The 131871-nt window shown below is 50.1% G+C and overlaps 4 protein-coding genes across 6 annotated transcripts; 3 read left to right on the forward strand and 1 right to left on the reverse strand.

Moving 5' to 3' along the window:
- Positions 1-4423: 4423 nt before the first annotated feature.
- Positions 4424-8305, forward strand: GPR61 (G protein-coupled receptor 61). The gene is made up of 2 exons (XM_038749468.1): positions 4424-6263; positions 7682-8305. The coding sequence occupies exon 1, from the start codon at positions 4737-4739 to the stop codon at positions 6129-6131; it is 1395 nt and encodes a 464-aa protein (XP_038605396.1). The 5' UTR covers positions 4424-4736; the 3' UTR covers positions 6132-6263; positions 7682-8305.
- Positions 8306-25747: 17442 nt separating this feature from the next.
- GNAI3 (G protein subunit alpha i3) lies at positions 25748-82532 on the forward strand. The gene is made up of 9 exons (XM_038749050.1): positions 25748-25910; positions 57048-57090; positions 57200-57341; positions 65327-65484; positions 68623-68751; positions 75330-75459; positions 76194-76347; positions 80946-81158; positions 81261-82532. The coding sequence occupies exons 1-8, from the start codon at positions 25793-25795 to the stop codon at positions 81134-81136; spliced, it is 1065 nt and encodes a 354-aa protein (XP_038604978.1). The 5' UTR covers positions 25748-25792; the 3' UTR covers positions 81137-81158; positions 81261-82532.
- A 5344-nt stretch (positions 82533-87876) lies between these two features.
- GNAT2 (G protein subunit alpha transducin 2) lies at positions 87877-103609 on the reverse strand. The gene is made up of 8 exons (XM_038749141.1): positions 103492-103609; positions 99424-99466; positions 98832-98973; positions 98530-98687; positions 96782-96910; positions 96198-96327; positions 89288-89441; positions 87877-88067 (listed from the first exon to the last, which is right to left on the reverse strand). The coding sequence occupies exons 1-8, from the start codon at positions 103607-103609 to the stop codon at positions 87877-87879; spliced, it is 1065 nt and encodes a 354-aa protein (XP_038605069.1).
- Positions 103610-112430: 8821 nt separating this feature from the next.
- Positions 112431-128652, forward strand: AMPD2 (adenosine monophosphate deaminase 2). 3 transcript variants are annotated; one of them, XM_038749101.1, is made up of 18 exons: positions 112431-112485; positions 120364-120494; positions 120699-120829; positions 121544-121612; positions 121727-121838; positions 122071-122257; positions 122642-122786; positions 122897-122986; positions 123181-123310; positions 124037-124231; positions 124351-124482; positions 125228-125391; positions 125536-125662; positions 126072-126235; positions 126333-126453; positions 126740-126913; positions 127093-127203; positions 127457-128652. In XM_038749101.1, the coding sequence occupies exons 1-18, from the start codon at positions 112476-112478 to the stop codon at positions 127667-127669; spliced, it is 2406 nt and encodes an 801-aa protein (XP_038605029.1). In that variant the 5' UTR covers positions 112431-112475; the 3' UTR covers positions 127670-128652. The 3 variants fall into 3 exon arrangements, with proteins under 3 accessions (XP_038605029.1, XP_038605028.1, XP_038605030.1); XM_038749100.1 differs by lacking the exon at positions 112431-112485 and adding an exon at positions 115035-115295; XM_038749102.1 differs by lacking the exon at positions 112431-112485 and adding an exon at positions 119239-119281.
- Positions 128653-131871: the final 3219 nt, after the last annotated feature.

Consider the following 131871-nt stretch of genomic DNA (forward strand, 5'->3'; position numbering starts at 1 on the left):
CAGACACACACACACGGATGCACAGATTCGCCCACAGACTCACAGATATAATAATAATAATGGCATTTGTTAAGCGCGTACTATATGCAAAGTACTGTTCTAAGCGCTGGGGGGATATAAGGTGATCAGGTTGTCCCACGTGGGGCTCACAGTCTTAATCCCCATTTTACAGATGAGGTAACTGAGGCCCAGAGAAGTCAAGTGACTTGCCCAATGTCACACAGCAGACATGTGGCGGAGTCGGCATTCGAACCCATGACCTCTGACTCCAAGGCCCGTGCTCTTTCCACTGAGCCACGCTGCTTCTCTAGACATGCACACAAAGAGACTCAAAGGCAGGCACGTGCACACACACGCGCGTGCGCACACACACACACACACGCACACACACACACACACACACACACACACACACACACACACAACATTTGCCCAGGGGGTCCTGATTGCTCCCTTTCCCCATTAATGAATCAATAGTATTTATTGAGTGCTTACTGTGGGCAGAACATTGTATTAAATGCTTGGGAGTGTACACGGTAACTTGGTAGACAGGATGCCTGCCCGCAACAAGCCTACAGTCTAGAGGGAGAGACAGATATTAATATAAATACATTAATTATGGATATGTACACAAGTGCTGTGGGGCTGTGGGAAGGATGAATGAAGGGTGCAAACTGACGTGCAAGGGTGACACAGAAGGGAGTGGAAGAAGTCGAAATGAGGGCTTAGTCTGGAAAGGCCTCGTGGAGCAGATATGCCAGCCTGGCTCAGTGGAAAAAGCCCGGGCTTTGGAGTCAGAGGTCATGGGTTCAAATCCCGGCTCTGCCAACTGTCAGCTGTGTGACCTTGGGCAAGTCACTTAACTTCTCTGGGCCTCAGTTACCTCATCTGTAAAATGGGGATTAAAACTGTGAGCCCCCCGTGGGACAACCTGATCACCTTGTAACCTCCTCAGTGCTTAGAACAGTGCTTTGCACATAGTAAGCACTCAACAAATACCATTATTATTATTATAATTATTATTATTATGAAGGTAAGGAGAGTGATTGTTGGAGATGAAGAGGGAGGGCGTTCCAGACCAGAGGTAGGATGTGGGTGAGAGGTTGGTGGCGAGATAGACAACGATCGAGGTAGAATGTGTAGGTTGGCATTAGAGGAGTGAAGAGTGCGAGCTAGGTTGCAGTAGGAGAGCAGCGAGGTAAGGTAAGAAGGGGCAAGGTGATTGAGTGCCTTAAAGTTGATGGTAAGGAGTTCCTGTTTGATGCGGAGGTGGGTGGGCAATTGCTGGAGGTTCTTGAAGAGTGGAGAAACATGGACTGAACGTTTTTGTAGAAAAATGATCCGGGCAGCAGAGTGAAATATGGACTGGAGCAGGGAGAGATGTGGAGCAGGGAGAGATGTGAAATGGGGAGGTCAGCAAGGAGGCTGATATTGTAATCAAGGTGGGATAGGATAAGAGCCTGGATTAACGTGGTATCAGTCTGGATGGAGAGAAAGGAGCAGATTTTAGAGACATTATGAAGTTGAACTGGCAGGATTTGGTGACACAGAATGTGTTTTGAATGAGAGAGATGAGCCGAAGGTAACCCCAAGGTTACGAGCTTGTGTGAAAGGGAGGAAGGTGGTACTATGTACAGTGATGGGAAAGTCCCGGGGACGGGGTTTCTCTCTCTCTTTCCAGGCTCGCATCTCCTCCTGCCTTCAGGACATCTCCATCTGGCTGTCTGCCTGCCATATAAAACTCAACATGTCCAAGACTAAACTCCTTATCTTCCCTCCCAAACCCTGCCCTCTCCCTGACTTTCCCATCACTGTTGACGACACTCCCATTCTTCCCGACTCACAAGCCTGCAACCTTGGTGTCATCCTCAAATCCGATCTCTTGTTCACCCCTCTCATCTAATCTGTCACCAAAACCTGCCGGTCTTACCTCCGCAACATTGCCAAGATCCGCCCTTTCCTCTCCATCGAAACCGCTACCCTGCTCGTTCAATCGTTCATCTTATCCCGACTGGATTACTGCACCAGCCTCCTCTCTGATCTCCCATCCTCCTGTCTCTCCCCACTTCAATCCATACTTCACGCCGCTGCCCGGATCATCTTTGTGCAGAAATGCTCTGGGCATGTTACTCCCCTCCTCAAAAATCTCCAGTGGCTACCAGTCAACCTATGCATCAGGCAAAAACTCCTCACCCTGGGCTTCAAGGCTCTCTATCACCTCGCCCCCTCCTACCTCACCTCCCTTCTCTCCTTCTACAGCCCAGCCCGCACCCTCCGCTCCTCTACCGCTAATCTCCTCACTGTGCCTCATTCTCGCCTGTCTGGCCATCGACCCCCAGCCCACATCCTCCCCCTGGCCTGGAATGCCCTCCCTCCGCACATCCGCCAAGCTAGCTCTCTTCCTCCCTTCAAGGCCCTGCTGAGAGCTCACCTCCTCCAGGAGGCCTTCCCAGACTGAGCCCCCTCCTTCCTCTCCCCTTTCTCCTCCTCCCCATCTCCCCCCTTACCTCCTTCCCCTCCCCACAGCACCTGTAAATATGTATATATGTTTGTATGTATTTATTACTCTATTTTATTTGTATATATTTATTCTATTTTATTTTTAATATGTTTTGTTTTGTTTTCTGTCTCCCCCTTCTAGACTGTGAGCCCACTGTTGGGTAGGGACCGTCTCTATATGTTGCCAACTTGTGCTTTCCAAGCACTTAGTACAGTGCTCTGCACACAGTAAGCGCTCAATAAATACGATTGAATGAATGAATGAATGGGTGGAAAGTTTTGGACTTGATAAGTTTGAGGTGCTGGTGGGACATCCAAGTAGAGACGTGCTGATCCTCAAATGGCTTGGGGCAACAGTGGGGCCAGTGGCAGTTGCCTTCCTAATTTGGGAGGGGCTTGAAGCAATTTTGAGGGAGCACCCAAGTAGAGGGGCCTAGAACTGAACAGGCAGCCCAGCCAGATGACTCAGTAGCACTGGGAGGGAGGAGGAGGAAAAGGAGAAAGAAGAAAAGTGGAAGGAAGAGAAGAAGCAGAAGAGAAATAAGGAGATGGGCGAGTGCCATCCCCACCCCTCCAATTCCACTCCCCTAGGGGACTGGCCAAAGGGAGGGGAAGCGGGGGTGGATGTCAGTCTGTTGTGGGGAGACTTTAGGGTTTGGGGCCAATCTCCCTCCAGCTTTCCCTCTCCATGTTCCTTCTTCCCTACCACTGTCCAGTTGACCGGCGGAAGTTACCTGAGGAGGAAGGAGAATTGTGGCATGGCAAGAGTCTCCTAGAATGTGAGCCCGCTGTTGGGTAGGGACCGTCTCTATATGTTACCAACTTGGACTTCCCAAGCGCTTAGTACAGTGCTCTGCACACAGTAAGTGCTCAATATATATGACTGAATGAATGAAGAGTCACGGGTATAATAATAATAATAATGATAATGATGGCATTTGTTAAGCACTTACTATGTGCAGAACACTGTTCGGGTATCTGTCTCCTCCTTTCAAGCTGCTTCATGTAGGCCTTCCTCCTTTAGGAAAGAGGGATGGTGGGACCTAGTGGGAAGAGCATGGATCTGGGTGCCCGGAGACATGATTACCAGCAATTCCCAACATCCTGCTGCAGGACTAGGACCAGTTCTTTTATAATAATAATAAAAATATTATAAAAAATATTATAAAAATAATAAAAAGCACTGTTCTAAGCACTGGGGTAGATACAAAGGTAATCAGGTTGTCCCATGTAGGGCTCACAGTCTTCATCCCCATTTTACAGATGAGGGAACAGGCACAGAGAAGTTAAGTGACTTACCCAAAGTCACACAGCTGACAGGCGGCAGAGCTGGGATTAGAACCCATGACCTCTGACTCCCAAGCCCGGGCTCTTTCCATTAAGCCATGCTGCCTCTGGACCTCAGTTTCTTCATCTGTAAAATGGGATTACTAATGCCTGCCTCTTCCTACCTCCCAGGGAGATCAGGAGACTAAATGGCCTGATTGATGTGAAATCATGGTGGGAAAAATCCACACTCTATCCAGATCCACGGTGGTGATATTGCCTCACAAGGTGGGATGGGCAGTCAGGGTCAGGAGACCAGACGGAGCCAGGAGATGCCACTGGAGGTGGTTTGGGGACCGCTGGCCTGGGCTGCCCAGGAACCAGATGTCATAAGTCTGGTGTAGTCTAAGCTGCAGGGCCACGGTTCACAAAAGGAGAAGAGCATGGGACTGGAAGGGCTGGAGAGTAAAGGGAACACTCTGCACAGAGGAAGAGCTCAATAAATAGGATCAGATGATTGGTTGATGACATGAAAAAGGGGATGGGGGAGCCGGAAAGAGAAAGGGGTGTGGTGGAGGGGGAACGGGGCCAGACAAAGGCCCACAGTCACTTGTCCCTTTTGGTTCCCTGCAGGTGCCAAGTGTGGTCCCGGCTTTGCCACCTGTGCCCACATGTGCCCCCGGACTGCCCAGCTGTCTCTCCTGGTAGCCTGCCTTGTGCCCCCAGCCCAGCGAGGCTGGAAGAGCCTCCACCCCCGCAGCACCGTTTGGCAGCGAGGCTAGCCGCGGGGGGCGCGGCCCCAGGAGGGAAAACCCTCTGTGGAGCACAGGGAGTGGGGCCCAGCATCCGGACCCCATTGGGCGCACGCTTTCGGCCACCTGCTCCCCTCCGGGCTGCCAGGGTCCCCAAGTTTAGGATGGGGGATGGGCCAATGACAGGAGGCGGCGTGCCGGGCGCTCCCGTCCAACCCCATGGAGACCCCGCCCTTCTCCGGGGTGGCGGGGAACACCTCCCAGGCGGGAAGGCCGCCCCCGCCGCTGGCCCCGGGCCCGCCGGCCCCCGGCCCTCCGCCCGCCAACGGCAGCCTCGAGACCGGGCCCCGGGACGTGGCCTCCGAGTCCGTGGCCCTCTTCTTCATGCTCCTGCTTGACCTGACGGCGGTGGCGGGCAACGCGGCCGTGATGGCGGTCATCGCCAAGACCCCCGCCCTGCGCAAGTTCGTCTTCGTCTTCCACCTGTGCCTGGTGGACCTGCTGGCCGCCCTGACCCTCATGCCCCTGGCCATGGTCTCCAGCTCGGCCCTCTTCGACCGGGCCCTGTTCGGCGAGGCCGCCTGCCGCCTCTACCTCTTCCTGAGCGTCTGCTTCGTCAGCCTGGCCATCCTGTCTGTGTCGGCCATCAACGTGGAGCGCTATTACTACGTGGTGCACCCCATGCGCTACGAGGTGCGGATGACGCTGGGGCTGGCGGCGGCGGTGCTGGCGGGCGTGTGGGTCAAGGCCGTGGCCACAGCGGCCGTGCCTGTGTTGGGCCGGGCCTCCCTGGAGCCTCGCGGGGCCCCCGGCTGCTCCCTGCAGTGGAGCCGCGGGGCCTACTGCCAACTCTTCGTGGCCGTCTTCGCCCTCTTCTACTTCCTGCTGCCCCTCGTCCTCATTCTGGTGGTCTACTGCAGCATGTTCCGCGTGGCCCGCGTGGCGGCCTTGCAGCACGGGCCCCCACCCACCTGGATGGAGACCCCGCAGCAGGGGCGGGGGCGGGGCCGGCGGCGGCGGCGCTCCGAGTCGCTCAGCAGCCGCTCCACCATGGTGACCAGCTCGGGGGCCCCCCGCACCACGCCGCACAGGACGTTGGGCGGGGGCAAGGCGGCCGCGGTCCTATTGGCGGTGGGAGGCCAGTTCCTGCTCTGCTGGCTGCCCTACTTCTCCTTCCACCTGTACTGGGCCCTGAGCGGCCAGCCCCTCCTGGCGCGGCAGGCGGAGAGCGTGGTCACCTGGATCGGCTACTTCTGCTTCACCTCCAACCCCTTCTTCTACGGCTGCCTGAACCGGCAGATCCGGGGCGAGCTGGGCAAGCGGCTCGCCTGCTTCTTCAAGCCACCCCCAGACGAGGAACTCCGGCTGCCCAGCCGCGAGGGCTCCATCGAGGAGAACTTTTTGCAGTTCCTCCAAGGGACCGGCTGCCCGGCGGAACCCTGGCCCCCCGAGCCCCCGCCCAGCCCCAAGCCGGACCCACCCGCCGTTGACTTCCGGATTCCCGGCCAGATAGCCGAGGAGACCTCCGACTTCCTGGACCGGCAGCTGACCGGCGACCTCGCCGTGTCCGACGGCTACCTCCGCCCGGCCTGCTCGCCCCGGCCTGAGCCTTGACGTGGCCTCTGAGGCGCCGGGAGGGAGATGGGGCCTGGGAGAGGAGGGCAGGCGGCGCCGCCCACCTTCTGGCCTTGCCTTGGGCTGGCCCTGCAGACCCTACGCTTGGCCTGGCCCCCTCGGGCTGCCCAGGTTGGGAGAGGGGCGGACGGCTGAGGAAATCTTTGGGACTGGGGAGGGCCCCCCCGGGAAAGAGAGGGGCCACGGGGAAGGGAAAACACCCGGGAGTGGCAAGTTGGGGAGGGATCCCCATGTCCGCAGGATCACAGGCCTGGGGGGGCCAGCCCACCCCTCCCAGCTCTGACCTCCAGGGGAAGGGGAAACTGATTCGGGCCAGGGAAGTGCACAAATCAGGGCTTGCTGGGAGACTTAGGATTTGGGGGAGCGGGAGTCTGTTTCACCCGGCCTCCTTGGAATCTCCAAGATGGCTGCGCATCCAGTTTCCACGTGAGATGAGTTTTTTTCTTTTCACCCATCTGTCGCCCTCTGGGTTTAGAGTTGTTCTCATGGCACACTTTGCCCCCACAACCAGAAGCCCAGGTGAGGCCATCCCCTTCTCCCAAGGAGTTTCCAAGCCTTGCCAGGGACCAGGGAATGGGGACTATTGGGTAGCGAGCGGAGTAACAGTCGGGAGCCAGGAGGCAGGAGGTGGGGGCAGGCCCAGGAAGACTTTGCTACACAAAAATACCACTCCCCGGAGTCCTACACAAACATTACTCCCAGAATCCTCAGCCATGACCCTGGTTGTGAAGAGAGGTGGGGGGAGGAGGAGCTAGAATGACCAAGGCGGCACGGAGAGAAGAGACGCCGAACAGGGGTAGAGTCCGTTCCTGTACCCAGACCAGCCCTGTCATCTACCGCATAATCCTCCAGTCCAGACTCCCAACCCTTTTCCCCTAGACTTCCCATGGGCTCCCCCTACCAGGGAAGTACCTAGATATTTCTTAACCTTTTCTTCCCTTCCCCTTCCCCTGCCTCTCCCCCTCCCCACACTCCCTTCTCCTCCTCCCTCACTTTAGGTGCCTAGCCACTAGTGACAGACTTCTCTGGACTCCCAGCCAGAGGTGACCTAGGACCTCAGTCCCCTCTAGCCACCCAGTTGGCAATGGCCGCTGTTTCCATTCCTCCCTTTAGCTTGGCTTTGCTCCGCCTCCTATCTAAAAATCTTTCCCAAGAGTCTCAGATGTTCCTGTTCCCCTCATTCCAAGTTTTGTTGGCCTCCTCCGGCCCCTTCATTCACCATCCCCTGATTTGGAGTTCAACAGACCTTGGCCTCCCTCTAGGACCTACCTGTCTAGTGTTCTGCCCCTTACTGCCCTGACTCCCTCCCTTTCTTTCCCACATTTCCAACAGGGGTAAAGAGCTTGGGGGGACTGATTCTCCTAGCTTTGAAGGCATAGACTGTAGTTAGTCCCTGGGATCTGAACTTGTGTCTAGTAGGCCAGGGGGCAGGTAGGGCTTGGGGTCCATGTCTCGTAGGCTGGGAGGAGTGGGACTCGGGGGCTGGGTAATGAAGCTGACCAGTAACCCTCATTATCTTTCCCTTTCAGGTCTGGCTGCTCTGACCTCCCCCTCTTCCTGGGAGCATCCCACTTCCAGCTCCTCTGGATAATGAGGCAGAAGAGACCAAGGTGGGGCATGGGGGCGGTGGGGGGGAGGACGGGCTTTGTGGCCACAGAAGCTCATATGAGTTGGCTCTCTGACCCTGTCCATTTCTCTCAACCTCGTCGTCCATTAGCTGAGACTCGGTCTCTCTCCTGACAGCCTGGGAAGGAGGAAGGGGTCAGGAGCTGGCCTCTTTGCTGACCAACTGGGACTGTGGTAGCCTTGACTGGGACACAGAACCCAAATGTGCAAACCCCGGAGGGAGGAGGGGCCCAGGCAAACAAAGGTGGCACAGCCAGAGGCTCCCACCCATCCCATTACCCCCCGATTTTGCCGTTGGACAGAGGGGAGCTGCAGGACTCGGGAAAGCTGGGAGCCCAAGCTATATCTAATGGACCGAATACTGGGACCCCAGTGCTGGAAGACTGGGCAGCCAATAAATTATTTATTATGAAAAGTTCTGCTGGTGCCATCTCCACCTCCATCTATTCAGGTTCATTAATATTCATATAACTCAGGTCAGTTCGTATTTCCTGGGCACCTAGAAGGTGCTTGGCACTATTCCAGCACTTGGACTTTGCAGGGGAATGGGGTTCTGAACCTCTGTTATTAGGCAGCATGCCAAGCACACCAAAGATTCTCAACAAATGCCGACAACTGCAAAGAGCGGGCATGGGAGACAAACCCCTTAGGTTAGGAAAAGATAAGGGGAAGGTGGAGGTTTTTCAAGCAGCCATTCTGCCCCTGCCACCATCAAACAGGAGTCTCTGAAACCATCACTACTGAGGAAACAATCATATTTATTGAGGGCTTACTATGTGCAGAGCACTCTGCTAAGCGTTTGGGAGATGAAAATATAAGAGAGTTGGAAGGCATATTCCCTGCCCATAATGAGCTTCCAGTTTAGAGGGGGAGACAGACATTAATAAAAATAAATAAATTACAGATGTGTACATAAGTGCTATGGGTCTGGGAGCGGGAATGAATAAAGGGAGCAAGTCAGGGTGGCATAGAAGGGAGTAGGAGAAGAGGGAACGAGGGCCTCGTCGGAGAAGCCGTCTTGGAGGAGATGTGCCTCAATAAGTCTTTGAAGACTGGGAGAGTGATTGTCTGTTGATATGAAGAAAGATGACACGCCAGGCCAGAGGCAGGATTTGGGCAAGAGGTCCATGGCAAGAAAGAGGAGATTGAAGTACACTGTGGCTCAGTGGAAAGAGCCCGGGCTTTGGAGTCAGAGGTCATGGGCTCAAATCCCGGCTCCACCAATTGTCAGCTGTGTGACTTCGGGCAAGTCACTTAACTTCTCTGGGCCTCAGTTCCCTCATCTGTAAAAATGGGGATTAAGACTGTGAGCCCCACGTGGGACAACCTGATCACCTTGTAACCTCCCCAGCGTTTAGAACAGTGCTTTGCACATAGTAAATGCTTAATAAATGCCATTACTATTATTATTATTAAATGAGTGAAGTGTGTGGGCTAGGTTATAGTAGGAAATTGGGGAGGTAAGGTAGGAGGGGGCAAGCTGATAGAGTGCTCTTGGGAGGCATGGCCTAGTGGACAGCGGGATTGGTTGGAAAAAAGTGGCAGGGAAAGGTCACTGGCCTGGACAGGAGAAGGGACTGTGGGGACAGAGGAGACAGGGTTTTTGGAAATGGCAGGGTCAGGAGTGGTGACAGGATCTAGCAGAAGGGTGACAGGGAATCAATGGCCAACTAGGGCGGTTTGGGATAAAGGGGAGAGGGAGTTTGGCAACTTTCAGGAGAAGGAAGTGACTAAATGAGAAAAGGCAAAGGAAGTCCAATATAGCAGTCAAACACCAGTACAGGGATGTCCTGTGGGCAGTGGGGAGTGTGGGATTGGGATCTTCTAGACTGTGAGCCCGTTGTTGGGTAAGGACCGTCTCTTTATAATAATAATAATAATAATGATGGCATTTATTAAGTGCTTACTATGTGCCAAGCACTGCTATATGTTGCAAACTTGTACTTCCCAAGTGCTATGCAAACTTGTACTTCCCAAGCGCCTAGTACAGTGCTCTGCACACAGTAAGCACTCAATAAATATGATTGAATGAACGAATGAATGAATTTGTGGGAAAGAGTGAGCACGATTAGAGAGAGATTTAGGAGTCACTGGATTTCAGGGCAAAGAGTTTTTCCCTTTATTGTCTCTGGGAAGGCCTCGGATCTAGGGCAGATGGGGAGGGCCCGAGTGCCATAATAATAATAACAACAACAACAACAATAATAATAATAATAATAATAATAGCATTTATTAAGCGCTTACTATGTGCAAAGCACTGTTCTAAGCGCTGGGGAGGTTACAAGGCAATGCCCTCCCTCCCAACATCCACCAAGCTAGCTCTCTTCCTCCATTCAAGGCCCTACTGAGAGCTCACTTCCTCCAGGAGGCCTTCCCAGACTGAGCCCCCTCCTTCCTCGCCCCCTCCTCCCCCTGTCCATCCCTCCTCCTTACCTCCTTCCCTTCCCCACAGCACCTGTATATATGTATATATGTTTGTACATATTACTTACTCTTTATTTATTTTACTTGTACATATCTATTCTATTTTATTTTGTTAATATGTTTGGTTTTGTTCTCTGTCTCCCCCTTCTAGACTGCAAGCCCACTGTTGGGACTGTTGGGTAGGGACCGTCTCTATATGTTGCCAACTTATACTTCCCAAGCGCTTAGTACAGTGCTCTGCACACAGTAAGCGCTCAATAAATATGATTGATGGATCAGGTTGTCCCACGGGGGGCTCACAGACTTCGATTGATTGATCAGGTTGTCCCACGGGGGGCTCGCAGACTTCATCCCCATTTTACAGATGAGGGAGCTGAGGCCCAGAGAAGTGAAGTGACTTGCCCAAAGTCACACAGCTGACAGTTGGCAGAGCCGGAATTTGAACCCATGAACTCTGACTCCAAAGCCCGGGCTCTTTCCAGTGAGCCACGCTACTTCCAGGATAGCAGCCTATCTGGGCTACTATCCTATCCACTACCATCTTTGCCCCATTCCTTGCTCCAGTCATTCTTCCACCTAAAGTCTGATTCTGTGTGGGAGCAGATTGAGTTGTGGAGGAGCTTGGACTGTTCCCAAGGAGATCAGTCTGCAGAAAATGGGAATGCCCAGACGATGGCACTACGACTCAGAGAAAGATGGGCATCTGAAGGGAGACTCTGTCCACCATTTTGTTCGTTCTTTCTGCCGGCCTCCCCATCCTCCCTGCCTCAACTCTTCCCCACCCCAGTGTTAGCCAGAACCCCTCAATTCTGGATGTGTGTGAGGGAAACTTGCTGTCAAAAGGGATGAAGTATCTGGTGATCCAAAAGAAGTAAACCTTAACAGATATCAGAAATAATAATGATGGTATTTATTAAGCGCTTACTCCCTGCAAGGCACTGTTCCAAGCACTGGGGAGGTTACAAGGTGATCAGGTTGTGGATGTGTGTGAGGGAAACTTGCTGTCAAAAGGGATCAAGTATCTGGTGATCCAAAAGAAGTAAACCTTAACAGATGTCAGAAATAATAATGATGGTATTTATTAAGCGCTTACTCCCTGCAAGGCACTGTTCCAAGCACTGGGGAGGTTACAAGGTGATCAGGTTGTGGATGTGTGTGAGGGAAACTTGCTGTCAAAAGGGATCAAGTATCTGGTGATCCAAAAGAAGTAAACCTTAACAGATGTCAGAAATAATAATGATGGTATCTATTAAGCGCTTACTCCCTGCAAGGCACTGTTCCAAGCTCTGGGGAGGTTACAAGGTGATCAGGGTGTGGATGTGTGTGAGGGAAACTTGCTGTCAGAAGGGATCAAGTATCTGGTGATCCAAACAAAGTAAACCTTAACAGATGTCAGAAATAATAATGATGGTATTTATTAAGCACTTACTATGTGCAAAGCACCATTCCAAGAGTTGGGGAGGTTACAAGGTGATCAGGTTGCCCCATGGGCTCACAGTCTTCATCCCCATTTTACAGATGAGGTAACTGAGGTACAGAGAAGTTAAGTGATTTGCCCAAAGTCACATAATAATAATAACAATAATAATAATAATAATAATAAAGGCATTTATTAAGTGCTTACTACATGCAAAGCACTGTTCCAAGCGCTGGGGAGGTTACAAGGTGATCAGGTTGTGGATGTGTGTGACGGAAACGCTGTCAGAAGGGATCAGGTATTTGGTGATCCAAACGAAGTAAACCTTAACAGATGATGGTATTTATTAAGCGCTTACTATGTGCAAAGCACTGTTCCAAGCGCTGGGGAGGTTACAAGGTGATCAGGTTGTGGATGTGTGTGAGGGAAACTTGCTGTCAGAAGGGATCAAGTGTCTGGTGATCCAAACGAAGTAAACCTTACCAGATGATGGTATTTATTAAGCGCTTACTATGTGCAAAGCACTGTTCCAAGCGCTGGGAGGTTACAAGGTGATCAGGTTGTGGATGCGTGTGAGGGAAACTTGCTGTCAGAAGGGATCAAGTGTCTGGTGATCCAAACGAAGTAAACCTTACCAGATGTCAGAAATACTAATGATGGTATTGATTAAGCTCTTACTACATGCAAGGCACTGTTCCAAGCACTGGGGAGGTTACAAGGTGATCAGGGTGTGGATGTGTGTGAGGGAAACTTGCTGTCAGAAGGGATCAAGTGTCTGGTGATCCAAACAAAGTAAACCTTAACAGATGTCCGAAATAATAATGATGGTATTTATTAAGCACTTACTATGTGCAAAGCACTGTTCCAAGAGTGGGGAGGTTACAAGGTGATCAGGTTGCCCCACGGGGGGCTCACAGTCTTCATCCCCATTTTACAGATGAGGTAACTGAGGTACAGAGAAGTTAAGTGATTTGCCCAAAGTCACATAATAATAACAATAATAATAATAATAATAATAATAATAATAAAGGCATTAATTAAGTGCTTACTACATGCAAAGCACTGTTCCAAGCACTGGGGAGGTTACAAGGTGATCAGGTTGTGGATGTGTGTGAGGGAAACTTGCTGTCAGAAGGGATCAGGTATTTGGTGATCCAAACGAAGTAAACCTTAACAGATGATGGTATTTATTAAGCGCTTACTATGTGCAAAGCACTGTTCCAAGCGCTGGGAGGTTACAAGGTGATCAGGTTGTGGATGCGTGTGAGGGAAACTTGCTGTCAGAAGGGATCAAGTGTCTGGTGATCCAAACGAAGTAAACCTTACCAGATGTCAGAAATAATAATGATGGTATTTATTAAGCTCTTACTACGTGCAAGGCACTGTTCCAAGCGCTGGGGAGGTTACAAGGTGATCAGGTTGTGGATGTGTGTGAGGGAAACTTGCTGTCAGAAGGGATCAAGTATCTGGTGATCCAAATGAAGTAAACCTTAACAGATGTCAGAAATAATGATGATGGTATTTATTAAGCGCTTACTACGTGCAAAGCACTGTTCCAAGTGCTGGGGAGGTTACAAGGTGATCAGGTTGTCCCACAGGGGACTCACAGTCTTCATCCCCATTTTACAGATGAGGTAACTAAGGTACAGAGAAGTTAAGTGACTTGCCCAAAGTCAAATAATAATAATAATAATAATAATAATAATAATAATAAAAATTGTATTTATTAAGCACTTACTATGTGCAAAGCACTGTTCCAAGCGCTGGGGAGGTTACAAGGTGATCAGGTTGTGGATGTGTGTGAGGGAAACTTGCTGTCAGAAGGGATCAAGTATCTGGTGATCCAAACGAAGCAAACGTTAACAGATGTCAGAAATAATAATGATGGTATTTATTGTAAACCCAATGTGGGACATGGGATGTGCCCAAGGTAAATACCTTGTGTCTACCCCAGAACCTAGTACAGTGCCTGGCTTATAGTAAGCACTTAATAAATACCATTGCAAAAGTGATTTCTCCCAGGCCACACAGCAGGGAAGTGATGGAGGTAGGATCAGAAACCCTGAGGGGGCAGTGGGAGGGTCCAGTCTCAGGCTGTTGCATCCTCTGTGAGCCCACTGTTGGGTAGGGACTGTCTCTATATGTTGCCAACTTGTACTTCCCAAGTGCTTAGTACAGTGCTCTGCACATAGTAAGTGCTCAATAAATACGATTGATGATGATGGTGATGATCCTTTCCTGTTGCATCCATCCCCTCCTCCCTCTTCTCTTCTCTATCCTGCTGCTCCAAGTGCTGGGGAGGTTACAAGGGTGATCAGGTTGTCCCACGGGGGGCTCACAGTCTTCATCCCCATTTTACAGATGAGGTAACTGAGGTACAGTGAAGTTAAGTGACTTGCCCAAAGTCACATAATAATAATAATAATAATGGCATTTATTAAGTGCTTACTATGTGCAAAGCACTGTTCCAAGCGCTGGGGAGGTTACAAGGTGATCAGGTTGTCCCACGGGGGGCTCACAGTCTTCATCCCCATTTGACAGATGAGGTAACTGAGGTACAGAGAAGTTGTGATGTGCCCAAAGTCACATAATAATAATAATAATAATAATAATAATAATAATAATGGCATTTATTAAGTGCTTACTATGTGCAAAGCACTGTTTCAAGCGCTGGGGAGGTTACAAGGTGATCAGGTTGTCCCACGGGGGGTTCACAGTCTTCATCCCCATTTTACAGATGAGGGAACTGAGGTACAGAGAAGTGAAGTGACTTGCCCAAAGTCACATAGCTGACAATTGGCAGAGCGGGGATTTGAACCCGTGACCTCTGACTCCAAAGCCCGGGCTCTTTCCACTGAGTCACGCTGCTTCTCGTAAAATACATAAAACTAATAAAAAAAGAGCAAGCAAGCGAGGCAGGGAGGGAGTGGAGCCGCCATCCTTGGATGCCTTTGCAGTGGAGGGGTTATACTAATGACTGTGACCAGAAGTCTAAAGCACCTGGGGTATGACGGGGTGAATACTAAAAGGAGGTGGGGCAAGAGAGGGGAAGGGTGTAAGGGGAGGGGAAAAGGGAGCCGGGGAAGAGGAAATAATAATAATAATGATAGTTGTTGATTGCTGGGTGGATGCAAGCAAATCCAGTTGAACACAGTCCCTGTCATCATCATCATCATCAATCGTATTTATTGAGTGCTTACTGTGTGCAGAGCACTGTACTAAGCACTTGGGAAGTACAAGCTGGCAACATATAGAGACAGTCCCTACCCAACACTAGGCTCACAGTCTAAAAGGGGGAGACAGAGAACAAAACCAAACATACTAACAAAATGAAATAAATAGTATAGATGTGTACAAGTAAAATAAATAAATAAATAAATAGAGTAACAAATATGTACAAACATATATACATATCTACCCTTGTGAGGCGCACAGCCTCAACCCCTATTTTACAGATGAGGTAACTGAGGCACAGAGAAGTGAATCAATCGTATTTATTGAGCGCTTACTATGTGCAGAGCACTGTACTAAGCGCTTAATAATTGATGGCATTTATTAAGCGCTTACTGTGTGCAAAGCACTGTTCTAAGCGCTAGGGAGGTTACAAGGTGATCAGGTTGTCCCACGGGGGGCTCACAGTCTTCATCCCCATTTTCCAGATGAGGGACCTGAGGCCCAGAGAAGTGAAGTGACTTGCCCAAAGTCACCCAGCTGGCAAGTGGCGGAGTCGGGATTTGAACCCACGACCTCTGACTCCAAAGCCCGGGCTCTTGCCACTGAGCCACGCTGCCTGAAGTGACTTGCCTAAGGTCACACGGCAGACAAGTGGCAGAGCTGGGATGAGAATCCATGACCTTCTGACTCCCAAAATGCCGGTCTATCCATTAGGCCATGCTGCCTCTCGTGACAGGAAAGACAGGAAATTGGGGGGGAAAAAGAGGAGAGAAGCTTTCACTTTCTGCTGCCACCATCCTCCACTGTCCCTCCCCAAGCTCCAGGCTTGGCCAGCTGAGCTGGGGGGTTCCTGATTCCATCTGGGGGTGGGGGAAGTCCTGGCAAAACAGGCCTGTTCAGGGTTGAGCTGCCACTGTTACCACCACCAATCATCATCATCAATCGTATTTATTGAGTGCTTACTGTGTGCACAGCACTGTGCTAAGCGCTTGGGAAGTACAAATTGGCAACATATAGAGACAGTCCCTACCCAACAGTGGGCTCACAGTCTAAAAGACCACCAATGGACAAAACTAGCAGCAGCAGCCTTGGGAGCCCAGAATGGGCCAGATCACTGTGGGCAGGGATCATGTCTATTAACTCTGTTATACTCTCCCAAGCATTTAGTACAGTACTCTGCACCCAGTCAGTGCTCAATAAATACAATTGATTGTTGAACCAGGGTCATTGCTCGCCACTTCAGAGCCCAGGCGGACCAGTTGAACTGGAGCCACGTCCAGGACTGCTGCTGCCACCTGAGCTGAAGAAGCCTCAGTGACTGCCCTGACCATGGTCATTCTGGCCCGCCTGCAGATAGTGTAGGAAAGGGAGTTTCTAAATGATCCATAAACTCAATCTCAAACAATCAATGGTATTTAATGAGTACTGACTCTGTCCAGCACACTGCATTAAGCGCATGGGAGAGTACAATACATTAGAGCTGGTAGAGGTGATCCCTGCTACAAGGAGGATCCTGCTACAAGGAGGATCCATGCCCTACAAGGAGCATGGATAGAGCACAGGCCTGGGAATCAGAAGGACCTGGGTTCTAATCCCCACTCTGCCTCTTTTCTGCTGTGGAACCTTGGGCAAGTCACTTAACTTCTCTGTGCCTGTAAAATGGGGATTAAGGTTGTGTGCACCATGTGGGACGTGGACGGCATCCAACCTGATTAGCTTGTTTGACCTGATTAACTGATTAGTAAAATGAGAAGCAGCATGGTGTAGTGGCTAGAGCAGGGGGTCATTGTCTGCTGGGTGACCTTGGACAAGTCACTTCACTTCTCCATGCCTCGGTACTTCATCTGGAAAATGGGGATTGAGACTGTGAGCCCTGTGTGAGACAGGGACTGTGTTCAACCTGATTTTCTTGTAACCACCCCAGCGCTAAGTACAATGCCTGGCACGTAGTAAGTGCTTAACAAATACCATAATAATAATTATTATTATTAGTGCCTAGCACGTACTAGGCACTTAACAAACACCATTTTAAAAAAATGAGCTTAAGGTCTACAGGGGGAGATGGACTTTAAAATACATTACAGGTAGGGGAAATAGTAAAGAATCAGGAAATGTACATCATCATCATCATCATCATCAATCGTATTTATTGAGCGCTTACTATGTGCAGAGCACTGTACTAAGCGCTTGGGAAGTACAAATTGGCAACATATAGAGACAGTCCCTACCCAACAGTGGGCTCACAGTCTAAAAGGGGGAGACAGAGAACAAAACCAAACATACTAACAAAATAAAATAAATAGGATAGATATGTACAAGCAAAATAAATAAATAAATAAATAAATAGAGTAATAAATATGTACAAACATATATACATATATACAGGTGCTGTGGGGAAGGGAAGGAGGTAAGATGGGGGAGATGGAGAGGGGGACGAGGGGGAGAGGAAGGAAGGGGCTCAGTCTGGGAAGTCCTCCTGGAGGAGGTGAGCTCTCAGCAGGGCCTTGAAGGGAGGAAGAGAGCTAGCTTGGCGGATGGGCAGAGGAAGGGCATTCCAGGCCCGGGGGATGACGTGGGCCGGGGGTCGATGGCGGGACAGGCGAGAGCGAGGTACGGTGAGGAGATTAGCGGCGGAGGAGCGGAGGTGCTGTGGGGCTTGAGGCATAAGTGCTGTGGGGCTTGAGGGGTATCAAAGTGCTTAAAGGGACTAATAATGATGATGGTATCGGTTAAGTGCTTACTATGTGCAAAGCACTGTTCTCCAGCCAAGTGCATAGGTGACACACAGGGGAAGGCAAGTAGGGGAAATGAGGGCTTTTTAATGAAAGGCCTTTGGAGGAAATGTGATTTTAAGGGGGGTTTGATGGTGGAGTCTGTGGTGGACTTTGCTCGGCTTCTCTCCTTACTGCTTTGCCTTCTTCTCCTCTTCACTCCAATCAGGGTGCTATCGTTACTGCTGAGGAAGGGGCTATGGGACCTCCTCCTAGCACCCTGGCCAAAGACAGAGCAAATTTTCAGGTGGAATCCGGATGCTCTTGAATCCCCGAGGCCTTCACCTGCTTAGAGACAGGGGGCTGGGATGGATGACTTTTCAAGGTCTCTTCAGTGTTAATGAGCCTATAGATCTATACCTCACTTTCAGCCCCACAATACTTTGTCCGTATCCACAAAGGATTTTAATGTCTGTCTCCCATTCTAAATGGTTAGCTCCTTGTCTACCAACGCTATCGTACTGTACTCTCCCAAACACTTAGTACGATGCTCTGCACACAGTAAGTGCTCAACAAATATCATTGATTGATTGATTGATCGACCTTGCTTCCTCACCCTCCCTCTGGTGTTACCTGCTGAGAAATTCTTAATTATTTGTGTGCAGAGCTCACACAGTCAGCTTTTAAATCATGGTACCTGTCCAATGCTTGGAAGGACTTCATGAAACTTAGTTTTCCACAACACTGGCAGTTGCAGGTCTCAGCATCATCACTACCCCTTTTAACTCTGAAGTCTCTTTTTGGGTCTGCCCTTTCCTCAGAAACTGAGAAACAATGTGGGATAGTGGATAGAGCACAGGCCTTTGAGTCAGAAAGACCCTGGTTCTAATCCCAGCTCTGCCACTTGTCTGCTGTGTGACGTTGGGCAAGTCACTTCACTTCTCTGTGCCTCAGTTATCGGTAAAGTGGGGATTCAGACTGTGAGACCTGTAAAAATGATGTTTTTAAGCACTTACTATGTGTCAAGCACGTTCTAAGCGCTGGGATGGATACAGGCTAATCAGGTTGGACACAATCCCTCTCCCATATGGGGCTCACGGTTTTAATCCCCATTTTGCAGATGAGGGAACTGAGGCCCAGAGAAGTTAAGTGACTTGCCCAAGGTCACACAGCAGACAAATGGTGGAACCAGGTCCTTCTGACCCCTAGGCCCATGTTCTAACCACTACGCCATGCTGCTTCTGTGGGACATGGACTGTGTCCAGCTTCATTTGCTTGTATCTACCCCATCTTAGTTCAGTGCCTTAACATATAAGGTACATAGTAAGCGCTTAACAAATACCATAATAACAATAATAATAATAATGGTATTTGTTAAGCACTTACTATGCGCCAGGCACCGTTCTAAGTGCTGGGATGGATACAAGCGAATTGGGTTTGGCACAGTCCCTGTCCCAAAAGGTGCTCACAGTCTCAACCCCCATTTACAGATGAGATAACTGAGGCACAGAGAAGCGAAGTGACTTGCCCAAGGTCACACAGCAGACAAGTGGCAGAACCACAAGATAACAAAAACAAAACACACTGAATGTCTCCCTGGAGGGAGCAGAAGGAGCAACCCTCTTTCAGTGTACCTCCATCCAGTTCTCATAGGGTTGGAGGTCAGGCATCTCCTCTCTTCAACTCCCACAACCTCCCGGTTGCAAATATATTTTTGTTTATCCTTGCCTTATCTGGCCAGCTTCCCTCCTTCTCATCCTCTCCCAGAAAGGCACACAGAAGTTACAAGCTCCCAAAATAGCACATACTGAGCAATTTAGAGTTAAACAGTTCTTATTATGTGGACATCCTTGTTAACTTTGCCTTCTTCAGAGCATAAATTCTTTGGAAGAGGGCAGAGACCTAAAACTCTATAAAGCTCCCACACCCAGGCACTAACCATTATTAAGATTTCATTGATCTATCACAGTTGTCAGGCTAATGAACTATGTTCTGACAAGGCCAAGCCAGAAGCCGGAGAATGTAGATGAGGCACATGGCAAAGAGATCTGAAAAAAATGAAGGAAGAGATATGTCAGGGTCGGTTGCGGGGATAGTCAGAAAATAAGTAACTCACATACAAGAAAAAGGGAGGCCAGCAAATTCAGTAGGTCATGGTAATCACATAGCAGGCCATTGTGTGGGTTGTTCATTCAGGGTTTTCTGAAACTTCTGGGCAACTCTTGGTCATTGATTTAGCCTGGGTTGGATGGGCCTTAGAGATGGCACTTTTCTGCCCTGGTTCCTTGGAAAGAAAAAAGGAAACTAAGAAGAAAGTGGATGAAGGAGAGAGATGTTTCAGGGAAGAAATATTTGAGCTCCTTTTGGGAACGGAATGCCACTTGCCTGTTTTGTACTTCTCAAGCACTTACCATGTGCATTGCACCCTGTGGACACTCAAGACATATTATTTCTGCTAAGAAGAAAAGGCCAATGTGAGCAGAGTGAAGAGTTGGAGAGGGAAGACCATGTGGGGGGAATGAAGAGAGGATTTCAATCAATCACTCAATTAATGGTATTTATTGCCTGCTTATAATGTGTAGAACACTGTACTAAGTGCTTGGGAGAGTACAATATAACAGAGTTAGTAGACATGTTCCCTGCCCACAACAAGCTTACAGTCTAGAAGGGGAGGAAGATTGATTCATCCATTCAATCGTATTTATTGAGCGCTTACTGTGTGTAGGGCACTGTACTAAGCACTTAGGAAGCACAAGTCGGCCACATATAGAGATGGTCCCTTCCCGACAACGGGCTCACGATCTAGAAGGGGGAGACAGAAATTAATATAAGTAAATAATGGGCATGCAAACTCCGTACCATCGGCTTTAAAGTACTCAATCACCTTGTCCCCTCATACCTCACCTTACTACTCTCCTACTACAATTCGGCCTGCACACTTCACTCTTCTAATGCCAATCTTCTCACCGTACCTCGGTCTCGTCTAGCTCATCACCAACCTTCCGCCCATGTCCTGCTTCTGGCCTGGAACGCACTCCCTCTTCATGTGCGACAGACACTTAATCTCTCCACCTTCAAAGCCTTATTGAAGGCACATCTGCTCCAACAGGTCTTCCCTGATTAAGCCTTCATTTCCTCTTCATTCATTCATTCAGTCATATTTATTGAGCGCTTACTGTGTGCAGAGCACTGTATTAAGCGCTTGGGAAATACAAGCTGGCAACATATAATTCCTCTTCTTCCGTTCCCTTCTATATCATCTCCACCGACTCGCCTTACTCATCCCCCTTCCCAGCCCCAGAGCACTCATGAACATATCCGTAAATTTATTTATTTATATTAATGTCTGTCTCCTCCTCTAGACTATAAGCTCATTAAAGGCCGGGAATGTGTCTGTTACAGTGTACTCTCCCAAGCAGTCAGTACAGTGCTCTGCACACAGCAAGCAATCAATAAATACGATTGACATTGACAATATAGGATGCTAGTAGAGATAAGTAGTGGGAGATGAGAGCAGGTAGGTCCTCATGGAATGGCAGTTGTAGAGCGCTGAAACTCACAGATGGGAGGTGGAGATCAATCCGGTTGGGGAGTAAGACTTCTATCCTATTTATTTTATTTTGTTAGTATGCTTGGTTTTGTTCTCTGTCTCCCCCTTTTAGACTGTGAGCCCACTGTTGGGCAGGGACTGTCTCTATATGTTGCCAACTTGTACTTCCCAAGCGCTTAGTACAGTGCTCTGCACACAGTAAGTGCTCAATAAATACGATTGATTGATTTAGGTAGATGTAAATGTAGTCGAAGTTAAGGGTCCGATAGATTAATTGGGTGGTGTGAGATGGATCAGAGGGAAGAATCCTTGGAGGTGGGGAGTACTGCATGGAGATTTCAGGGTCCAGGTGGAAAGAGTGATCAGAGGTTTGATGAGTGAAAAGCTCCAGAACTGTAGTGATCCCCACCACTCACATTCAATACAGTTGTCACAGAGAAGGTTCAGGAAGTTTTGAAGGCCACTCAGCGAGCCACATTACTCTTGGAGTTGCCACTTGAACAGCAGCCGACCCCCCTCTAGACTGTAAGTCCCATCTGCGCTATCAGCACTTACAACAGTGCTTGGCACATAGTAAGCACTCAAATACCATAATTATTATAAACTCGTTATCTGCCAACTCTGTTGTATTCTCCCAAGCATTTAGTCCTGTGCTCTGTAAGCACTCAATAAATACACCTAATGATGGGCATGGATGTTCCCAGCCTGAGAAAGAAAGAGAGAAAGATCCAGGGTTAAAGAGGCACACTAGGGAGTACTGTGGAAATTACATGACAAGACCAATCGTCATCATCACCAATCGTATATATTGAGCGCTTACTATGTGCAGAGCACTGTACTAAGCGCTTGGGAAGTACAAATCAACAGCAGTTAGTGCTTTGCAGTATTACAACCGACACATTTCTGTCCACAATGAGCTCACAGTCTAGAGGGGGAGACCCTCCCCTCCTTTTGCTGGTCTCGCCAAGATTTTGCCTTTACACCTCACCAAGCCCCTGCTTAGACCGACCCTCGGAGCTTAATCATGCTCCCCAAAGTGTTGAGGACAATGCCCTATGACCAGGAGGTGGGCAATTATAATGATGGCATTTACTAAGCGCTTACTATGTGCCAAGCACTGTTTTAAGCACTGGGGGTAGAAACAATGTTATCAGTTTGCCCATGTGGGGCTCACAGTCTTAAAAGAGAAGCAGCGAGGCTTAGTGGAAAATGCCTGGGCTTTGGAGTCAGAGGTCATGGGTTCAAATCCCTGCTCCGCCAATTGTCAGCTGTGTGACTTTGGGCAAGTCACTTAACTTCTCTGTGCCTCAGTTCCCTCATCTGTAAAATGGGGACGAAGACTCTGAGCCCCACGTGGGACAACCCGATCACCTTGTATCCCCCCCAGCGCTTAGAACAGTGCTCTGCACAAAGTAAATGCTTAATAAATGTCCTCATTATTATTATTATTATTATTAATAATAATAATAATAATCCCCATTTTGCAGGTGAGGTAACTGAGGAACAGAGAAGGGAAGTGACTTGCCCAAAGTCACACAGCTGACAAGTGACAGAGCCGGGTAACTGAGGAACAGAGAAGGGAAGTGACTTGCCCAAAATCACACAGCTGACAAGTGACAGAGCCGGGATTAGAACCCACGATCTCTGACTCCCAAACCCGGGCCCTTGCCTCTAAGCCAGTGCTTTGCACATAGTAAATGCTCAATAAATGCGAATGAATGAATAAAATAATAATAATAATGGCATTTATTAAGCGCTTACCATGTGCAATGAACTGTTCTAAGCATTGGGGAGGTTACAAGGTGATCAGGTTGTTAAGCACATACTATGTGCAAAGCACTGTTCTAAGCAGCAGCATGGCTCAGTGGAAAGAGCCCAGGCTTTGGAGTCAGAGGTCAGGGGTTCAAATCCAGCTCCACCAGTTGTCAGCTGTGTGGCTTTGGGCAAGTCACTTCACTTCTCTGGGCCTCAGTTACCTCATCTGGAAAATGGGGATTAAGACTGTGAGCCCTCCGTGGGACAACCTGATCACCTTGTAACCTCCCCAGAGCTTAGAATGGTGCTTTGCACATAGTAAGCGCTTAATAAATGCCATTATTATTATTATTATTAAGCACTGGGGAGGTTACAAGGTGATCAGGTTGTCCCATGGGGGGCTCCCAGTCTTAATCCCCATTTTACAGATGAGGTAACTGAGGCACAGTTAAGTGACTTGCCCAAAGTCACACAGCTGACAAATGTCAGAGTCGGGATTGGAACCCACGACCTCTGCCAAAGCCTGTGCTCTTTCCACTGAGCCACGCTGCTTCCCCTAAATAATGGTATTTGTTTAGCACTTAGTATGTGCAAAGCACTGCTCCCCCTCCTTCCTCTCCCCCTCCCCATCTTCCCCACCTTACCTCCTTCCCCTCCCCACAGCACCTGTATATATGTACGTTATTTATTACTCTATTTTATTTGCACATATTCTATTTATTTTATTTTGTTAATGTTTTGTTTTGTTGTCTGTCTCCCCCTTCTAGACTGTGAGTCCGCTATTGGGTAGGGACCGTCTCTATATGTTGCCAACTTGTAGTTCCCAAGCATTTAGTACAGAGAAGCAGCATGGCTCAGTGGAAAGAGTATGGGCTTTGGAGTCAGAGGTCATGGGTTCAAATCCCAGCTCCGCCAATTGTCAGCTGTGTGAATTTGGGCAAGTCACTTCACTTCTCTGTGCCTCAGTTCCCTCACCTGTCAAATGGGGATGAAGACTGTGAGCCCCCCGTGGGACAACCTGATCACCATGTAACCTCCCCAGCGCTTAGAACAGTGCTTTGCACATAGTAAGCGCTTAATAAATGCCATTATTATTATTAGTGCTCTGCAAACAGTAAGCGCTCAATAAATACGATTGAATGAATGAAGGTGATCAGGTTGTCCCACGTGGGGCTCCCCATTTGACAGATGAGTTCACTGAGGCCCAGAGAAGTGAAGTGACTTGCCCAACGTCACCCAGCTGACAAGTGGCAGTGCCGGAATTTGAACCCACGACATCTGACTCCAAAGCCTGGGCTCTTTTCCACTGAGCCACGAAGCTGGGAGTCTCCCGCCCCCGAAAAGCGGGCCCTGACTCTGCCCAATCAATCAATCGCATTTATTGAGCACTTACTGTGTGCAGAGCACTGTACTAAGTGCTTGGGAAGTACAAATTGGCAACAGTCCAGTGAGGAGACTCTCCATTCCTCCCATCTTACCTCCTTCCCTTCCCCACAGTACCTGTATATATGTATATATGTTTGTACATATTTATTATTCTATTTATTTATTTTACTTGTACATATCCATTCTATTTCCTTTTGTTAGTATGTTTGGTTTTGTTCTCTGTCTCCCCCTTTTAGCCTGTGAGCCCACTGTTGGGTCGGGACTGTCTGTATATGCTGCCAACTTGTACTTCCCAAGCGCTTCGTACAGTGCTCTGCACACAGTTACTGCTCAATAAATACGACTGATTGATTACAGTGCTCTGCACACAGTAAGCGCTCAATAAATACGATTGATTGATTGATCGTATTTATTGAGCAATTACTGTGTGCAGAACACTGTACTAAGCGCTTGGGAAGTACAAGTTGGCAACAGTCCAGTGAGGAGAGGGCTGGGGAGCGGCTCTTCCCAGAGTCCTTCGCGGCGCTGTGGTCCAATGAGGAGAGGACTGGGGAGCGGCTCTTCCCAGAGTCCTTCGCGGCCCGGTCGTCTTATGAGGAGAGGGCTGGGGAGCGGCTCTTCCCAGAGTCCTTCGCGGCGCGGTGGTCCAATGAGGAGAGGGCTGGGGAGCGGCTCTTCCCAGAGTCCTTCGCGAAAGGGTCGTCTAATGAGGAGAGTGGCTCTTCCCAGAGTCCTTCGCGGCGCGGTCGTCTTATGAGGAGAGGGCTGGGGAGCGGCTCTTCCCAGAGTCCTTCGCGGCTGGGTGGCCCAATGAGGAGAGGGCTGGGGAGCGGCTCTTCCCAGAGTCCTTCGCGGCGCGGTCGTTTTATGAGGAGAGGGCTGGGGAGCGGCTCTTCCCAGAGTCCTTCGCGGCGCGGTGGTCCAATGAGGAGCGGGCTGGGGAGCGGCTCTTCCCAGAGTCCTTCGCGAAAGGGTCGTCTAATGAGGAGAGTGGCTCTTCCCAGAGTCCTTCGCGGCGCGGTCATCTTATGAGGAGAGGGCTGGGGAGCGGCTCTTCCCAGAGTCCTTCGCGGCAGGGTGGTCCAATGAGGAGAGGGCTGGGGAGCGGCTCTTCCCAGAGTCCTTCGCGGCGTGGTCGTTTTATGAGGAGAGGGCTGGGGAGCGGCTCTTCCCAGAGCCCTTCGCGGCAGGGTGGTCCAATGAGGAGAGGGCTGGGGAGCGGCTCTTCCCAGAGTCCTTCGCGGCGCGGTCGTTTTATGAGGAGAGGGCTGGGGAGCGGCTCTTCCCAGAGTCCTTCGCGGCGCGGTGGTCCAATGAGGAGAGGGCTGGGGAGCGGCTCTTCCCAGAGTCCTTCGCGGCGCGCCGCCCGCTCAGTTCGAACGGTAACGGCCGAGGGCGTCGCCGGAAGTGGCGGCGGGCACCGGATATCCGGTGGCCCCGGGAGGTGACGGAGGAGGGGGGGGGGCCCTACGCCGCAGCCGCCGCCGCCCAGACCAGCAGAAGAAGAAGAAGCAGCAGCCCCGATCGCCGCCTCCGCCGCCGCCGCGCCTGAGGGAGCCCGGGCTCGGCGCCCCTGCCCTCCTCCCCCGCCGCCGCCATGGGCTGCACCCTGAGCGCCGAGGACAAGGCGGCGGTGGAGCGGAGTAAGATGATCGACCGGAACCTGCGCGAAGACGGAGAGAAGGCGGCCAAGGAAGTCAAGCTGCTGCTGCTCGGTGAGGGGCCCGGGGGCCATTCTTTCATTCAATCATTCATTCATATTTATTGAGCGCTCACTGTGCGCAGAGCGCTTGGGAAGTCCAAGCTGGCAACATCTAGAGACGGTCCCCGCCCACCAGCGGGCTCACAGTCTGGAAGACTCGTTCATTCATTCAGTCGTATTGATTGAGCGCTGACTGTGTGCAGAGCAGTGGACTAAGCGCTTGGGAAGTCCAGGTTGGCAACATAGAGAGGCGGTCCCTACCCACCAGCGGGCTCACGGTCTGGAAAATTCATTCATTCAGTCGTATTGATTGAGCGCTGACTGTGTGCAGAGCACTGGACTAAGCGCTTGGGAAGGACAAGCTGGCAACATCTAGAGACGGTCCCTACCCACCAGCGGGCTCACAGTCTGGAAGATTCATTCATTCAGTCGTATTGATTGAGCGCTGACTGTGTGCAGAGCGCTGGACGAAGCGCTTGGGAAGTCCAGGTTGGCAACATCTAGAGACGGTCCCTTACCCACCAGCGGGCTCACAGTCTAGAAGACTCATTCATTCATTCAGTCGTATTGATTGAGCGCTGACTGTGTACAGAGCGCTGGACTAAGCGCTTGGGAAGGACAAGTTGGCAACATCTAGAGATGGTCCCTTCCCAACAGCAGGCTCACAGTCTAGAAGACTCATTTATTCATTCAGTCGTATTGATTGAGCACTGAGTGTGTGCAGAGCACTGGACTAAGCGCTTGGGAAGGGCAAGTTGGCAACATATAGAGACGGTCCCTTCCCAACAGCGGGCTCACAGTCTAGAAGACTAATTCATTCATTCAGTCGTATTTATTGAGCGCTGACTGTGTGCAGAGCACTGGACTAAGCGCTTGGGAAGGACAAGTTGGCAACATCTAGAGATGGTCCCTACCCACCAGCGGGCTCACAGTCTAGAAGACTCATTCATTCATTCAGTTGTATTTATTGAGCGCTGACTGTGTGCAGAGCGCTGGATGAAGCACTTGGGAAGTCAGAGTTGGCAACATCTAGAGACGGTCCCCACCCAACAGCAGGCTCACAGTCTAGAATTTATCTATTAAGCGCTTGCTGTGTGCAAAGCACTGTTGTAAGCGCTGGGGAGGGTACTAGGTGATCAGGCGGTCCCATGGGGGGCTCACAGTCTTCATCCCCATTTGACAGGTGAGGGAACTGCGGCCCAGTGAAGTGACTTGCCCAGAGTCACCCGGCTGACAGTTGGCGGAGCCGGGGTTTGAACCCATGACCTCCGTGGCTCGGTGGAAAGAGCCCGGGCTGGGGAGTCAGAGGGCGTGGGTTTGAATCCCGTCTCTGCCCCTAATAGTAATGATAATAACGATAATGATAGCATTTAATAAGCGCTTACTATGTGCAAAGCACTGTTCTAAGCGCCGGGGAGGTTAACAAGGTGATCAGGTTGTCCACGGGGGGCTCACAGTCTTCATCCCCATTTGGCAGGTGAGGGAACTGAGGCCCAGAGAAGTTAAGTGACTTGCCCAAAGCCACACAACTGATAAGTGGTGGAGTCAGGATTTGAACCCATGACCCCTGACTCCAAAGCCTGGGCTCTTTCCACTGAGCCATGCTGCTTCCTAATGATGGCATTTATTCATTCAATCGTATTTGTTGAGAGCTTACTGTGTGCAGAGCACTGTACTAAGCACTTGGGAAGTACAAGTTGGCAACATATAGAGACAGTCCCTACCCAACAGCGGGCTCACAGTCTAGAATTTATTTACTAAGCGCTTACTATGTGCAAAGTACTGTTCTAAGCGCTGGGGAGGTAACAAGGTGATCAGGTTGTCTCACAGGGATCTCACAGTCTTCATCCCCATTTGACAGATGAGGGAACTGAGGTCCAGAGAAGTGAAGTGACTTGCCCAGAGTCACCTAGCTGACAATTGGCGGAACCGGGGTTTGAACCCATGACCTCCAACCCAAAGCCCAGGCTCTTTCCACCAAGCCACTATGCTTTCCACTAGTCAGCTGTGTGGCTTTGGGCAAGTCACTTCACTTCTCTGGGCCTCAGTTCCCCCATCTGGAAAATGGGGATTAATAATAATAATAATAATGGCATTTATTAATCGCTTACTATGTGCAAAGCACTGTTTTAAGCACCGGAGAGGTTACAAGGTGATCAGGTTGACCCACGGGGGGCTCACAGTCTTAATCCCCATTTTACAGATGAGGTAGCTGAGGCACAGAGAAGTTGTGACTTGCCCAAAGTCACACCGTGAGCCTCATGTGGAACAACCTGATTACCTTGTGTCTACCCCAGCGCTTAGAACAGTGCTCAGCACATAAGCACTTAAATACCATTATTATTAGTGTGTCCCGGTCTCCTGGTCCAGGCCTGGGCACCCCGGGGGTCGGGGACCAACCAACGGGGCAGGAGATGGGTTCCCCAGGAGCTGAGGCGGGGAAAGGAGGATGAGGCCCGGAAAGGTGGGATGGGGAGAAAGGTCCTAGAAAGCAGGGAGTTGGGGGCCGTTCAGGGCTACCGGTTTTAGGCTGAGTCCTGGAAAAGGTTGGGAATCTTGGGGAGGGGGGAACGGGGTGAGCTGCGAACACTTAGAACACGGGAGGGGTGCAGGGAATATCTGTAATTTATATTAACATCTGTCTCCCCCCGCTAGACTAAAAACTCGTTGTGAGCAGGGAATGTGTCTATCAATTCTGATATGGTGTACTTAGAACAGTGCTAGCAAATGCTTAACAGAAACCATCAGTATTATTATTATTCATTCCCCAAGCGCTTAGGGTAGCTCTCTGGACATAGTAAGCGCTTAATAGACGGCATTGGCCGATTGAGGAGCCGAGTAACTGGGGAGATTGGGGGGGGGCTCCCATTAAGGCCATCATCATATAATAATAGTATTTGTTGAGACCCTCATCATTTACCAACGATCAGAGGCATGATGCGGTGGGTGGGCCACCTGGGCATTTGGCTTGATGGAGTTTTAGGGGAGCAGGGCAAAGCTGTTTCTGGTAGTGGGGAGGGAGTGGGTTCTCCTTGAATAAGAGACGAAGGTAAGGAGCTTAACCTCTGAAACCCATCTGCCCTGTTAACATACGCTTCATCCCAGCTGTCTCCCACACTCGGTGTCTTCTGGCCACAAAAGATTTATTAGGGAGCCATATGAAGGAAAATTGTTCCTCTATTCAAAATAACTCTTAAAGTATGTCCCAATCTCTCTCCTCAACCCTGCCCACCCCCCCTGCAAAAAAAAATATTCATGAAGCTTCTGAGACGTCTGGAGGAGTCTCTAACTCTAAAAGGGTAATGGAAGTCTGGGTAAGATAAGACTACTACTATTAATAATATTGGTGTTTAAGTGCTTACTATGCTTTGCACATAGTAAGCGCTTAATAAATGCCATCATTATTATTATTATTATTATTATTATGTGCCAAGCACTCAACTAAGCTCTGGGTTAGATGCAAAGCAGTTAGATCAGATGCAGTCCCTGTCCTATGTGAGACTCACAGCCTGGGGTGAGCAGGGGGGAGAACAGGTATTTCATCCCCATTTTTACAGATGAGGAAGCGGAGGCCCAGACAAGTTAAGTGACCTGCCCAAGGTCACATAACAGACAAGTGGTGGAGCCAGGATTAGAACCCAGACCCCCTGCCTCCCAGCCCTGTGCACTTTCCACTAGGCCTCCCTATTTCCCAACAACCCCAAACAACTTTTTTATCATAGAAAATGCAGATCAACTGAAGGTAATGAATTTTGTGGACCCAAACATTGTCCTCCAGGGCTATCTCACCCTGAGTAGGTATGCCCAGATATTATTTTTGTAATTCTGTTCTTGATGCAATTCACAAAAAAATGATAAAACTTCTTCAGACCTGTAGATCAAATAGTTTTGTAGGTTTAAGGTTTGAAGTACCCGGACTTCTTAAAACCATAAAATCAAATTCCAGGCTTCTGAGTTTAGCCTGTGGGCCTGCTGATGCACATATACAATTAAAATGAATTTCCTTAACACTTTTGTAAACAAAAACTAATGAGCACAAATATAGCGTGTCTGATCTGCATCGTCCTAAGTACCTAATGTGACGATCAGATTTGGTGGTTCAGAAGTGTCTAGATGGTGGTTTGTTGACGTGTAGTGTATAGTTCCGCCTTCCTAAGGAGTTGGGGGTCATTGTGTCAGAACCACTGTGAAAGGGTTCCAATAGTTTGCTGTCTTGAAGATTTTGGGGGTGCTGTGGTAGACAGGGGTATTTTCTCTCTCTGATCTGTGTTTTGCACCTATTACCTCATGGAAACTGAAGCAAAAGCCCTTCACGAGGCACAAAAATCACCATTACATTTTAAAAGCCGGTTCCTGTTTACAACTATTTCCTCTGTGAAGTGATGTGACGTCAGCCGAGCTCTGTTTGTTGTTGAAGTGAGCGGGCTCAAGCAGACTTAATAATTACGGTATTTGTTAAGCGCTTACTATGTGCCAAGTACTGTTCTAAGCACTGGGATAGGTACAAGGTGATTAGATTGCTCCACGTTATTTATTAAGCGCTTACTATGTGCAAAGCACTGTTCTAAGCGCTGGGGAGGTAATAAGGTGATCAGGTTGTCTCACAGGGGGCTCACGGTCTTCATCCCCATTTGACAGATGAGGGAACTGAGGCCCAGAGAAGTGAAGTGACTTGCCCAGAGTCACCCAGCTGACAATTGGCGGAGCCGGGGTTTGAACCCATGACCTCCGACTCCAAAGCCCGGGCTCTTTCCACTGAGCCACGCTGCTTCCCATTAGTCAGCTGTGTGGCTTTGGGCAAGTTACTTCACTTCTCTGGGCCTCCGTTCCCCCATCTGGAAAATGGGGATTATTATTATTAACAATAATAATAGTAATGATGGCATTTATTAATTGCTTACTATGTGCAAAGCACTGTTTTAAGCGCCGGGGAGGTTACAAGGTGATCAGGTTGCTCCACGTGGGGCTCACAGCCTTAATCCCCATTTTACAGATGAGGTAACCGAGGCACAGAGAAGTGAAGTGACTTGCCCAAGGTCACACAACAGACAAATGGCAGAGCCAGGATTAGAACCCACGTCCTCTGACTCCCAGGGCTGTGCTCTTTCTGCTAAGCCACGCTGAGTTCAGTGAAAGTTCAAGAAATAATGCAGTCTGGTACCCAGGGCTGCCAAGGTGGTGTGATCCTCGCGCTTGGATTTTTGGCCCTGTAGTTATCTGGGATGACTCTTCTGGACATTTATTTTGCAAAGGAGCCAATCTTACACAATAAGACTTGCCAGTCTTTAAAATACTGAGTAAAGGCGGTGCAATGTTGTCTGATGCCAGGGAGAATAGTCTTAAGCAATCTCGGGAAGGATGGTGTATTTTGCATTCACAATTCATCCAATTTGATTGGAATCTTAAAATCACTTGTTGGCAACGGTGTACGTGCTGCCGGGCATTTAATAAGTGTTTTTAAAAGGTAACGGTTGAGTTCCCAATTTTCCTTTTTTTTCATAATCGGTTGTATTTACCGAGTGCTCACTGTGAGCAAAACAACAGTTCTAAATACTTGGGAGAGTACAAGTGTAACAGGGTCGGTAGACACGTTCCCTGCTCACAACAAGCTTGCAGTCTAGAGGGAGAGACAGACTTATATTCATTTATAAATGAATAAATTATGGATATGTACGTAAGTGCTGTGGGGCTGAAGGAGAGGTGAATAATAGGGTGCAAATCCAAGTGCAAATGCGACCCAGAAGGGAGTGGGAGAAGAAGCAACATCATTCAGCTCAGGCAGAGTGCTTTGATTGCCTTGTCTGAGAATTTCAGCACTAAAATCATTATCATTGGAAATGTTTTCCACCTATCTCCTGGTAGTGCCTGCTGGTTTTATCATTCCCGCCATCAGACCGTTCCATCATGGATTTTGGAGAACTGAGCAGAAATGGAGAAATCTAAAGATATGCATCATAATAATAATTGTGGTATAAAGTGTTTACTATATACCAAGCACTGTTCTAAGCAATGGGGAAGGTGCAAGATCACCAGTTTGGACATAGTCATTTCCCAAATGGGGCTCACAGTCTAACAGGGAGAACAGATATTGAACCCCCATTTTACCGATGAAGAAACTGAGGCATAATCAGTAGTATTTTTTGAGCGCTTACTGTTTGCAGAGCACCGTACTAGCATTTGGGAGAATACCAGAGTTTGTAGACACATTCCCCGTGTACAATGAGCTTATAGTTTAGAGGAGTGAAGTGACTTGCCCAAGGTTACACAGCAGGCAAGTGGCAGTTTCAGGATTAGAATGCAGGTCCTCTGATTCCCAGGTCGGAGCCGTTCCCCATATTTTGCTTAAAGGCCATTAGAAAAATAGATAATAGTTATATTACTTTTTCTTTCTTTACCTACATGTAGTAGCATATTACTGTAGAACACCATGTAAAGAAATGTCTGATGTGCCCACTCTGTCGCCTCTCCTGTCCCCCAGATATCCTGATTTGTTTTTTCTTTCCAACCGTTAAAACACTATGCAATTTCAGACTAGACTTTATTTCAGGGGGCCTTTCACTTAGAATATCTATTACAAGCAATATTGTTTTTCTCATTCCTCCTCCACCCTTCACATTTTTTTTCTGTTTCTTTTCCCATTTTCCGAATAATCTCAGTGATATGAAGAAAGTGATGGATATACCAAATTGTTATCGGGCTTATAGGATTTAGAAAAAAAAATCCTTTTAGCTCTGTTGATACGATCTTGAGTGTATTTTTGGTAGTTTTTCACTGGAACATCTTAGGCTTTACAAAGATGAACAATAACTTGTGCCTGGCTTCCTTTTTCCGAGGAGCGCCAAAATACCCTGAGTATCAAATTCATCTTCATAACTTCCTCTTTGGGGGATGTAGCTAATGTTACCATTATATAAAGGAAAAAGCTAAGATCTTATCGCTCTGTCCCTGATTTTCTAGATACTTGACTAGTGTCTTCAAATGTCCATTTCTCGGAGTACTTCAGAGACAACACAAGTCTGTAGAAGCAGCCCAGCTCATGAATTTCTGTAAATCATTCCGTCTTGTTCGATTGTAAGAACCCTTGAGGGCAGGGATCATGTCTTCTGACTCTTTTGTACACTCCCAAACGCCTAGTTCAGTGCTGCGCACAAAATAGGTGCTCATAAATTTTCTGATTAGTAGCATGTGATTTTTATTTTTCTCTCTCAGGTGTGTGACCGGCCTGACCAGGCGGTCTGGAAACTAGACGAGAGGTCCCTGCCATGGGGCTGGGTAGGAGGGTGGGGGTGAAACCTCCAACTTCTACTCTTTTTCTCTTCCCACCCACCACTACTACGTGGGAGAGGAAGGGAGGGATGGTCCCCTCCCCAGCCTCAGGGAGAGCCAAGGGGGGCTGCCCCTGGCAGACTGTATATTTGGTTGCTAAAGATGACCAGCATGGGCACCTGGAGGTCAGGCCCTCAGGCCCAGAAGGTCTGTAAACTGAACTGTTTTTATATCAGTGCCTTATTCAGTTAATCAGTGGTATCTATTGAGGGCTTACGGTGTGCAGAGCACTGCACTAAGCGCTTGGGAAAGTTTAATATAAGTGGACACGTTCCCTGCCCATATTTCCGAGGAGCGCCAAAGTACTCTGAGTAATTAGTAGGGAAGCAGTGTGGCTTAGTGAAAAGAGCACGGGCTGAGTCGTCAGAGGACGTGGGTTCTAATCTTGGCTCTGCCGCTTGTCTGTGGCGTGACCTTGGGCAAGTCACTTAACTTCTCGGCGCTTCAGTTACCTCATCTGTAAAATGGGGATTAAGACTGTGAGCCCCACGTGGGACAACCTGATTGCCTTGTACCTACCCCAGTGCTTAGAACAGTGCTTGGCGCATAGTAAGTGCTTAACAAACACCATTATTATTATTATTATTATTTCTGTGCATAGGTCTAGAGGGAAACAGACATTAAAATAAATTATGGTTAAGTGCATAAGCGCTGTGGGGCAGAGGATGGCATGAATATGAAGTGCTTAAAAGAGGACAGATCCAGGTGGGTAGACCTTTATGCATTATTACTGTCATAAGATAATTTGGGGCTTAATGTTTTAATTCAGTTTTTCCAGGGTCTGGTCTCCCTGAGTTTTCAACTGAGAGCTTTGGGTGGTTAGGGAGAGTGATGGTAATCACCACTGTACTTTCTCCAGCACCTAGTATAGTGTTTGTCGGGACCTTATCTACTGAATACATCCTTAATTATGGTGCTGGGGGTGATGGTGATAAAATCGGATCCCTTGATTCATGATTTAAACACTTTCTAGTGTAAGCCTAATTATTGCAGAATTTAAAGTCCCAAATTGTAGTGACCGAGTGTGGGGGGTGTTCTATATCTTATTATCCACCAAATGGAAATCCACATTTGAAGGAAAAACCAAATATCATGAAGTTTTTTCCGTCAAGACCGGCATGTTCACGGATCATGTTTTTGGACTTAGAAAGATTTTTAAATGTTTTTAGATGTTGCCAGTTCTATATCTGAATTGTCTTCACGACCATTTCACATTTTTCCTTTAATTTGGCAAAAGGATAAGTGTGAAATTTGAATTGCTGAGCAATTGGCTTGTGAAGTGTAATCTGTGGGTTTTGTCTTTGGGTCTGGGCAATTAGTTGGCGTTCCAAATGTCTGGCCCATTTGGAGGATTATAGCAAGATGAACAAATTGGAGGTTTGGTTCTTGCATCGTCCCTCCTGCCCTTTCTTATACAGTAGTTGCATTCTCGATCCTTGCGTCGCCCCACGCCTCGGAGATGTCTAATAAAGCAGAAACTCCTGACGGTTGGCTTAAAGGCACCCCAGTGGCTCTCTTGCTCTCCTCTCGCCCCCCTCTCCTTACCCTCGTTCTTCTGCTCCACTCTGGCTGGAGTGTCTTATTCCTCTCCAGCAGACTGCTACTCTCAAGCTGCCCTCTCCTGACTCCAGCCTCTTGCTCACACCCTCCCTTCGGCCCCAAACTTCTTCTCCCTTCCCATCTGGCAGACCACTTTGAATTCATCCATTTTCCCTGTTGCTTAGGTCAGTCATTTGCACATAATAAGCACTTAAATGCTATTCCTCCTGCCACTACCTTCACGGCTCCCCCAACTTTAAAGCCCATCTGCAATCCCGAGGCTTAGTTAAGTGTTTCTCTGATAATAAATACTTAATCAGTGCTGTTACCACTATTTCCTCAGCTTTTGCCTAACTTCAAAGCCCTTCTGAAATCCCATCTCCTCCAGGAGGCCTTCCCTGATGAATCTCTCCGCTCCTCATCCTCTATTCCCATCTACTGCCACTTAAGCACTTGGGCACCCAAACCTCCCATCCTGCGCCTATTGACCGATGTTGCTTCCTCCAATCTGTAATTCATTTTAGGGGCTGTCTTCCCTCCTGGATTGTAGGATCTTTGAGCGCAGGGATCGTGTCTGCTAATTCTGTTGCACCTTCCTAAGCACACTTAGACTGAGCTCCCGGTAGACTGTGTGCTCCCAGTGGGCAAGGAATGTGTCTGTTGTAGTCTCCCAAGAGCTTAGTACAAAGCAGTGTGGCTTGGTGGAAAGAACACGAGCTTGGGAGTCAGAGGACCTGGGTTCTAATTCCGCCTCCGCCACCTGTCTGCTTTGTGACCTTATGCAAGCCACTTAACTTCTCTGTGCCTCAGTTACCTCATCTGTAGAATGGGGATTAAGACTGTGAGTCCCATGTGGGACAACCTGATTACCTTGTATCTACCCTGGCGCTTAGAACAGTGCTTGGCACATAGTAATCACTTAAATACCGTAATTATTGTTATTAGTGAGCGCTCAATAAATACGATTGATTGACTTAGTACAGTGTCTAGCACATGATACATACTGTTGATTGACTAGGGTTGATTGGGTTATAGTAACCATTATTCAGTGAGAGTTAATGACTTGAAGGGCAGTTTGTGCCATGATTTAACATTTTTTGATCCAGATTATGTCCCCAACTATTGGGGTCCTTTCCCTTTTGTCACCTGCTGGTGCCTCATTCTATTAAATGCCGAACCACAAGGTGCTGTGTCGTCATCATCGATGGTATTTATTGAGCATTTATTGTGTGCAGAGCACTGTACAGAGCACTTGGGAGAGCACAATACAATGGAAAGGTTAGACACGATCCCCGACCCCAAGGAGGTTATAGTACTGTAATACTACTGAAGAGATAGCTTGCAAGGGCAGCAACCTCACCCCTTGAATCAGAGCCAAAAAGTCCCGGTTGTGAGCACTTAGGTACACGGCCTCTGCCTGAACCAATTTGTGGATCACGTTGTACCTAGGAGAACCCCGTGTCCTGGGAAGACCATTCCCAGTTTTTCCACTGTGTCGGAGCCGATTCAGGAAGTGAAAGCGTATGTTCTAGCTAAAGTGACCGTAATTCTTAGCCTTGTATTTTCTTTCAAGCACTGAAATTAGCAGGCGCGTTTAGGCGGTTTGATCATCATTAATCGTGGGTTCCTAATTTTCAGACTGGTCGATCAAACTTGGAAAGGCTGCTTCCTGACTTGAGCGTCTTGTAGGGAAACTCATGCAAGTTGAGGCAGCTTTCCCCCCCCACTCCTCCCCCTCAGGTTTCCTCAACTGGAAGGGGCCGAGAGAAGAGGGAACAAGAAGTGTATATATGTATGTATGTTTGTACATATTTATTACTCTATCTATTTTACTTGTACATATTTATTCTATTTATTTTATTTGGTTTATATGTTTTGTTTTGTTGTCTGTCTCCCCCTTCTAGACTGTGAGCCCGCTGTTGGGTAGGGACTGTCTCTATATGTTGCAAACTTGTACTTCCCAACCACGTAGTCCAGTGCTCTGCACACAGTAAGCGCTCAATAAATACGATTGAATGAATGAAAGTGGCTTCACCTTAAAAGCAGCGTCCCTCCTTTTTTGGACTTTTCGCACTAACCTGCCCACCTTCCGCTCTCTCCTCCTGCCCCTCCCCTTTTAACCAGGCCTAAAGACTCATAATTATAATGATCCTAATGATGGTATTTGTTAAGCACTTACTATGTGCCAGGCACTGTGCTAAGGAGTACAAGCAAATCGAGTTGGACACAGTCCCTGTCCCGCATGGGGCTCACAGTCTTAATTCCCATTTTACAGATGAGGTAAACAGACAGGTGGCGGAGCCGGGATTAGAACCCATGACCTCTTGACTCCCAAGCCTGTGCTCTATCCACTATGCCATGGACTCTAGTAAGAATAGACATGATAAGGCCTTGGGAAAGTCCGGAAAACTGCAGATAGTAGTATTTATTGAGGACCCACTTGGTTGTGGCACATACATTGTACTCACCGCTTGGAAAGTACAAAGCACAGAAGTTACTCGTTCACTGTCCACAAAGAACTTACATTTTAGTAGGGGAATTTAGTGAAGAGGAAGGATGGGGGAGTCGTTGTCTTCCTCTTCAAGCACTGGCAGGTTTCCCAAACAGAATGTGCCAATTTGGGAAATCCTGGATGGTAGAGGCAGCAAACAAGTGAAAACTCTGTTGCTTAAAGTGTTTCCAGAATTCATGTTTAAGCGTCTCAGAATACGGCAAAGTGAAGTAGTATTCTCCATGAACTGTGTGTACCCTGCCCCAGATTCTGTCTCCCCCATTAATTTGTGAGTCAGTACTAGGAGATTCTGTAAGTTCTGTACTGAGTTGTTCACGTGTGCGGATGGCAAGATGTGTGCATCTAAAATAGAGTAATTCATTTTGGGAGAGGGTGGAGGAATTTTGCGTGATATAAATCTAATGTCAAATGTGCTGCGCGGGACTGATAGAAATGTAGCCTGGATTCAGTCGACTCTCAATTAATTATTCAAGAGATGATTCTCCAGTCTGAGGATCATTCCACCCCCGACTTTCTTCTCCTTCTCCCCTCTCCTGCTTACCCGTCTTCCACTTTCCACCTCTGCCGGAGAGAATGGCGTGACAGAGAGAAGAGACCGAGTGCCAGGCTTTGTGTCATTCCTTGAAAGCAGCTCTGGTGGAGAGCTTGGGGGAGGCATCGGAACTACTTCATCATCATCATCAATCGTGTTTATTGAGCGCTTACTGTGTGCAGAGCACTGTACTAAGCGCTTGGGAACTACAGGTTGGCAACACTGGCAAGTTGGCAACTACTTGGCGGAAGTAACTGGTTTTTAAATGCAATTTTCATGTTATCCTGGTCCTCCTTTCCAGTGGCAGTAGTTTCTTCCTATAGGCGGTTGGGGCTGCATCCGGGAACACAGCAGAAGTCAGTCAATTGCATTGACTGAGCGCTTACTGTGTGCAGAGCACTGTACTAAGCGCTTGGGAGAGTACAGTGTAACAATATAACAGACATATTCCCCACCCACAACGAACTTACAATGTAGAGGAGGAACGAAAGGGAAGTGGCAGTGGGTTGACCTCCGGGCCTGGTGGAGGGAATGTGGGCCCGGGAATCAGAAGTCCTGGGCTCAAATCCCAGCTCTGCTACTTGTCTGCTGTGGGACTGTGAGCAAGTCACTTCACTCCTCCGGTTCCTCTGTTACCTCATGTGTAAAATGAGGATTCAGTTCTCCCTCCAACTTGACTGAGAGCCCTGTGTAGGACCAGGACTGTGTCCAACCTGTTTATCTTGTATCTACCCAAGTGCAAGGCACAGAGCAAATGCTTAACAATTACCATTAAGAATTATTTTATTTGTACATGTTTATTCTATTTATCTTATTTTGTTAATGTTTTGTTCTCTGTCTCCCCCTTCTAGACTGTGAGCCCACTGTTGGGTAGGGACCGCCTCTATATGTTGCCAGCTTGTACTTCCCAAGCGCTTAGTACAGCGCTCTGCACACAGTAAGCGCTCAATAAATACGATTGAATGAATGAATGAAGAAGAAAAGACATAATGCATCCCGTGTGCTGCTGGCTTTTTCGGTATTTGGCTCTTGAAATTTAGTTTGTTCTTTAATCTAGCCAGTAGAATGCAGGGGAACTCACTTGCAGGGAACTCAACATCCTTTGGCATCTGGAACGTATTCCATCAGCGAATTCCAGAAGTCTAAGTTAATTTCAGCAAGGCCTCGTCTTGTACTGGAAACCTAATTCCATAAACTATAGTTTGGTATGAATGTAGAAAGAATCTTCCATCAAACTGTAGCATAGTGGAAAGCAGTCAGGCCTGGGAGTCCGAGGACCTGGGTTCTAATCCCGTTAATACCACTTGCCTGGCGTGTGACCTGGGGCCAGTCATTTGCTTTCTCTGTGCCTTTGTACTCTTCTCTGGAAAATGGAGTGGAAGTACCTATTGTGCATCCTACTTACGATTGTGAGCCCCAAGTGGGACATGGACTGTGCCCAACCCAATTGACTTGCATCCAGTCCAGTGCTTAATACAGTGCTTGGCATGTAGGAAGCACTTAATTCCGTTCAAAAAGAAATAAGCCATGCCAGAGGTGGGAAAGGGGTGCCTGGGGTTGGTGTGGGGAGAGATTCAGGGATGCAGGGGCTCGCTGTCCGTAAGGAGGGTGGGCAGGTGAGATAGAGGTGGGACTCACCTGGTCTTGCTGGGGTGAGGGAGCTGGATGTCATTGTGAAGGCACCAACCCTAACTTCATCAAGAACGGCCCAGTCCCTTTATAGAAGGGGAGACTCATTGCTCTCCGGGGGCATTTTTTCTTAGTTCCCTTTCCATTTTCAAATTAGAACGTTTTTATGTGTTCACAACAAGTTACTGTCCTTGTATTTATCCCAGGCTATCCTGTTACCTGCTTAGTTCATTTCTGTAATTCAAGCTGCTTGAATCAAATAACATTGTGTTACAGTCCCTATGTACTTGTTCTAGTTTTTATAGCATGCCCTGTGTAAATGAAGTGTCCTAGTTTTCTACACCAGGCTGGGGAGTTGAACAGGAGTTGCTCTGTTCAAAGGGGAGAAGAGGGATTCCAAAAGGACCTGGTAATTTGGGGAATGTTCTTGGGCAGCGTCTCAGTGCTCTCCTCCGACACCCGAGGCAGGCAACCCCAGACCCAAGACCTGTGCTCACTCCTTTTCCTGGATTAGCCCAGGTAACGATCTTGGAGTCTAGGCTGATCGATATACAAAATACGATACGAGAGACGACTTGAGAGCCAACTCTATCTCGCATTGTTGACCCAGCGCCATTTTATTTGTGCTTTAGGAAGGGTGACCAGACCAGTTTCCTCATTTGGGAGGGTTCTTCCTTTTAGAAAAGTAGTATGGCCTGGTGGCTTGGGCCTTGGCCTGGGTCCTAATCCCGACTCCACCACTTGTGTGTTGGAGGACCTTGGGAAGGTGACCGCACTTTCCTGTGCGTCGGTTACCTCATCTGTAAAATGGGGATTAAGACAGTGAACCCAATGTGAAACAAAGACCGTGTTCAACCTGATAGCTTCTATCTACCCCAGTGGTTAATATAGTGCCTGGCTCAAAGTAAGCACTTAACACATACCAGCCACAAAAAAGAGAAGCAGTGCAGGGGATTGTTTCTCTTTTTTTGAGTGGTATTTGTTCAGTGCTTAAGTGCTCAAGATTCCACCTGCATTGCTCCCTTTCACTTTCAGACCCTGCCTCTGCCCCCAACTCCATTCTCACCAGAGCCATGAAAGCAGATAGCAGCAGTGGTTTTACTGAGGCTGACACTCTCCCCAACTCTCCCTTCCTCAGAGGAAAACCCCAACTATTTGTAAAAGTCTCCTCACTTCTGGAAAACTTCTCACTGTCTTCCAAACACCAGTTGTACCTGGATTTTTCAGATGTCCGTGTCTGGCTCCTCTTAAAATATATGACTCCATGGGTATTGGAATCCTTAAATCATTTTCCAGAGGCCTGGTAACTGCCAGCCTCTGTTTTATTGGACCACGGTGATTGATTGAGCACTCAACCTTTATACCGTCCAAGATGAGACTTTTCCTTTTGGTTCATGCTATCAAGATGAGAATCCATAAGCTTTCATTTTCAGAGGAACTATATCCTCAACTGGATGAATAAATTTTAATCTCACATAGTCAATTTGGACTCCAACCCTACCTTGGTGTCCTTCCACATTGGTAGGAATCTGTTGAAATTTTGGGCACCTCCTTTCGGACTTTTGGCTCACTGGACTGGGGGAAAGAGTCACCTGTTCTGGTCAGATCTCCTTCCTCTCAGTCCATCTCCTTCAGGAAATTTGCCTCCAAGAACCTTCCTCCTTCTCCTGTCACCACGCACAGTCTGTGATCTGCCTTTTTTGGTATTTGGGGGTTTTTTTTTGTTTGTTTTTTAATGGTATTAAGTGCTCGCTATGTGCCAGGCACTGTTCTAAGTGCTGGGGTAGATACAAGCTAATCAGGTTGGACACAGTCCCGGTCCTACAAAGGGCTCCCAGTCTTAATCCCCATTTTACAGATGAGGAAACTGAGGCCCAAAGAAGTTAAGCAATTTGCCCAAGGAAATACAGCAGACAAGTGGTGGAGCTGGGATTAGAACCCAGGTCCTTCTCAGCGCTTAGAACAGTGCTTCGCACATAGTAAGTGCTTAGCAAATGCCATTATCATTATTATTATTATTATTATTATTCTGACTCCCAAGCCTGAGCCCTATCCACCAGGCCACACTGCTTCTGCTTGTTTTACCCGGAATATAGGTAGGCCTGTCTGGGTTTATCCCGGTAGGTTGTAAGCATCTTGAGGTTCTGGACACTGTCTCCTCTGGAAAGTACGGCGCCCCAGGCCCACTGTGGTAGCACAGAAGGTTTGGGTTGACGATAATGGCTCTCTCACGGGTCGGGGGAGAGCTCCGAGTTAGCACTTCTTCCAGTTTATTCTTTTAAAACGGGTTCTGCGGTGCTGTGAACCCAGTTGGTCGGCTTTGGGGGTGAACTTCCGGAGCCCGGCTGGGATCAAAACACACCCCACCCGACCGGTGCTGGGTATGTGCCAGGCTGGCAGCCGGCAGCCTGAGAGAGTACATTCTGAGCTCTGGTTTTAGCTTCGGTGACGAGTTGTGTGACTTATGAAATGGGTGAGGACACAGCGGTGCTTCCTGCTGAAGAGATCTCCCGGAGATTTTTCCTGTTCAGCAGCCACAGGCAGCATCCACCTGCCCCCACGCCCCTGCCAGTTGTCTTGCCACGTGTGGTGTTGGCTCCATGGAGACTGGGCAAGGGGGAGGGTAAGCCTAAACCATGCCTGGAGAAATTAACCGAGCATATGTCCTCCCCTCCAAAGGTGTCTACATATGATTCGCTCGCACTCTCCCTCCTCCCCACCCCCCATCCTCCTTCACTTTCTCCTTTCTCCAACCATAAACTGGAGATCCGTGTAAGTGGGCAGCTCCGTGGTGGACCCTTGATTGCGGACAAGACAGGAGCGTCTATCGGCAGTGCCCTCGGGGTCTGAGCAGCCGTGTTTAGGAATGCCAGGCTCATCCCCTTGGAGCTAGAGGTTCATGTGTATATGTGTGTTGGTATGGATGGATGGTTGCTGTGGAAGACTTTTTTTTCTTTTTTAATGGTATTTAAGTACTTACTGTGTGCCAGGCAGTGTACTAACACTGGGGTAGGTTCAAGATAATCAGGTTGGACACCAGTCCCTGTCAGTTAATCAGTGGTATTTATTGAATGCTTACTATGTGCAGGGCACTGTAATAAGCGACTGGGAGGGTCCCACATAGGGCTCACAGTCTTAATCCCCATTTTATAGAGGAGGTAACTGAAGCACAGAGGCAGTAAAGTGGCTTGCCCAAGTTCACACATCAGGCAAGTGGCAGAGCCAGGATTAGAACCCTGTTCCTCTGATTCCTAGGCCCATCACTAGGCCATGCTGCTTCTCTTTCAGTGTAGCCACCCGACAGAAATTTTACCATCAGCAGTGTTTTCTTTAAACAAAGAAGCAAAGATATGTATAAGTGAGAGCGTGTGTGTATGTAGTCTTTTTATGTAAATACATCTTATTTGTTGAATTGGTAACAGCTGTGCCCTATGATTTGACTTGACCTCAGAGCTGACTAACATACTTTTTGAAGTCACAACCTTAAAATACATTTTAAACATTGAAAAAATGAATCAAGAGCAAGGCCAGCAAACCCACAGCCCTGCTACTTAGGTTCATCAACAGGAAAAGAGGAGTTGGGCGTTGGGTCCTAAAAGTCAATCCGTTTGGGCTTTGGTTGGCCAGCTGGAGGGGGGAATTCCAGAGCCAAGGAAGGATTCCCCCAGAAGGAGCCCTTCCTCCGGTTTCTGGAATGAATTTGGCTGCTTTGAGAAGCTGTGCAGATGGAGCAGGAGCCTGCGAGTCAGAAGGACGTGGGTTCTAATCCCGGCTCTGCCACTTGTCTGCTGTGTGACCTTGGGCAAGTCACTTCACTTCTCGGTGCTTCAGTTACCTCCTCTGTAAAAATGGGGATTAAGACATTGAACCCCATGTGGGGCAGATACTGTGTCCAACTAGATTAGCTTATCTACTCCAGGACTTAATATAGTGCCTGGCACACAGTAAGTGCTTAACAAATACCACTTTAGAAAGAAAAGAGAAGAAAAAACTGTTACCCTCAGTGGGGTGTTCAAACCGATCAGCTTTATCAGTAATTGATATTGTATTTATTTGTATTGATGTCTGTCTCCCCTCTCTAGACTGTAAGGTGGTTGTGGGCAGGGAATGTCACTGTTTACTGTTGCATTGCACTTTCCCAAGCACTTAATACAGTGTTCTGCACACAGTAAGCCCTCAATAAGTAAGATTGAATGAATGAATGAATACTAAGCACTTGATAGTCACCGTACTTATGTACATAACCTTACACTCTGCCTTTTCCCCAATCTGTAATTTATTTTACTGTCTTCCTCTCTAGACTGGAAGCTCCTTGGGGGCAGGGACTATATTGCATTTCCCCAAGCGCAGTGCCCTGCACACAGTAAAAGCGCAGTAAATAATATTGATTGATTGGTATCAGTTAGTCAAACGAGCCCATTTGCCCACCATTCACTGTTTAGTGTTGGAGAAGTGGTTTGCCCATGTTCACAGTGGCAGGATAGGTGGATTCTGCAGCCTGCGTTTCCTTTAACATGGGGTTCTGCCACTATAGCACCCCTTTGTTCGATAGGTTGGGGAGGAAGAGAGGAAATCTCAGAAGTAATGGGCTAGGCCACTCATCCCTGTAAGGTATACAGACATTTCTCTGATAACCGTGTGTTTTTCATTACCCAATTTGGGTAGAACATGAGGGACGTATTAGAGAACATTCTTCGCACAACGGGAATCTGTTTTGGCTAGAAATGAATCCAGCAGTTGGCAGATGTAGATTGCACACGTGTGCAGCACGGGCAGGGCGTGATACTACTGTATTTTCCAGACTTATACAATATTTCTTTGTGCTTTTGCCATTTTGCAGTATTTAGTTTAACAAAATAACAGCGAGTGCCAAAAGGCCATAGCATTCTTCTAGTGGCAATCCATCGGTGGTATTTATTGAGTGCTTACTGTGTGCAGAGCACTGTACTAAGCACTTGGGAAAATACAACAGAGTTGGTAGATGCAGTCCTTGCCCACAAGCAGCATATAGTCTGGCGGGGAGGAATTCCTCTCCAAATGTCAGTCGTGTTGGGATCTTTGAACTAACTGTCTGCAACAGTGGGTCAGAGGGCTAGAGTAGCACCAGAACACAATAATAGTAATAATGATGGTATTTGTTAAGTGCTTACTATGTGCAAAGCACTGTTCTAAGCGTTGGGGTGGTTACAAGGTGATCAGGTTGTCCCACGGGGGGCTCACAGTTTTAATCCCCATTTGACAGATGAGGCAACTGAGGCACAGAGAAGTTAAGTGACTTGCCCAAAGTCACGCAGGTGACAGTTGGCGGAGCCGGGATTTGAACCCTTTACGTCTTACTCCGAAGCCGGGCTCTTTCCACTGAGCCACAGTGTTACGGCAGAAATGACTGTTCCTCGATCCGTGTACACAGTATACGTGGAAACGCGCACATACCGCAAGTGAAGAAACATTGTAGTGAAGTTGTTCCTGTGGAAGTCACAGTTCTAAACAGGCTTTGAAATGTATTGCTGAAAGTCAGTGTAACACAGGAATCATTCTTCAGCCCCGTGGGGCAAACACGTCTCTGCAGTTGGGACAAGAGTAGTGAGTTCTGTGGTCATCTTTGTTCACTCTTTAGACTTCACCCTCTAGGCTTTAAGCTTCTTATGGGCAGGGAGTCTCTTTACCAACTCTGTTTTACTGTACTCTTTCAAGAGCTTTGTACAGTGCTCCGCACCCAGTAAGCCCTCAAATACTGTTGAGAAATTCACTTTCCTATTATGGGCAGCGTACACTAATAACCTTCCAGCAGCTCAACTGTAATAATCTGCTTTGGGCCTCGGGTCCCATCTCCGAGTTGGGGATGAGGGCACTCACCTTTTCCCCAAATTATCAAATGGCTTGTTCATGCAGTTCTGGGCTACAGGAGGATCTCCAGGAATATCTAGGGGTCCCCTGCTGGGTGAGAATTTGGGGATAATGCGTTAATGTTGTCTTTTTTGTGCCCCCCTCCCCCCAAAAATCCTACTTCAAGCCATGGTGATTGATTCTGGTGCTGTAGATATACAGGCTTAGGACACGTGTTACTTTTGACACCTTTTCTTGAAACCTCCTAATTTAAGTGTGGGCTGAAGTCCCAAGCCACTTCCTCACTGTTTTGGTTCATCCTAGAATGTTGAAGTCACCCCCTTCTCTCCTCCCTAGAACACAGTCTTCCTGCGCCCTTATTTTTGTTGTTAGGATATGCTTTTGAAATCCTGAGAATCTCCCTTCTGTTCCCCAGACCACTCTCTCTAAAGCCTCTTTTGGTTGCCCCACATTCTGATATCAAGAGATCCTTTCCTTTTTCCCCGTCTTTCCATTGAGTGACAGCCCCAAATGCCTTCAAAAGAGCCAGTGGCCCTAGGGGAAAGTGTGGTTGCCCTGGCTGGGTTGACTGGAGTTCTCTTCCCGATTGACCAAATTGTGCCTTGGGGAGGGACCTGGGTATCTAACACCAAGGCTGCCAACTTAATTGTGGTGGATTTTGGGAACGGATTTTTCCAACCTGATTGGAACACCACTGCTGTTGCTGTGGTTGTGAAGTATCATTGGGAAAAATGGCCGAGACTTTTGGCACCTGGTATTTCTGGCAGCCCTGGAACCTTAGGAAGGAGCTAAAATAGATACTGCCCTAGAGGAGCATACAGTCTAAATGGAAAGGCAAAACAGACTGGCACAGTGACAAAGAGAATTGGCTTTTTTATCATAAAAGATATCGCTACTGCAGAACCCGGCCTTATGTGTGACTGAAAAAAACCAAACCAACGTTACTGTTTGGTGCAACTGGATATTTAGATCACGTAGTCAACTTGTGGCCCCAGAGCAAAACTGAATATTGCCTATGGCTTCAAGTAATCTGTTTCCCTCCTCTCATCTCCATCGTGGATGCTACTCTGTGTTCCAGCTGCCAAACCTGAATCCAGCAGGTCACCTGAAACTTAGAATAGTCGATGAATCTCATATACAGCGACTAAAAGATCAATCAGTCATATTTATTGAGTGCTTACGTATTGAGTGTTTTGTGCAGACCACTGTATTAAGCCTTTGAGAGAGAACAGTATCCAAGATCCGCCCTTTCCTCTCCATCCAAACCACTACCTTGTTGGTTCAGTCTCTCATCCTATCCCAACTGGATTCCTGCATCAGGCTCCTTTCTGATCTCCCATCCTCCTGTCTCTCCCCGCTTCAGTCTGTACTTCACTCTGCTGCCCGGATTATCTTTCTACAGGAATGCTCTGGGCATGCTTCTCTGGACAGAGAAGCAGCGTGGTTCAGTGGAAAGAGCCCGGGCTTTGGAGTCAGAGGTCATGGGTTCAAATCCTGGCTCTGCCACTTGTCAGCTGTGTGACTTTGGACAAGTTACTTAACTTCTCCGTGCCTGTTACCTCATCTGTAAAATGGGGATTAAGACTGTGAGCCCCCCGTGGGACAACCTGATCACGTTGTAACCTCCCCAGTGCTTAGAACAGGGTTTTGCACATAGTAAGCGCTTAATAAATGCCATTATGATTATTATTATGTCACTCCCCTCCTAAACATCTCCAGTGGTTGCCTATCAACCTTCGCGTGAAGCAAAAACTCACTATCGGCTTCAAAGCTCTCCATCACCTTGCCCCCTCCTAATAATAATAATGATGGCATTTTTTTAAGCGCTTATTATGTGCAAAGCACTGTTCTAAGCGCTGGACCTTACTTTCCTTCTCTTCTTCTACAGCCCAGCCTGCACGCTCCACTCCTGCCGCTAACCTTCTCACTGTCCCTCGTTCTCGCCTGTCCCACCGTCGACCCCTGGCCCACGTCCTACCTCTGGCCAGGAATGCCCTCCCTCTACACAGCTGCCAAACTAGCTCTCTTCCTCCCTTTGAAGCCCTACTGAGAGCTCACCTCCTCCAGGAGGCCCTCCCAGACTAGCCCCCCTTTTTCCTCTGCTCCTCTTCCTCATCTCCCCCACCCCCTCCCTTCTGCCCTACCTCCTTCCCCTCCCCACAGCACTTCTGTATATTTGTACATATTTATTACTCTGTTTTATTAATGATGTGCATATAGCTATAATTCTATTTATCCTGTTGGTATTGACACCTGTCTACTTGTTTTGTTGTCTGTCTCCCCCTTCTAGACTGTGAGCCGGTTGTCGGGTAGGGACCGTCACTATATGTTGCCGATTTGTACTCTCCATGCGCTTAGTACAGTGCTCTGCACACTAAGCGCTCAATAAGTACGATTGAATGAATGAAATGAAGAGAGTTGGTAGACCTGTTCCCTGCCCACAATGTATAAGATGGCTCTTAATACCAAGCTAGGCACACCTAACAATGCCTTCTGTGTTGAAAGCTGAATCTGGTGGCTTACTGACTAGCCCTCTTCACATGTAGTAACATTGGTACATGCAGGGTTTTTTTCTCATTTTTTTGATCTTGCGGTTTGGAGTAAGGTTTCTGGCTTCTGGCTTCTCCGTAGTAGTGGTTGAACTATGTTCTTCCCTCCACCCCCATCTCCAGTTCTGCCCTTCCAAAACCCAAAATGTGCATTTCGTGGCCGAATGACTTTGGCTAGGACTGTAGCCAGATTTAGTGATTCCAGCCCACTCTGATTACTTGGGCCCAATTGTCCAGTTTGTGGACTCTCTAAGCCTCTGGGCAGGCCTCTTCTCTCCTGTTAGCCTTTTGGCCATTTCACTGCTCGTGAAATGGGCTGTTTCACATCCTCCAGGAGAGCGGGGAGGGGGAAACCCAAGTCGGGTAACGGGCCGGGAGCTTTGATACTTTTGACTAAATAGAGGGCTTTCGGGCTCTCAGGACAATTAGCTCTAAGTGAGGTAACATTTTTGTACCTATTAAGCAACACATTTCCAGCTTTGAATTTCCAAACTTGTACTTCCCTGAGTGATTGACAGGCAGAATGAATAGATTTTTTTGTGTGTGTGCAATATGTTCTGAAAATAAGGGTTCTAGAAAGGCTGAATAGTGTAGTGCGTGCTCAGAGAGCCCTTCTGGATCCCTGGGCTCCAAAAATGAAGTAGGAAATTAATCACTGGAGTCTAAAATGAGATACCGAGCAGTGTCCAAGGGAGTCTTTCTCTGGCCCCAGGGGACCACGCCCTCCCAGTCCAGCAGAGGTGAGGCAGGAGCCTACCTGGCTCCCCAGGCCAGTTGGCTAAAGAGAAAAAGCCATCATGAGCAGAGCCTTTGCCACCTGGCTTTGCAGCTGGACTGGACGGAGCTGATGACTTTGCTCAGGAAAGTAGCTGCGTGCAACTGTCTGGGGCAGAGTTCTCTTCTCCATCCTCATGTGGACAACATCACCAGAGCGATCAGTCTGGCGTTTGGCTTTGGAGCACTGTAAGGCCTCAGCGGTAGAAAGGACCCATGCTTCCTGGGAATGAGAAAGAAAGACGTGAAGCTTCAGGAATGGAGAAACACCCCCCTTCCCCTGTGCTGTTGTGGCCGTGAGGGAAACTCCTGCGGGACTACCCCACTTCGATCCATACTTCATGCTGCTGCCTGGATTGTCTTTGTCCAGAAATGCTCTGGGCATGTTACTCCCCTCCTCAAAAATCTCCGGTGGCTACCAATCAATCTTCGCATCAGGCAGAAACTCCTCACCCTGGGCTTCAAGGCTGTCCATCACCTCGCCCCCTCCTACCTCACCTCCCTTCTCTCCTTCTACAGCCCACCGCACACCCTCCGCTCCTCTGCCGCTAATCTCCTCACCGTACCTCGTTCTCGCCTGTCCCGCCATCAACCCCCGGCCCATGTCATCCCCCGGGCCTGGAATGCCCTCCCTCTGCCCATCCTCCAAGCCGGCTCTCTTCCTCCCTTCAAGGCCCTACTGAGAGCTCACCTCCTCCAGGAGGCCTTCCCAGACTGAGCCCCTTCCTTCCTCTCCCCCTCATCCCCCTCTCCATCCCCCCATCTTACCTCCTTCCCTTCCCCACAGCACCTGTATATATGTTTGTACTTATTTATTACTCTATTTATTTATTTATTTATTTTACTTGTACATATCTATTTTATTTTGTTAGTATGTTTGGTTTCGTTCTCTGTCTCCCCCTTTTAGACTGAGCCCACTGTTGGGTAGGGACTGTCTCTATATGTTGCCAACTTGTACTTCCCAAGCGCTTAGTACAGTGCTCTGCACACAGTAAGCGCTCAATAAATACGATTGATTGATTGCCTCTGACTTCCCAGACAATTGCCTGAGATGGAGGCTGTGAACCGTGGCAGGCACTAAAAGGGCCGTTGGGGGTCTTCTGCTCCAGCCAGGTCTCCCCAGCCGTCTCAGCCCAAAGCAGCCCCCCCATTCATTCGGTCATTCATTCAGTCGAGTTTATTGAGCGCTTACCGTGTGCAGAGCACTGTACTAAGCACTTGGGAGAGTGCGATACACCATTAAACAGACCCATTCCCTGTCCACAACGAGTTTACAGTCTACAGTGGGGGAGTCAGACATCAGTACAAATAAATAAAATTACAGATATGTACCTAAGTGCTCCCAGCCTGCCCAGCCCCAGTTTCTCCCCTGCGGGAGCCAGAGCTACAGCCAGACCTGGAGTTCGTACCTCCTTCTAGTGGGGCTGTTTTGGGGGGCAAGTGGGTGGGTGGGCAACCTCCAGGCCGTTGGGTAGAGCCCTATTTAAGGGCCTTTTCATTGTTCCTGTTGGTAGCAGAGCTGGTCCAGTTGGGAGGGCGGGAGGAAGGGGGCGACTTTCCCCATCATCGGCAACGTTTGAGTAATTACTGTGTGCAGCTCACTGGGGTATTTCTGAAGACTCTTTTAATGGTGAAGTTCACTGATGAGTGCCTTTGTGCACATAAAAAGACCATCCTTTGTAGAAGTTTAAACGTACAACAGAAGCAGGAAACACAATCTACTGAGAGTGCACCACCTCCAGGAGGCCTTCCCAGACTGAGCCCCCTTTTTCCTCTCCTCCTCCCCACCCCCCCCGCCCCACCTCCTTCCCCTCCCCACGGCACCTGTATATATGTTTGTACAGATTTATTACTCTATTTATTTTACTTGTACATATTTACTATTCTATTTAATTTGTTAATGATGTGCATCTAGCTTTATTTCTATTTATTCTGATGACTTAACACCTGTCCACATGTTTTGTTTTGATGTCTGTCTCCCCCTTCTAGACTGTGAGCCCGTAGTTGGGTAGGGACCGTCTCTATATGTTGCCAGCTTGTAGTTCCCAAGCGCCTAGTACGGTGCTCTGCACACAGTAAGCGCTCAATAAATATGATTGAATGAATGAATGATCCCTGCCCCTCGGGGAGCTTGAAATCTAATGGTCTTTAAGATGGTGTTGGGATGTAGGGGTGGGTGTGTACCATAGCCCTCCCAGCTAGTTGTTACCTGACTCTCCCTCCCCGCCTCCCCACCCGACCTCTGACCCTGACAGCAACATCCCCTTTCTTCCCTTTATGCCGGGGAGGAGGGGAGAGGTATATATGACCAGTCAATCTGCAACTCTTCTGGTGGAGGTACAGTTGAGAAGTTCAGTGAGCACTGTCAGAGAGACAGGCATCCGTGCTGATGAACAGATGTTGAAAGATAGTATTTTTTTATTGATGGTGGATGCTGAAATCGCACTCTGCAAGCTTCCTAAAAATTAATTTTCAGCAAGAATCTCTTTCCAGATGATTATGATTATATTAACACCAGGAGGCAGCAGAAGTGAATCACATCTGCGCTTCCTAGTGTGTCCCCGGGTTCCTATTTCCATTCTGCTCCGCACTAGGTGAAAAGTAAGAAGGCAGTTGAGATGCCTTTACTGAGCCCACAGGGCCGAGCTGCCTCTGGACTGGCAGTCCCGGTCAGCGGCAGCCCTGGCCCCGGCTTCAGAGCCCAAGGACTGCAGACTAGTCTGGGTTGAAAGTGGGCTTGGACTCTACTGGAATTGAGGCTGGGGCCCCTCCAACCCCTTGCTGGGGGTGGGGAATACTGCCTCTCCTGTGCAGTTCTTTCCAGTGCACATCTGGGAATCGTTATCCTGCTGCCCGTGGTTGTATATCGCATTCCCTGTCTCTACCCTGCCCCCACCGTGCCACGGCTCCCCCCTCCCCCATCACTTTAAGCTGACTGTGTACAGAGCACTGGACTAAGCGCCAGGGAGAGTACAATATAACAGAGTTGGTAGACAAAGTTCCCCTCCTACAATGAACAGTGGCATTTATATTAAGAGCTTACAATGTCTTAAGCACTGGGACAGATACAGGGTCATGAGATGAGACGGCCTCCGCCCCACATGGGCAGTCCCCTAATAATATTAGTAATTGTGGTATTTGTTAAGTGCTTACGGTGTGCCAGGCACTGGGGTAGATACAAGAGGTACCCTGGGGAGCCCCTTGGTTTCCAGAAAGGTGCTGTTTGGGCCGCTCAAGAGAAGGCATCCAAGGGGCTTGTCTGTTAAGAGAGAGCTCAAGTACTCTCCCTTATCCTCCCTGTTTCTTCTTCCCCCTTCTCCTCCTCCCGTCATGTTGAAGCATATGATTGGCCCGGAGAGCCTAAGCTAGGAAAACAGAGAGGGGTGGGAAAGGTCTCCTGCCTGGAAGGTGCTGTGGGAAAGTGTCAACTAGGAGCTGGAGCGAGCGATTGGGTGGAAGGCCTAGAGGGAAATGAGTGGAAAGAAAGAAGCATCAGGGGTGGGTGGGGATATCAGAAAGGAAGATGGCATTGAGCTTGCTGGGAACTTTTGGGGCTCCTGATATGGGCTTGGGATTCCCAAGAGAGGACTGGCTCCAGCCGAGGTCTTGACCCGCTGGATGCTGCAGTACTTCTCTGGGAAAAACTAGGGATTAAGCACAGTGGAAAATGAAGGCTGACCCATGGAGGTTGCCATAGGAGGAGAAGGAGGGAGAGCACACAAGCAACCCCTCTGGATTGTGTAAGCCTGTGGAAAACGAACGTGTCTGCCAGCTGAGGTATTGTATTCTCCCAAGCACTTAGTACAATGCTTTGAACTTAGTAAGCACCCAACAAATACCATTGATGATGATGATGATAATGTTGGTGGTGATGATGATATTTCCTGGGTTTATCTCCTAGGCATAACACACTCAACTAGGAAATGGAAATGCAAGAAAAATACTAGATGGGGCTGACATTCTAATAGTGAGAGGAGGATAACCTGGAAGCTGAAAGCATTTGTTTTGTTTTATTTTTTGTTGGGCTTATGGTAGTTGTTAAGCTTTTACTGTGTGCCAGCCACTCTAAGTGCTGGGGTATGTACAAGATAATCCAGTTGGACAGAGTCCGTGTCCCACAGGGGGCTCACAGTCTTAATCCCATTTTTTCAGATGAGTTAACTGAAGCACAGACAAGTTAAGTAACTTGCCCAGGGTCACCCAGCAGGCAAGTGGCGGAGTCAGGATTAGAACCTAGGTTCTCTGACTCTGGGCAATTGTTCTTTTCACTAGGCCATGCTGAGGAGGGCCTAGAGAATGAAGGAGAGAATGCTTTGACTGACTCGTGTTGAGCTGCTTGTGATGAAACAGATCTTGTGGGAAAGCTACGGTTCTATCATTGCCAACCAACAGATCCTATCTCTTCCATGTCCTCTGTTAGGCTCTGTGAAATAGTCACCAGATAGCTTGATCGTTCCTCCTGAGAATATGGGAACAACAATATCCTCCTCTAAAGGGGTCAAGTTCTCATACAACCAACTCCTTCAGCCTTGAGATGCCACGTGACATAGTGGAAAGACCATGGGACTGCAGATTGCCTGAGTTCTAATCCCAGCACTGCCAGTGGCCTCCTGTGTGACCTTGGGCAAACCACTTAACCTCTGTGTGCCTCTGTTTCCTCATCTACAAAATGAGAATGAGATGTTCTTCCTACCACTTAGAGATTGTAAGTCCCATGTGGAGCAGGGACTGGGGCCGATCTGATTGTCTTCTATCTACTCCAGCACTTAGCACAATGCTGGGCACACAACCATTTAATATAATAATAATGGCATTTATTAAGCGCTTACTATGTGCAAAGCATAATAATAATAATAATGATAATTTCCATACCCTGATATTTCTGCATTTCACCTTTGTTCATTTGTTCATTCACTTCTGCTCCCCCTTCTAGACTATAAGCTTGTTGTTGTGCTCTTCCAAGAACTTAGTACAGTGCTGTACACAGAGTAAGCACTCAAACTCAATAGAGAAGCAGCGTGGTTCAGTGGAAAGAGCACAGGCTTTGGAGTCAGAGGTCATGGGTTCAAATTCCAGCTCTGCCAATTGTCAGCTGTGTGACTTCGGGCACGTCACTTCACTTCTCTGTTCCTCAGTTTCCTCATCTGTAAAATGGGGATGAAGACTGTGAGCCCCCCGTGGGACAACCTGATCTCCTTGTAACCTCCCCAGTGCTTAGAACAGTGCTTTGCACATAGTAAGCGCTTAATAAATGCCATCAAAAAAAATCATTGGTTCATTTCTAGCTTAAATTGTTTGCCTCTATCATAATGAAGTTTTGTGAAATGAGAGGGAAGCATCAAATTAGGGTTTCAGGGCAATGACCTCATCTCAGGTTTTGTCTTTATTTGCGACTTTTAGCCCATAGGTGGATTTTTGGAGGACCTCCTTTAGGTACTGAATCATGAGACAGTATTGGGCACTGCAGAAAACCAATTATCTGGGCCACAAGGGTCTGACTGACAAGTCCTCTTGGCTAAGGCTAGTTTGAATAATAATAATGATAATTGAATTAAAATTGTGAGGGTACATGAGATAGCGACTTTTGTTCTCTTTGTTAGCCACCCTTTCAGTGCTCTACATTAATTTCCATCCCAGCTAGTTCAGGTAATCCACTGCTTACTGTAGAAGGTAACTGCTTTCACTCAGTTGTTAAAATTGAGTGCAGGGAGCACAGAACGTTGAAAGCTACAGATACTCTCCCAATCTCATTTTAGTCATTAGTTTCCGATGCCTTTTCTAAAGGAACCGTTTTCCAGAGTGTCTCAGGAGTAAGATGGAATGACAGACTTGGACCTCTTAGCCCTGCCCTGTCCACCCTCCAGGGGAAAGTCAGTCAGTTACAATCAATCAATCAATCAATCGTATTTATTGAGCGCTTACTATGTGCAGAGCACTGTACTAAGCGCTTGGGAAGTACAAATTGGCATCACATAGAGACAGTCCCTACCCAACAGTGGGCTCACAGTCTAAAAGGGGGAGACAGAGAACAGAACCAAACATACCAACAAAATAAAATAAGTAGGATAGAAATGTACAAGTAAAATAAATAAATAAATAAATAAATAGAGTAATATATGTACAACCATATATACATATATACAGGTGCTGTGGGGAAGGGAAGGAGGTAAGACGGGGGGATGGAGAGGGGGACGAGGGGGAGAGGAAGGAAGGGGCTCAGTCTGGGAAGGCCTCCTGGAGGAGGTGAGCTCTCAGCAGGGCCTTGAAGGGAGGAAGAGAGCTAGCTTGGCGGATGGGCAGAGGGAGGGCATTCCAGGCCCGGGGGATGACGTGGGCCGGGGGTCGATGGTGGGACAGGCGAGAGCGAGGTACAGTGAGGAGATTAGTGGTGGAGGAGCGGAGGGTGCGGGCTGGGCAGTAGAAGGAGAGAAGGGAGGTGAGGTAGGAGGGGGCGAGGTGATGGACAGCCTTGAAGCCCAGGGTGAGGAGTTTCTGCTTGATGCGCAGATTGATCGGTAGCCATTGGAGGTTTTTGAGGAGGGGAGTGATATGTCCAGAGCGTTTCTGGACAAAGATAATCCGGGCAGCAGCATGAAGTATGGATTGAAGTGGAGAGAGACACGAGGATGGGAGATCAGAGAGAAGGCTAGTGCAGTAGTCCAGACGGGATAGGATGAGAGCTTGAATTAGCAGGGTAGCGGTTTGGATGGAGAGGAAAGGGCGGATCTTGGCAATGTTGCGGAGCTTATCGGGCTGTGAAATGACAAGAGTAGGCAAAAGCGCTTAGTGTGGTGCTCTGCCCACAGTAAGCACTCAATAAATACCATTGCTTGACTGATTGATTGATTGATTGAAATGGGGCGGGAGAAAGCAAGAGCTTGGATTCTCAGTAGTTGACCCAAATTGATCTCAAGGCTAAGAAGAGTCATGCTAAACTTTCCCCAGGGCGGGGAAATCCATTTAGATCTTTGAGGTTAAGGATTTTGTGACTTAGATAATAGTGATGGCATTTATTAAGCGCTTACTATGTGCATAGCACTGTTCTAAAATAAGTCACTTAACTTCTCTGTGCCTCAGTTTCCTCAACAGTAGTGCTCAGTACTAGTTTTCGTCTCCCCGCTCCCCCTATCTTCCCCTGTCCCCGCCATGCTGGGAAGAATCCTATAGTATCAATGCAAAACACACAGCGTCTTCCTGGGACAGTTGTGAAGAATGGCACTGGGGCACTCCTCAGGGGACAGGCAGTCAGCAGAATGGCCTGGCCTAATTGACTCAGGCGAAACCGAGAGCCAGCTCTTATTTCAATCGGTCCCTCTGTTGGTGCCCAGTTTGGGGGTTTCTGAAGAGGTCCTTTTCTGCAGCCCCCTGGCATGGTGGCATCATGGACTGCCCCTGCCCCTAGAAACCCAGATTACAGATGAAGCAAGCACCCCCGAGGAAGAGGGAGGACCCGGTAGCTGGGGAACAGCCTGGGGCCAAAAATGGGACCTTAATGGCTCTTCTTCTTCATAATAGTAATGATGGCATCTATTAAATGCTTACTATGTGCAAAGCACTGTTCTCATCCTCCTCGTCAGCTGTGTTCATTGATGTCTTTGGCCTTATACCCGCCATTTCCCCTAGCCATCAGTATTTCAATGTCTGTCTCCCCCTTTAGACTGTAAGCTCCCTGAGGGTAGGGATCGGTTATAACTATTTATTATATTGTACTCTTCCAAGTACATAGTACAGTGCTCTGCACACAGTAAGCACTCAATAAATACCATTGATTGACTGATGGATTGATCCATCAGCGTGTGTGTGTGCGTGCGCATAAACAGAGCCCTGTCCTGGGTTTTGGGGACATAGAGTAAGACCCAGTTCCTACACTCCAAGAGCTCTCAGTATAATGTGAGAGGGAGAGACAAATGTCAAGTGTGTTAAAGGTAATGGGGTCAGAGCAAAGTACCAAATGATTAAAAAATAAACTATACAATATTAAAATAGACACCTGCGCATTCAACCAGATGATGAGGTGACTTCACTAGGAAAAGGGAGCCTCATGTCGAAGGTGATGCCTTTGGAGGGTTGAAAAGGTGTTGCAAATTTTCTCCAGCTGGAGCCTGCACCCTCAAGCTTTCAGGGATGCCCGGGTCGCCTGTAGCTCTGCACCGTACGGCAGCTCCGGCATAACCATGGAGACCAAGAGTTCTTGTTCCCTCAGGAAGCCACTTGGTGGATGAGTCACACACAAGGGAAGTGAGAGATGCATATGGAGGGGGGACTTAGTTGGGCATTTTTAGAAGAAGTGATGGTTGAAGTAAGATTTTGGTGCTTGACTTCTTATCCCAGCTGAGCAGGGATGGAAGGCCCCACCCCCTTGCCCTGGTTTTGTGGCTTCAAGTGTGGATTCTGGTTTGGGATTCGTTTTAAGGCCTGCCTTGTTTTTTCTCTGTTTTTTAGGTGCTGGAGAATCTGGTAAAAGCACCATTGTGAAACAGATGAAGTAAGTGAGAGGGTGGCTTTTTGAAAAACTTATTTCCCCACTAGGCGTAAAAAAGTCCACGCGTCCTTTCCATTCAGATCGACTGTCACGATTTTTGTCTTTTTTACAGGATCATTCATGAGGACGGCTATTCAGAGGAAGAATGCAAACAGTATAAAGTCGTTGTCTATAGCAATACCATACAATCCATCATCGCTATAATAAGAGCCATGGGACGACTAAAGATAGACTTTGGGGAAGCTGCCAGAGCCGTAAGTATTTCTTACTTCCTCTTCGCTTGATTCTGAAGTGTATTCTGTTAATAGAGGAGGTTTGCTTCATATGCCGGGGAAGTGAATTTAAGCAACAAGACAGGCTGTGTCAGAGCAGTATGTGGTAATCAGAGGAGTGCTAGCAACCCACTTGAAGGTGTCTGGTGGCCGTTACGAAGCAGGGCCTGGCCGGGCCGGGGTCCACTATGACTCTCGCTCGAGGTACTGAGATCGGCTTGCTTTTGCTCGACTCTAGTAGTCTCTCTCGTGACGCTTATTCTTCCAGCTTTGCTTCGTCAGCCCTTTGGAGAAGGGAGAAGACTTCTCAAGGAGAGGACTGCTGGATATCTCAGGAAAGAGATGGTGAAATGAAAAATGTCATTTGAGCATTTCCAGCTCTCCCCCAGAACGCCTCCGTTCCGAGAGACTCTGGGCAAAGCCTGGCGGAACTCCCACGGAGAGGTTTTCATATTTTTGAGATGTGGAGGGGCAGGTTTGGGGTGTGAGAGTTGGTGCCCTAGTAGCAGAGGCTGTTGGGAACAGCCCTCCCGCCTCAGGAATTCAAGGGGCAAGACAGAGAGGGTGAGAAGAGAAAGAAGGTGAAAGCAGGAATAAGAGTTGGGAAGAAGGGAAGAGGAGGCAGAGCAAAGTGAGTGAGGGGTGGAACATAAGGAAGGGAAGAAGCAAATGGCGAGAGAACTACATATTTGTGGCCAAGGGTGTCTGGAATTGCATATCTGTGGGAGAGATTTCATCTTTTCTTTTCTAACTCCTGTTGGGGACAACAGCAGGGAGATTCCTATTTGGGACACACAAATAATAATAAATTGAAAAAGAAGTTCAATGTTTCTCCTCGTCTGCCTTTGCCTCTTTATCTCCCCAAGTCTGAGGGTTGTCTAACCACACCGATCCCATCATCATCACCCTCTCTGTCATTGCACTAAATTCTAATATATCATTGTAGTAGGTGCTAAAGGAATACACGGGGGGCCAGGCCAATTCAGCCCATCCGACATCCTTGCTCGTTTTTTTGTTTTGTTTTGTTTTGTTTCTAATGTTAGTCTCAGACCAATCCTTCCAGGACAATCCCATCCCTGTTGCTTTGCAGAAAAAGTGAAGTTCAAAATAAGCTGCTGTTCATTTCCAGAATGGGCTGCTTTTTCATTCATTCATTCATTCATTCATTCATTCATTCATTCAATCAATCAATCGTATTTATTGAGCACTTACTGTGTGCAGAGCACTGTACTAAGTGCTTGGGAAGTACAAATTGGCAACGTCTAGAGACGGTCCCTACCCAACAGCGGGCTCACAGTCTAGAAGGGAAAGACAGACAACAAAACAAAACCTATTAACAAAATAAGATAAATAGAATAAATATGTACAAGTAAAATAGAGTAATAAATATGTACATACATATATGCAGGTGCTGTGGGGAGGGGAAGGAGGTAAGGCGGAGGGATTGGGAGGGGGAGGAGGGGGAGAGGAAGGAGGGGGCTCAGTCTGGGAAGGCCTCCTGGAGGAGGTGAGCTCTCAGTAGGACTTTGAAGGGAGGAAGAGAGCTAGCTTGGCAGATGTGCGGAGGGAGGGCATTCCAGGCCAGGGGGAGGGAAGTGATTGGAGTTCATTGTATGGGGGAAGAAAGCATATCCTAGGATCTTAATCAGTCAAGTCTACAGGCCTAGGATTTACTAAGTGACAAGGCTGGGGCTGTGTGTGATCAGTCAGTCAGTACTTACTGTGTGCAGTGCACTGTACTAAACGCTGGGGAGAGAACAGTGCAATAAAGTTGATGGACACGATCCCTTTGCCCACAAGGAATTTACAGTCTGTAGACCAGAGGGAAAGTGCTGACAGCTTGAAGCCCACCTTGAGGGAGCACCTTGCGGGAGCAGGTATTTCTGTATCTCCAGTTCCCTGTCTCCAAAACTAGTAGGATAATGTTCAGCTGTTCACGAGAAAGTTACTGTGCTCGTCCCATATGGTAAAATTCAAAAGTCATTGTCTTCTGCACATAATGATGATGATAGTAGTTTTAAGCACATTGTATTAAATGCTGGCATGGATACAAGATAACTAGATTGGATACACGGGGCTCTCATGGAGGCAGTAGCATTTAATCCCCATTTTGCAGGTGAGGAAACTGAGAGAAGTTAAGCGGCTTGCCCATGACCACACAGCAGGCAAGGGGCACAGCTGGGATTAGAACCCTGATCCTCTGACCCCCAGACCTGTGCTGTTTACACTAGGCCACTCTGTGTGCTTTCTAGATACGCCCAGAATGTGAGAAGTGTATTTATTTTTAAAGCATTTTTGAAACACTAGAGATCAGAGTTTCTTCAACTGAGGAACTGTGGTGCCTAGGGGTCTGGAAGTGCAAGACTTTTGTGGAGACCTGAGCCCTTTTACTCTTCCCTTGCTTTCCCTTCCCTCTGGCCAATAGCCAACAGCATTGATCTCTTATGACTGTCAGAGCTGTGCCTGTTCCCTTAACACTATCCTCATCGTCTCACTAGTTCCCACCGTCCCATGAAGCCTTCCTACTAGACTTTGCTGTCCTGAAGTACTAGATGAAATAGTTTATTTGCATCCGCACTGCTTCCATGGCCTGAAAATCCTGCCACCTGGTTTTTTGTTTGCCTTTTTCTTTTTGAGGAGGGTGAAAGGGAAGTATAGGTGTCGTAGGGTCTCTGGACCCATTAAGAGGTGGAGAAATTTGAGAGACAGTGCCAAAGATGCTTATTTTCAATCTTCCTTTCTCATTCTTCACTTCCTGCTAAAATTTCCTATCCAGCACTGAGGCACTCGGGGTTGAGTAAGGGCTGTGAAGAGCTCAGTGATCACAAACTTACACTGAGAAAGCTCCTTGGAGGAAATGGGCTTGGTGGAGGAAACGCTTCAGATGTAGAGATCGGCCAAGGGGGAAGACTGAGTCAGGAACAGGCCGAGGCAAAAGAGAGGATTTTAAAAATGACATGGGAGGGAGTTGAGGTGATGTCATTTGGAACCATCTGAGGGCTTTGAAGGCCAGTCACCCAAGGAGGATGGGGAGCCACAGTAGGCCTTTATTGCAAAGAATAATACGATTCAGCCGAGTACCTCTCTGACTGGAACACTTTAGATGAGCTGTCAGGGGTGAATGTCTGAAGCCTTTGTGCAGCCCAGAATGGGACAGAGCAAAAACCCATTCACCCCTGCAAGGGGGAGGAACTCCTGGTCCCAGCCCACCCCCAGGGCTGCCCACATTTCCTCCATTTGGGGATGCCTGGGTCAGTGAGGAACCGTGGGCCACACACAGTAAGCGCTCAATAAATACGATTGAATGAATGAACAGCAGAATCTGGGCTGGGGTGCATTTGTGCATGATGGGGATGTTCTTGGAGCACTTTTGCTGGGATAAATGAATAAAGATCAAGGAATAAGCGAGGGAATTCGGCCAAATATGAGATGTGGGTAAAGATAAATACCAATTATTTGTGCTGATTGACATCTAAATGTCTATCAGAATACCGATGTCTCTGGTGATAGAGTTTTGTGCCAGAGGCACTGGGGTAATTAGTGGATCCTCCCAAGCTAAGATAATTGTAATCTCCCTCTTCTCTCCCCACTCTGACCCATGGCATGATTATGAGACAGAGCGGGAGGAGGAAGTTTCCTTTTGTGGGAGTTGGAGGAAACAGGAGAATGGGCACAGTTTCCACCCAGGGGGCTGACTGCATTCTCGAGGGCAGGTGAGGAACAGTAGAAGGAGAGATGGTAGTTTAAGAAACAGCTTGTGGAGAATTGAGAAGCAAACAAGGCAGGTTTAGAACTGCAGCAGAATAGGGAGAGGGAAGGGAGTTACCAGGTGATGCCCGAATTGCCATTCGTAAGCCTGACTCTGGACTGTAGTAGGATGTTCATTTGAGAAGCAGTGTGGCCTAGTAGATAGAGCAAGGGCCTAGGAGTCAGAAGGATCTGAGTTCTAATCCCGGCTCCGCCACTTGTCTGCTGTGTAACCTTGAGCAAGTCACCTCACTTCTGTGCCTGTTACCTCATCTGTAAAATGGGGATTAAGACTATAAGTCTTGTGGGACGGGGACTATATCCAACCTGATCTCGCCTAGTGCTTAGTACAGTGCCTGGCACATAGTGAGCGCTTAACAAATGCCACAGTTATATCACTATCATTTGTTAGTACTTGCCCCCTGCTAGCAGATGTCTCCGGTTGAGGCCCACACGAAATACAAGACAGTCAGGGAGCACTTACCCGTGTGCAGAGCACTGCACCAAGTGCTTGTGAAAAGTACAGTCCAACAGAGTGGGTATATGCGATCGCTTCCCACAAGGAGCTTACAGTCTACAGGGTTGTCTCCAAGTGATCTGTAAATAGATTGCTGCTGCCAGCAGAGATGGAGAGGGACCTTTGCAAATTTCAAGTTTCAGTTTTCCTTTAGACTGTAAGCTCGTTGTGGGCAGGGAACATGTCCACCAACTTTGTTTTATCGTACTCTCCCCAGTGCTTAGTACAGTGCGCTGCTCACAGTAAGCGCACAATAAATGCAGTTGGTTGATTCCATGGTGATTACTGCATGGGCTTGGGAGTCGGAGGTCATGGGTTCGAATCCCGGCTCTGACACTTATCAGCTTTGTGACCTTGGGCAAGCCACTTAACTTCTCTGGGCCTCAGTTCCCTCATCTGTAAAATGGGGATTAAGACTGTGAGCCGCACATGGGCCAACCTGATTACCTTGTATCCCCCAAGCGCTTAGAACAGTGCTTTGCACATAGTAAGCGCTTAACAAATACCGTCATTATTATTATACTGGCACTCAGACCCCTCGGGGGTGGGGGTTGGGAGGGGAGAATGCAAATCCCAATCAGAAGTGACCCCGTCACTCTGCTTGTTTTTCCGCCCTGTCCAAAGGTCTTGTTTGGGACAGCTCTGTCACAAGATGGTAGTTGCTGAGAGTTCCGGGGCTGTCCAGGGTCGGTCCTTTGGATGCTGACGTTTTTCTCATCTTGGGCACCAAGCCATCCTTTCTGCTAATGACTGCTGCCTGTGACCAAAATTGCATGCGAGAGTCTTCTCCCTGGCCATGTCCATATTCATCCCGTTATGGAAGTTTGCCCAGTTCCGGGATGTGCTGGGAAAACAGGGTGGCATTTCAAAAACATCTCATTCCAACCCCCGAGAATAGCAGTGAGTGAACACTCAACTTGGCCTGCAGTCAGGATGCCCTGTGGCTTGGTCATGGATGGACCCCTTGTGATTGTGTTTGAACAGTAGATCTGGCTGGGAGCTTTTACTCTGATTCCTCTTTTCTCCTCCCTGCTGCTGCCTAGTCTATATGATTTCTTTTCAGCATCCTTCGGTCATCTTTTGGGCTGCTTAAGGAACCCTCCCTTCTGACCCAGATGAAATATAGTTGTTCGAGAGGGAAACTGGCCTCCGGAGTTGGTGGCTTTTAAAAATTGTTTCTGGCTACTAAGAATAGAAGGCAACAGCAAGGCTGCAGGTCCCCCAATACGAATCATCTTCTGTCCAAGTGTACTAAAACGTTCTTGAACCTGGGAGCTGCAACTGCTTTGAGTATTATTACATTATTTTTCACCCAGCTGCTCCTTGTGGGTTGGATTGTCTTGTTCATGCTGTGTGTACCTCCCTTCTATAAGTTCTCCCTGCTGAGTCCTCAAAATTGTTTTAAAATTATCTGCCCCATGGTAAAATCCATCTTTCCCGGCCCCTCCCTTCTTACCAAGGGGCATGGTCTAAATATATTGTCCGTGAGGATCCTGACTGGTTTGTGCTCTAGAGCCTGCTGGTCCTGTGCTCTTTATTCTCTGCCTTGGTTTCCCCCAAACACACTTGCTCTTCTCAGTCTGGCTGCAATTAGCAGCAGTGGGTTTGGAGAGGCCGTTGTGAGCTGGAGCACCCAACTGAGCCCCATGAGGAGTTAAAGGAAGAACAAGACACAATCCTTTCTTGCCCTCAGGGGAGTTCTTCAGATTTCACTGACTATTTTATTTTTCCTTTCCCTCTCCTCCCCCTTGTGCCGCACAGAATACTTCTCCTTCTTTGCAGTTTCCTCCTTTCCTCCAAATTCTAGGCTTTCTGGCTGATTAGGAAGCTGTTACACTCTTTTCATTCCGTCTCATTGGTCCTCTTCCCTCTGCTAGAAACCTTCAGGGCAGAGTCCCCAACAAGTTGGTGTCTTGAGGCCCAGGTCACGGTCCGATCACAGTCAGTAAGTGTGGGGCTTGAGTCAAGAAGCAGCGTGGCTCAGTGGCTAGAGCACGGGCCTGGGAATCAGGAGGACCTGGGTTCTGATCCCAGCTTTGCCACGTATCTGCTGTGTGCCCTTGGGCAAGTCACTTAACAATAATAATAATAATGGTGACATTTGTTAAGCACTTACTATGTGCGAAGCACTGTTCTAAGTGTTGGGGGGGGGGATACAAGGTGATCAGGTTGTCCCACCTGGGGCTCACAGTCTTAATCCCCATTTTACAGATGAGGTAACTGAGGCACAGAGAAGTTGTGACTTGCCCAAAGTCACACAGCTGACAAGTGGTGGAGCTGGGATTCGAACCCGTGACTGAACTTCTCTTGCCTCCGTTACCTCATCTGTAAAATGGGAATTAAGAGTGTGAACCGCATGTCGGACAAGGACTGTAACCAATCTGATTACCTTGTGTCTACCCCAGTGCTTAGAACAGTGCTTGCTTAGAACACAGTAAGCGCTTAACAAGTACCATAATTATTATTATTATTTATTATTGTCTGACTCTGCCTCTGCTCTTCTTTTGGCTTGGCCTGGCTGGAACATTGAGGCGGGGGAGAGAGAGCTGCTTTGTGAGCGCCCAGGCCCGGCCACTGGCCTTCTCAGGTCTGTGTGGACGGCCACCTCGTGGGCTAACATTTCTGGGAACCAGAGTCCGTATGTCGGGGGGATGAGTAAGCCTTGTGGGGAAGTTTACTGCTGCTTGTGTGTGTGTCCTAGTAATAATAAGAATTATGGAACTTGTTAAGCACTTATTAGGTGCCAAGCACTGTTTTAAGCACTGGGGTAGATACAAGTCAGTTAAGTTGGACACAGTCGCTGTCCCACATGGGGCTCACACTCTTAATCCCCATTTTACAGATGAGGGAACTGAGTCACAGGAAGGGAAGTGACTTGCCCAGGGTCACACGGCAGATATGTGGCAGAGTTGGGATTAGAACCCAGGTCCTTCTGACTCCCAAGCCCATGTTGTAGCCACTAAACCATGCTGCCTCTCCACAGTGTCCAGAGTTGTGGTCCCCTTAAAAGACTCAGTCAGTCTGGTGGGGCTATGCCTGTCCACTCCTTGGCTCACACGGGGCCTCGCAGGAAGAGCCCAGGTGTGGGAATCAGAGGACCTGCGTTCTAATCTTGGCTCTGTCGCTTACCTTCTGGGTAACCTGGAGCAACTGACTCCACTTCTCTGGGCCGCAGTTTCCTCCTCTGTAAAATGGGGATTCAATTCCTGCTCTCCCTCCTCTTAGACTGTGAGCCCGGGGAAGGACAAGGGATTATGTTCGACCTGATGATCTTGTATCTACCCAGGTGCTTAGTACAGTGCTTGGCATGGAGTGAGTGGTAACAAGTGCCATTATTATTATTATTATTATTACGTTGCCAGTGTGGCATCTCAAAGGCTAATCAGGTAGCTACCTCTCCTTTTAAAAGGAGAATATTCCTCTGGTCAGCAGCGAGCTCTTTGCTTTCACCAGATCTTGCTAAGACACAGCGGGGAAGTTGAGGCCTCCTTGTCAGGGAAGAAGTGATTCTGAGGGGAGAGGAAGCTCCTTTCCTCTGGGGCGGGTAGGAGTGGCCAAAAAGTAAAAATCTTAGCATTGCTCCTATTTGGGACCAGAAATCCCGAGAGCCGTTCATTTATGGGAGCGTGCCTCTGCCTGGTAGAAAGGGACAGCCTGGCCGAGCTCACCTCTTTGTCTTTTTTCCCTTAAACCCTTTCTGTAGGACGACGCTCGGCAGCTGTTTGTTTTAGCTGGCAGTGCTGAAGAAGGCGTCATGACGCCCGAACTCGCTGGGGTGATTAAACGGTTATGGCGGGATGATGGGGTCCAAGCCTGCTTCAGCAGATCCCGGGAATACCAGCTGAACGACTCGGCCTCGTAGTAAGTGCTCGTTCCTGGCGGGGATGGTTGCCTGTTGGGATGACCCCAGAGATATTCCATTGTCCACCTTGGGATGGCAATTTGGGTTATGGTGCTTTTTCCTCTCAGCTGCAGTAACTTGGATATCCTCCCTTCCCGGCTGTGGGGTGAACATGCAATCAGACGGGGTGGGCGGCAGTGGGAATGGGAGGTGAATTCCTGGAGCTCCGTTGGGAACAAATGCTCTCCACAGTCTCCAGTGACATTAGAAGTACACTCTCCATTTCTGGCAGCAGCTAGCGTGTGAGATGAGCTCAAGGGGAAGTTTCCTCTGCCGTAGCTCCCCGTTGGTGATCATGTCACCCGACGGAGGGGAGCCGAGAGCGGGCAGTGAATGGAGAGCAAGACGGTGAGTTGAGGGTCAGGGATCCCGAGCAGGGTTTAATTCATTCATTCATATTTATTGCGTGTTTACTCTGCAAAGCACTGTACTAAGCGCTTTGGAAGTACAAGTTGGCAACATTCATTCATTCAATCGTATTTATTGAGTGCTTACTGTGTGCAGAACACTATACTAAGCGCTTGGGAAGTACAAGTTGGCAACATATAGAGACGGTCCCTACCCAACAAGAGGCTCACAGTCTAGAAGGGGGAGACAGACAACAAAACAAAGCATATTAACAAAATAAAATAGAATAGTAAATATGTACAAGTAAAATAGAGTAATCTGTACAAACATATATACAGGTGCTGTGGGGAGGGGAAGGAGGTAGGGCAGGGGGGATGGGGAGGAGGGGGAGAGGAAGGAGGGGGCTCAGTGTGGGAAGGCCTCCTGGAGGAGGTGAGCTCTCAGTAGGGCTTTGAAGCGAGGAAGAGAGCGAGCTTGGCGGATGTGCGGAGGGAGGGCATTCCAGGCCAGGGGGATGACGTGGGCCGGGGGTCGACGGTGGGACAGGCGAGAACGAGGCACAGTGATGAGGTTAGCGGCAGAGGAGCGGAGGGTGTGGGCTGGGCTGGAGAAGGAAAGAAGGGAGGTGAGGTAGGAGGGGGCGAGGGGATGGACAGCCTTGAAGCCCAGGGTGAGGAGTTTTTACCTGAAGCGTAGGTTGATTGGTAGCCACTGGAGATTTTTGAGGAGGGGAGTAACATGCCCAGAGTGTTTCTGCACAAAGATGATCTGGGCAGCAGCGGATTCGTTTAGTTTCCCACAAGGCCCGCAGATGGTCCATTTCCCCATCTCGAACTCTGCGTTGACAGCTCACTCGGCCTATCGTACTTTGGAATAATAACAATAATAATAATGATGACATTTAGTAAGTGCTTACTATGTGCAAAGCACTGTTCTGAGTGCTGGGGAGGTTACAAGGTGATCAGGGTGTCCCACGGGGGGCTCACAGTCTTAATCCCCATTTTACAGATGAGGTAACTGAGGCACAGAGAAGTGACGTGACCTTGCCCAAAGTCACACAGCTGACAGTTGGCGGAGCCGGGATTTGAACCCCTGACCTCTGACTCAAAAGCCTGTGCTCTTTCCACTGAGCCACGCTGCTTCTCTGGAAGGTCTGAGCGCTTGCGTGGACGGCCAGGTCTGACCCCTCATGCCCACCTCTGTAAATCCCTGGATTCCTGTAACGGAAATGGTGTCACCCCAAACAGGATGTAGGTAGTGCCCTTCTTCCTCCTGGCACCACGGGAGTTTGTTTCACCAGGTCCCATTCCACTGTACAGCTACTAGGAAACCGAGTGGTTGACCAGTCTGAAAACCATCCTTTGCTCCACTTCCCAAAGTCTGGTTTGGGAAGTCCCAAGCAGACCGATCGCATTTCATTTGTATATGTTCCTTACTGGTAAATGAGGGAGGCTTCAGTCATTTGCCGTGAGATCGTAGCCCACTCCCTGGTCCAGGAGCAAACTGCTTCGAGTTCATCAGGATGTCTTTGCATTGATAAGCAGGACCGATTTTGTTGGCAGTTTCCTGGCATTAGTAGTGTTGGAACTTCCTAGGTTTGGGATTTTCTCCTTTATTGGTTTACGTTCTTCCTGGGGTCATTCGCTTAACACCCGTTAAGTGGGCGGCGGTGGTGTGATTCTGCCCAGATATATACTTTGTGGCCTCAAAATCCTCAGTGTCTTTAAACCTGGGAAAGTCGTTAGCCACTGTCTTCCTGGGTATTGAATATGGTTTATATTCAGTAGTGACACCGCACATGGTCTCCAGCACTCCTAGCTATTCCCTCAGACATGTCGGTGGCCCCTGGGCAGCGACACAATGACTTCTCCAGCTCAAGGCTGACACTTGAGGGTTGGAATGACTGCTCTCGATCCCTGCGCTGCAGACCCAGGCTTCGCCGCCACTTCCTCCGCCTCTGCCCCTCAACCTTTACAGGGAGAAGAGGTGCCACTACAGGGGCTCCGTAGAGGCAGCCTTCAAAGTGGGTCCCTCATTCCTCGATAGCCAGTAGAATAAGGAAAAAGAGAAGTGGTTCTGGGCCTTTGGTTGGGGGAAACATTTTTGCTTTGAGGCCCCTGCTTAACCTTCCAAATTTTGTCGGGATCTGGGGTTGCCCGTTTTGGCTATCTTGTATAATAATGTTGGTATTTGTTAATCGCTTACTATGTGCCAAGCACTGTTCTAAGCACTGGGGTAGAAACAAGGTAATCAGGTTGTCCCACCGGGGGCTCACAGTCTTCATCTCCATTTTACAGATGAGGGAACTGAGGCACAGAGAAGTTAAGTGACTGGCCCAAGGTCACACAGCAGACAAGTGGCAGAGCCGGGATTAGAACCCACGACCTCTGACTCCCAAGCCTGGGCTCTTTCCACTAAGCCACGCTGCTTCTACGTTGCCTTTTGTCTATGAGAGAGAACATAAGCATAAAACCATGAATATGGAACACATTTCTCATGCTTCCAAAGATTTCCATAGTCCATTATAGAATGAAACTTTTTCCTCTGGTGAATTTCAGATCCTCCGTTTAGCACTGATCTCTGTTTATTGTATACTTTTGGGTTTAGAATAGATAGTGCTGCCCTTTGGGGACTCTCTTCTTACTAGGGTGCAGAAAGGTAGCTTGTTGACATGCAATGCAAACGTTTTGTTTGGTAGATTTTTTTATTTTTTATTTTTCTTTTAACATGACGTGGTTGTCTTCATTTAGTTACCTGAATGACCTGGACAGAATATCTCAAACCAGCTATATTCCAACTCAACAAGACGTGCTTCGGACAAGAGTGAAAACTACAGGCATCGTGGAGACTCATTTCACCTTCAAAGACCTGTACTTCAAGTGAGTTTCTGGTTTATTGGACTCAAGAACTGCTTTCCCTGCAGAGAGCACTTCCCGCGTCTTAGATTGTATTTCTCAAGATCATTTTCCCACCTGTTGTCACCATTACCATCCCTCTCAGCAAATAATTATTGGGCATCTGCTAGGGGCTATGTAGTTTTGCAGCTCTGCTCTCAGCAAAAAGCTTCAAGTAATTTTGTCCTGTGTGGTGGTTTCTTTTGCTTCAGAAAGTTACTCACTTTGTCACCAGTTGATTTTGTTGTCATCTGTTTTATTCCTTTCAGCTGCTTTTATGTTGGAATCCCCGAAACAGGTATAGATCGTTTGCTGCTTAACAGGTTAAAAGGCATAATAAAGGGACACTGTTGGATGCCAGGCCTAACTCTTTACTGCCCTTCTGTCCATCGGGTGTCAAAAAGAGAAATGCTTTTTCTTACCAATGTTTGTACTTCGTTATTCGCTTAGCTTTTCCCTTTTTCTAACAGAGCTGACCTCACCTTGGCTCTTGGACTGCTGTGTGTGTGGTCATGCACAAAAAAACTCTCGAAACAGGGACTCTCACAAAGCCCGACTTGGGGCGGAGGTCAGCGCGAAGGGGTCAAGGGCGGGGAATTCCATGTAAACCGAGGCTGCTCTTGTGTTTTGGCAGCTGGAGCTGATTTGGGTCACCCAGATGTTGTTACTAGCCAGAGGGCTTTCTTATTGGGGTAGCTTATTTTAAAGCAGGTCCAATTTGGACGCTCAACTTTGACAGCTTTCCTTCTATTTGTAACCAATAGAGAGCTGCCTGGTTGAATTTTCTTGATGCTCTCCCTTCTCACAAACTCCCTCTTTCCTCATACTGTTTTATCCACCCATGGATCCACCCAAAGCCTTGATTCAAATCCCATTAGAGCTTATTTTTCCAAAACACAGACTGCAGTGAGGCTTCTAAGCTAACATTAGAGTCCTTTATGCTATTTAGCATGGCTTCTTGCAGTAGAACGGCTAGGAAGTACTACTGAAGGGCTCTTTCCTCTTTAAAAGTGCTTGTTCTTAGGTCTTCAGACCCACGCAAGGATTTTCTTTATCCTTCAACAGTTTTGATTTGGGAACTGTGTAAAAATTCTGAATTTGAAAGCCAGGGCAAGGGTGAACAAGTAACTCAGCCTACACATTTCTTCTGGAATAAAACAGAACTTGCTTTTAGTACTGCCTAATGTATCTAACAGAAAACACTTATGTGCCTTGCAACATGGATTTGTGATGGGATTTTATGTTGTCTATTATACATGTAAGCTTTCTAATCTCTCTCTCTCTCCACATATATATATATATGTTATTGATGGAAGTTGTGCCCCTGCGGTGAGGTTCAAAAAAACCCCCAACAACCAAGCATTTAAACAGAAACCAATCAGTCAATTGTATTGAATACTTACTGTGTGCAGGGCACTGTGCTACGTGCTGTGGAGAGAGAAACATTCCCTGCCTACTACGAGCTTACAGTCTAGAAACCCTGCTTGGCTAAATAGCAAAATAAAAAGAGCATCGGCAGGGTTATGTTGCCAACTTGTACTTCCCAAGCGCTTAGTACAGTGCTCTGCACACAGTAAACGCTCAATACGATTGAATGAATGAATGAAAAAAATCATCCTTTTGGAAAATGAAAATGCTTACCTGAATGAGTTCAGGACAGCAAGAGCAACAGATCTGATTCAAACAGGAAATTTCATGGACCCATGAGAAGTTTGAAGAGCATCTTACGTGGGACCCCAGCACTGACAATAAATTATTCTTCAGACGTATGGAAAGGAGGAAATTGCCTGGACATCTGTGGGGCCATTAGAGGCTCAGGGTGGAAGGCGTAGTTAGCCAAGGTTGCAACAATAGGCAGCTGAGTAGTTCAGTGTATTCTCTAGTTTGGTCTTTTCTGAGGGTGATGTTAGAGAGGTCTGTACGTCCAAATTGTTCTCTACAGCAGACAGCTCAGAGGAACTGGATCAGATTGTGATCACTCAAGAGGCTTTGGAGCAGATTGATAAACACAAAGGAAACAAATCACGGGGGCCAGATGGCATCGGTCAGAACGCTGAGGGAATTTGGAACAAAGTTGGAGAACTCCTGGCAAGAGCATGTAACCTGTTATTACGAATCGCTTCTGTTCCAGGGCCTGGAAGATCACCAGTGTAACTCCCATGTAGAGGAAGGTTTCCAAAGGTGACTCTAGGAATTATATACCAGTGAGCCTCCCCGCTCTAACTGGCAAATCAGTGCAATCTGTAATTAAATTTAGGATAACTACCTTCTTGGATAAACACAGCCTTTGGAGAGGGAAGACAGGGTGGCTTCTTTATCTCATTCATCTGCCAGAACTCTTTGAAGGGGCACGAAATGTGGGACATGGATAGATTTTTCCAGGGTTCCTTATGGTTCTGCCCACAACGATTTACAAAGCAGCAATCTGATTAACCATGGGATTGGCAGGAATGTTTGTTCATGAATAGACAATAGTGAGAAGTATCAGGGCATGGTGGATAGAGTATGGGCTGGGAGTCAGAAGGTCATGGGTTCTAATCCCAGCTCCATCACTTGTCTGCCGTGTGATCTTGGGGAAGTCACTTCACTTCTCTGTTCCTCAGTTACCTCATCTGTGAAATGGGGATTGAGACTGTGAGCTCCACGTGGGACAGGGACAATGTCCAACCTGATTTGCTGGTATCCACCCCAGCACTTAGTACAGAGACTGGCACATAGTAAGCGCTTAAATACCATCATTGTTATTATTATTAGAGAAATGGCAAGGAGAGGAAGCAGGGGGTGGGGGAGAATGACCACTTTGGGGGTGAAGTGTCAGTGGAGGAGTCTGCCAGGGATCATCATCAATGTTTTTTTATTGAACACTTGGTGTTTACAGAGCACTGTACTAAGCGCTTGGGAGGGTACAATACAACAGAGTTGGTAGAAGCATTCCTTGACCACAAGGGATCAGAACTCAAACCGGTTTCATTCAGTAACTTTGTAGGTGATCGGGACTGTTAAGATGATCTAGGCTTATAAGCTCCTTGTGGCCAGGAAGCTTGTCTACCAACTCTGTTCTATTGTATACTCCCAAGCGCTTAGTACAGTGCTCTGCACACAGTAAGCACTCATATTCTGTTGTTGGATTGATTGAGCAGGGAGCACATAGGAAAACTACAGTTTGCAGGTGACACTCTGCTCTTCTGGGTGGTGAAAAATGCTTGACTGACAGAATACAGAAGATCCCTTAGGGCTGAGTGGATCAAAAAATGACAGATGAGCTTTAGTGTGAGCACCTGAGATAATGCAACTAGAAAAAAAGAATTCAAACCACATCTACATGATGGGGCTGACTTCTGGGCATGGCTCAGGAAGGTGGAGTTTTTATTGACTTTTTAAAATTCATTGGGTCCGTATAAGGGTAGCAAGCCATCAAGTCAGCCAAGTGTTGGGTGTCTTAATAATTGTAGTGTTTTTGCCAAGCACTGTACTAAGTACTGGGGTAGATACAGTACATGTAGATTGGACACAGTCCCTGTCCCAAATGGGGCTTATAGTCTTGAGTAGAAGGGAGAACAGATATTGACTCCCCACTCTACAGAGATGTTAGAGTTGTTCAGGGTCACAAGGCAGACATGTGGCAGAGCCAGGATTTAGAACTCAGGTCCTCTGACTCCCAGGATCATGTATCATCAGGAAGGGGAGAGAAAACAGAAAGCAACCCTGGCTTATGGGCACCTGGAATGCAACCTGTGGTTTGGTCGTCAATCAGTCAGTCATCCCATCTTAGGAAGGACGGAACTGGAGGAGAATTTGAGAAGAGCAGTTGAAACAATCAGGGCCTTGGAGAAGCTGTCAAATGGGAATGCTGGAAAACTTAGAACTTTCCTGTCCTGAATGATGGAGACTACGAAGGGAGACTGCAAGTGGATAGGATTGAAGCTTAGAAAATCACTAAGGCTGTGACAGGGTGATCACAAAACAGCCTTGAAGTTTGAAGGCCGTGGGTTCAAAGCAAAGACACTTCTTATCCTAGCAGGTGGTAACCATGTGGATTTTTGTTACCACAGGAAGAGTTGTGGTGGCAGAAAATGTCAACAAGTGTTTATAGATGAGTGCACGTACCCGAGGCCTAAAACGGGTTACAAGATGGAAAGTCAGGGATGTCAAGGGAAAAGGTTAGTGATTTGTCCTTAGTCATTAGGTTGATTAAGAGGAAGGAAGGCAGCCATTACATGGTTTTTCCAAACGTCCTGTTGCCCGGGTGGAGACAGACTATGTTTATGGATGGCTCATTAGTCTTATTCAGTAACAGTATTTCTGACTCCAAAGGGATGGTTTTCTGTTTAGCGTGAGGTTCAGTCTATATAGAGCCAGGCTTGAATACTGCACTGCCCCTGACTGCTGTTCAATCAGTGGTATTTATTGGGTGCTCATTGTGTGCACAGTGCTGGTTATATTGGTTGGTTATATTGTTTGGGTCCCTGCCCATAAGGAGCATAAAGTTTAAACAGGTTATTGTCCTTTTTATCCAAATTCCTCTTGAACTTGTTGATTTTTTTTTTTCCCCCATACAGAATGTGTTTGACCATATTTTGGGTGAAGAATTGTTTTCTTTAGTTTTGACACTGCTACCTTCAAAGAAGTATTTACGTCCTCCTCCCTCTTCATCTCTCCTTCTCTCCCCGAGACATAAGCTGCAAGGGCTGCCCTGCTGGTCAAAATAGCCAAAACCGTAGGATATTAAATTTGCTATCAATATGATTTGATAGCAGTCCCCAGAATGGGAGAATGTGGAGGTGCCCCACCATCCTCTCTTGCACTTCAGACACTGATCCTGACAGTGGCTGCTATGCCAGGTCTACTGTCTCTTCTGTCCCAGTTCTGAGACATGTCACTAACCCAGGCTCTTTCTTACCCTACCTCGACACCTCTATCTGTTCCTACCTCTGTTTGGGTGGCAGAGACAGGTAGGGGAACTCAGGACTCTAAAGTAGTGGCAAAGTCTCCTCTCTCAACCCAGGGTGCTCCGCACCCATTTCCCTCAAGCCCTTCTGGGTTTGACATGGCACCTTGAGAACGTGGCCGAGTCCCAGGTTAGATGGTGGGCTTGAGAGCCCCCGGGCATCCCCTTGCGATTCTGTAATATGTCGAGCAGGGCTCTGGCGGTTCATGGGGCTTATCTGTCCGAAGGTAACCGGGGCTCCAGCATGCAACCTCTTGAGAAACTCCTCTGTCAAACATAGTGGGTTCCATCCCGCAAACCCCCACTTTGACCCTGTACCAAAGCGAATGAGCAGTTGCGTCATCTTCCAGCGTAGATTGGTGTATCATGACCACGAGATGAGAACGTCTCTGCAAGATAACCAAAAGGAGAAGCTGGGCCGGGAGGGAGAGGAGCAGATGTTCCTTTGCAAGAACAGAACACAAGCAGTTCTCTCTTTCATGTTTTATTCGTCTCCCTCATTAGGAAAGCCTTTTGAGTTGGGAGTGCCAAGTTTTCATGTGTTGTTTTTTTTTATCTCTCTCTCATCTCCCAAGAACTCTTTCTTCTTTGTCAACAAGCATCAATCTTGGGGACCTCTGACAGTTGTGGGCAAGCCTCAACACCCTTTGAGCTCAAGTGAAATGACGAGCCATTGGCCGTTATAGGACTCTGTCTAGCCAAACCCTCAGATTTGCTGGAGGGAGAGTCGAGTGGGAAATCCTGAGGAGGTGTAGCTGAAATTGGTTAAATTAGGGAAGCAAGAACTCTTGGAAGAGAGAGGGTGGGAGTTCAGACCTGGCAAAGAAGGCGTGAGGCACCAGAGGACAGCTTCTCTCTTTGTGCTGATTGACTTGCTCTTCCTCGGGCTTGGTGTCTCAAATCCCAGTGAAGTTTTGGCGTGCTTAGATGATGCTAGTTCTGCTTTGAGGCTGGAGATTAAGAAGTGAGGTGGACCTGGTGGGAAACACACTGGCCCTATCACCGACTCAGGTTACTGTGTAGAGGGAAAGATTGTGTGGATTCAATTTGTGTTGTAAGGGAAAGTCTGCATCTGAGGTGGGTCAGAGAAGGGACATTAACAGATGCAGGTGTTCTGCATCGTCTTTCCTTCCAGTCGCCTTGACTGAGTCAGATCAGCCAACTGTGTAGTTCAGGGGCTGATTGCCTAATGGCAGCTATATGGGTCCCAGCCTACTCCTTCCTGCTGCTGTTTGCTTGGCCGTTTCAGTGAATCAGGGTCTCCGTCAGAGGGTGGGAAAGAGAAAAGACTCTATCCCCAGGCCCTTTTGTGGCCAGTGTGAAACTGCCCCAAAGGTGGGGGCAGCTTAGAAACTATTGGTCTTAAATGAGAATTGGGATTATCTGGGGATTTTACTTCTTTGGCACACACTGCTCTCTGTACTAATGTCCACAAATAATCAAGAGTTGATGGTTTACTTGGTTCCTTTTCCGTACCCTCTCTCGAATGAGAAGAGGCAGCCAGAAAAGTTCCAGCCCTGCTCCCGACTCCCTCCTCCTCTTCTTCCTACTCACTGCCTCTGACCCCAACCTGTTGGGAAGACTACTGAGCCCGAACTTCCTTTTCCACTCACAGGATGTTTGATGTGGGCGGTCAGCGGTCGGAACGCAAAAAGTGGATTCACTGTTTCGAAGGGGTGACGGCAATCATCTTCTGCGTGGCCCTAAGTGATTACGACCTGGTCCTGGCTGAGGATGAGGAGATGGTATGTTGGGGTGGACCTGGGAGAAGGAAAGAGTGCGGGGTGGAGGAGGAGAGAACGACGTCTCATCTCGGCCTCGAGAGACCCTGTGACAATATGCCAAAATTCCCCCTGACCCGATCAGAGTGTACCAGAAGGAAGCAGTGTGACCTAGTGGAAAGAGCAAGGGCCCAAAAGTCAGAGGTCCTGGCGTCTAATCCCAGCTCAGCCACTTGGCTGCTTTGTGACCTTGGGCAAGTAATCTTCACTTCTCTGAGCCTCAGCTCCTCAGCTGTAAAATAGGGATTAAATCCCCTTCCCTCTGGTTGATTACAGTGTTTGATCAGTGCTCCCTATTTGATCAGTGCTCCCTGTGCTAAGTGCTGGGGTCGGTACAAAAAGAGCAGTTCACACATGGTCCCTGCCACACGCGGAGTTCCCAGTCTAAATGGGGAACGGTAGACAGCATAGAAAAGAGTACGATGGGAGCAAAATTAAAAGCATTAAAGAGGGGAGAATTCTCCAAAGCCTGGCCCTCCAGACCACAGTCCTTAGTGACAAATAGCCCTATCAGTCTCTCAGCTCTGAACGCGCGCTCAAGGGATACTGTTGCTTGACCCCGGTGCAGCAGTTCTCGCCTCCTGACCCAGCCCATCTGTTTCTGAAACATCCTCTCTGGGTATTCTGGGTCCTCAGAGCTCGTTGCTCTGTTTGGAAGTTTACCTAGCAACCTGCGTTTATCCTGTTTTCACTTTCAGAACCGAATGCATGAAAGTATGAAGCTGTTTGACAGCATCTGTAACAACAAGTGGTTTACAGACACGTCGATCATTCTCTTCCTGAACAAGAAAGACCTCTTTGAGGAAAAGATAAAGAGGAGCCCACTAACGATCTGTTACCCAGAGTACACAGGTATGAGCCAAGGAGAAGGCCTGGGGCACTCAGCCAAGCCAAATAGGGATCTGGGGGAAGCGAGTGGAATACAGGTTCGGCTGGCACTCATCGTGCCATGCAAGTAGTGTTGAGGGCCGATGGGGAACTGGGTATGGGGGCCTGGGTTGCTGATGCCAAAGTCTGAAGGTCGGAAAGCCTGACCTGCTGTTCCACTAACTGGTAGAAGAGCCTGGTAAAAGGTGGGCATTCTCACCCCAGGTGAAACAACTGACCACACTACCTTTCTTAAAAGCACTGCAACCCCATGACCACGGGAGAGGCAAAGTATCTGGGGGCTCACCTACGTATCAGGCACCCGCAGGCCTTGTGACCCTACCCTGGGGTTTACAGAGGTCCGTTTAGCTAGTTCCCTCATGTTGTCAAACCCCAGGCTTAATGTCTAAAGAGGAAGCCAGATGGGTAAAAGCTGATTTGATCTAAATACAGTAAAACCCCACAGAGTGGGCCTTCAGAAGGCACAGACTCACTATATGTACTTGTGAAGATTTTTCTGGCCAGTAATAGCTGGGAGGCCATGTAGAGGCAGTGTGGCCTTGTGGACAAAGCATGGATCTGCTGTGTGACCTTGAGCAAGATACCTAGCCTCTTTCTGCCTCAGTTTCTTCCTTTGTAAAATGGGGTTATGCCTGCCTCTCCCTACCTCACAGAGATGTTGTGAGTATAAACTAATTGATGTGAAAGTGCTCTGGTAAAATGCAAGTGCCGTGAAGATCAAATTATTATATCTGCGGGTTGGGCTGCATGCAGGTTACTCCTTGTCAAATTGCCATTCCGAAAAGAAACTCGTGCGCCAGAATAGACTGGCTCTGGTCTTGGGAACGTGGAACTTCAAGCCCTTAGCAAAACCCCAAACCATCCAGTATATTTCCTGTGGACTCTATAGGCGAGGCTGAGCTGTGGTTGTCTTCACAGCCAATAAGCAAACCCAGAAAATACCCGGGTTGTGATAACCAACCACAAGACAGCGTCACGAGGCTGTTGAACCAGAAGCAGAGTCAGCCAGACAGCAGCCTGGACACAGAGAGCAGTCCTGAAGATATGCAGTGAATCCTGGTTGAAACATCTCAGGGGGGGAAAAAAAAACCCATCTGAAACCTGAAATCTAGGCGGTGTTCTACATGTAAATGCAGCTAGGCCTAACCACACCAAACTCCAGAAGCCCCAGGGTTTGGCTTGATATGATCTGATTTGACTAGCCAGCCAAAATTAAGTTCAGGGAAGGGTTAATTGGGTCATGAGGGGTTGGCCTGGGGGTTGGGGGGGGGGGGCGGGGGCGTTGCTTGGAGTCCTCTAAAAAACAGTGGAATAAAATCCTTCGTATCCCAGGGATACTGGGCTGTCCATGGGCAGGCTGAATGGTAATGGACCAGGAATAGAGCTGACCCTTATCCCTACTGGGCTCCTTCCCTTGCTCCAGGAAGCTGGGCAAGGGGGTTGGGAGTCTCCCTCTGAGAGGTGGGTCTGCGCATTGCCTGGGCAGCCCGGCTTTGAGGCCATCGCAGTAGCCCCTATAGCTCCAGGAAGTGCCGACAGGGTATAGGAGTAGGGTGGTCTGGGGAAGATAGGAGTAAGATCCAAAAATCCAGGCAGAGGATTTCCCAACCTTTTCTTTCCTGCATTCACTTAGATTGAATTCAAATCTATTCAAACATCTTTGGGTTTTGTTTTTAAACGGGCGAAAAATTGGGGAATCCTAAGAACCTTCTCCTTATTGACTTGAGGATACAGGAGGAACAGGGTCATGAGTCTGTTTTCCAAGAGCACCACTGTAGTGGGGTGTGGGGTTTTACTGTATAGAAGCAGATCATCATTTACTACTTGCACGTAGCACTTGGGCATTTAGTGATTTAGAAGCCGCGTGGCTCAGTGGAAAGAGCACAGGCTTTGGAGTCAGAGGTCGTGGGTTCAAATCCCGCTCTGCCAATTCTCAGCTGTGTGACTTTGGGCAAGTCACTGAACTTCTCTGTGCCTCAGTTGCCTCATCTGTAAAATGGGTATTTAGACTGTGAGCCCCCCGTGGGACAGCCCCACTGTTGGGTAGGGACCGTCTCTATATGTTGCCAACTTGTACTTCCCAAGTGCTTAGTACAGTGCTCTGCACACAGTAAGTGCTCAATAAATACGATTGATTGTATCCCCCCCAGCGCTTAGAACAGTGCTTTGCACATAGTAAGCACTTAACAAATGCCATTATTATTATTACTGTCCAGTTTATGGTAAAATATGTACCTTGTGCAGAAGGTACACTTCAGCATTTCGGCCCCAAAGTCCTTGTTCCTTCACCTTTTCCTTCTGGCTGGCGGGCAGGTAAAGGTGGAACGACAGGATAATTATGACCAATTGTTTCTTGTGAGCAGCTTGGGTAAAGCCTTCAGTGATAGTGAATGTCTTCTGTGTATAGAGCACACTGTCCTAAATGCTTAGGGAAGCAGCGTGGTCTAGGGAATAGAGTACAGGCCTGGGAATCAGAAGGACCTCAGTTACCTCATCTGTGAAATGGAGATTAACACCGTGAGGCCCATGTGGGACATGGACTGTGATAATCTGATTAGTTTTTATCTTCCCCAGCACTTAGTACAATGCCAGGCACCTAATAAGTGCTTAGCAAATACCATTAAAAAAAAAAAAAGAAGAAAGAGTGCTGAGCAGATAAACAGGAGGAAAGTCTTGTTCCCTGCCCCCAAGGATCTTACAGACTAATGGTGGGGTCCAGGGAGACCCAAATTATTTGCAGATGGGATGCAGAGAAGAAGATAGGAATAAGAGAGGCATTTGCAAGAGTTTGGTAGAATGAACCATGCATCTACCCCAGCACTTAGAACAGGGCTTGACACATAGTAAGTGCTTAACAAATACCCTAATTATAATAATCAAATGAATTACTAGGTGAACGAATGTGGCCACCAACTCTTTTGTACTCGCCCAAGTGCGTATGACCGTGCTCTGCACCCAATAAGTACTTAATGAATACTATTGAGTGATTGAATAAGTGTGGCTCAGTGGAAAGAGCATGGGCTTTGGAGTCAGAGGTCATGGGTTCAAATCCCAGCTCTGGCAACTGTCAGCTTTGTGACTGGGCAAGTCACTTCACTTCTCTGGGCCTCAGTTACCTCATCTGTAAAATGGGGATTAAGACTGTGAGCCCCCCGTGGGACAACCTGACCACCTTGTAACCTCCCCAGCGCTTAGAACAGTGCTTTGCACATAGTAAGCGCTTAATAAATGTCATCATTATTATTATTATAAATAGGTCAATAGATACCAAGGACCCTATATTGATTATATGCATGCACGTCGTGATGGGCGTAAATCTAGACGTACTGAAGTGGCTTTTGGGGTGTTGGCAAAGGAGGAGGTAGAAAGTCTTAGTGTTTCTTGGCTTCTCTGTGGATTTAATTTATCCACCCTCTCACGTCCCCGCCGCTGCAGGTAATTGAGAGCTGGCCCTACCTAGGTTCCGAGAACACGTAAGGAATGCCTTGCTAAGTAATGGGACTCGTTCAGACAAGTAGAGTGAGGTGTTCTGAGGTACGGTGGATGGCTCCCTCTGGGACTCTCTCATTGGCCTTTTGGAATGCAGTTGTTCACTAGAGCTGGCCTAGGTGAGGGTAATTCTACTGCTAGGGCGCTGGCTCTCTTCCCAGTCGTCCTCCCCCTCCCTCATAGACTCTGCTCCAAGAGGCACTCCGAGCGGCCACCGTCTCTTCTCCCAGAGTGCTCTCTGCCGGCATTTCAGCCCTGCATCGCGGTCCCAACTCACCCTTTTGTGGCCAGGTTTAGGGGACGTGGGCGGTATTTAACTCGCCTGCAACTCGCTGAACTTAACGCTTGTTAAAGAAAGCGACCTATGGAAAGCGCAGCCCCATCGAGGGAAGGGGCTGTACGTTGGCAACAGTGTCCCCATGGAATTACAGTTAAGGATACTCAAGGCCTCATCTCCCTGGGGGAATTCATCTGTGCGGAGTACAGTGGTTTCTGTAGTCTCTTCCTGACCAGCTGCCAGCTTCCCAACCACTTCCCATCCCCAGGCTACTAAAGTCATGTTCCTCCCAAGAACCTTGCAGGAACTTCCAGTTCCCCTATGCCCCGCACTTGTCCCATAGGCTGTGAGCCCCTTGTTGGGTGGGGGACTGTGTCCAACCCGAGTAACTTCTCTGAGGAGAAGCAGTGTCGCCTAGTAGTTAGTCTTAACCCTATCCTAATGGAGAGAGCACAGTCGGAAGACTTGGGCTCTGATCCTGGCTCTGCCAGTTGCTTGCTGGGTGATCTTGAGCAAGTCTCTTAACTTCTGGGCCTCAGTTTCCTCAACTGTAAAATGGGGATTACATGCCTCTTCTCCCTCTAAAGCTCTGAGACCCATGTGGGACAGGGACGACGTCCAGCCTGATTAACTGGTATCTCCCCAGCACTTAGAATAGTGTGTGACACATAGTAAACGCTTAACAAATGCCACAAGAAGATGTATGTCTCTCCCAGCGCTTAGTACAGTGCCTGTCCATCGAGCAGGGGGCCTCTGCAGAGCTAGTCTTAAATCGTGCCTTCCTCTCCCGCTCTAGGCTCCAATACTTACGAAGAGGCGGCCGCCTACATCCAATGTCAGTTTGAAGATCTAAACCGAAGAAAAGATACCAAGGAGATTTACACCCACTTCACCTGTGCCACCGACACCAAAAACGTGCAGTTTGTTTTCGATGCCGTTACGGATGTCATCATTAAAAACAACTTAAAGGAATGCGGACTCTATTAACCGGAGCGAACCCCAGCGCAAGGTAAAACCCAGAGCAGTTGCGCTTCCCCGTCTCTCGGGCCACGGCGGTCCCTTGGGCCGGCTGGGCCAACGGTCACTGATGAAGGCTGTTCTTTTTTTCTAGTTACCACAGCCCGGAGTGTGAAGAGCCAGACTTCTTTGCTGTCTCTCGCGGGACAGCCGCAAGCATGAATGGGACCAGGGAAATGTCAGCAGCATGCAGAATCTTAGCATTCTTTAGCACAATTTTCTGTATTAGGGACCTTATAATTGGTATGAGTTGCTAAAGTCAAAGACATTGGAAATGGAACAACTATTCGGTGTGATTTGAACATCCAGACATCACTTGGATTGCATAATCTCAAAAGCATAGAGCTGTTGTGACATTGAGATGCTGCATTCCAGAACTTCAATATGTAGCTTACTCTTGTTCCCCCCACCAGCCCCTCTTTGATTAACAAACCACCACTAGTCTGTTTTTCAAGTTTCTTTTTTCATCAAGACAACTATAACTTGACTAAATTTTATTTCCTTGTTTGCAAAATAATCTTTATTAAAAAAAAACAAACAAAAAAAACCACTTAACTATGCACATGATGTGATCAGAATCCTGGAAGTATTCCTCTTAGTAGGAACTCTTGGTTTTTAACTCTTGGTATGGTCAGAATTTAGTATTTCCACAACAGCTTCAAGTTCTTTCTGGGTTCTTGTGGATCTAGTTACAGCTTCTTCGGATGTCGTGTATGTTACCATCCTGCTCAAAATATTGTCATTGTTTTCTTAAAGGAAGTGATGTGGAAAATTCTGCAGTAAGATATTAGCCCTGTCTCTCTCTCCCTCCTCTTCCCCCCAACCCCCCTTCCTCAGTCTCCCTCCTCTCTCTGTCCCCCACCCCCCACACCCAATGCTAACGGTTGAGGGTTAGCCTGGTTTATGCTGATTACCAAATTACTATTCTTCAGATTTGAGGCTGTCGTAGTGTGCTAAAGCCAGTTTAGAGGGGAGAGGCACTGGCAGGGCACCTCCCACTTAAAGAGGTGAATTGCCAAATTCCAGACTGGACGAAAAGACAGTGCTGCTCCACACCTACAGAAGCAACAGCTCGCGTGTTCACGGTCTCAATCAGGGGGGATTTTGTAAAAGCTGCACCTCGTCCTCCATCTAACATGGCCTTTTCTATTTGTAGACATCAAAACTGTATGAACCGTGCATGCCTTTATTTTGTAAATGTGGTGCCAAATCCCTGTTTGCCATTGTTTCTACTGTAGTAACATAGTCAGTATGTCCTTTTGCCGAAGCTGTTTCATGATGGGGCTCCTTTTTCCACTTTGTCGTGTGTACAGATTTCTGTCTGTTCTAGTTGTCAGCAGTATTAAAATGGTGAGTAAAGAGTCCACGTTGACTCCTGGTTTATAACTAAGCTATCCTGGAAATCTGTCCTTTCATTTCCTGCTCCCCACTAAATTTTCTCGTGTATGTGTATACATACACGTGTGTCTAAGAATGAATTGCATGAGGCAAGTCTCCCTTCTCTACCTTCAAGGAACTCTTTGGTATTCCCCTGCATTTACCGCTAAGGGTCTTGAGTTGATTTGAAGGCGAGACCCTCCAGCAGTTAAATTTCAGATCTAGAAGGTGCCTGTCAGCGAATCAAGGGAATATATTGGCCAGCCAGAAGGCGAGGGATCGGGAGCGAGTCACAGCTTCAGTCAGAACCTGATTTCGATGGCTGGCTGGCAGTGGAAGCCGCAGAATGTATCCACTCATGACTAACACAATGTACATATTGTCACAAATCATCTGGGAATGGATTATCCAAGCAGGTTTTGGAGTCTCACCAGTTGTCAACATGCTCGCCTTCCCCCCGCCCAACAATATCATCCTTTGGTGAATCGCCCCGAGTCTGCTGTGGTGACACTCTCCAGGCACCACTGTTCTGTTTCATCTATTTTTGGCGTATCTGGCCCAGATCACTGAGCCGATTGTATTACATTTCCCTTCAGGCTTCAGGGTCTTTGTGGCCCAGTTCTGGAATGAGAGCTGGGGACTATTGTTTTCAGTTGCGCAAGTTACTGACTTGGGCCTGTATCTTAGTGATTGCCTAAAAGCCTTTCACTTGGAAGTTCACCTCCTTCCCTTCTAACACAGGGGTTGTATTCTTGCAGAATGCCTTGCTAGGGTGGAAAGAGCACGGGCTTTGGAGTCAGAGGTCATGGGTTCAAGTCCCAGCTCCGCCAATTGGCAGCTGTGTGACTTTGGACAAGTCACTTAAATTTTCTGTGCCTCAGTTACCTCATCTGTAAAATGGGGATTAAGACTGTGAGCCCCCTCGTTGTACAACCTGATCACCTTGTAACCTCCCCAGCGCTTAGAACAGTGCTTTGCACTTAGTAAGCGCTTAATAAATGCCATCATTATTATTATTATTAGGGAAAACCCTTGTAGAATTCAGCCAGCGTTCAACACCACGCTGACGGGTCCGACTGCTTCTTCGGTCATGGTTGTACCGTTTTCCAACAGGAGGTCATCGTCGAAAGAATGCTCCCTAATTCTGCTGCAGGTTCTAGCAGAAAGGCAGCATGAAAATAAGTGCTAAAGATATATAGTAGAACTGAGGGGAGAATTGCCAGTGTCCCTGGAAAATCCTACCTCTCTGTGTTCTTTGGATTCAAAAGGACAAACTTTTCACATCTAAATACCGAAAGTATCCTCAGAAAACCCAGCTTCTGCACTAGATTCATCCACCCCTCTTTCTTAGACTCCTCTCTCCTTCTGGGTCTAGGCCCCAGGTCTGCCACCCTCAGAACAGAAGTAGGGCTTGGGGGCCCCATTTTCCCATCTCATAAAGAGGGCCTGAACAGTGGGTTTCCAAAACTCCATTTCCCTTTGAATGAGAGGAAAGAGTTAATCAATCAATCAGTCATATTTATTGAGCGTTTACTGTGTGCAGAGCACTGTACTAAGCGCTTGGGAAGTACAAGTTGGCAACATACAGACAGTCCCTACCCAACAGTGGGCTCACAGTCTAAAAAGTAAGGTCAGCCCCAATAGGGCCCAGGGAGCAAATGTTAGAATCATGTCTGGGGAGTCCTCAGGTTCTCTGCCCTCTGCCTTTACCTGACTCATCTCTCCAATCCATTTCCTACACTAGATTTCATCCCTTCCAGTAGTATGGAATTTCACATTTCACCAATCCAAATTGGTGATTCCTTCAGAATTCCATAAAAACGGGACGCACACTGTGGAGCTGACAATATCTACTCCTTACACCATAAACAGACCCTATAATGACTGCATGCATCTTTGAACGCAAGAACAACTCTTCATTTGACTCCTGGGAGCTTTCTTCATTTTTCAAGGCCAAGTATGTTGTCCCCTAACACGTGCATACAGCTGTTGCGAGATTATTATTGCTTGAAGACAAGAACAAACCAGGAACTTGGAATGTCCTGCAGCTACTTTTTATTTTGCATTGTTCCACAATTGAACTGAAAGCTGTGTAACAGGGAGGGAGGACAAACACCTCAGCAAACATTGAAGAGAAAAGCAAGGACCGGTTTTAAAAGTGGCAGTGTATATAATAGCTGAAGGTTTATTTACAGTGGTTGTTTAAGGAGCAAACACAGCTCTGAATAGCAGAGTTCAAGTCTTTTCAAGTCATTATTCCCTCTTATCTCTGCCTCTATCCTCTCTTTTTCTTCACATGAGACTTTAAGGGGCTTTCTCAATTCCAATATCTGAAATGATATTTTTCATTTGCCTCCCGGTAATCTCCCCCTGCCATCAGCCGGAGTAGAGCAGAGAAGCCATCAGGCTGGAGCAGAGCATGTTAAGGATGAGATTGTAATCCATTCTTAATATCAAGGGAACATTTAAATGCTAGTGCCAGCAGGCTGTTGGATGGCCACACCTTCCACCATTTTCCAACCACCTCCGCAAATGGATAAGAGGAGAGTAGAAAGTGCCAGTTAACCCTTTGAACTCATCCCTTATAGGCTGCTCAATCTCTTAAAATTTGAGGTCTGTATTGTCATAGAGTTGTGTTTTTTACCTTCTCCTATCCCTTCTCCTCAAGGTAGAAACTGTGTTACTTAGGAGACTTAGCAGACTTTCTTTACCATTTTAAATTTTTTTTTTTTGAGGGGAGCATTCGTAGGGGGCCCTCTTACCTGTCACCATTCCTTCCCCCTCTTCAACTACAGGTGTTGGAATTTGGGGTGCTTAAAACAAAGGTAAGATTGTTATCCACTGTTAAGACAAGCTCCCCTTGACTTAACTCTCCCCTAATCCATTGACACCAGATTGAGTTGGCCCTGGCATCCATACCCCAGTTTCTAAAAGTGCCCATGGATCATGGAAGCTGAAAATCGGGTCCATCTGGGCTTGTCGTGCCGAGAAAGGGAAGAGGCTCTAGAAAGGGGCTCTGGGGAAGGAGTAAGAAAGACAAGGAGGCATCTTCCCTGGCTTCTCCGGCTGTTCAGCTGGAGCCGGGCAGGCACCCCACAAACTTTCTTGTCTAGGAGCTCAGAAAGGAAAAGATATTTTAAGAGTTCTAAGGTTTGAACAGCTGAAAACATTCTTCATAACATCTTGGGCTCATTTGGCCCCGATTGTGAAAGTGAATTCTGGAGTAGAGTAGCATTCCATTTTATTTAACATTTTCTTCTAAGTCTTAAATCACAACGGCAGGAGTGTTTTTCAGTGCTGGCTGAAACTGTGAATTCTGTACTTGACTTCCTCCACCTCCAGAAGAGATCCGAGCAAGCCTGCTTTCGGTTTAGATTGACTCCGAGGTTTAATTTTACTCGGTGCCCTAACAGGAGGACGTGAGTGATGATATCTGTTCTTGGGCATAGGTGATGAGTTGATGTCCTGTGGCCCCAGTGCTGTTGAGTTTTAAACCTAAGACGGGGGCTGACTATGGTTTGGTTCTGCAGGAGCCCACAGAAACTCAAATGAGCACGCTTTCTGACGATTGACTTAGAGGAAAACACAACTTGTGAAAGTTGTGGGGAGGCATGATTCTTTGCTTCCTTGAAGAGAGCGGAGTCACCTGGCACCTGTGTACAGGCCTAACATCCATTATTTTCATTCCTGCCCCTCATTGCTTGCTCCAAAGTTATTGGTGAAGCTAGATGGCGGCTTCTGTCAGAGAAGGATACCAGGTTTCCCCCCAAGGGTGGGCCAGGACAGAGGCTAAATCTTTGTGAGTAAGATGCCTTAATGCCAAATCTCAGCAAACCCCAATGCAGCAGCCGTGGTTGCCCACATACCTTCCGGGACTAGCTGCTTTTGGCCTTAGCTGGCTTTTTGTTTAGCTCTTTGGGTCCTCGTACCGATGGTGCTCTGCTTTCGGAAATGCCGCGTGGCAATGTGTTGTTGTCCCTGTGCCTTTTCTCATATTGTCAGCAGGTGTGGCAAGGCCTTATCTCTGTCAGGGCTCTCCCACGTAGGGTTTCGGCCTTGTCCCGGCAGAACTTCTTTTAGCCCAGATTTGTATGTGTAGGTTTTTCTGGGTGGTTTTCTTCCAAGTTGCATGTGCAATCCCTGAACATTGACCTGAGGTGAGCCATCCAGCGGCCTGCCAACCTACTGTGATCTCTCCCCAAATGCCCTGGAGGTGATCTTAATGCCAATTAGTAGTAGGAAGAGGAGTAGCAACAGCCACATTTAGTAAGTGTCCACTTGTGCTAGATGCTGGGGAAGTGCAGAAGAAAGAAGAGATGGGCCTTGTCCACAAGGAATTTGTCTTCTAATGGGGAAGACAAACAAAAGTATGTATTCATTCATTCAGCCGTACTTATTAAGCGCTTACTATGTGCAGAGCACTGTACTAAGCTCTTGGGAAAGAACAATACGCAACAATGTGTCAATCTCTGCCCACAATGAGCTCTCAATCTAGAAGGGGAAGACAGACATCAATACAAATAAATAAAATTACAGATATATACACAAGTGCTGTGGGGCGGGGGAAGAGCAAAGGGAGCAAGTTGAGGCGACGCAGAAGGGAGTGGGAGATATTTACAACTAACAAGATCAAAATAAATAAATGAGCAAACTTACATATGAGTGCTAAGGAAGGTGTAAATCAGAAGCAGCGTGGCCCAGTGGAAAATACATAGGCCTGGAAGTAGAGGATCTGGGTTCTAATCCCAGCTCTGCCATTTACCTGCTGTGTGACCTTGGGCAAGTCACTTAACTTTTCAGTGCCTCAGTTTCCTCAACTGTAAAATGGGGGTTCAATACCTGCACTTTCTACTTAAACCGCGAGCGCCCTGTGGGACAGGGAGTGTCCAACCTGGTTACCTTGTAACTTCCTCAGCACTTAGAACAGTGCTTGACATATAGTAAGTGCTTACCAAATGCCATTTGGAAAAACAAAGAGGTGCCAGTGCTGGCTGAAGGGATGAGAAGGCTTGGGGGGCTTGGGAAGTCAACCAGGGAAAGCGAGGGGGAGGTGGAAGAGCTGGGATCTGTCTGACAGTGGAGAAGGAGGGAGTTTCAAGCTGGGGAAACAGGGTGAGCTCCCAGGACCACCCCCCGACACCCGGTGCAGCCCAGAGGGTGACACAAACTGCCAGGTCACCTCGCTCTTGAGAGTCACCATGAACCCGTGGAAAGGAGTGGACATACCTCACTTGTTACCGAACCCCGGTCCACAATTTTCTGCCTGAAACTACCGACACAATACTTGGGCAAAGGCCGATTTTTAAAGAGGCCTACCTGCTGAAGGTCAAGGCTTAGAAAAGCCCGCAGTCCTTGAGGTTTTCTTTGATGATGATATCTGTGACTGCGTCAAACACAAATTTGACATTCTGTGTGTCCGTGGCACAAGTCATGTGACTGTAGATCTCCTTGACGTCTCTTCTCATGTTGAGGTCAAGGAACTGGTTCTTGATGTAGCTTCCTGCGTCTTCGTAGGAGTTGTTGCCTGTTTTTGCCAACCGAAACAAAGAGGCGGGGGAACCTGGGAGTGAGGGTTCTGTGGGTTGGCCTTCTTCTGTGTCACCCCTGCCCCCTCCCCACTCTGTCCCTCCCGCTGTCTTGTTCTTCCTGTGAAGTCTGGGAGAACTTAGTACTCCCTGCAACTTGGGGAGGTGGGGATCTTCTCCCCTCCCTATTCCCACTCCATCTGACCCTCTTGGCCATTCTGCTTTTTCACCCAAGCTGAGAGGTAAGAAAGTGCTGTCTCCACTTCTGAGCCTTGAGCTATTTAGCTATCTCCCATCCTCTAAGAAGACACCCCTCAAGGTGAGGTTTCCTCATGAGTGTATGTGTATGGGTCTGAGAAGGCCATTGAGCACAGGGAAAGGTCATCCCTTGTTATGGCGTTGTAGCGCCTGGCCCTGTTTTCTCTTTTATCTTGGTCCTGGTGAAGTTTTGGCTCTGAGACACTCCCTTCTCGCTGGAAGTGAGTGCCCAAGCAGGTCTGTCCTCGGGGCTTGGGTTTTAGTGTTCAGCTGGGATGCAGGTCTCTCTGAGGCTTCGTTTTGGTGCCTGTATACCATCAGTGTCGTGAATGGCATTCCCTTGGACCGAAACAAACTCCGTCCTCAGACGAAGGGGTGAGAGGGGGGTGCCCCGGGGTTTGAAAGTGTCTCCTCAAGCCTCAGCCCCAGAGGTGAGCCCTTGTTGCCTTGGGCTGAGGCCTCTGGAGAGAAGATCCCTACTCTCCCACCATCCTACACTGTGGGCCCCAAAGAGAACACGGATTGTGCCCAAGCTGATTATTTTGATCTCCCCCATCAGTGCTGAGCACAGTGATGATGATGATGCTGATGATGATGATGATGGCATTTATTAAGCGCTTATTGTGTGCAAAGCACTGTTCTAAGCACTGGGGAGGTTACAAGGTGATCAGGTTGTCCCACGAGGGGCTCACAGTCTTAATCCCCATTTTACAGATGAGGTGACTGAGGCCCAGAGAAGTTAAGTGACTTGCCCAAAGTCACAGCTGACAATTGGCAGAGCTGGGATTTGAACCCATGACCTCTGACTCCAAAGCCTGGGCTCTTTCCACTGAGCCACGCTGCTTCTCCAGTATCTGGCACAGAGTAAGCACTTGCTAAATATTATCTCAAAACGGAAAACTGAGGGAGCCCTGAAGGTCCCCAATCCAGCCACCAGCCTCTATTGCCCATCTCCACTCACCGTCATAGTCCGGGAAGCATATGCTGAGGTGAACTTTCTTAATTTTTTCCTCGAAGAGATCCTTCTTATTGAGAAAGAGCACGATGGATGTTGTGGCAAAGAACCTGTGGTTGCAGATGCTATTGAAGAGGTGAAGGGATTCGTGCATGCGGTTCTGAGGGGAGAAATAGCATTGGATCTGTCAGGATGAAACCTTCCACCACAAGCCCCCGACCCACTTCCTGCTCTCCATCCCTTTGGACGGGGCCCAGGGAGTCTTTCAGGAGAGGAACCGGGAGTCCAAGTTTCCATTGCTTGGGCCTCCCGCCCTGGTATCAATCCATTGTATTTATTGAACACTTACTGGGTTCAGAGCACCGTACTACGTGCTTGGGGGAGAGTACAATCAATCAATCAATCAATCATATTTATTGAGCGCTTACTGTGTGCAGAGCACTGTACTAAGCGCTTGGGAAGCGCAAGTTCCACCGCACCCTCCAAATGGCAGATGGTTTGGCTGAAGGACATGAAAGGAACCCCAGCTCTTTAGAAACCAAGAGATAGGTAAGAATAACCACGACACAACTAACTGGTGGCTAATCCCGCCAGCAGGCCGGGATGAAAACTTCCACACCGCAACCACAAGGAAACCACCTTGCATCACAATCAATCAATCAATTGTATTTATTGAGCACTCACTGTGTGCAGAGCACCGTACTAAGCGCTTGGGAAGTACAAGTTGGCAACATAGAGAGACGGTCCCTACCCAACAGTGGGCTCACAGTCTAAAAGGGGGAGACGGAGAACAAAACCAAACATACTAACAAAATAAAATAAATAGAATAGATATGTACAAGTAAAATAAATAGAGTAATAAATATGTACAAACATATATACACACTGTATGAGCCCAGAGAGATTGCCCTAACCAGGCTGGTATTACCCTGAGCAGCCTCCTTTACTAAAATTAGTCTGTGCTACGCAATCGATAGATGGTATTTACTGCGTGCTCACCGTGCGCTGAGCACTGTACTAAGCGCTTGGGAAAATACAATACAGAGTTGATTGTCACTTATGCAACGTTTGGAGAGAACCAGAGAGGTCATATAGCTTTCCTCTAAGCCCTCGCTCACATCTTCCCCCCTGCCTGGGTCTCCCCAATACCGACAGCACCCTCTCCTTATCACAACAATGTAACAATACAGCAGAGTTGGTAGACATGTTCCTTGCCCACAATGAGCTTACAGTCTAGAGGGGTACTTGAAGAGGGCTTCCTTCTCCCAGGAAGGCTGGGCTCGCTTCCGTAATGCCAGGAGAACAGGGAAGGTCCTGGGCAGGACCTTCTGGCCCAAAGACCCAGTGGTTGGTGATATCTTGTGTGACTGGGCAGTGGGCCAGCACCATTACAACCCCCGTTTCCCTCTGAAGGGCACGTTTCTGGCAAGCCCCTGACTACCTTCCGGGGCATCCCCGCCTTGCCCCTTCTCACATCTCATATCTTTCTTGGGCCTTGGACCTCAGCGGTAATCTGCTTTTGACAAAGAAGGATCACTTTTGTCCCGGTGGAGGGAGATGCCCAGAGCAGCCTTAAGCAGTGGCCTCCCCAGCCAAACCCTGCCTGCCCCCCACCAGCTCAATCAATCAATCATATTTATTGAGCGCTTACTGTGTGCAGAGCACTGTACTAAGAGCTTGGGAAGTACAAGTTGGCAACAGAGACAGTCCCTACCCAACAGTGGGCTCACAGTCTATATTAACAAAATAAAATAGAATAGATATGTACAAGGAAAATAAATAGAGTAATAAATATGTACAAACATATACGTATATAAAGGTGCTGTGGGGAAGGGAAGGAGGTAAGACGGGGGGATGGAGGGGGTGGCGGGGGAGAGGAAGGAGGGGGCTCAGTCTGGGAAGGCCATTGTCAACCTGGTCCCTTGGGGTGGGTGAAGGGTTAATAATAATAATGATGGTATTTGTTGAGCGCTTACCACGTGCCTGGCATTGTAGTAAGCGCTGGGGTGAATACAAGCAAACCGGGTTGGACACAGTCCCTGCCCCACGTGGGCCTCACAGTCTCAATCCCCATTTTAAAGATGACGTAACTGAGGCCCAGTGAAGTGACTTTTCCAAGGTCACAAAGCAGACAATCAATCATTTATTGAGCGCTTACTGTGTGCAGAGCACTGTACTAAGCACTTGGGAAGTACAAGTTGGCAACATATAGAGATGGTCCCTACCCAACAGTGGGCTCACAGTCTAGAAGGGGGAGACAGAGAACAAAACAAAACACATTAACAAAATAAATAGAATAGATATGTACAAGTAAAATAAATAGAGTAATAAATACGTACAAACATATATACATATATACAGGTGCTGTGGGGAAGGGAAGGAGGTAAGGCGGGGGGGATGGAGGGGGAGAGGAAGGAGGGGGCTCAGTCTAAAGACAAGTAGTAGAGACAGGATTAGAACCCACTACCTATGAATTCCAGGCCCGTGCTCTATCCCCTATGCTATTCTGCTTTCCTATTATCTGTTATTGATGGTTATGGTTATTCTCTGTCTTCTCTACCCTGCTTCCCTTTCTGGCTTGCTCCATTTGGAGAAGAGATCGGGGACAGGTGATTCCCCCAACCCCCAGGTAACCCCTGACAGCTGTAGCAGTTTGGCATTGTTTCCCTGGGTGGACTGGAACAGGGAGTAGTGGTGATTGGGTCTTGGCTCCAATTTGGGCTCCCAGAATAATAATAATAATGGCATTTGTTAAGCGCTTACAATGTGCAAAGCACTGTTCTAAGCGCTGGGGAGGATACAAGGTGATCCGATTGTCCCACATGGGGCTCACAGTCTTCATCCCCATTTTAATAATAATAATGATGGCATTTGTTAAGCGCTTTGTGCAAAGCACTATTCTAAGCATGGGGGGGAGGATACAAGGTGATCAGGTTGTCCCACGTGGGGCTCCCAGTCTTCATCCCCATTTTACAGAGGAGGGAACTGAGGCCCAGAGAAGTGAAGTGACTTGCCCAAAGTCACCCAGCTGACAAGTGGCGGAGCCGGAATTAGAACCCATGACCTCTACTCCCGAGCCCAGGCTCTATCCGCCCAGCCACGGTGCTTCTCTAGGGGGGCACTCGCCGTGTGTGGAGCACTGTGTGAAGCGCTGCTTCTGAGGGGGTGCTCGCCGCATGCGGAGCACTGTGCAAAGCGCTGCTTCTGAGGGGGTGCTCGCCGCATGCAGAGCACTGTGTGAAGTGCTGCTTCTGAGGGGGTGCTCGCCGTGTGTGGAGCACTGTGCGAAGAGCTGGGGAGAGCGTGAATATTTTTAGTAGTAATACTAATTGTGGAATTAAGCACTTACTACATACCTGGGCACTCTACTAAGTACTGGGGTAGATCAAGTAATGAATCAATGGTATTTATTGAGCGCTTAATGTACAGAGCACTGTTCTAAGCACTTGGGAGAGTCCAGTACATACAAGGTAATCAGGCCAGACACAGTCCCCGTCTCACAAGGGGCTCACACAGTCTGAGACAGAGAAAACGGGCATTGAATTCTGATTTTACGGATGAAGAAACTGAGGCACAGAGGAGTTCAGTGACTTGCCACAGGTCACACAATCAATTAATCAATCGTATTTATTGAGCGCTTACTGTGTGCAGAGCACTGTACTAAGCACTTGGGAAGTACAAGTTGGCAACATATAGAGACAGTCCCTACCCAACAGTGGGCTCACAGTCTAAAAGGGGGAGACAGAGAACAAAACCAAACATACTAACAAAATAAAATAAATAGAATAGATATGTACAAGTAAAATAAATAAATAAATAGAGTAATAAATATGTACAAACATATATACATATATACAGGTGCTGTGGGGAAGGGAAGGAGGTAAAATAAATAAATAAATAGAGTAATAAATATGTACAAACATATATACATATATACAGGTGCTGTGGGGAAGGGAAGGAGGTAAAATAAATAAATAAATAAATAGAGTAATAAATATGTACAAACATATATACATATATACAGGTGCTGTGGGGAAGGGAAGGAGGTAAAATAAATAAATAAATAAATAGGGTAATAAATATGTACAAACATATATACATATATACAGGTGCTGTGGGGAAGGGAAGGAGGTAAGATGGGGGGTATGGAGAGGGAGAGAAATCATATCTATACCTACTTAGTAATAATGATAATTGCAGTGTTTGTGTTTTTTTATGGTATTTAAGCACTTACCATGTGCCAGGCACTGTTCTAAGAACTGGGGTAAATACAAGGTAATCAGGTTGGACACAGTCCATGTTCCACATAGGGCACACAATCTTAATCCTCATTTTACAGATAGGTAACTGAGGCACAGAGAAGCGAAGTGGCTTGTCCAAGGTAACACAGCAGACAAGTGGCAGAGCCGGGACTAGAATCCAGGTCCTCTGACTCCCGGGCCTGAGCTCTTTCTACCAGGCCACCCGCTGCTTCTCATTTCACCTGAACTTCGGCTTGGACAGCAGGACCGAGGGAAGCCCCCACCCCACATAGCCCTGGAGCTGTGGGGGTCCCTGGCAGACCCAGTTGCTCTCCGAGAGCAATAGACACCGACTCTCTTCGCCCTCTTGGGCTCCTCGGGATTGTTCGAGTGGAATGCGGTGTCCCCAACCCCGGGGAGAAACCTGGGACGAGGCACCTGCAGAGAAGCAGTGTGGCCTAGTGGATAGAGTATGGGCCTAAGAGTCAGAAGAACCTGAGCTCCACGTGGGACAGGGCCCGCATCCAACCCGATTAACTTGCACCTACCCCAGTGCTCAGTACAGTGCCCGGCACATAGTAAGTGCTTAACAAATACCACATTATTATCATCATCATCATCAATCGTTTTTATTGAGCGCTTACTGTGTGCAGAGCACTGGACTAAGCGCTTGGGAAGTACAAGTTGGCAACATATAGAGACAGTCCCTTCCCAACAGTGGGCTCACAGTCTAAAAGGGGGAGACAGAGAACAAAACCAAACATGCTAACAAAATAAAATAAGTAGAATAGCTATGTACAAGTAAAATAAATACATAAATAGAGTAATAAATATGTACAAGCATATATACATATATACAGGTGCTGTGGGGAAGGGAAGGAGGTAAGATGGGGGGATGGAGAGGGGGACGAGGGGGAGAGGAAGGAAGGGGCTCAGTCTGGGAAGGCCTCCTGGAGGAGGTGAGCTCTCAGTAGGGCCTTGACCGGTGGCACACACAGATTTAGGGGTCCGCTCAGACTGTCATGCTGAAGGGTCCATATGTGCCACCGCCCTCCCTGCTGGGTCAGTTTTCATCCGCTGCAGAGCCGGGCCTCACTCCCTTCCCCCCGGCGGGAGCCATGCCCCACATGCCAGTTTCCCTGCCGTGGTTCTCCTGGCATCAGGTGACTGAGAAGCAGCATGGCTCAGTGGAAAGAGCCCGGGCTTGGGAGTCAGAGGTCATGGGTTCAAATCCCGGCTCCGCCACATGTCTGCTGTGTGACCTTGGGCAAGTCACTTTTCATTCAATCGTATTTATTGAGCGTTTACCTGTGTGCAGAGCACTGTACTAAGCCCTTGGGAAGTACAAGTTGGCAACATGTAGATACGGTCCCTACCCAACAGTGAGCTCACAGTCTAGTCACTTAGCTTCTCTGAGCTTCAGTTACCTCATCTGTAAAATGGGGATTAAGATTGTGAGCCCCGCGGGGAACAACCTGATACCTTGTATCTACCCCAGCGCTTAGAACAGTGCTTTGCACATAGTAAGCGCTTAACAAATGCCATTATTATTATTATTATCAGGTGGGCCTCGGTCTCTCTGGGGGAGGTGTGGGCAATGAGGCCCCACAAGCAGACATGTGAGCTGGGGTTCTTACTCTTGGCTTCTCCGCTTCCACTGACCAAAAGTGGGGTGGTGGCTCTGGGCACCTGGACTGTTCTCCCTCCCTGTTCCCCCACCCGCTTCTCTCTTAACCCTTTATTCCTTGAATATAATCTGGGATAATAATAATAATAATGACATTTGTTAAGTGCTTACTATGTGCCAAACACTGCTCTAAGCACTGGGGGGCGGGTACAAGGTAATCAGGTTGTCCCACATGAGGCTCACAGTCTTAATCCCCATTTTACAGATGAGGTAACTGAGGCACAGAGAAGTGAAGTGATTTGCCCATAGTCACACAGCTGACAAGTGACAGAGCCGGGATTAGAACCCATGACCTCTGACTCCCAAGCTTTTTTCACTGAGCCAGGCTGTTATAGTAAGTGGAGTAAGTCTTCTAGACCGTGAGCCCACTGTTGGGTAGGGACCGTCTCTATATGTTGCCAACTTGTACTTCCTAAGTGCTTAGTACAGTGCTCTGCACACAGTAAGCGCTCAATAAATACAATTGATTGATTGGAAATTGCATTACACTGGGGTTTAGCCAGCTTTCTTTCTGGCTGTTTTTTTTTTTTTCCTGCAAGAATGTCAACTCTTACCCTCCTAGAGGATGGGAGAAAAGGCAGGGATAAATCCAGGCACCCATCCAAGCAGGGACCGGAGGAGGCCCAGGTCCTGGTTTTGTAGCCAGGAAGGCACCCTGAGCCCTCAGGGCCAAGAGTGGAGTTGAGGGCCTGAACAGGGAATGTGTCCACTAATTCTGTTGTATTGTACTCTCCCGAGCACTTAGCACATTGTTCTGAGCATGGTAAGCATTCGGTAAATACCACTGATTGATTGAAGGAGCCACTGTTGTGAATGGACTAGAAAATGGAAGGAAAGGGGAGTCAGATTCTCAGTTGGGGAAGACAGAAATGGGTTGCGAATCGTGGACAAACTGGGTATTCCATTAGTGGATCGGAAGAACTGAGGCCGGGGGGCAGAAGCCCAGGTCCCCCAGGAGCTAGAAGGCCAAGGCCAGGGACTCCCATACCACTTCGTCGTCCTCCACCAGCACCATGTCATAGGCGCTCAGAGCTGCGCAGAAGATGATGCAGGTCACCCCCTCGAAGCAGTGGATCCATTTCTTGCGCTCTGACCTCTGACCTCCCACATCAAACATCCTGGGGGTGGGGAGCAGCTGGTCAGGCAGGGGCAGGGTGGGAGTGGGCCACACGCTTACCCCTCTGCCATCGAGCCTGCCCCAGGAGTGCAGATACCTTTGGGGAGGAGTGTGGAACCCTCTAAGCTAGGTTAGGGAGAAGGAAAACAGCAAGGTCAGGGTTGGTTCTCTTAGGTGTGGCCAGGACTTTGGGGGGAAATGCTGAGGGGGGCCTCAGAGCCAGGGGCTTCACAGTCTGAAGCTGAGGTGAAGCGTGGGTCACTAGGGGATAGGATGAGCCCACTTTCTTCCTCTGGAAGACCTACTGGGGGGCCAAATCGGAACCAAACCGACAGCTGGTTTTGGTAGAGGAAGATCAATGGGCTGGAAATCCAAGGAGTGAGGTGACAATTTGGTGCAGACACTGGGGCTCAGGATGAGGAGGAGGCAGCAAGGAGCCTGGTAGCTGCCCTCACCTGAAGTTCAGGTCTTTGACGGAGAATTTGGTCTCGATGATGCCCGTGGTCTTGACCCGGGATCGCAGCACGTCCTGCTCATTGGGGAGGTATTCCGGGGCTGTGATGCGGTCCAGCTGGTTCAGGTAGCTGGGGGAGGGAGGAGAAGGGGGGCACCAGCCAGAGAAGGGAAATAGGTAGGATGAAACCTGGCCCTTTCCACCTCCTAGATTGTTTCCAGGGTTCTTAAGGCAGGTAGGATGCTCAAAGGTGTCTCAGGAACAGCCAACAGAGTGACAGCTGGGCACGAGAGGAGAGGGGAAGGCACCGGCTGGGGTTGGACAGAGAACTGTGCCTGTCTCATTGGGGCACTTTGGACTGTGCCAAGAGCCCAGGCTTCCCTCCGAGGCCCTGGTTTGTTCAGTGATATCAGGTTGCTCAGGCCCCTTGGAGGTGGGCCTGACATCTCTAGTACTAATGGTGTTGATTGAGTACTCTACTGAGTGCCGAGCACTAGGCAGAGTATTTGGGAAGTACAGCATAAGACTTTGGAACAAACACCAGCCCCTTCCCTGCTCTGATGCCAGGGCTGGGTTCACATGTCCACTTGCCAGTGGCTCAGACCCTGCTGAGCTAAGGGTCATCCCGGGACTAGGGAAGGGGCTGAAAACAGATGCATAGCAAGGACTTGGTGGGAAAAGGGAAGCTGGCAGTCCTGAGGGCCAGGAGCCCAGGCCCATCTTTCTACCTGGAACTCCTTAGCTCTTCATTTCTGCCAGACCACTGCTCTTCCCACCTTCAAAGCCCTTCTGGGAGCATATTTCCTCCAGGAGGCCTTCCTGATTAATCTCTCACTCCCCCCACTCACAACTCTACTTCAGCACTTTTTAACGGTATTTGTTAAGCACTTACTCTTTGCCAAGCACCGTACTAAGCACTGGGGTTGACACAAGATAATCATGTTGGGCACAGCCCCTTCCCGACATAATAATAATAACTATGGTATTTATTAAGCTCTCACTATGGGCCAAGCACTGTTCTAAGCACTGGGGTAGATACAAGGTAATCAGGTTGTCCCACGTGGTGCTCACAGTCTTAATCCCCATTTTACAGATGAGGTAACTGAGGCACAGAGAAATTAAGTGGCTTGCCCAAGGTCACACAGCAGAGAAGTGGCAGAGCAGGGATTAGAACCCACATCACCTAACTCCCAAGCCCTGCTCTTGCCACTAAGCCACTCTGCTTCATGGCGCATGGACATGGAGCTCACTGTCTTAAGTCGGAGGGAGAACAGGTACTGAAGCACTTCTAAGCACTTGGGTACTATTATATGTACATAGTAGTAGTAATAATAGTATTTAGGTGCTTACAGTGTGTGGAGCATTGTGCTAAGTGCTAGGAAAGAATACTTGGTTGGGAATTTGACATTATACCTGTCCCTCAGGGAGCTCATTCTATTTGCTTCCTCCTACGTGGAATTGATTTTAGTGTCTGTCTTCCTGCTAGATTGCAAACTCCTTGAGGCCAGGAATCATGTCTAACTCTACTGTACTCTCCCAAGTGCTTAGTCCGCTGCTTAACACGCAGTGGGTGCTCAGTGAATATTATTGATTGATAGAAATGTCATGGTTTGAGTGGGGGCGGGGGGCGGGCAGGGGCTGACTCTGGTCCAAGGAACATCCTGGGGGGTCTCTGTGATTCCTCCTGATACCACCCAGCTCCCTCAGTCCTCCCCAGCTTCCCGGCTGCAGCCCATCCCAGGCACTCACTAGGAAGCAGAATCATTGAGCTGATATTCGGCCGCCCTCTCGAAACAGGCCTGCACCCCTGCGTCCTTCCAGAGTTTCTTGATCACATCCACCAGCTCAGGGGGCATCGTGCCCTCCTCAATGGAGTCTGCCAGGTTGTTGAGCTGCCTCCCGTCATCCTGCAGAGAACAGGCCTCGTGGGCGGGAGAGCCGGGGTAGGGGAACCTCCCCACTGCTCAGAGACGGGAGAATTGGGCAAGGCTCGGCATGATCCAGTGGAACTTTGTGCCTGGTACCACCTTCCCCTGGGGCCCGGTACAAACCACTCGTCCCAGCTCTGCGTAGTCGATACCCAGGGTGGACATGGCGCGGATGATGGCTAGGATGGACTGCAGCACGTTGCCGTAGATGACGGACTTGAACTCCAGACATTCCTCTTGTGTGTAGCCGTCCTGGTGGATGATCCTAGGGGGTGGAGGGGGAGAGACGGAGCTGCCGACCTCAGCCCCACCTACCCCACGCCCGGGGCCCCAGGTCTCCTGACAGTGGGAGCGGATGGTGGTTAATGGGGTGCCCCGGGATCGAGAGGAAATAACGGCTGCTTCAACACCTTCTTGGAGGTGGGGAGCAGACACCCCATGGTCTCTAGAATTCCCCTAGAATGGGAGAGAGGCTCCCAGAGAGGTGGCAGGATCTTCCTGATGCCTCCCTTCCCACTTGCCTTAGACGCACAGCTGGGTTGGGGCTGAGGGGGTGAAAGTGGGGTGATGCTGAGGTCACCACATTGGGCTAGGTCATGGAATAACTTGTGGTGGTTCGGTGCTGAGAGGGACCCCGTAATGACAGAGGTTGGGGGCTGGGCGGGGCGGGGGGGGGGGTGTTGGGGCAGTCCAGAGGGCTTCTGCCCCTACTCACTTCATCTGTTTGACAATCGTGCTCTTCCCTGACTCCCCAGCACCTGCGGGAGAGAGTGGTTTTCTTCTGTCTCCCAGGGAAGGGGCCTGGCCTTGCCCTGAAAGACTGCAGGCCCGGGGCAAGGGTAATAGGGACTCTGGTGGGGGTGTGGAGAGGGGGGCTAGAAAACGGGATGGGGGAGGGCATAGAGGAGCTTGGCCTGTTTGGGGGGATAGACTGGAAGAGGAAGAGTGGGGCCCAAGCAGGGAGTGGGAAGGCCCCATCTCAAAGACTGTTAGCTCCTTGTGGGTAGGGAATGTGTCTGTTTTTTGTTGTATTGAACTCTCTCAAGCCTTTAGTACAGTGCTCTGCACACAGTAAGCCCTTCATAAATACAACTGAATGAATATGAATGAGATAGGATAGCCATTAATCTTGGGAGTAGGGTCAGTGGGCTGGAACAGGAAAGTGCCCTCCTCCCCCTCCACACATCCCCACATCTGTTTCCTTTGTGAAGCCAAAAGGAATCTTTCCCCATTCCTCTCCACTCCCGCTACTAAGGCAGCCACCTGGCTCCGCAACCCCAGCTTGCGGGTCTGACACCCCCAACTCCACCCTTAAAACCCACCACTGAGGATCTGAGGGGATTAGGGCTGGGAAGAGCTGAAGGCCTGGGCCCAAGCAGCAGACCCCGCAGCCCCAAGCTGGCCTTCCCTCTCATTTTCTTCATGTCCTCTGAATCTCAGATTTCTAGGCAGCCCTGGGCTCCTGGCCCCAGGCCCCTCTGCCTGGGCCTGAACGCCTTGTCCCAGTTTCCCCTGCCTGGGACCAGCAATCTGGGAAAGCATAAGTTGCTGAGGGATGGGAGAGCTGTTGGGAGCCTCCAAAGCTACTTATCTTGAAAGAGGAAGAAAGCTGCTTAGACTTAAGATTTTATCCCCTGGTTCCCAGGGGTCTGGCCTTCTTTCTTCCTTCCCACCCCCTCCTTCCCTTCCAATCTGGCTTCTGCCCCCTTCACCTCCATCCTCCTCCTCCTCCTTGACTTCTCAGCTGCCTTCGACACTGTGGACCACCCCCTTCTTCTGGAATATTTTCTAACTTTAGCTTCACTAACACTGTCCTCTCCTGGTTCTCCACCTGTCTCTCTGGCCACTCCTCAGTCTCTTTCATGGTCTCATCTTCTGCCTCCCACCCTCAAACTGTGGGAGTCATTTGTTCATTCAATCATATTCACTGAGCTCTTACTGTGTGCAGAGCACTGTACTAAGCGCTTGGAAAGTACGTTGCAGCAAATAGAGACAATCTCTGCCCACAATAGGCTCACAGTCTAAAACGGAGAGACAGACATCAATACAAGTAAACATGCATCAATATAAATAGATTCGTAGATATACACATATATACATAAGTGCTGTGGGGCGGGGAGAGGGTGGGAAGAGCAAAGGGAGGGAGGGAGTGGAAGCTGAGGAAAAGTGGGACTTAGTCTGGGAAGGCCTCTTGGAGGAGGTATGCCTTCAGTACGGCTTTGAATGGGGGGAGGGTGATTGTCGGGTGGATCTCTATTCACATCCATTCGCTTGGAGAACTCATGCACTCACTTGGCTTCAACAACCATCTCTATGCCGATGATTCCCAAACCTATCTCTCCAGACCTGATCTCTCTGCTTCTCTGCAGTCTCAAATTTCCTCCTGCCTTTAGTACATCTCTACATGGATGTCCTGCCCACACCTCCAACTTAACATGTCCACAACAGATCTCATCTTCTAATAGAGATCCTGTCCTCCCCTTGAGTTTCCTATTACTGTTCACAATATCATCATCTTCCCTGTCTCACAAGCCCATAACTTTGGCATTATTCTCAACTCACCGCTCTCTTTCAACCCACATATTCAATGTCACCAAATCCTGTCAGTTAAACCTTCAAAACTTTGCTAATAACCACCCTTTCCTCTCCATCCACTCTATGTTGATCCAAGCACTTATCCTACCCTATCTTAACTACTGCATCAGACGTCTTGCTGACCTCTGGGCCAACTGTCTTTCCCCTCTCCATTCCACATTGCACTCTGCTGCCCAAATCACTTTTTAAAAACTGTTCAGTCAGTCACCTGTCTCCTCAAGAGCCTCCAGTGGTTGTCCATCCACTTCCCTCATCAAACAGAAACTCCTTACCATTGGCTTGAAAAAACTCAATTAGCTTGCCCCTTCCTATCTTAACTTACCTCAGTCCAGCGCTTAGAACAGTGCTTTGCACATAGTAAGCGCTTAATAAATGCCATTATTATTATTATTATTGATTTCCTAGTACAACCCAGTCTACACATTTCACTCCTCTAACATCAGCCTGCTTACTGTACCTTTATCTCATCTCGCTAACTGCCAACCTCATGCCCACGTCCTTCCTCTATCTTGGGACTTCCTCCCCCTTCATATCTGACAGCCCACCACTCTCCCCACCTTCAAAGTATTATTAAAATCGCATTTCTTCCAAGATGCCTTCCCCCACTAAATCCTCATTTTCCCCTATTCCCTTTTCCTTCTGCATTGCCCATGAACTTGATTATGTGTCCTCTAAGCACTTGATATTCATCCCACCCTTGGCCCAAGAGGACTTATGCACATATATGTAATTTTTTTTAACAACTGTCTCCCTCTCTACACTGTAAACTTCTTGTGGACAGGCAATGTGTACCAACTCTGTACTCTCCCAAGTGCTCCGTACACAGTTAATGCTCAGTAAATGCCATTGAATGATTGACTGGGCAGCCACTGATGGTTTTCAGCCCCAGGGACCACTCCCAAGGCCTGCCTATTCCAGAGCCCCCCCAGTCTCGGGCCTCACTCCCTACCTGTCTTGAGTCCCCCCTCCTGCCCATATGTTGGGCTAGACTTAACATTCCTCTCCTTTCCCTCTCATCTCTGGCACCTGCAGAGTCCCACAGACACCCACAGAATCCCACAGCACTTATGTACATATCTGTACTTTGTATTAATGTCTGCCTCCCCCCACAGACCATAAGCTTGTTGTGGGCAGGGAATATGTCTGTTTATTGTTGTATTGTACTCTCCCAAGCACTTAGTACAGTGCTCTGCACACAGCAAGCACTCTCCCCCTCCTTCCCATCCCCCTGCCTTACCCCCTTCCCCTCCCCACAGCACCTGTATATATGTTTGTATGTATTTATTACTCTATTTATTTTATTTGTACGTATTTATTCTATTCATTTTATTTTGTTAATATGTTTTGTTTTGTTGTCTGTCTCCCCCTTCTAGACTGTGAGCCCGCTGTTGGGTAGGGACCGTCTCTATATGTTGCCAACTTGTACTTCCCAAGCTCTTAGTACAGTGCTCTGCACACAGTAAGCGCTCAATAAATACGATTGAATGAATGAATGAATGAATGAAATGATAAATTCAATTGGATGAATGAATGAATTGTCTTAGGGGCTCTCCTGGGACCAGTGCCAGTATCCGCTTAGAAAGTCATCAATCTAACGAACATCCATCTGGTAGGATTTAGAGGTGGGGCCAGGGGCAAACCCAGCAGATGTGGAGCCTGGGGTCCACACTTGCCTCTCCCTTCTAATATCTGCCCACCCCATCTCCTCTGCCAGCCAACGTTTGGAGGCTCCAAGTAAGGCAACCACTTTCTCCCCATCCCCTGCCCTCCTAAGGGTGGTCTCTTTTCCCAAAGCCTCAGGCTGGACAGATGGAAGCCAAGTAGTTGGTGCCCAGATTTAAGAAAAGGACACATCCCGTTCTCCCAACAAGTGGGAGAGGGCACTCTTGGCCTCTTACGTCCAGGAGGGAAGTGGGCATTGCCCTTGCCCTTGTTCCTTGCCCATGTCTGCCTGATTTAATGTAGTCCTGGGGAAGAGGGAATGTGCCTAGGTTGGGGTGACCGGCTCTGGGGGGTGGTCTAGTATGGTCCTACGTCCCTGGGTCCCCCAAAATGGGTAGCTTTCCACCCGCTACCTCAGGGGAACTGAGGATGCAACTTCTCCCTACGTTGCCCATTGTCCCACTGATTGCTGCCTGGACTCACCCGCCTGACTCTTGAGGCCTTCAACCCCGCTGCCTTGACTCACCCAGCAGCAGTAGCTTGACAGTCTTGGCCTCCTTGTCGGCGTCCTCCTGCAGCTGCTTCTCCAGCTCCTTGGACCTCTTGGCCAGCTCCTTGTCTTCCGCACTGGCTCCGCTCCCCATTTCACCGACTGCCTCCACCTCCTCCTCCACCGCTTCCTCCACCTCGGTATCTTCCAGGCTTGCTCCACTAAGGGCTCCCCTTCCACGGAATATGGAGGGCGAGAGATGTACACAGACACACCGAAGGAAGGGACAATGGCTCGGGCCCCCAGGGACCAACCCACGGAGAGGAAAGTGGATACTTTGTCTTCCCCACCACTCCCAGGTGTCCCCACTGTACACCAGCTCTCTTCCCCAAGAACCTGGAGACTTTCTATCCCTACACGTGACTGGCAAATCCACTTATGAGCCCAAGACGACAAATGGCAAAGACCGGGAAACCAATTTGGAGGGGGGCGGGGGTGGGGAGAATTACATAATCTGGGGCCTTCTGGGCCTTTTGATTGTCAGCTCAGGGCTGGAGATGTGGGAAGCACACAGAGAGAGAGTGTGCTTGAAACCTTCCTCTCTGTCCCCAGCTGGCCTTCCCTGGCCATTTGAAAAGGACTTGGGTAAGGTGAGGGGGGAAGAGGGCAGTGGCCAAGGAGTTGGGGCTTCAGCCTAGGAGAGGTTGGGGGCCCCAGGGTTGGAGTGAGAGGTAGCAGATGAATACGGGTGGTGCTGGCGGGGTTGCGGGGACGGGGCCCCTCTCATAGAATTATGGAATTAAAACTGGAATTCCTACTTGCCCACACTTCTGTGATCTCTCACCAAGTCCACTCCCTACTCTGGCCCCAGCAGTGAGTCTAGTGGAAAGTCAGAGGGCCCAGGTTCTAATCCTGGCTCTGCCACTTGTCTGCTGCATGAACTTGGGCCAGTCACCTGACCTCTATGTCTCAATTTCCTCATTTGTAAAAGGGGGACTAAATTTCTCTTCTTCTTCCCTCTTAGACTGTGGGACAGGAACTGTGTCTGATCTGATTGTATTGTATCAACCCCACTGCTTAGAACATAGTGCTCAACAATCGGAACACAGGCCCGGTAGTCAGGACCTGGGTTCTAATCCCAGCTCCTGTACTTGTCTGCTGTGACACCTTGGGTAAGTCACTTCACTTTTCTGTGCCTCAGTTACCTCATCTGTAAAATGGGGATTAGTACTGTGAGCCCCCTGTAGGACATGGACTGTGTCCAACCTGATTACTTTGTATCTATCTCAGTGCTTAGAACAATGCCTAGCACATACTAAGTGCGTAACAAATATCACAAGTAAAAAAGAAAAAGAACTGATTGGAACTGGAGGGTTATCTGGTCCAGCCCCCTGCCTCCAGGCCGGGGAATACCACAGACTTGTGACCGATTTTATAGTTCTCCAGGGTGGGTGATTTCATACCCACCTCTGGCAGTCCGGAAGTCTAACGAAACACTCCCTGCAGTTTAAACCATTTCCTCGTTTCCTCTGTGGCCACAGAAAACAACTGGTCAACACCCTCTTAACCCTAAGAGACTTCAAAACAGTTAAGCAGTGTGGCCTAGTGGAAGAACATGATCCTGGGAGTCAGAGGACCTGGGCCTCTGCTTCCCACTCCCTAAATGTGTGGGTGTCCCTCGAAGATCAGTTCTGGATCCCCTCCTATTCTCCATCTATTCCCTCCCCCTTGGAGAACTCATTTGTACAGATGGCTTTAACTACCACCTCTATGTGGCTGATACCCAAATCTACAAATCCAGCCCTGATCTCTTTCCCTCTGCGGTCTCATCTCCTCCTACCTTCAATCCATCTCTACTTGGAAGTCCTCCCTTCACCTCAAACTTAACATGCATAAAACAGAACAAAACATCTTCCCACCCAAACCCTGTCCTCCCACTGACTTTCCTATAACTAGATGGCACCACCATAGATCCTGTCTCCCAAGTCCAGAACCTTGGCGTTATCTTTGACTCCTCTCTCTCTTATTCAATCCACGTATTCAATCCATCACTAAATCCTGTCAATTCCACCTTCGCAACATCACTAAAATCTGCCCTTTCCTCCCCATCCAAACTGCTACCATGGTAATCCAAACACTTTATTGCGCCTTGATTATTGTATCAGCCTCCTTGCTGACTTCCTAGCCTCCTGTCTCTCCCCACTCCAAGTCCACATTTCACTCTGCTTCCCGGATTATTTTTCTACAAAAAGGTTCAGGCCATGTTTTCCCTCTCCTCAAGAATCTCCAGTGGTTGCCCATTCACCTCTGCATCAAATAGAAACTACTCACCATTGGCTTTAAAGCACTCAATCACCTTTCCCACTCCTACCTCACTTCACTACTCTCCTACTACATCCCAGCACGCACACTTCACTCCTGTAATGCTAACTTTCTCACTGTATCTCGATCTCGTCCATCTCTCCGCTGACCTCTCACCCACATTTTGTCTCTGTCCTGGACTGCCCTTCCTCTTCAAATTCGACGGACAATTACTCTTCCCCACTTCAAAGCCTTACTGAAGGCACATCTCCTCTGAGGCCTTCCCTAACTCAACCCTCCTTTTCTCCCTCTCCCTTCATTCATCCCCACTCCCTCCACAGCACTTATGTACATATCTGTAATTTACTTATTGAAATTAACATCTGTCTCTCCCTCTAGACAGTAAGCTTGCTGTGGACACAGAATGTGTCCGTAATTTTGTTATGCTCTCCAAGTGCTTAGCACAGTGCTCTGCATATAGTAAGTGCTCAATAAATATGATTGACTGACTGATGTACCTGCTGTATGACCTTGGGCAAGGCACTTAACCTCTCTGTGCCTCATTCCTTCAACTGTAAAATAGGGATTCAGTACCTGTTCTTCCTCCTACTTAGACTGTGCACCCCATGTAGACCTAATGATCTTGTATCTATTTCAGTGCTTAGTACAATGTTTGCCACAGAGTAAGCGCTTAACAGACACCATATCACAATTATTATTACTGTATCTCTCCTGGGGGAGGCTCAGTTAAGACAGTCTGAAATAGGGAGCCAATACCTGCTTTCTAGGCTGTAAGCTCTTTGTGGGCAGGGAACATGGCTACCAACTCTGTTACACTGTAAGCAGCGTGGCTCAGTGAAAAGAGCACAGGCTTGGGAGTCAGAGGTCATGGGTTCAAATCCTGGCTCCGCCACCTGTCAGCTATGTGACTGTGGGCAAGTCACTTAACTTCTCTGGGCCTCAGTTACCTCGTCTGTAAAATGGGGATTAAGACCGTGAGCCCCACGTGGGACAACCTGATCACCTGGTATCCTACACAGAGCTTAGAACAGTGCTCTGCACATAGTAAGCGCTTAACAAATACCGTTATTATTATTATTATTATTACTCTCCCAAGTGCTCTGCACACAGCAAGAGCTCAATAAATATGATTGATCAATGGATTGATTTTTCTTCCTTCCCCCGTCCCCTTAGGTTGTAAGCCCCGATGAGGGACAAGACTATTTCTCTCCCCCCGCATCTAGACTGTAAACTTGTTGTGGGCAAGGGAATGTGTCTATTTATTTTTGTATTGTATTCTCCCAAGCACTTAGTACAGTATTCTGCACACATTAAGCCCTCTATAACTGTGGTTGAATGGATATGTCCAACCTGATTATCTTGTATCTACCCCAGCGCTTAATACAGAGCTTGGCACATAGTAAGCACTTAAATAAGGTCAATATTAGCAAGGGATTCTAATTAGCATCCCAATTGTAGAGGAGGTCAGGTAAGTAGACATTTTCTGCAGAGGAGGGCTGGGTTCTGAATAAGGAGTCTGTAGCAGGTGTGTGTGTTTGGGGAGTTTGATGGGATGGGAAGGCAGGTAAAATAGAATATCTGTGCAGGCCTCTTACTCTCCATCTCCTATTTTTCCTCCCTGTTGCTGCTCAGCAGGGCACACTGGAAAGAGCAAAGGACCGGTGCTCTAATCATGGTCCCAACACTTACCTCCTACGTGACTTTTAGTAAAAGTCACTTCACTTCTCCAGGCCTCAGTTTCCTCACCTGGAAACTGGGCATTAAGACTGTGAGCCCCACGTGGGACAACCTGATTACCTTGTATTACCCCAGTGCTTAGAACAGTGCTTGGCACATAGTAAGTGCTTAACAAACACCACTGGGGGAGTGGGCGCTGCCAGGGGGAGGTGAGTGGGCGGGGCCGGATTGGAGGGGCCAGAGTGGGTGGGTGGGCCAAGATGGAGAGTGGGTGGGGCCAGATTAATAATAATAATGGTATTTATTAAGCACTTACTATGTGCAAAGCACTGTTCTAAGCGCTGGGGAGGTTACAAGGCGATCAGGTTGTCCCGTGGGGGCTCACAGTCTTCATCCCCATTTTACAGATGAGGTAACTGAGGTACAGAGAAATTAAGTGACTTGCCCAAAGTCACACAGCTGACAATTGGCAGAGCCGGGATTTGAACCCATGACCTCTAACTCCAAAGCCCGTGCTCTTTCCACTGAGCCACGCTGCTTCTCTATTAATGATGGCATTTGTGAAGCGCTATGTGCAAAGCACTGTTCTTAGCATTGGGGGGTTACAAGAGAAGCAGCATGGCTCAGTGGAAAGAGCACGGGCTTTGGAGTCAGAGGTTGTGGGTTCAAATCCCCACTCTGCCAATTGTCAGCTGTGTGACGCTGGGCAAGTCACTTAACTTCTCTGGGCCTCAGTAACCTCATCTGTAAAATGGGGATTAAGACTGTGAGCCCCCTGTGGGACAAATCTCCATCTCTGCCCCTGCTCTCTCCCCCTCCCTCCAGGCTCGCATCTCCACCTGCCTTCAGGACATCTCCATCTGGATGTCTGCCCGCCGCCTAAAACTCAACATGTCCAAGACTGAACTCCTTGTCTTCCCTCCCAAACCCTGCCCTCTCCCTGACTTTCCCATCACTGTTGACAGCACTACCATCCTTCCCGTCTCACAAGCCCGCAACCTTAGTGTCATCCTCGTCTCTGCTCTCTAATTCACCCCTCACATCCAAGCCATCACCAAAACCTGCTGATCTCAGCTCCGCAACATCGCCAAGATCCACCCTTTCTTCTCCATCCAAACCGCTCCCCTGCTCGTTCAAGCTCTCATCCTATCCCGTCTGCACTACTGTATCAGCCTCCTCTCCAGTCTCCCATCCCCTTGTCTCTCCCCACTTCAATCCATACTTCACACCGCTGCCCGGATTGCCTTTGTCCAGAAACGCTCTGGGCATGTTACTCCCCTCCTCAAAAATCTCCAGTGGCTACCAATCAATCTACGCATCAGGCAGAAACTCCTCACCCTGGGCTTCCAGGCTGTCCATCCCCTCGCCCCCTCCTACCTCACCTCCCTTCTCTCCTTCTCCAGCCCAGCCCGCACCCTCCGCTCCTCCGCCGCTAAGCTCCTCACCGGGCCTCGTTCTCGCCTGTCCCGCCGTCGACCCCCGGCCCACGTCCTCCCCCTGGCCTGGAATGCCCTCCCTCCGCCCATCCGCCAAGCTAGCTCTCTTCCTCCCTTCAAAGCCCTACTGAGAGCTCACCTCCTCCAGGAGGCCTTCCCACACTCAGCCCCCTCCTTCCTCCCCCTCCTCCCCCTCCCCAACCCCCCGCCTTACCTCCTTCCCCTCCCCACAGCACCTGTATATATGTATATATGCTTGTACATATTTATTACTCTATTTATGTATTTATTTTACTTGTACATATTTATTCTATTCATTTTATTTTGTTAATATGTTTTGTTTTGTTGTCTGTCTCCCCCTTCTAGGCTGTGAGCCCGCTGCTGGGTAGGGACCGTCTCTAAATGTTGCCAGCTTGTACGTTCCCAAGCGCTTAGTCCAGTGCTCTGCACACAGTAAGCGCTCAATAAATACGATTGATTGAATGAATGAATGAATATCGACGAGTGGGCGGGGCCAGGCCGGATCAGAGGGAGCGGGTGGGCGGGGCCGGGCCGGAGAGTGGGCGGGGCCAGACCGGATTGGAGGGAGCGGGTGGGCGTGGCCAGACCGGCGAGTGGGCGGGACCAGGCCGGATTGGAGGAACGGGTGGGCGGGGCCAGATCGGATTGGACGGAGCGGGTGGGCGGGGTCAGGCTGGAGAGTGGGCGGGGCCAGATCGAAGGGGGGAGGGGCCAGGCCGGACCAGTGGGAGTGGGATGGGCGTGGCGGGACCGGAGAGTGGGCGGGGCCAGGCCGGATTGGCGGGAGCGGGTGGGCGGGGCCAGGCTGGAGATTGGACGGGACCAGATGGGTGGGTGGGCGGGGCCAGGCCGGTCCAGAGGGAGCGGGTGGGGCCAGGTCGGATTGGACGGCGCGGGTGGGCGGGGCCAAATCGGCGAGTGGGCGGGACCAGACCGGATTGGAGGAGCGGGTGCCTGTGGGCAGACCGGATTGGACGGAGCGGGTGGGCGTGGCCAGGCTGGAGAGTGGGCGGGACCCGATAGCTGGGTGGGCGGGGCCAGGCCGGACCGGAGGGAGCGGGTGGGCGGGGCCAAATCGGCGAGTGGGCGGGACCGGGCCGGATTGGAGGAGCGGGTGGGCGTGGGCGGACCGGATTGGACGGAGCGGGTGGGCGGGGCCGGATCGGGGAGTGGGCGGGGCCGGGCCGGGCGCGCGAGCGCGCGCAGCTGCGTTGGGGGAGGGAGTGTGGGTGTTTTGGCGGGCCGGTTGGGTCCGGTCGTCCGGGGTCCCGGCCTCCCGGAAGCCCCGCCGCTGTCACTCCCTCTGCCCGCCTGCGCTTCGGCCTGAAGGGGACGTCTGGGGCTCCGACCCCCGCCGCACCGGCACCGGCCTGGGAAACCTTTCCTGCTTCCCCTTCGCCTCAGGCATTGGGAGGGGTAGGCCTCGTTACCCCCCACCCCCACCCCATCTCCCCCTCCTTCCCCTCCCCACAGCACCTCTACAGAGGTTTGTACGGATTGATTACTCTATTTTACTTGTACATATTGATTCTATTGATTCTATTTGGTTAATGTGTTTTGTTCTCTTGTCTGTCCCCTCCTTCTAGACTGTGAGCCCGCTGGTGGGTAGGGGCCGTCTCTAGACGTTGCCAACTTGTCCTTCCCAAGCGCTTAGTCCGGTGCTCTGCGCACAGTCAGCGCTCAATAAATACGATTGAATGAATGAATGAATGTTGCCAACTTCTGCACACAGTAAGCGCTCAATAAATGCGATTGAATGAATGAATGAATGTTGCCAACTTGTACTTCCCAAGCGCTTAGTACAGTGCTCTGCACACAGTAAGCGCTCAATAAATACGATTGAATGAATGTTGCCAACTTGTACTTCCCAAGCGCTTACTACAGTGTTCTGCACGCAGTAAGCGCTCAATAAATACGATTGAATGAATGAATGTTGCCAACTTGTACTTCCCAAGCGCTTACTGCAGTGTTCTAGCACACAGTAAACGCTCAATAAATACAATTGAGTGAATGAATGTTGCCAACTTGTACTTTCCAAGCGCTTACTACAGTGCTCTGCACACAGTAAGCGCTCAGTAAATACGGTTGAATGAATGAATGTTGCCAACTTGTACTTCCCAAGCGCTTACTACAGTGTTCTGCACCCAGTAAGCGCCCAATAAATATGAATGAATGAATGTTGCCAACTTGTACTTCCCAAGCGCTTACTACAGTGTTCTGCACCCAGTAAGCACTGAATAAATACGATTGAATGAATGAATGTTGCCAACTTGTACTTTCCAAGCGCTTACTACAGTGTTCTGCACCCAGTAAGCACTGAATAAATACGATTGAATGAATGAATGTTGCCAACTTGTACTTCCCAAGCGCTTACTACAGTGTTCTGCACTGTAGTAAGCTTAGGAGAAGCAGCGTGGCTCATTGGAAAGAGCACGGGCTTTGGAGTCAGAGGTCATGGGTTCGAATCCCGGCTCCGCCGCATGTCTGCTGTATGACCTTGGGCAAGTCGCTTAACTTCTCCGAGCCTCAGTTCCCTCATCTGTAAAATGGGGATTAAGACCGTGAGCCCCATGCGGGACAACTTGATCACCTTGTATCCCCCCCAGCGCTTAGAACAGTGCTCTGCACATAGTAAGCGCTTAAATGCCATTATTATTATTATTATTATTCTGCACACAGTAAGCACTCAATAAATACGATTGAATGAATGAATGTTGCCAACTTGTACTTCCCAAGCGCTTACTGCAGTGTTCTAGCACACAGTAAACGCTCAATAAATACAATTGAGTGAATGAATGTTGCCAACTTGTACTTTCCAAGCGCTTACTACAGTGTTCTGCACACAGTAAGCGCTCAGTAAATACGATTGAATGAATGAATCAATGTTGCCAACTTGTACTTCCCAAGCGCTTACTACAGTGTTCTGCACACAGTAGCGCTCAATAAATACGACTGAATGAATGAATGTTGCCAACTTGTACTTCCCAAGCGCTTACTACAGTGTTCTGCACCCAGTAAGCACTGAATAAATACGATTGAATGAATGAATGTTGCCAACTTGTACTTTCCAAGCGCTTACTACAGTGTTCTGCACCCAGTAAGCACTCAATAAATACGATTGAATGAATGAATGTTGCCAACTTGTACTTCCCAAGCGCTTACTACAGTGTTCTGCACCCAGTAAGCGCTGAATAAATACGATTGAATGAATGAATGTTGCCAACTTGTACTTCCCAAGCGCTTACTACAGTGTTCTGCACCCAGTAAGCACTGAATAAATGCGATTGAATGAATGAATGTTGCCAACTTGTACTTCCCAAGCGCTTACTACAGTGCTCTGCACACAGTAAGCGCTCAATAAATACGATTGAATGAATGAATGAATGAATGAATGAATCTCCCCCACTTCCGTCTCCCTCTGTCCACTTCCTATTCCTCTCCTCCCCTTCCTCCCCCTCTCCCTTTGCCTTCTCTCTTTAGGAGCTCCCCAGCCCTTGACACTCTCTCTCCTCTTTGCAGGTCTCCCCTTAACTGCCCCGTGCTTTTCTCTCATCGGAAGTCTGCATGGCATCCGGTGAGTGGAGGGAGGAGATCTGCCCCTGGGAAGTCTGGCAGGTGTGGAGCTGAACCTGCCAGAGAGGGGAGGGATAGGGTTTGGGGGGTCTTATTGGGAAGGCGGGGAGCTTGCCTTTGAAATAAATGTTAAAAAAAGGGCCCCTAAACCCCACTGACAGGATGATAATAATAATGCTGGTATTTGTTAAGCGCTTACTACGTGCCAAGCAATCAATCAATCAATCAATCGTAGTTATTGAGCGCTTCCTATGTGCAGAGCACTGTACTAAGCGCTTGGGAAGTACAAATTGGCATCACATAGAGACAGTCCCTACCCAACAGTGGGCTCACAGTCTAAAAGGGGGAGACAGAGAACAGAACCAAACATACCAACAAAATAAGTAGGATAGAAATGTACAAGTAAAATAAATAAATAAATAGAGTAATAAATATGTACAACCATATATACATATATACAGGTGCTGTGGGGAAGGGAAGGAGGTAAGACGGGGGGATGGAGAGGGGGACGAGGGGGAGAGGAAAGAAGGGGCTCACTCCCAAACCCGTGCTCTTTCCACTAAGCCACAGGATCCGAATCCTCTCCCCAGCGTGATAAGCAGCTTGGCTTAGTGGCAAGAGCCCGGGCTTGGGCGTCAGAGGTCGTGGGTTCTAATCCCCGCTCCGCCGCTTGGCAGCTGTGAGACTTTGGGCAAGTCACTTAACTTCTGGGTGCCTCAATGACCTCATCTGTAAAATGGGGTTGAAGACCGTGAGCCCCATGTGGCGCAACGTGATAACCTTGTATCTATCCCAGGGCTTAGAACAGTGCTTGGCACATAGTAAGCGCTTAACAAATACCAACATTATTATTATTATTATCATCCCCAGCCCTGCGGGTTTGTGGGGCCGGAAAAGTTTCCCAACACGGTTCCTTTCCCTCGGGCTGGGAGGCCTAGCCTGGGGCCCTGCATCGAAGTCTTCCGTGGTATTGCATGGTGTTGAAAGCTGTGTGGCTTGGGAGCCAGGGTTAATGGGGCAACTTAGAGGACGGGAGCAGAGACGGAAAACCCAGAAAGATTGACATCCCCTTCCTCCCTGTAGTTCACCCCTCCCCCAATCAATTCATCAATGGTATTTATTAATAATAATAATAATGGCAATATTTAAGTGCTCACTCGGTGCCAAGTACTGTTCTAAGCACTGGGGGAGATACAAGGTAATCAGGTTGCCTCAAGTGGGGCTCACAGTCTTAATCCCCGTTTTACAGATGAGGTAACCGAGGCACAGAGAAGTGACTTACCCAAAGTCACCCAGCTCACATGCAACGGAGCTGGGATTAGAACCCATGACCTCTGACTCCCAAGCCTGTGCTTTTAAATTCATTCATTCATTCAGTTGTATTTATTGAGCGCTTACTGTGGGCAGAGCACTGTACTAAGCGCTTGGGAAGTACAAGTCAGCAACATATAGAGACGGTCCCTATCCAACAACGGGCTCACGGTCTAGAAGGGGGAGACAGACAACAAAACAAAACATGTAGACAGGTGTCAAGTGCTTCTCACTTACTGTGTACAGAGAGCATTGGGAGAGTTCAACAGAGTTGGTAGACATTCCCTGCCCACCCCTACCCTCCCTCCTCCTACTCAGCAGCGTGGCTCAGTGGAAAGAGCCCAGGCTTTGGAGTCAGAGGTCATGGGTTCAAATCCCACCTCCACCACTCGTCAGCTGTGTGACTCTGGGCAAGTCACTTAACTTCTCTGGGCCTCAGTTCCCTCATCTGTAAAATGGGGATGAAGACTGTGAGCCCCACGTGGGACAACCTGATGACCTTGTATCTACCCCAGCGCTGAGAACAGTGCTCGGCACATAGTAAGCGCTTAACAAATACCACCATTATTATTATTATTACCTCATCTGTAGAATGGGGATTAAGACTGTGAGCTCCCCAGTGGGACAACCTGATCACCTTGTAACTTCCCCAGCGCTTAGAACAGTGCTCGGCACATAGTAAGCGCTTAACAAATACCACCATTATTATTACCTCATCTGTAGAATGGGGATTAAGACTGTGAGTCCCCCCGTGGGACAACCTGATCACCTTGTAACTTCCCCAGCGCTTAGAACATTGCTCTGCACATAGTAAGCGCTTAATAAATGCCATCATCATTATTATTATTATTATTATTCCTCCCCCAGCCAGCTGCGCACTGGGGTGGGAGGCCGGATGCCTGGCTGAGCTGCTGCGGTTTCCTTGGCACAGGTTGGGTGGGAAAAGAAGGGATGTGGGCAGCTGGAATGGCTGTTGAGATGATGTGAACCTGGCCCTGAGCCCCATCTCCTTTTCCCTCCATCCCCCGGGGGCGGGGGTTACCCCTCATCCTTTTTCCTTTGGGTCCCCTTCTGCCACAGCCACCCCGTGTGACCTCCCTCCACCACCCCACCCTCCAGCAGCGCTGGCATTGGCTGTGCCATCCTAGTGGCGGGGGTAGGGGGTGGATAGGCCTGGCTGCTCCATGGTTGCCTGGGTAACTGGAGAAATTGCAGTGTGGGCCTCCTTCCCTCCCCTCCCCCTGCATCAATCATTTCTGGAAACTGGCAGGAGGGGAGGAGTAACCGTAGGAGTGTGCGTGTGTGACAGTGGGTGGCTGTGTATGTGTGTGAGTGTTTGTGGAGCAGAGCTGCTTGGGCTCGAGGCAAGCTAGAGCCGTGCAGCTCCCAGGCAGCGGCTACCTACTCCGGACATGGCATCGTCTCCAGCGGCACCTGGCAAGCCCAAAGTCAAATACCCATTTAAGAAGAGGGCCAGCCTGCAGGCCGCCCCTGCCTCAGGTGAGCTTCCCGCACTCGCCGCCGTTCCTTGCCCTTACTGAGGACTGGCTCTGATGGCTCGGACTCTTGGCAAGCACGGTCCTCAGCAGCCAGAGTCAGGGGTCCTTCTCCCCCAGGCCGGTGGCCTGGCGGCCTGGCGTGGCAGCCACCGAGACACTGCCTGGTTGGGATCTACCTTCCCTCCGGGCCCTGGCAGTGACCGCAACCTGAGGTTCTTAACCTCCCCGGGGGCGGGTTCCAAAGCTACCTCAGCCGTTGGCTCTCCTGAGCTCTTTATTCCTGGTTCTCGCAGGGGTGTGTGTGTGTGATAGCCTTGGGCAGTGTCAAGCTGCCGCATCTGCCACGTTGGCTCCCGTGGGTGGTGCCACTGGACTCTGATACCTCGCCCAGTTCCCTGGATTCCCAGAGTTAGTGAGAATGAGATTGACGAGGGCAGGTGCCCTCAGTGAGGCTGCGTGTGTTTGTTACTCAGAGTGTGTGCTTGCGTGTTGGAGGCCGGCCGAAGGGAAGGCGTGAATCCCCAGAGTGTGCTTGTGGACGTGGTTCTTTGTACCCCGCTGCTCCTGGATCCCCCTGGTTCCCTAGCTCTATTGGGACTCGGTGGGCTGTGGGAGATGGGCAGAGAAATGAGGCATTTGAGAGTGAGGCTGGAGGAGGGAGCCCTGGGGAACCTGCAAGGCCTGGGAGTGTCACAGACTCTCTCTTCCCAGCCACATTCCTGTGGCTCTCACCCAGATGGAAGGGGTGGGAGGTTGGGGGTTTTTGCTGCTCCAATCTGGGCCATCGCTGAGGGTGTCCACCCCCTTGCCATCGCCGATGATGCCCGCTCCCAGAAGAGCCCACCCCGCTGCCAAGAACCCTGTCAGAACCGCCTGGAAGGGGGTTTGGGGAATGGAGGAGGAGGAAGCTACTGACTGGGAAACTCAGCTTGGCAGCAGGGGCCAGGGCTTCTGGGACATTGTTGGCGCCTAGGGGGTGGGAGGGGGGAGGATGGGGGGTCCCAACATTGCTCTTCCTCCTCTGAACCCCCTGACTGGAGAAGCCGGGCCAAAGGAGGAGGTTCAGGGAGGCTGAGGAAGCTGTGAGGGATAATTAATAAAATAGTGGTATTTAAGGGCTTACGTGCCAAGCACAGTGCAAAACGCTGGCATCATACATGATAATCAGATTGGACACAAGTCTCTGCCTCCCAGGGGCTCACATTCATTTATTCAATCGTATTTATTGGGCCCTTACTGTGTGCAGAGCACTGTACGAAGCTCACAGCTTAAGGGGGAAGAAGAACGGGTATTGAGCCTCCATTTTATAGGAGGCAGAGAGTGATTTGCCCAAGGTCCCACAGCATGCAAGTGGCAGAGCCAGAATTAGAACTCAGGTCACCCGACTCCCAGTCTGGTGCCCTTTCCACTAGGCCACACTACTTCTCATAGGGAGCTGTCAGGGAGAGCCCGAGAGTGTGGGTTGGGCTAGATGTTCTGAGGGCCAAGTGCCACTTCCCTTGCTGGAGGCCCCAAAAGAGGGTTCATCTCACTTCCACACGGATCCTTTGGATTTGTGATGGGGCTGGTTCAGCCTGAAGTTCCTAGGAGCTCCTGGGCCCTTGACACTGGAAATGAAACCCTCGGGGTTTAGGGGTGGAGGGTCCGCCGGGAACAGCATAGCTGCTGTGGAGCGGGCCACTCTGGGGTCATTGCTAGCCGAAGTTGACCCCTCCCGGCCCTTCCTCAATCTGAATCCAAAGAATTCCCCTTCAGTCAGACTGGCCTTGGAGCACGTGGAAATGGGGAATGGGCTCTGGTCTGTTGGTTTCCCGACCCCATTCCCCTCTGTTAGGCCCTTTTTTTAAAAAAAAAAATAGGTATTTGTTAAGCCCTTACTGTGTGTCAAACACTGTTCTAAGCACTGGGAAAGATACAAGTTAATTAGGTCGGACACAGTGCCTGTCCCGCGTGGGGCTCACAGTCCCAAGTAGGAGGGCGAACAGGTAGTGAATCCCCATTTTACAGTTGAGGAAACTGAGGCACAGAGAAGTGAAGTGACTTGGCCAAGGCCACACAGAAAGCAGTTGGCAGAACTGGGATGAGAACCCAGATTCTCTGATTTCCACGCTTGTGCCCTTTCCAGTAGGCCACGCTGCTTCTCACTGCTTCCCTGCCCAGTGAGAAAGGGGCAGCTTGGGGCCGGGAGAGACTGCTGAGGGGTCGCCCCTCACCAAACCAGACCTGGGGTCCGCCCCCCGCATCACAGCTCTAAGGGTGGCAGATTTGAAGTGGGGGTGGGAGGGCTCGAGCAGGGAACCCCGGAAAGATTAAAGCCATCCCAGGGAACCAGCAGGGTGGGGAGCCGGGGGGCCCTGTTCCCAGCTCCAGATGTGTGTGGGCTGTGAGCCCACTGTTGGGTAGGGACTGTCTCTATATGTTGCCAACTTGTACTTCCCAAGCGCTTAGTACAGTGCTCTGCACACAGTAAGCGCTCAATAAATACGATTGATTGATTGATTGTGGGTGCCTCAAACTTGGTTTTCCTGGTGAGGGGCCAGAGCAGGGGCCGGGAGAGATGAGGTGAGCCAGGCCCCGCCAAATGGCCCCCCTTCTTTGGTCCTCTCAGCCTGGGAGGAGAACCCAGAGCCCGGGATGGGGGAGATGGATGATGCCACCCTGGGGACATGTGCTTCTGGACACCGAGAGCCCATGCTTGACCCGTGGCCCCCAGCCCCACATGAGGCAAACCTGGGCCCTGGAAATGGGCCGCAGCCAAGCCGGGGGCCCGGGAGTGAATGAGTCCATTGTTGGGAAGGGACAATCTCTATTGATATAATAATAATAATTATGATGGTATTTGTTACCTCCTCCAGGAGGCCTTCCCAGACTGAGCCCCTTCCTTCCTCTCCCCCTCGTCTCCGTCTCCATCCCCCCCCGTCTTACCTCCTTCCCTTCCCCACAGCACCTGTATATATGTATATATGTTTGTACATATTTATTACTCTATTTATTTTACTTGTACATATCTATTCTATTTATTTTATTTTGTTAGTATGTTTGGTTTTGTTCTCTGTCTCCCCCATTTAGAATGTGAGCCCACTGTTGGGTAGGGACCGGCTCTATACGTTGCCAACTTGTACTTCCCAAGCGCTTAGTCCAGTGCTCTGCACACAGTAAGCGCTCAATAAATACGATTGATTGAGAGCCCACGCTGGGCCCGTGGCCCCCAGCCCCACATGAGGCAAACCTGGGCCCTGGAAATGGGCCGCAGCCAAGCCGGGGGCCAATTTGTACAGTGCTCTGCACATAGTAAGCGCTCAATAAATACGATTGATGATGATGAGTGTGTGAGTCCATTGTTGGGAAGGGATGATCTCTATTGATATACTACTACTACTACTACTACTACTAATAATAATAATAATCATAATAATAATGGTATTTGTTAAGCGCTTACTTACTATGTGCAAATCACTGTACTAGGCGCTGGGGAGGTTACAAGGTGATCGGGGTGTTCCATGGGGGGCTCACAGTTTTTTAATCCCCGTTTTCCGGATGAGGTAACCGAGGCCCAGAGAAGTGAAGTGGGTTGCCCAAAGCCCCACAGCTGACAGTTGGCGGAGTCGGAATTTGAACCCCAAAGCCCGTGCTCTTTCCACTGAGCCACGCTGCTTGCTCTATCTGTATTGTCCCTTCCCAAGCGCTTAGTACAGCGCCCTGCGCGCCACAACTGGGAATGAGGGTGCTTGGCGGAGGGGCGCCCCCAGGCCTGGGGAGCCCCGTCCTCCGGCCGGCTGGGCCCCGAGGGGGTTAAGGGGCCCGGCCGGCCCTCCCCCCCCCCCACCCCCCGCCTCTTTGGCCCCCCGGAGGCGTCCAGCCCGCTTCCCCGCCGCGGCTCCTCCCCCGCGGCTGCGGCTGCAGTTGGTACGGTCTGTGCCGGCCCCGCTCCTCGGGGCCCCACTGCAGTCCTGCCCGGCCGTGGTGGCGGCGGCCCGCTCCCTGCAGGTAGGGGATGGGGGATGGGGGAGACCCCCCCCCGGACCTCAGGGGAGGGGGCCGGCCTCGCCGACCCGCCCCCACAGATGCCCCCAGGACTCCCGCCCCCAGACCTCTGTGGTCGGGCCGGGGGGGAGCGAAGAGGGGAGGTAGGCCGCGGGGGTGGGGGGTCCTCCGGAGCGCTTCTCCCCTCTCCCCTTCCCCACCCCCCGTTCCCCCTTTTCCCTCCCTCTTGAAACTGGGGCCTCGTGGCGCAGCCTCTTATCGCGGGCCCCAGCGACAGAAGCAGACCGGCTTCGGGGTGGGGCCACCAGCCACTCGGCAGCCCCGGTTGGGAGCCAGCCGCCCCCCGGGCAGGAGATGGGTGCCAGCTGTCCCCGAGCCCTGCCCTCTGTGGGCTGGGATTTGCCTTATTGCTCACCAGCCACCTTTAAAGTCCACTCCCGCCCCCGGGACCCGAGAGGACAGAGGCGAGTGATGATGATGATGGCATTTATTAAGTGCTTACTATGTTCTAAGAACTGGGGAGGTTACAAGGTGATCAGGTTGCCCCCCGGGGGGCTCACTGTCTTAATCCCGATTTTACAGATGAGGTCACTGAGGCCCAGAGAAGTTAAGTGACTTGCCCAAAGTCACACAGCTGACAATTGGCCGAGCTGGGATTTGAACCCATGACCTCTGACTCCAAAGCCCGGGCTCTTTCCACTGAGCCATGCTGCTTCTCTACCAGGGCACCCTCCGATCCCCCGGACTGATGGCCCCTGGGGTCCCCGACCTGGGCAAAATCTTCCCTCTGAGGAAGGCGTGGTGGCCATCGGTCTGCCCTCGGGGAGTCCCCGTGCTTCTGGAGCTTGGATAGCCCATCCGCGCTAAGCCCTGGTCCCTCCTGCCTCCTCCCCCAGGTCCTGCCTCCGTCCTCCCCCGCACCTGTGGCTTGGATGGACCCTCCACCCCCAGTCCAAGTCCCTGCCCCGGCTTCAGCCACACTTTTCCATCCCCTCCACCGCCTTCCAGCCGTTGGGATCTGAGCTTCCCGACAGCCTCCCTTCACCAGCACCCCTGCATTCACCTAACCCATCCTGTCTCTGCAGAAGCACGTGGCAGGTTGGGGGCACCCCCACTCCAGTCAGCTCGCTCTCTGCCGGGCCCCCCTTCCTGCATCAAGCATCACCCCCTGGACCTGCGCACGTCCATGGATGGCAAATGCAAGGAGATTGCTGAGGTACCTGCACCTCCCCGCCTTCCGTGGCTTGGCTGCCCCGGACTGTCGCTTTGCCCCCCTAGTCTTATCCCTCCCTTCTTTCCCAGCTACACCCCAGGCCGGGGAGGTCATCGGGGACGGTGACAGTGCCCGGGAGCCCCGGCGCTGGCTCCAGGAGGGCCCGGGCCTCACCTCTCACGCTCTCTCCCTCCGGCGTGCTGGCAGGAGCTGTTCAGCCGCTCGTTGGCGGAGAGCGAGCTGCGCAGTGCCCCGTACGAGTTCCCCGAGGAGAGCCCCATTGAGCAGCTGGAGGAGCGCCGGCAGCGGCTCGAGCGGCAGATCAGCCAGGATGTCAAGTGAGGCCCGGCCCCCGAAGCGGAGCCCCAACACCTCCCCCGGGTGTCCCCCTTCCCGCAACCCTCTTGTGCCTTCTACACCCTAAGGCGTGCCCCGATGCCCTTTGGGTTCTCTCACACTGACTCCAAATCAGTCATTCCGTAGTATTTATTGAGCACTTACTATGCGCAGAGTACTGGCCTGAGCGCTTGGGAGAGTACCACAGAGTTGGTAGGCACGTTTACTGCCCACAGTGAGTGTACAGTCTAGCTGCTGCCTTTATCAGTCAGTCGATCAGTAGTCTGAAGGGGGCACCTGCTGGATGCGGGGCACTGGATTGAGCTTTTGGGAGAGCACAACTGAATTACAAGACGTGGCCCCCACCCGAAAGGTTACAGTCACGTCGGGGAAGACAGACACTAAAATAATTTACGGAGAGGCGGAAGTAGTGCTGAAACAGTAGCAGGATTAAAATGAAAAGTTATCTTTAACGTTCAGCCTTTGTATCTTCTCTTCTCTGCCTTATCTTTCTGCTGTCAGGGTAGGGAGCGAGGCTGAGTCTGTCCCAGTCTTCTTCCTGGGCTCCCCAGAGAGTTCTACGTCCCCAGCCAGGAAAGCCCCGGGTCTGAACGTCCACCCCTTGTCCAACCCTTTACGAGCCCAGAAAGGGGGGGACTGGGGAGCCCGTCCCTCCCCTGCTACCTTGGCCACTCCTCAGCCCTACCTCTCCTCAGGTTGGAGCCGGACATCTTGTGGCGAGCCAAGCAGGACTTCCTGAAGACAGACAGTGACTCAGACCTGCTGTGAGTGGCTTAGGGGCAGGGCGACTCCGGGAGAGAGGCACTGGTTCTGGCCCATCTAATCCTTTCCCTCTCCCCGCCTTCCCTGTCCTCTGTTCCGTTCCCCTTTGGCTGCAGGCTCTTCAAGGAGAAGAGCGAGGACCAGGGTGACCACGGCCCCTGGGAGAGGGATGGACTCCCGGAGCGGGAGTTCCAGCGGGTGTCCATCTCTGGGGAAGAGAAGTGCGGGGTGAGGGGGGCCAAGAGCTGGGAGGAGAGGCTGGATGAGGAAATGGGGGAGGGTAGGAGAGTCTAGGTGGGAGTGCTGGGAAGGAAGGGGGCAGGGCGGGGCCCAGCTCCACCCAAATAAGCCCCTTTTCCCAAATGGCGTCCTCTTTTTCCTGGGGCCACCAGTTGGGGCGGACAGTGCTGGGTTGTGGGAGAGGGAGGTTTGAACTGTCTCCCTCCGTCCGCCCGGGCAGGTGCCCTTCACAGACCTCTTGGATGCTGCCAAGAGCGTGGTGCGGGCCCTGTTCATCCGGGAGAAGTACATGGCACTGGCACTGCAAAGCTTCTGCCCAACCACCCGGCGCTATCTGCAGCAGCTGGCGGAAAAGCCCCTGGAGACCCGCGCCTACGAGCTGGGGCCTGAGACCCCTGTGGCAGCTGGTGAGTCCCTCCTTCCCTCCCTCCATTCCTTCCTCCCTCCATTCCTGTCCCTCCCTCACAGTGGTCCCAGGGGTTGGCTGCACCTGGCCCAGGCCTACTCTGGGACCACCCTGGAGGGGGTCGACTCGGTCCGGAGACTGCTGCCCTCTTCCTTTCCCTCTCCCGAGGAGTTCCAAGCCCCTCGGTTGAGTTAAGGTTACCCTGACCCTGCCCAAGCCTCATCAGAAGTTGGCACGGTTGTCTGATGGGGAGATGAGGTGGGCAGAGTTCCTGGGTGTCGGTGGCCACCTCGCACCAATCCCGAGGCTTGAGGGCTGTTGGAGGACCCCCGGGGAGCTCTGCGGAGAACTCGCATTCTCAGCCCTCCCCCGCTCTGTACCTCAGATGCCCCTATCCACCCCCCGGTGACCGAGCAGCACCCCTATGAGCACTGCGAGCTGGCCTCCATGCCCGAAGACCTGGGCTTTGGGTTGCGCATGGTCAATGGGGTCGTCCATGTCTACACCGGCCGCGGGGAGCTGGAGGAACAGTAAGCCTGCCGGGCAGGGGGAGAAGGGCTGATGGGCTGGGCCTTGAGGCTGGAGGGACTGGCCTTGGGCCCCTCTCCCCGACTCATTCTACCACACCCGCTCTCCTCAGGAACTCCGAACTGGAGCTGCCCTACCCTGACCTGCAGGAGTTCGTGGCTGACGTCAATGTGCTGATGGCTTTGATCATCAACGGTCCCATGTGAGCCTGGACACCCCCTGTGTCCCCGCCACCACTGCTCGCTGCCTTTGGGGGTCCCCAGCCATGCCACCTGGCTCCTCTGCCCTGCCAGGCTGCTGAGGGTGCCTCGGGGCCCCTGCCCAGCACCCTCTCTGCTCCGCCTCTCATCCTCCCTCTGTCCTGCCTCCTCTAAGAGATCCCTCTCTGCCCCTCAGCAAGTCCTTCTGTTACCGCCGGCTGCAGTACCTGAGTTCCAAGTTCCAAATGCACGTGCTGCTGAACGAGATGAAGGAACTGGCGGCCCAGAAGAAGGTGCCACACCGCGACTTCTACAACATCCGCAAGGTGGGCCCCGTCCCCCGATCTTTCCATCCCCAGCCTCACTCTTCCTGGCCCTGGGCTTCTTCCTACCCCTTCCCCATTTTCCCCTCTCAGGCTCAGCCCCAGGCCCGGAGCCCTGCGGCCCCGGGGCCGGGCAGGGGCAGCCCTCGGCCCAGCTCCTGAGAGCCTGGCTTCTTCGCCTGGCTCTGCCGCCGCCTCCAGGGTGAGTCTCCGGGCCCCCCTGGGCTCCTCCTGGACTGAGAGTCCGGCCTGCCAAGAGCTCCCATCCCTCCTTGCCGGCCGCCCCCTCGTCCCGCCATCAGGGGTCCTCCCTCCCGCCAACTCCCCGGGCCTCTCCTTCCCCCCCTTGTCTGGATTCCCCGGTCTCCCGTTCTCCCACATTCCTGGCCTCTTCTCCGGCGCTCACACCCGCAGGGTTGAGCAAGTCCCCCATCCCGACCCCTCTGGCTTCTGCCTCCCCTTCCTTCCTGAAGAGGTGGCTGCCCCGGCGCCCACCCTCCTCCTCTCCTGGCCTCGTGGACCAGCCTCTCCTGCTCCAGCCCGCTCCCTCCCCAGCCCCCTCGGGGTGAGCGAGCCCGGCTTGGCGCCTTGGCTGACCGTGAAGAGCTGTGGCTGCTTCTCTCCTGATTTTTGGCTGCTCCCTCAACCTCTTGCAAATTCGGGGGTCTTCCCGGAGCGAGGCCCTCCTGGTCTCCGGGCCCGCCCTGACCGTCCACTTCCCACTCACAGGTGGACACACACATCCACGCCTCTTCCTGCATGAACCAGAAGCACCTGCTGCGCTTCATCAAGCGGGCGATGAAGCGGCACCTGGAGGAGATCGTGCATGTGGAGCAGGGCCGGGAGCAGACACTGCGCGAGGTCTTCGAGAGCATGAACCTCACGGCCTACGACCTCAGCGTCGACACGCTCGATGTGCACGCGGTGCGCGCGGGGGCCGGCGGCTGAGGGGTGGGGCCGGGCCGCGGGGGTCCGGTTGGGAGGTGGGCGGTAGAGTGGGAGCCCCCCTGGCTGAGCTCCGTCCGTTTCGCCCCCTCCCCCAGGACAGGAACACCTTCCATCGCTTTGACAAGTTCAACGCCAAGTACAACCCCATCGGGGAGTCGGTTCTGCGGGAGATTTTCATTAAGACCGACAACAGGGTCTCGGGGAAATACTTTGCCCACATCGTTAAGGTAGGGGGGCCGAGCTTCCTCGGCGGGCCCCGGCCTCCTCGGCGCTTTTATTCCCAGGCCTCTTGGGGTCCTTTGGGGACAGGCCTTTTGTCTCCTAGTCTCGAGAGGGGCCAGATTGGTCAGTGGAAGCCTGGGCAGGGGATCCTCCCTTCCCGTTGGTTGGCCAAGCTCTCCGGGCAGTGCGCTATGGACCCTGGGCAGATGGCCAACGTGGGAGGCCAAACTTGGGCCAGATTTCCCCCGAGATCTTTCCGAGCCCCTGCGGGACCCCTTGAGGCCCCCCTCTCTCTCCCTCTGAAAAGAGGACAAGCAAACAGCATTCCTGCTTTGCCCAGACCTTACCCACAAGCTCCAACTGGCATCTACCCGGGTGGTCCTGGGCTGGCTGGCAGGGACTCCGGGGCCTGGAAGCCTGGGTAGTTGTTGGATCGTGGCCAGAGCTGGGTCTGTGGTGTATTCAGATTTTCAAAGTTCCTTAGAAGGGGCCCACCGGGGCCGGGGGTGAGGGACCAGGCAGTCCCCAAGAGGGAATTGATGGGATGGGGGCAGGGGCAGGCAATTCCTGGGTGGGAATCTGTTGACTTTGGTTTGTCCTCTGGGTCCCAGCTCCAACTCTAGCCTGACCGGGACCCCAAGTAGTCTATTCCTGCCAGGCGTTGGGGGATCTTGAGGAGGGCCAGAGGGAGAATGTACCCTGGGCTAGAGGTGACCGAGTGCCCCCCCTCCCTCCCCGCCCCGACCTAAGGAAGTGATGTCAGACCTAGAGGAGAGCAAGTACCAGAACGCGGAGCTGCGGCTCTCGGTGTATGGACGCTCGCGGGACGAGTGGGACAAGCTGGCGCGCTGGGCCGTGGAGCACCGGGTGCACTCCCACAACGTGCGCTGGCTGGTGCAGGTGCCCCGCCTCTTGTGAGTGCCAGGGCCCAGGGCTGTCCGAAGGTTGGGGTGAGGGGCCGTCAGGGAGGGGTGTGGGCAGCCAGTGGCAGCGTCGTGGGGCTCCTCTGCCCGCCTGCCCTTGCTGATACCCACCCCTCTCCACCTACCCCCGCCCAGTGACGTGTACCGCACAAAGGGCCAGCTGGCCAACTTCCAGGAGATGCTAGAAAACATCTTCCTGCCCCTGTTCGAGGCAACGGTCCACCCGGCCAGCCACCCCGAGTTGCATCTCTTCCTAGAACACGTAAGCTCTGGCGGTGGGGTCGCTGGGAGCCGGGAGGCTGGGTTGCCCTCGAGAGGGTGGGGTAGAGCCCGAGAGCCTGACTAATAATAATAATAATAATAATGGCATTTATTAAGCGCTTACTGTGTGCAAAGCACTGTTCTAAGCGCTGGGGAGGTTACAAGGTGATCAGGTTGTCCCACGGGGGGCTCACAGTCTTAATCCCCATTTTACAATGAGGTAACTGAGGCACAGAGAAGTCAAGTGACTTGCCCAAAGTCACACAGCGGACAATTGGCGGAGCCGGGATTTGAACCCATGACCTCTGACTCCAAAGCCTGTGCTTTTTCTACTGAGCCGTGCTGCTTCTCTAACATGACTTCCGCTTGGCTTTCTCCCTCTCTCCTGCCTGCCACCACCCCCACCTCAGGTGGATGGCTTCGACAGCGTGGACGACGAGTCCAAGCCCGAGCATCACGTGTTCAACCTGGAGAGCCCCCTGCCCGGGGCCTGGCTGGAGGAGGATAATCCCCCCTACTCTTACTACCTGTACTACACTTACGCCAACATGGCCGTGCTCAACCATCTGCGCAGGTACCGCGGTCCCCTCCCTTCCCGGGCCCGGTGCTCCCTCTTCCAGCCGGCCGGGGATGGGGAAGACGGTCATGGGGCTGACATCCTCTCCCCGCAGGAAGCGCGGGTTCCACACGTTCGTGCTACGGCCGCACTGCGGGGAGGCCGGGCCCGTCCATCACCTGGTGACGGCCTTCATGTTGGCGGAGAACATCTCGCACGGACTACTGCTGCGCAAGGTGAAGCCCCCCACCCCCTCCCTCTTCCTCTTTGCTCCTTCCTACCCAGATCTGTGTCCCCCTGTCTCGACGCCACCCCTTTCCACTGGCTCCCAGCCTTGATCTGTCCTGCCCCCCCGCTGCCTGATTCGTCGTCTCCCAGTCCCACCGGGCGCCGTTCGTCCTGGGCCGGCCCTCCCCGATCCCAAGGTTCCTCCCCTCACTTGGGAGGGGTCCGGGGGTGGGGATCTTGTGGGCGTCGGGGGGTGGCACGGTCAGCACTCCTTGGCCCCGGCCGCTCCTCCAGGCCCCGGTGCTGCAGTACCTGTACTACCTGGCCCAGATAGGCATCGCCATGTCCCCGCTCAGCAACAACAGTCTGTTCCTCAGCTACCACCGTAACCCCCTGCCCGAGTACCTGTCCCGGGGCCTCGTCGTCTCCCTGTCCACCGACGACCCCCTTCAGTTCCACTTCACCAAGGTCAGTCCCCGCGCCCGGCTTCCTGCCTCCCCTCCTGACTCCCACCGCGGAACTCCCTCGCTGTCCCTCCGGAGAGCCGTGGGGCGGGGGGTGGCGATGATTCGGCCCCGGCTCCGGCCTTCCCCTGCCCCTGAGTGGGGGTGGGAGGGTGGGCACTGAGTGGGTGTGGCCCCCCCCAGGAACCACTGATGGAGGAGTACAGCATCGCCACCCAAGTGTGGAAGCTGAGCTCCTGCGACATGTGCGAGCTGGCCCGCAACAGCGTGCTCATGAGCGGCTTCTCCCACAAGGTAATCCATCCCAGTGTGGGCCCCGGCTCCCCCCAAGAGTCCCTGATCCTTAGGTGTGTTCAGCGGAGCAGCTGATCGGTGGACCAGGAAGGGTCTCCCCCAACCCCCTCGCCCCCTCTGACTCAACACAGAATCCCAGCCCCCTCCCTCCACCATTCCTGTCCTGGGCCCTCCTACCAAATCCAGCCCAGTGCCAACTTCTCCCACTCCCCCTCCATCTCCCTCTCTCCGTCGGTCTATCCTGGTTGCCCAGGTGAAGAGCCACTGGCTGGGGCCCAGTTATACCAAGGAGGGGCCGGAGGGCAATGATATCCGCCGCACCAACGTGCCCGACATCCGCGTCAGCTACCGGCACGAGACGCTGTGCCAGGAGCTGGCCCTCATCACCCAGGCCGTGCAGAGCCAAGACCTGGAGCCCATCCCCGAGGAGGACGGGGGCCTCTCCATGGGGACCCCCACGCCCTGAGGAGCGGCCTGCCGGACGGCGGCCCGCGGCCCCTCCACCTGACGGCCGCCTTGTCTTTCCCTCCTGCCCGGACAGCCGGGGGATTCCCGGAACTTCGGCCTCGCTGTCGTCTGTGTGCTCCGTGGGTTGCGTGCGTGCTATGCCGGGATGGGGCCGTGCCTCTTGGCGGGCAGAGGCAGAGCCCGGGTCCTGGGCCTTGAGCCGACTGGGGGCCTGGCTCCCATCTGGTCCCTTGGCTCCTTTCCGGTCCACGGGGCTCGGTAGGGTTGGGGAGAGGCGGCGCCCCGTGATCGGGGGTCTGGCAGCGGAAATGGAGGGAGATTTAGTGGCCTGCCCAGCTCCCCCCAGGAGCCCTTTTGTGGTCCCCGCCGGTTGCAGCTCTGTGCCCCTGATAGGGGCTGGGTCCGGCTCACACTAACTGCCGGGGAATTCAGACGGCCTCAGGCTAGCTCCCGCCATCCCGGCAGGCGCCCCGGGAGCCCAGCTTAATAAACGAGCATAGCGCTCCTTTACTGCCGGACCCATGGCCTGCGAGGTGGGAGTGTGGCTGGGGCCTGGTCCCTCTGGGCACTTGGTTGTGGTGGGGCTGGTGGCCTCTGCCAGCCCTCAGCCCCTTGCCCCCTGCCCTCTAGGAAGCCGGTTGCTCTTCTGAGGGACAACAAAGAGGTCCTTATTCAGCTCCGGGATCACCCCACCTTCCTAACTGCCTAGGTCCTGGGGCCAGGCTCAGTCTGCCTGCCTGCTGCTTGCGGCTGAAGGGTTACTGGGCTCTGTGCCAAGGGGCTGGGGCCAGGCCTCAGAGGGACCAGTGTCCTCCTCCACTCCCCCTCGGGGGTCTTTGCTGAGGCTTCCTGGTCCCCGCCCCAGCCCTGCCTGACTGCCTGTTGTGTATCAGAGCCGCTCTGCGCGTTGCCGCCTTCCCGCTTCCCCATCTCCCTTCCTCCCTTCCCCCCGCCCCACCACCCGTGCCCTATAGCATGATAATAAACAGATTATTTAATTAACATGGTGTTGGGGTGTGGAGCCATAGGTGCTTAGGGGGCTGCGGGGGAGAGCGAGACTGATGGTTGTAGTTACAGTATTTATGAAGCATTTACTGTGTGCAGAGCACGGCGCTGAGCGCTGGGAGTGAATCCTCAGGTGGGAATTAGACACTGTCTCTGTCCCTCAGCACAAGCAAAGAGGCTGGTGCTGCCCTTCCACTTGCCTCCCTGGAAGGGCCCACCCTGCATCCTGGGCCCACGGTGCCTTCCCCAGGCCCACTGGCCAGGGATCTGGCCCAGTTGGACCTACCCAGCTTGTCCACTCTATCAATTCTCCCTTCAGGTGCAGGAACTCCTGGGCTCTGCCCCACCCTGGGTCTCTCTGATGATTGATAAGCCCCGACTCTGTGCCCCTGCTCTCCTCTTTGCCCTCTCGATGCCTGGGGGTCAGTCACCCTTCTCCGGAGCCCAAGGCTCTTCTACCTAGAAGCAGCATGGCCCAGTGGGCAGAGAATGGCCCTGGGAGTCAGAAGACCTGGGTTCTCATCCCCTCTCTGCCACTTGCATATTGTGTTATTGTAGAGAAGCAGCATGGCGTAGTGGATAGAGCACGGTCCCGGGAATCAAAAGGCCATGAGTTCTAATCCGGGCTCTGCCGCTTGTCTGCTGTGTGACCCTGGATAAGTCACTTAACTTCTCTTTATCTCCGTTACCTCATCTGTAAAAGGGGGATTGAGAGTGTGCATCCCACATGGGGCAGGGACTGTGTACAACCCGATTTGCTTGTATGAACTCCAGAGCTTAGTACAGTGCCTGGCATATAGCGCTTAACAAATTCATTCAATCGTATTTATTGAGTGCTTACTGTGTGCAGAGCACTGTACTAAGCTTGATAGATAAATATTATTTTTGGGAAGCAGCATGGCTCAATGGAATGAGCACGGGCTTCGGAGTCAGAGGTGGGTTCTAATTCCGGCTCTGGCACTTGTCAGCTGTGTGACTTTGGGCAAGTCACTTCTCTGTGCCTGTTACCTCATCTGTAAAATGGGGATTAGGAATGTGAGCCCCACATGGGACAACCTGATTACCTTGTATCTCCCCCAGCGCTTAGAGCAGTGCTTGGCACATAGCAAGCACTTAACAAATGCCATCATTATTATTATTACTGGGGGCAAATCACTTCACTGTGCCTCAGCTGCTTCATCTGTAAAATGGGGATTCAGAACCAAGTCTCCCTCCTATTTAAAGTTCCTTGTCGAACAGGGACTGTGTCCAACCTGATTTTCTTGCATCTATCCCAATGCTTAGTGCAGGGCTTGGCACACCACAATAATAATGATCATTCATTCGTATTGAGCGCTTACTGTGTGCAGAGCACTGTACTAAGTGCTTGGGAAGTACAAGTTGGCAACATGTAGAGATGTTCCCTACTCAACAACGGGCTCACAGTCTAGACATGGGAGACAGACAACAAAACAAAACATGTTGACAGCTGTCAAGTCGTCAGAACAAACAATTAAAGCTCAATGCACATCATTAACAAAATAAATAGAATAGTAAGTATGTACAAGGAAAATAGAGTAATAAATCTGTGTGAACATATATATAGGTGCTGTAGGGAAGGGAAGGAGGTAGGGTGGGGGGATGGGGAGGAGGAGAGGAAAAGGGCTGAGTCTGGGAAGGCCTCTTGGAGGAGGTGAGCTCTCAATAGGGCATTGAAGGGTGGAAGAGAGCTAGCTTGGCGGATGTGCGGAGGGAGGGCGTTCCAGGCCACAGGGAGGATGGGGGCCAGGGGGTCGACGGCGGGACAGGCGAGAATGAGGTACAGTGAGGAGGTGAGCGGAGGGTGCGGACTGGGCTGTAGGAGGAGAGAAGGGAGGTGAGGTAGTAGGGGGCGAGGGGATGGACAGCCTTGAAGCTGAGAGTGAGGAGTTTTTGCTTGATGCGTAGGTTGACAGGCAGCCACTGGAGATTTTTGAGGAGGGGAGTAACACGCCCAGAGCGTTTCTGCACAAAGATGATCTGGGCAGCAGTGTGAAGTATAAACTGAAGTGGGGAGAGACAGGAGGATGGGAGATCAGAGAGGAGGCTGATGCAGTAATCCAGTCGATATAGGATGAGAGATTGAACAAGCAAGGTATCTGTGGTATTGTGGTATTCGCTAAGTGCTTACTATCTGCGCTTAACAAATTCTTAGAATTCTCCTCTAAGCCAGAACTCTAATGAACCACACTCCCTGTGCCCAAGTTGATGGGGCTCTTCCCCAGACTCCCGGAGCTCTCTAGGGGCAGAGAGTGGGCCCAGCTGTGAGTCGGAAAGGAGGCAGAGCCATTGCCTTGAGTCGTCCTGTGCTGCTGCAGGATGATTCAGACAGTGTGTGGTTCCACCCCCTGCTCCTGGCCCTCCTGATATAGACTCTCCCTGGGCTATCTCTCAAGGAGGTAGGGGCTGGGACGCATCTCCTGCAGGGTAGGGGAACCTGAGTCCTGGTGGAGGCAAGTCAGATGGATCAGAAGAACCAGCCAGGAGTCCCCTGGCTGTGGGCCAGGAGCTTGGCTGAGAGCCAGTTGGGCCCAAAACCTAGATTTTAGGCCCAGATTTGGGGCCCAGGAGAGCTGCCCGCCGTGGTCTGTGGCATTCATTCACAAGAAGTTTCCTGTCCCTGGCTGCTTTTTCCTGCTGGGGACCTTGATTTGGACTGATCCCAGGGTTCCTGAGCACCAAGTCAAGTCTCACACCAACCTGGGGCTGTTAGACCTGGCTCGCGCCCAAGTCAGGATTCTGTGGGCCAGATGTGGCCCCCAGAGGCCCCAATTACACCACGCCTCCCAGCCCCACGGAGTGGAAGCGGGCAGAGGTGGAGGGGCGGCCCAGGGCACACTCCTCCTGGACTCCTGGGGGCCAGGTACCAGCTGGAGCTTCCCACGGACCGATACAACCCCATCACAGAACGCCTGGCTGTGCGGTCCTCGGCCTGAACCCGCTGCTGCTGCCCCTCCATTTGTGAAGGCTCACACCCACCATGGGGCTCCTTCCCTGGGAGAGCAGGAAGCGCTTTGTTTTTAAAATGGTACTTGTTAAGCACCTACTATGTGCCAAGGGCTGTACTAAGCATTGGGTAGGTGTGAGAATCAGATGGGACCCAGTCCTTGTGACACCCGGGGCTCCCAGTTTCAGGGGGAGGGAGAACAGGGATTTTCCATCCCATTGTAAAGAGGA

This window comes from Tachyglossus aculeatus, chromosome 7 (genome assembly GCF_015852505.1).
Source record: "Tachyglossus aculeatus isolate mTacAcu1 chromosome 7, mTacAcu1.pri, whole genome shotgun sequence".
In the NCBI taxonomy this organism is placed as follows: Eukaryota; Metazoa; Chordata; class Mammalia; order Monotremata; family Tachyglossidae; genus Tachyglossus; species Tachyglossus aculeatus.

What these genes read in the sequence shown, in the direction of transcription:
- GNAT2 (XM_038749141.1), bottom strand. Translation starts at nt 103,609, where the DNA reads ATGGGGAGCGGAGCCAGTGCGGAAGACAAGGAGCTGGCCAAGAGGTCC. An exon ending in TGTCAAGCTACTGCTGCTGG is followed by an intron (nt 99,467 to 103,491) that starts GTGAGTCAAGGC and finishes TCTCTCCCGCAG; the next exon opens with GTGCTGGGGAGTCAGGGAAG. An exon ending in ACGCAGAGCTGGGACGAGTG is followed by an intron (nt 98,688 to 98,831) that starts GTTTGTACCGGG and finishes TGTTCTCTGCAG; the next exon opens with GATGACGGGAGGCAGCTCAA.
- GPR61 (XM_038749468.1), top strand. Translation starts at nt 4,737, where the DNA reads ATGGAGACCCCGCCCTTCTCCGGGGTGGCGGGGAACACCTCCCAGGCG.
- AMPD2 (XM_038749100.1), top strand. Translation starts at nt 115,208, where the DNA reads ATGGCATCGTCTCCAGCGGCACCTGGCAAGCCCAAAGTCAAATACCCA. An exon ending in GTGCAGGTGCCCCGCCTCTT is followed by an intron (nt 125,392 to 125,535) that starts GTGAGTGCCAGG and finishes ACCCCCGCCCAG; the next exon opens with TGACGTGTACCGCACAAAGG. An exon ending in ACGGACTACTGCTGCGCAAG is followed by an intron (nt 126,454 to 126,739) that starts GTGAAGCCCCCC and finishes CCGCTCCTCCAG; the next exon opens with GCCCCGGTGCTGCAGTACCT.
- GNAI3 (XM_038749050.1), top strand. Translation starts at nt 25,793, where the DNA reads ATGGGCTGCACCCTGAGCGCCGAGGACAAGGCGGCGGTGGAGCGGAGT. An exon ending in ACCATTGTGAAACAGATGAA is followed by an intron (nt 57,091 to 57,199) that starts GTAAGTGAGAGG and finishes TCTTTTTTACAG; the next exon opens with GATCATTCATGAGGACGGCT. An exon ending in CTGAACGACTCGGCCTCGTA is followed by an intron (nt 65,485 to 68,622) that starts GTAAGTGCTCGT and finishes GTCTTCATTTAG; the next exon opens with TTACCTGAATGACCTGGACA.